Source organism: Chlamydotis macqueenii, chromosome 17 (assembly GCF_036417535.1).
Source record: "Chlamydotis macqueenii isolate bChlMac1 chromosome 17, bChlMac1.mat, whole genome shotgun sequence".
NCBI lineage: Eukaryota > Metazoa > Chordata > Aves > Otidiformes > Otididae > Chlamydotis > Chlamydotis macqueenii.
Window position 1 is genome coordinate 12163808 of NC_141572.1, and position 133693 is coordinate 12297500.

The 133693-nt window shown below is 40.0% G+C and overlaps 4 protein-coding genes across 15 annotated transcripts in view; 1 reads left to right on the plus strand and 3 right to left on the minus strand.

The window, feature by feature from the left end:
* The first annotated feature begins 4062 nt into the window (after nt 1-4062).
* On the plus strand, nt 4063-78057 carry CIT (citron rho-interacting serine/threonine kinase). Of its 4 annotated transcripts, none has more exons than XM_086761806.1 (47): nt 4063-4158; nt 5264-5405; nt 6664-6839; nt 8412-8513; nt 8725-8867; nt 9764-9857; nt 11061-11264; nt 12460-12613; nt 20142-20322; nt 27547-27652; nt 28525-28668; nt 29998-30117; nt 33657-33827; nt 34085-34144; nt 34710-34763; nt 35956-36096; nt 36465-36590; nt 39499-39594; nt 41293-41409; nt 41863-41972; nt 44839-45013; nt 46688-46885; nt 49160-49213; nt 56882-57079; nt 57540-57733; nt 58234-58369; nt 58797-58901; nt 60302-60442; nt 60638-60745; nt 61451-61613; nt 61860-62024; nt 63226-63363; nt 63650-63830; nt 64038-64129; nt 64427-64531; nt 65404-65573; nt 66584-66664; nt 66892-67027; nt 68175-68314; nt 69172-69264; nt 71049-71157; nt 71272-71400; nt 72217-72297; nt 72914-72992; nt 73108-73290; nt 74146-74479; nt 74959-78057. In XM_086761806.1, the coding sequence occupies exons 1-47, from the start codon at nt 4063-4065 to the stop codon at nt 74980-74982; spliced, it is 6249 nt and encodes a 2082-aa protein (XP_086617932.1). In that variant the 3' UTR covers nt 74983-78057. The 4 variants fall into 4 exon arrangements, with proteins under 4 accessions (XP_086617932.1, XP_086617933.1, XP_010119777.2 ...); XM_086761807.1 differs by having other exon boundaries at nt 74176-74479; XM_010121475.2 differs by having other exon boundaries at nt 34091-34144; nt 74176-74479.
* PRKAB1 (protein kinase AMP-activated non-catalytic subunit beta 1) lies at nt 74926-89543 on the minus strand. 9 transcript variants are annotated; one of them, XR_015260467.1, is made up of 10 exons: nt 89490-89543; nt 87946-88120; nt 86918-87084; nt 85349-85442; nt 84213-84327; nt 82805-82938; nt 82225-82293; nt 75996-76086; nt 75324-75430; nt 74926-75013 (listed from the first exon to the last, which is right to left on the minus strand). XR_015260467.1 is itself a non-coding variant. In XM_086761813.1 (9 exons), exons 2-9 carry the CDS (start codon nt 88108-88110, stop codon nt 75000-75002), a joined length of 849 nt encoding a protein of 282 aa, XP_086617939.1. In that variant the 5' UTR covers nt 88111-88120; nt 89490-89543; the 3' UTR covers nt 74926-74999. The 9 variants fall into 9 exon arrangements, 7 of the variants coding, with proteins under 7 accessions (XP_086617939.1, XP_086617940.1, XP_086617942.1 ...); XR_015260466.1 differs by having other exon boundaries at nt 75324-76086; XM_086761813.1 differs by lacking the exon at nt 75324-75430.
* Nucleotides 89544-98508: 8965 nt separating this feature from the next.
* Nucleotides 98509-110669, minus strand: TMEM233 (transmembrane protein 233). Its single transcript, XM_086761556.1, has 3 exons — nt 110420-110669; nt 103347-103481; nt 98509-98751 (listed from the first exon to the last, which is right to left on the minus strand). Exons 1-3 carry the CDS (start codon nt 110606-110608, stop codon nt 98740-98742), a joined length of 336 nt encoding a protein of 111 aa, XP_086617682.1. The 5' UTR covers nt 110609-110669; the 3' UTR covers nt 98509-98739.
* Nucleotides 110670-123784: 13115 nt separating this feature from the next.
* The window catches only part of CCDC60 (coiled-coil domain containing 60), a 59210-nt gene continuing 49301 nt past the window's right edge, over nt 123785-133693 (minus strand). The window contains exons 9-14 of the mRNA XM_086761851.1: nt 131419-131513; nt 130717-130805; nt 130153-130275; nt 128677-128808; nt 125911-126100; nt 123785-124455 (exon numbers count right to left, since the gene is read on the minus strand). Of these exons, the coding sequence (XP_086617977.1) occupies nt 124357-124455; nt 125911-126100; nt 128677-128808; nt 130153-130275; nt 130717-130805; nt 131419-131513 (728 nt within the window). The 3' untranslated portion in view covers nt 123785-124356. The remainder of the gene's footprint in view (nt 124456-125910; nt 126101-128676; nt 128809-130152; nt 130276-130716; nt 130806-131418; nt 131514-133693) is intronic.

Sequence of the window (133693 nt, forward strand, 5' to 3'; positions counted from 1 at the left end):
CAAAAGAATCACTGAAGAATGCAATTTATTTCTGGGGTCCGTATACTCTGGGTTGTAAACTGCTACCGGTCTGCATGAATAGATTAACATTAAAATTTGGAAACAACAGAGCTGAAGAGATTTCCAAGGTAAGACAAAAAAAAAAATAGGTGTTTTTTGGTCAGGCTTAGCTCTTAGAGTTGTGATAGCAAAAGCCTTTTTTATTACCTCCTAGCTATATGTAAATTTCAAAGTTAGCATCCTGGGAGCAGTCATGAGTGTCTTGCTGCTCCAAAGATGAAGATATTTAAGAGTGACGCTGCTGAAAATACAGAAGTCCACAGCCAGATGCTGTTAGGGGGGATTGGGCATCTCTCTGCCCATTGAAATATGGCAATGTTAGTTTGGATGAGAATCTGAGTGCCGGGTTCTTGGCAAAAGCTGGCGTACCCGTATGCCTGATCTTTTACATTTACATAGTGTCTTAGATCCCAAGCAAGCCTGAAGGGTGTTACGGTGACAAGCAATCTTTGGAATATGGACACTTTGGCACACTATACAACAGCATGAGGGAGGAGAATTTTGGCCCAGGAAATAAAGGGAAACCCCTACTCTTATAATAAAAAAAAAGCCAAACAGATGGTAACCAATTCAATGCATGGTGAGATGTCAAAACATGTTGAGCACCATATTGGGACCTGTTTAGGGAAAATAATAGTTATTTATTCAGTTACATTTTTGAATGACCTACTTAATTTAATACTAAGGAATAAGCCCTTGTTTTGTACAATTGCAGGTCTGCTGCTGATCCTTCAAGTGAGGTTATCCACAGGAGTAGCTGCCAAGATCAAGAAGTGATATTTAATTTGAAAGTTATAAAGGCAAAGAAGTTGTGTACTATGGTTGCTCTTAATAAAAATACCAAAAGTATGAAGGAATCATCACTTTCACTCTGAAGACTTCAGATCATCAATTTAAAGAAAACGAAAATGTGTGGTGTTCTGAAAAGGTATTTATTTTTTTACCTGAGAAAGGGGTACTGAGGCTTTATCACTGAAACTGCACAGCTTTTCTCTCTCTCCTCTCCTGCCTCCATCTGCCACTTCAGCTTCTTTTCTTAATGTTTGATAACAGTTCTGGTGCAGCTGTATTTTTATGCTACTATTTCATTTTGTTAGTAGACATTCTAGTTTGTCAGTCTTTTACACAGCAACAAAGAAGAAAAAACAGTAAGTGATATTCTACCACATGGCTGCTTCTAGCAAAGTACGTGCTTAAGGGCCTTCTTGAAGGGAATTAATCTAACTTGAGCTCTCACCTGAGTTTTGAGGAAAAACAGAATCTGTCCCAAAGAATGCTTTGGAACAGCCAGCTTCCTTACTTGCAAGCACTTAACAGTACACACAAAAAAATGAAATCTTTATTTGGGAAAATTAAGTTATAAACATGAAAATCATTGCAACTAAACTTGTACTGTAGTTGAACAGTTGGGCAGCTGAGAGGCCAGTTAGATAACTGAGGCAGACTTGTTAGCCAAGTAGGGCTGTGCAACATAACTGGCTGGTCAAACAAATTCAGGATATTGTCTGGAAGACCCAAAAGTAGTGTTCATGTTGCAGAAGGGAGAGTGTAGCCTACTGTGGATGAGATGAAACCTTTAATGGCCCACCTCCTCATCCAGTTTGTGCATCAGCTGTTCCAAACCATCCTGCAAAGATGGAAAGAGAATCAGCCACACTTGGTTATTTGAACACAATATGGAAATCAGCTGTCAGAAAGACAAGCCAGCTCTTTTTCTTCTCCCACTTACTAAATCTAAACTAATGTACAGAATACAGTAATTTCTCAAGTGGTGTTAGAAACAGTGTTGGATATTTAACATTAATTTTGGCAATTAAAAGAGACGAGGCTAATGGCATTTGTGCAGAAGAAGGGGAAAGGCAGAGAAGCCTGAAGTTCTTCTCTTAGTTTGGATGGCAGACAATGAGATGTGTCCAAAATGTAGGACAGAGTACCCTGGAACAGTACACTGGAACAGGTTGCCCAGAGAGGTGGTGGAAGCCCCATCCCTGGAAACGTTCAAGGCCAGGCTCGATGAGGCTCTGAGCAACCTGATCTGGTTGGGGATGTCCCTGCTCCTTGCAGGGGGGTTGGACTGGATGGCCTTTGAAGGTCCCTTCCAACCCTAACCATTCTATGATTCTATGATAGGGTTCCAAATATCAAGGCAGGATGTGATATTTTACTAAAATGCGCTAGCATGAAAACTGACCGGTTTACAAAAAGGAAGCTCTTTATCACACTTCTTTTTAAGAGCTCATCTCTCTTGTGCAATGCAGTTGTGGATGAGACACAATGACAGTGTCCTGAATGGAATCCAGAAAGCAAATTGGCAGTGCAGGTGGTGGACAATAAATTAGATTTTTAGAACTCTTTCAGGTTTAATAACTGGAAATGAATCCATATATGTGAGTTTGAGACAAGAAATACACCAAAAATATGTCAGTGTTCCAGGGGTGGACTGGAAGAGGTAGAAGGAAGCACAAATCTGTAAAATAATTTCTATAAAGTGATAATATAATCAATCCATCAGTGCATTACTCTATCAGCTATATGCCAAACCACTATTAGCATAATTAAAATGATTGCTGGATAGCAAAACATCTTATTTTATGTCACTATACAGCAACATGATTATTTTTAAGGAACCCTATCACCTAGATTCCTGTTACCAGCTTAAATCCTGCCAAAACACTGTGTAACAAAGACCTGTACTTTGAAATAGCATCCAGTGTTTTGCATAACTGTGATGTTTGCAGATAGCATCGATGCTTCGTGCTGATGTTCGCCATCACTGCACCGATCCATTGTTGAACAAGGTCATGCTGCATTCCACCTAGCATTCTGATGGGCGGCACGTAGCCGCTCTGGAGGGGATGCAGAGCTGGAACGTTTTCACCAGTGCTTCACTTGAAAGTTAATTACCCTATATATGAATAAAATGGCCACACATATCACAAAAAAAAATTAAATTTGGACATAAAGGTCAAATAAGCATTTTGCACAAGAAAATTTAAAGCTTCTGAAAACATTATTTCCCCTCTGGCTGTCCTGCCTGGCAGTTAGCTGCTGCCAGCTATGACGTCTAGTCTACGGTTGAACCAGCTCCAGTCAGAACTATTACGAATGAGTCATTTTTGTCTTTCAAGATTTGGCAAAGGGGAGGGGAAAAAAAAAAAAGGTAAAATACAGGACAAGTGGTGTGCACTTTACGGGAACCAACCCGTGAGAGCTGGGCAGCGCACAGCAGTACCCGACCGCCGCCACCCGCCGACTGCGGGGGCCCCGTCGTGCCTGCCCCTAACATCCCCCTCTTCCCCCCAACGGCCGAGCGGCAACGGCCCCTCGGCCCGGAGGGGAGCGGGGGCGGCACCGGCCCCCTCAGCGGCAGGCAGGCCGGACAGACCGCCAACCTGACGGTTAAAACCGTTAACGGTTCGCGGGCGTGACGCATAGCTGATGTCCCCGGGGGCCGCAGCCGCGCCTCTAGGGAGACCGCGCCTCGCGACGCCCGCGCTTCCGCCAGACCGGCCTCGGGATTGGCTGAGGCGGGGGCGCTTGGCGCGCGTCATGGGAAGTGATGGTGGGCGGGAGACGCCCGTCGCTCCGTTCAAACCTGGATGGCGGTAAAGCGGGGCGGCAGGTGGGGAGAGCGGCGCGGGGTGGCGGGGGGCCGGGGCGCGGCTGTGGGGGTGCAGGCTCGGGCTCTTGCGTGGCGGGCAGCGGCTCCTGAACGCCGCTGTCTGGGGAGCCCTGCGCCGTTAGCGTTTGTTTTCTGTCTGCAGCCCTTCCCTCTCCCCGCCTTTCCCAGAAAACACGTTGATTGCTGTTGCGCTGGATACGCGCTCAAACTTGCTAGCTTTAATAAATTTTGTGTCCAAGGAAATAAAGGCAGTGCTTAAGTTATACCCCACTCATCTCCTTTTTTTTTTAATTGCCTCTGCTTCAAAGTCCCAGTTCTCTTTTTTTTTTTTTTTTTTTTTTTTTTTTTAGGTGATCCTTTCTAGAAGATAATCTGTAAAGATGTTGAAGTTTAAATGCGGTGCCCGAAATCCAGTAGAGGCAGGACCGATGGAGCCCATCACCAGCCGAATTTCTCGGTTAAATCTGCTCTTTCAGGTAAAGAGCATCAGGCATAGGATTGCTGATCTCTGTTCTGTCTGTGTCCGTGCCCCACGTATCAAAATACAGTTTTGCTTGTTCATGTGACCACTCGAAGTGTGCCCATGTGTTTCTTCCAGTGCCTAAGGGGGGCTGATAGGAAAGATGGGGAGAAACTCTTCAGCAAGGCCTGTTGTGAAAGGATGAGGGGTAATGGTTTTAAAATAGAAGGAGATAGATTCAGACTGGATATCAGGAAGAAATATTTTACACTGAGGGTGGTGGCACACTGGAACAGGTTGCCCAGAGAGGTGGTAGATCCCCCATCCCTGGAAACATCCAAGGCCAGGTTGGACAGGGCTCTGAGCAACCTGATCTAATCAGAGATGTCCCTGCTCCTTGCAGGGGGGTTGGACTGGATGGCCTTTGAAGGTCCCTTCCAACCCAAACCATTCTATGATTCTTTGGAGGAAGGGGTAAAAGAAGGTGATAACTTGTTGAAATTCAAAGCGTGTACCTGGTTTGCACAAAGTTCAGTGGATAGTAGATGGTCTTATGTGCTTATGTTTATGTGCATCTGTTAAATGTTCTAGCCTGAGAGGATTTTCCCACATAAAGATGGAATATTGTGTTCTGTGTCCTGTGATCTGCATTTTTTTTTTTCATGAGTGATGTAGCTGAGGGTTTGTTGTGAGCTGAGTTTACCTTGCTAGTAGCTGTTTGATCCTCTAAGGTTCAACAGCTTTTCTTTCTAGAGTCAATATTGATACCGATTGCTTAAAGTATTTGTACCATGAAAAAAACTGCATGGTACAATGTCAAGAAAAAAGCCAGTCAGGCCAGAGTCATCAGTAGGATGTAGATAGTTTAAAGAAAGCTGTGATTTGAACTTTAACAGTCTTTACAGGATTGCTTTGTCTAAAAGTAAAATACCTGTAACAAGTATTACAGATAAACATAGTGAGTTGATGTATTTACCTCACACTTCTGCGTAATTTTTCTAATTTCTGAAGCAGTGATTTTTAAATGGATAATATAATATCTGCTCTATACATATGTTATTGATTTGAGGCTTTTCATTGTTGTTTTAGACTCCATCTGCTGTTGCTTCTTTTTTTTCCAGGGGAAGCCACTCTTTGTGACTCAACAGCAGATGTCTTCTCTCTCCCGGGAAGGCATCCTTGATTCTTTATTCGTTCTTTTTGAAGAATGCAGAAACCCCGCTTTAATGAAAATTAAACACGTTGGCAACTTTGTCAAGAAGTGTAAGTTTGTTTAGACTAATTTTCAGGTGTTATTTTAAAAGATGGTGCTTAAGAATCTGAAGGTTTAAATAATACTTTAGATGCTTTGATTCGCTAGTGATTGTAACGCAGAACTTCGAACATCTGACTTTTTGTGGGCAGAATCAACATTGCAAAGGGGAACTTGGCAATCTTAGTAGGGCTTTGTTCAGGTCCGAAAAGGTCAAATGCAAGTAACTTTTGAAGTGCTGTGCCTCAAATGTACATCCTTCTTAGTCTGTACTATATTTATAGTTGAGCAGGCATTTTCTTTAAAAATGTCTATGTACTGCATACAGCAAAGCTCCAAGTCCATGCAGTAGAAGGACGTCAGAAGTTGAGAGCCGGACAGTGACTAGAGGTGTGAGATGGGGAGGAAAATATAGAAAGGAATTTGGTAATACTTGGCTCTTTCAGCTTGAAGTAATCTTTTGGATTCCATGTGTTATCCATATTTTGTATGTGTAACTTGTAAATAATAACTCTGCTTCACAACTATAATTTTTGACGGAGTAAATATTTTATTGATGATGTGCTCAGATTCTTTTTTTTTTGAGGGGGAAAAAGAAAGTTAATCAATTTTTCTATTAAGATATACTAGAAAGCCATTTGGTTAAGAGTAACTTTTCATGCCCTCTGTAATAGTTCCATCTAACGGTTTCTAGATATTATTAGCAGACAGTAATTTTTTGCTAGTCTGAAGAATTTTTAGAACGATCTACAGAGAGCAGTTGATTATCACAGTGCGTACTTGTTGAAACTAGTCAATGGAAAACTTGAACTGAATATCTGAAATAGAATGTCTATGGTTATTTGTTAGACAATAGACTAGTGCCTCCCACAGGCAAAGGAGGAAACCCTGCCACTTGACTTGTAGACTCGGCTGGGTAAAACCCTTGTGTTGGTAAAGTATGGTTGAAAAGAAATGAGAAACATCATAGGCTGATAGCCTCTTTTGTTATGAATGGGACAGGATTATGGTTGCTATGGGAACCATCTTAACACTTCCTGATTTTTTTGTATGTACCATATTTCAATCTTAACTGTGCATTAGTACAGTCTTTTTCCAGTTCTTATGCATACTGGGTTTTTTTTAAGAAGTATATTCTGGAATAATTTAACATTTTTTTCAAGAGTCTGGAACTAAATTTTTTTTTGTTTTCTTTTATTCCCCATTTATGATGTGTTCATTGTGAAATGCCAATTGGCTAATGTAAAAATAAGTGTTTTATTTTTACAGATGCAGAGACTATAGCTGAATTAAGGGAACTGCAACCCAGTGTGAAGGATTTTGAAGTAAAGAGCGTGGTTGGCTGTGGTCACTTTGCAGACGTAAAAGTAGTAAGAGAGAAAGTTACTGGTGATGTTTATGCTATGAAGGTGATGAGCAAGGAATCCTTGTTGGCGCAGGAGCACGTATGTATATTTTTCTGTTAAAACAATAGAACAATAAGTTACAATTTATTAAACATTTCATTTTTGTCACTACTAATAGAATTAAGTTAAAAATGTATCTTGAGAAGGATCATCCTACGTTTCAGTGAAGTACTGTGTTTGTGTGTTTAAAAGCCATTGTCATAGACCATGAATCTATTGGGTGAGGTGTCATCCAAAACAAAAAATGACCCTTGTCTTAAAGAACTTTCCATTTAATTGTCAGACAACTAAAAGCAGATTAAGAAAATACTAGATCAGTATTGATCAGCATGATGATGGCTTGAATTTTCAGGCAATCTATTCATTAAGTTTTTTTTATTTTAAAGAGTGACATAGAATGTCAAGAGTGGGTGTGAAGGCAAACTGTGGTGACTGGATTTTTGTGGAGAGCCTCTCACTAGCTTGAGAAATGTGTTACTTAAAAACTTATAAAAGGGATAATGGAGGTTGTTATCCTAATTTGGTGAGAAACAGAAGTTAATCTTTCACTGGCATGAGATGACAAGTAGGACAGAGATAATCCATGAAAGACTTCGTGAATTTATACAGCAATATCTACATCAGTTGTTCCCAATGTTTGGTGCAGTTAGGTTGCTCCTGAGATCCCTTAGCGTTGTTTGTGGCTATCAAAAATGAATGTAAAGTAAAATTACTCTTGTTATGGCATAGGCTGACAAGAAAGCAAGGTATGATACTACCCTCAATATGGAGTAATAATTTTAAACTACAAGGAGGTTGATTCAGACTAGATACGAGGAAGAAGTTTTCTACGATGAGGGTGGTGGAGCACTGGTCCAGGTTGCCCAGAGAGGTGGTGGATGCCCCATCCCTGGAAACATTCAAGACCAGGTTGGACGGGACTCTGAGCAACCTGATCTGGTTGGAGATGGAGGTTGGACTAGGTGGGCTTTAACGATCCCTTCCAGCCCTAACCATTCTGTGATTCTATGATACCTGCTCAATTTTGTTGAGTGTGGGTCAGTGAAACCAGGGAATGTTGATCTAAAAGAACTGGCAGTGTCTCTGTAATAAAATTGATTTACTGTTTTCTGGTTGCACATCTAAATAATTAAATAGTTCCTAGAGGATTATTTCAAGAAAGCCCTGCGTTTTAATACCTTACAATTAATTTGTTACTGAATTAGCTGTAACATGCTATACCATAATTGCTCTAGCTTCTTTTTTGCTTGTCTGAATCTTTTGAGATTAGTTTTATTTTGTTAGTGCACATCCAGATGAGGTCAACCGGCACTCCAGACTGGTAGAAAGGGGAGTTTGAAAGGGGAGCTGGCCTTTGCTGCAGGGACTATTCAGTTGAAAGCAAGCTAGACGACAAAAGATGGGAAAAGGAATAAAATTACTTTTTTAAAGGTGCACATTGCAAGGAAATAGCATTTAGTATTGTTGTAGTTCAGCTGCACAGTTTCTGTGTAATTTTTTTTAATGAGACATACCTTTGGTACAGACTCAAATCTGTCTAAAACTAGGAGATTCTAATGTATTCTAATGCATTTTCATCATGATATAACTGAACATTGCCTTTTTTTGTAGGTGTCTTTTTTTGAGGAAGAACGCAGTATACTATCTCAGAGCACTAGTCCATGGATTCCACAGTTGCAATATGCATTTCAAGACAGGAAAAATCTCTACTTGGTAATGCCTAGTCTTTGTTTCTTTTCTCCTCTATTGAACACTATTGCCATTGTTACGTTGAAGAACAATGTGATGGTTGAAATGTGCTCATCTGTAAATTTTCCTGCATTCCATGTAACTGTTTCATACATGTCCAGGGTAATATGGAGGGGTTGAATGGAGTGTCTTTTATACACATGGACTGTATCTGTTCCTTTAAAATTTTATGTAGGTTATGGAGTATCAGCCTGGAGGAGACTTACTGTCACTCTTAAACCGATATGAGGACCAACTAGATGAGAGTATGGTGCAGTTTTATCTTGCAGAGTTGGTTTTAGCCATTCACAGTGTCCATCAGATGGGTTATGTACACCGGTAGGTAAAGATTGCTTTGCATTGCACTTAGTATTTGATCAGTGTTATTCCAGAAGAAGTGTTCTGGAATGATGCGTGCTTGTTTATTTATATTCCATCCTCTTTTGGGATAGTATTTCACATGCTGTATTAGAAGAGAAAATTAGAAAACTAATCGGATTCCAACTATAATTGTAGCTAAAGGCATTAACTTTGATGTAAAGTTCAAATTAATATCAAGAAAGAATTGTTACATATATTTTCAGGAGGCTTAGTAAAAAGAAGCTTTAATGTTGCACTACAAAAAATTAAAATCTTTTCCAGAGATTGTTGCTTTTAGCACCAAGTAGTATGAGAAATTAGTGCAATTGTTAAAACTTGTGTGCTGCTTGGTGAACAGGGCAGTGTAGGGTATTGGAGTAGTTAAATATCACAGATATTTCCTAAAGATTATATCAAGGCTTGAAGGCTATTACTGTATATATTTTCAGATCATGTTGGTGTTTGATTAATTTATTCCATTCTAAGGCTTTGGAAATGTTTTGAAGTATTTTTTGTTCCAAGCAGCTGGCTGCTGTTGGCAGCTTGGCTGTTCCAAATAGTGGTTACACTTAGAGCATGGCCTGTGGCTTTCTAAGGCAAGGTAGCTGAGCTGCCTGGATTTGAAAGATGTACAGAGTAAGTTCTGAGGAAATTTGGGAAGAAAACTACATAACACTTCACTGTAACTCAGTTACAGTGTAGTCAAGCTGTGAAACCACCTTCTCTTTCCGTCTTCTTTCAATAATTATTAACTTTCCATGAAATAAGAGGTACTTTACTACTTTCATATTCGCTTGGAAACAGAGCAGCAGTTGGAAATAAGACTCCCACTTGTTAAGATTTTATGCAACTAATTGCTTTCTTCTTGCTTCCAGAGATATCAAACCAGAGAATGTTCTTATTGACCGAACAGGACACATTAAACTGGTGGACTTTGGGTCAGCTGCCAAAATGACAGTGAACAAAATGGTAATAACGTGGATTTAAAATGGTTTATTTGGATAGTCAACTTAAAAAGGGAACACTAACTTTTATATCTCTTCCTTGATTACACCTTGTTCTTCTGCCTTTCTTGTCCAATATGGAATCTATTCACAGTGGTATTTTTCCATTTATGAATGGCTTTTCAAACCTTTTGCAGCTCTCATTGTTCATAATTGAACTGAAAACGGTGTTTGTTGTAACTAAGGTGGCATAGTTTTGAAGACCAGGAGCTCTTGATTAAAATGAGTGACATTCCGGTGTTCTGGGCTTTATTTACCAGAAAACACTGTATTCAAAGCTACGAATCGGTTGAGTTTTTTTTTTTTTTATAAGTTGCTTGTAAATTTAGGTAACTATATACAATTTCAAGTGATAATTTGAAATTAAAATGTATCTAAGTGAGAGTATGAAGTTTGATTTTTGTCTTGTTTTACAATTTTGATTTTTAGTAGTGTTTTCTTAGTATTGTAACTCTTAATACTCTCTTTTCCCGGTTATTCCCTTTTCAGTGCTTCTCTGCATTGCATTTTTCTTTAAATTTTTTCTTGTGTTATCTTTTCAGTCACCTTCAGGTTTTTGTGTAGGTCTGCCTGCTGTTTTGTTTCTCTCTTTATGCCACTCAGTGCACAATTGATTGCAGTTTTGGCTCCTGAATTACCTTTTCTAAACACTCCAGAAATTCCAATACTAGTACTTTGCTGATCATGAGCACAAGGTAAAAAGGTAGGGATGACACAGAATGGAATGAGGGCAGGAAATATTTATGTTTAAATGTGACTATTGTAATTTCTGCTGTGATGTCCCTGTTACTACTAGTTGAAGCAGTAGTGCTAAAGTATGTATGCTGCTTAAAACATCAGTGTTTAGTAATCCTGTGCTTTTTAGAGTGCCATTTTTCTACTTCAGCTGTTTGTAGTTTCTAGTAACCGTTAGCTCTGATAATTTGACTGTTTTTTTAAAATATCAAATAGCTTACTTTCTATTTGTTTATCAGCAGTTTCCTTAACCTTGCACTTTTTTGCTTAATAGACTTGCTTAAAATTTCTTAAAATTCACTTGGAGGTCTGAACATTATGTGTCTTATTAAAAAAAAACCAATACACACAAAAAAACCCTGATTTGTTTTATTACTAAGATCGCAGTGAACAGAAAGTGCTGTACTTTCACTTGGTATATCTTTGCTTCTAGGTAAATGCCAAACTACCTGTTGGCACACCTGACTACATGGCACCAGAAATGCTAATGGGGTTGAATGGGGATGGCAAAGCTTCTTATGGTCCAGAATGTGACTGGTGGTCCCTAGGAGTCATTGCGTACGAAATGATTTATGGAAGATCTCCGTTCACTGAAGGGACTTCAGCAAAAACTTTCAATAACATCATGAATTTCCAGGTAGACAGAACTCCTTCCATGTTCTTGGGTAAAAAGGCTGTAACTAGAGAACATGTTTTTACAGTTGGAAAAAGAAGCTTATGGCTGTCTCTTACTTTGTCAGGTTCATAAAATATTTAGAATATATGCTTTCTGTTGTTTTTATATCTCTCTGTATGGTAGATATCCGTTGTTTTTTGGTTTTTGGTTTTTTTTTTGTTTGTAACAAGTGTTTAAAATTAACCATCTGCAATGCATGAATTAAAAAAGATTTAGCTGTCCATCTTGGGCAACTGTAATTGCAGTATCTCCAAAATGATGAATTGTGGATTGATAAAGTTCTTGAATATTACTAAATGTTTCTGAATAGTAAAGACAAGGGCTGTAGAAAGGCTTGAGGATGTTGAGTGTCTGCATGATTAAAACATGATGTGAAATTTAGCGTAAAGAAACTTAAACCAATGCATATGAAGGGAAAAGTATCCCAACTTTACTGAGTGGTGGGCTGAAGAACAGTATCTTGATGTTATAATCTATGCAAATGTTAGTTTAGTTCTTAGTAGCAATCCAAAAAGCAGCACATAGAACCCTAGGAGTTAGTAGGAAAGAAAAAAAAAATCATGTATAGCTGGGAGGAAGTAAACAAAGAATGGTTGCCTATTATCTCTTCTAATGAGGGAATTAGGAGCATCATATGAAAGTAGCCAGCAGTAACCACGTTACAAACAAAAAAGAATACTTCATATAGCACATTCTCATGCTGAAGAGCTTTTTGCCTTAAGTTTGCAGCTACTGAATGTTTATATGGGTTCAAGGAGTGATTAGAAAACTTCATAGAAGAAGAATTCATTGAGAACTGGCAAATACAAATACATCTTCGCTGGTTCAGAAAATCCTAAGCCACAAATCCTTGGAAGTTTGGGAGAATTTTCTGGGGAAGTGTCTTTTATTCTTCCATTTGTGTATGCCATTGGCCATTGTTCAGCATAAGATGGTGATCTGAGTCTACCATTTGTCTGATTGGGTATGGTTCTTCCTGCGTCCTTATCTGTACTGCGGTAAATGCATATAAAAATCTATTTTGAAAAATGTCTCCTATTTGTAAGCTATAAATACTTATCCTTTGTGCCTGACATAACTCAGAATAATGAAACTTAATCTTACTGTTCTGGGACTGTTTTCCAGCTGAGCAGAAGTCTTTTTCTTCCTAATGCAGAGATTTCTGAAGTTCCCAGAGGATGTGAAAGTTAGTAGTGAATTTCTTGATCTGATCCAGAGCCTCCTTTGTGGGCAGAAGGAAAGGCTGGGTTATGAGGGACTCTGCTGCCATCCATTTTTTTCTAAAATTGACTGGAATAATATCCGTAACTGTAAGTAGAATAATAGTGTATTTATAAACAATTTCTGTTTCTTTGGGTGACATGAAAATTTGTACAATGTGAGTATTTAAGTGTGTTTGATCTGAATAATTATTCATAATGAAACAGGACTGTGTCCCGGGGCAGATGTTTCTAACAAAACAATTCATTTTGGTTTTTGGATAAGATATGTTAACAACTCACGTAAAAATACTAAGGTAAGATGAAGTTTAATACAATTCTATATGAATTTTTGATTCAATTGCCATACTACTGCAGGTACTAGACTGGAAAATAAAAATGGTCCTTTCCGTGTCCTTCCTCAGATTATAATGCATCAGTATGTTCTTTCAGGCCTTTTCCACCTCAATTTGCTTAATTTCAGCTTCATTTCAGTATTTTTTTTGTTGTATCTTCAGTTTTCTCTCTTTCATTGCTTGTGATCCAACTTCATTTAAGATTGTCTGGGTTTTTTTAGCCCCTGTAGGTGATAAAATACCAGCAGTCACAGGGGCATTGGAGTTTTTCCTCAAAGTTAATGCGGCTAATAGATGACTAATTTTTTTGTCAGATCTTTTCATAGGAATATAATCAAACCAGTGAAGCAGATAATTTTCTATGCAGAAAATTGTTTATAATACTATGGAAGCAATGGAATTTACTGTTTGAAAGTACTGAGGCACTAGCTTGATGGCAAAAGCAAATATTTCACAGATCATCAATGGTCTATGTATGAGTGCTTGACTTGTGTTGGATAGAATTTTAAATTATTTGGGCTGTAAGTTTATCTGGGCAAGGAACATGTCTGCCTTATATTCTTTATCAAATATGCTGTAAGAGCAGTGATTGTGCTCCATTCTCCATGATAAATTGCTAAGACAGTGCTGCTACTTTTGATGACTATCTCAGCACTTCAGCTGTCAGCTCCACAGAATGTTTACTCACTTTTCTGTTGATTCATTAATTTTGAACTTGTGGAGCTGCTGTTCTGTTAAATTCCATTGTTTCTGCCCTTTGAGAGCCATTCAGCCTTGAGTCTTTTTCATCATTTTAGCATACGTTTCCCAGACTTCACTCACTGCCTTCTCTCCCCAGAGCCCTGCCTAAGCCACCAGTTTCCGTTTCTGAAATTTTTGTATCGCGTTTGTATCATATTATCTCAGATATGGAAAAAAAAGGCGTTGTGAGCATATGTTCTGGTGTTTCCTTGGCAATTGTCTATCCAGCGTTCACACAACTGCACAAGTCAATTAAGCGTTTTGCCATTTCATGTGACAACGGTAATACTGATGAACAAGCTGGTAGGCAGCCCTGTTGTTGTTGCAGTGTTGAAATAATCATTTGGGATTTTAAAAATCCCATTTTTGTCTGCAGCTGGCCAGTGGATTGCATCATTCCCTGTAATATCCGGACCTACGTACTGTGAAGATTCATACGGTTTTGACCCCTGACTTTGTTGTTATGTCTCATACTTCATAAAATCCCACTGTAACTAGCACAAAACACAGCAGTCTTCCTGCTTTTAGTAGCAGATTCAATGTATCACCTATTGCTTTGCTCTCTGCAGTGGTTCTCCATTTGCTGGTTTATTCAGGGCAATGTTGCTGTCGTTCTATTCGAACCCTTGTTGAGTTTGACTCGGGCTATCTAAAAGCTAAAGGTTTCTTATCTTGACCTCTGCTGATAGTGTGTTTAACTGGAGCAATGGCAGCCTGAGAAAATTAGGAAACTGGTGAGTGCTGGAAGAGGTCACAGGATTTAGATTAAAGACTCTCACTCCCTCAAGTTAATCTGGCCAAAGTTTTTGGGGGTATGGGATGTTGGACTCGATGGTCTTAAAAGTCTTTTCCAACCTAAATGATTCTATGATTGTTAAATAAATTCTGTGTCAGCACAATCAGACTTACCCTTTAGTCTATAAAAGCAATGATGTTTTTTCTGTTTCGGATTGAGGGAGGCAGGGAAAAAATTGGTACCCTGGCCTTGCAGGTGTTTAAATTATCACGCTGGGAGCTCCAGAATAACCATTCTTAATGCACTGATTTTGCTTAAAGAATGTGTCATTAAGGTTTTTTTCAGTGTTACATTTTGTTGTTATGGTAACCTATGAAACACTTGACTTTTCAGTAAACCCCTCCTAAAAGATAGTTGCCTCTAAAAAAACTCCTGCCTTCCTGGGGTTCAAGTAGCATATTGTCTGCAGAAACAGCTCTGAAGTTCCAGGAGCAGAATCTAGCCATTAACCCTAAGGACAAGTTTAACTCAATCTGTCTCAACAAGTAACTTTCCCCTTCTTGGCGTATTGTACTGAAACATACTTATAGATTCTGCTCTCTGTATTTGTTGATTTCTGATGTTTAATGACTTCTAAAGCTTCTAAAAAAAAAAAAAAATCCCTCAAAACCAGACACCACCCCCCCAACAAAAGAAAACAAAACAGAACTTTAGAATGATTGCGTTGATTTACTTGACAGAATTTTCTGAAAATATGCCAGAATTTATTTACCTAGAATAAACGTATTTCTATCTGTGAAATACGAAATATTTAGCTGTGTTTCAGCTAAATGATCAGGATTTTAGCGGGAAAGCTGATAACAGAACTGTTTGAGTACTTGATAAGTATCTAAAATCAGAGGTAGAGAGCAGGGGAATGACATACTTGAGTTATCAGCAACAAGCTTGCATTCTATATAATTTGGGAATTTTGTTAATCACCTCTTGTTATTTGAAATCCATAAATTACGTCAGCTGTTTAATTTGGAACCAGAAGTCTGCCTGCTGAAGGCTAGCTTAGAGATGATCAGAAGACTTTTATTGTCCTCTAAGTGAAACACACGTATAGCATAAAGAATCTTTCATTTTGAGAATTCTTTTGTAACTGCAGTCCAAGAGGTCTTGAAAATGGAATGGCATATTTGCACTTGCATGAGGAGTCTATATATACGAGAAGAAAAGAATTAATGTCTTGTGCAAACACAAGAACTTGAGAAAGTGTTGAGGACTGATTTTTAGGCTGTCTTCTGCTATTAAACAGGCAGGAAACCAGATCTCATTGTTTGTAAGTCCACGACTCATCCTTATGAACCTAAAGTTGTCATTCAGTATGTTAACAGTTAGACACTGTGATGTTTAATTCAAATGCTTGCCTTCAGAAAAATATGTTGACTTGTTTCTCCATGTGGAGATTACTTCCATGGTAGCTTGAAGATCGCTTTTATTAACAGAAATGTGTGCATTGGATCATTGTCCTGACAAAACAGAAAATACATTCAGATATTCATATCTTTTTTCAACAGAAAATACGTTAAGATAAGACTGTATGGACTGGTTAAGACTAGTATAATGCCTTTTTTTTCAAGTGGTCTTAGAGAAAACATCCTTAAGTTACATCACTTGGACTTTCTATTTTCTATTTTCCTTCCATAACTCTTTACTCAAATAGGCCTCTTAAAGCCTGAGGAAGAGTAATGCCTAACCTACTTAAAAAGGCTGTGTGGATGCTTTTCCTCCGAAAGCACATATAGATCACCTTGCAGATCAAGAAAAGACACATTTTTATTCTTAAGAAGCATTCTATATTTCCTTTAAATTTCCTATTTCATTTAAATCTTTCACTGTCTTGGGGGAGATGCAGTATCTCTGTTCTGATTTGCATGAAAATATTTTGAAAGGATGAAAAGACCCGGTTAAGGTAATGTTCCTTGAACTAGTCATAAATACATACACCAGCACACTAGTGCAGAGTTTAAAAAAAAAAAGCTTCCTTCCATAAAAGATTTTATCTAATCTTAATGATAAACTGGTTAAAGTACTGCAGTGTATATGTGGTGGTTTTGTTCTTTTCTTTTTCTTTTTTTTTTTTTTTTCTTTTAGACTTAGCAACCTACGACACCCCCTTTTCCTCTAAAAGTCATTCTTTGGAACAGATGGAAGAGAGTTATATCCTTCCACAAGTGGGGAGGTATATAGGCAAGCAATTGGCTTTTTTATAACATGCAGTTCTCTACAAGATACTTTAAATGGTAAACAGAACATGTACGTTTGTTTGTAACATATCGGAGACAGAAAGAGGTCTTTAAACCCAACCAGTTTGTACGAGGAGAAGCATCGAGTTTACTGTCTTTTTGAGTAATAGTTTTGCCTCCCTTTTGGGAGAGCCTGAAAAAAGTGCAAATTTTTCACCTTGTCAGATGCGATGGCATAGTTTTAACGTTTAGTTCTCAGCAGCTTATCTTGACCTCTACTAAAGGATTCTTCCCTTTAAAGAAGCAACTTATAAGCACATCAATGCATTTGCATTCACCAATCTTCATCTTGTTCTGAAAATAATATAGTTGTGTGACGGTCCTCTGATTAATAAGCAACAAATAATAATTTAACTAGAGATTATGTCACCACATGACCCACATGTGAGAAGAAAATTGCTCCTCTGTTTTAGCTTGTTTTTACAAGACTACTCCATTTATTTGGTAGATATTTATATAGATATATATCAGACAAAGGCCTCCTTAGCCTTAGGAATAAGGGACAATGAAGAAGCTACCAAATAGTTAACAAAATTGGACAGACCACATCTAGCTTTTTGGGTTGGTTTTTTTTTTTTTTTTTGTTTGTTTGTTTTTTTTTTTTCTTAAAGATATTCCTTCTTACTCCTAAGTGAATTTTTCTCCAGTGTCCTGAAACTTCTAAAAAAGTTCTACTTCTCATTTTCAGTCACTGTTGACAGTTCAGAACTACTTAAGATTTAGAGGTGCTTTTGTTTAATGACTGTTGTAAGTTTTCTTTTTAGTTGCTACTGTTTCTTGATACAGATACTGTAACAAGGTTATACTGCAAAGTTGCAGAGCTTATGGGCTATTAGCCATGGATTTTTAGTTAATGCAGAATAGAGGACAAACAATTTTTTTCACAATTTTTTAATCTAGTTTTCACAATTGCTCTTTTTCGTTCACCTCTTTTATTAAACATTAGAAGAAAGTGCAGTGTAAAACACTGTGCTCTTTAAACTAGTTTTCCACCAGCCCCAAAGGTTTGCTCTGTCTCGCATTCAGTTTTATCTTTTTGCATCCATTGTTCCCCTATTGAGTGCTTTTCATCTTTTTATGTGCATGCTGATCTTAGGCGTATTTAAATTATATTTTCTTTTATGCGTGTGGTTTAACTAGGAATTCTTGTTGGTAAGAGTGAAGACCTTTTTAATTGCAAGGGCTTGAAGATGACTCTTAAGATCTTAGCTAATTTCTGGTGAACAGTAAGGCACTAGATCTCTCTTTCAAAGATGAAGTTATCTGTTAAACTCTGAGGAGTATGTAACAGGCTTGCTATATCATTATAAAAAGGCAGCTATGTTGTTTTTCGCTACCGCTTTAAGAAAGATTCTAGACTTCCCCAGACGAAGTGAATAATTTGCTGTTTTCTCTATTACTTTACCTCATGGACACTATCTGTCTTCAACGACACTGCTAAAAGCCCCACAGCAACCCCTTCCTGTGAGAGGGTGCGCAAAGTTCTTTAAGCAGAAGTCCTAAATGAAAAAATGTTAATTCCTGAGTTTATCCCCCTCTGCTATAAATTAACTGTAACTTTGGGCTTATAATTGCATTAAAGATGATATACTTACAAACTGTTTTCTGTTGCTTCTCTGTTTTTAATCATTAAGAGCACAGGAAAGAGTAGCTGGACATATCCTGACATTAAATGAATTTTTTTAAAAAATGCATATCCTTACCAACAATCTGTATTCCAAAAATATGTTTATGGTACATAAATGTCAGCATTATATTGGTTCTAAATTTATATTATAACCAACAAAATAGCAGAAATTAATAAATTTATGGTATTGACAGATAATTTGAATGTTCTGGAGCCAATAAGTAAAATTCTGTACTACGGAACCTATTTAATTTGTGTATTTTCCCCATTTATCTCATTCTAATGTATTTGGAAGTACTGTACGTGAGCAGCATCCTATCTGCTTCACAGAATTTCTCCTCACTTCCCTGCTCGGGAGCAGCGTCGGAACGGCTCCCTTGGGAGCTGCTAACAAAGCCCGCATGTGTAGTTGTGATTTGGCGCTTTGTACAGACAGATATATATATATATATATATATATATTTGGCTGTTAATGCTGGTCTGGTGGGTAGTTTAAGCGTACATTTGTCTAGAGGATGAAGAGTTAACAAGCGGGCTGTGAAAGGCTTTGGCAACCTAGAGGGAGCTAGCAAGCTCCAGCAGTGACTCATTCTGCCCGTGTCAGTCAGATAAGCATCAGCATCTGTCAGGGATGCAGGCAGGTAGGGTTAAACTCCGAGCATGCAGAGAGCAGGAGCAGGGAGCCTGCACTGCAGGGGTTGTAATGTTTGTTCCCGGTTCTTCAATTCTCATCAGCCCTTCAGCTACAGGAGATCTATCCTGGATCCATGGTAACGGTTTTAGCACACTACACTTCCATCAGCTTGTGACAATGGGCTGCGTTCTAGTTGCTGACTGAAGAGCTGTCTCCGTTATGGAGCAAAAGAGGGATTAGTAGATTTGCAGTGAGTGAGGACCTGAGCAGTGAAATAAATAAATAAATAGAAAAATCTTAGAAAACGTGATTTAACGAGGAAGGAGTTGCACAGCAGGCTTTTGCATTCATTCCTTTCATGCACGTAGCTAAGCCAGCAGGTAGCTCGGATGCTGCACATCATTGAGAAGAACTTGTTCTTTTGTTCTGTTGGTTAATTAAACTGAAGCAAACATGAGAAAATCAGCTGAAATTTAACAACTGCTTAACAAGTTAAGTGGTACCAATTTAGAAATTATAGTAAGAAATACATCGTAATTCCTGCTATTTCTACCTCTCTTCAGAGCTGATTGTATCAGAGCCAGACTGCAGTGGTGTCCCAACAAGAGTTCCAGATCTTTAGCAAGCTCTTTTAGAGAAATAAAATCTTTCTGATATTTCTTCCCTTCTTGAAGACCAATTAGCTTCTGCTAACTATAGCTTAGAATCTTCCAGGAGAAAGACCAGTTCACTGTTGATTAGAAGCCCATTCTGGGAAGATTCTCAGTGGTATTAAAGGGTAGATATATCCCTTAGCTGACTAGCAAAGGATCAGGCTACATTCTCACGTAGTGTCATTAATTGGATAGATTGGAGACATTTTCTTCTTCTAGGTGAATCAGAATTGAATTACTTTTAGCTATAATACAGTAATGATTTTCTCAGTCTGGTGCTTTGATTTGATTCAATGTATGTGTTGAAAAAAACCCTCTAACCTAATAAAAAACCCCCAAACCCCACAATCTCAAATTCCTAACCTAAACCCCAATTTAATCAGTGTGGGAGACATTCTGCCTGCAGAGTGGTAGCCATGTTGGTAGCTTAAGGGTTAATCTCTTGTTGCTGTAATACGATTTGAGAGCAGCAGCTCAGTCTGCTTGTGTTAGCAAGATTAAAAGCAGGAGCTGCAGTGCCATTGCAAGCACTGAATGAGTGGGACTGTTGCAGAGTGAACTGTAGCTGAATTTTGTCTTTTCTTCTTGCTTTTTTCACCAGCTCCTCCCCCCTTCGTTCCTACTCTCAAGTCTGATGATGACACCTCAAATTTTGATGAACCAGAGAAGAATTCACGGGTTTTATCCTCTACGCGCCAGTTGAACCCAGCAGGCTTCTCGGGTGAAGATTTGCCGTTTGTGGGGTTTTCATTCATCAAGGCATTAGGGATCCTCAGACCAGAGTGAGTAGGAATTATTGCTTAGGTGGGTAGGACTGTTGGAAAAACAGGAAGGTTTGTTACAGTGAGGATGGTGAGTGTGTGGGAAAAAGCTGTTTTAACTGGTCTGTACGCTGCTTTAGGGAAGCTGCCAGATTCTGGCTTTATCTGTTGCTGCTGTGGCTTGTGCATGTCCTACAGTTCTGTGATTATTTCAAGGGTGAGAGGGAGGGAAGGAAATGGAAAGATTGATTCTAAAACAGTTACTGTTAAAATCATTGTTCAAATACTTTGAATTAGTTGTTCCTGTTAGCTAGGGAGCAGTAGGTGATTGTATTTCTGATACTGCAGATCCCTAAGAGAAGGAGAATACTGAGGAGTTCAGAGATGGAAATTGGGGGGGGGGAATTTATTGGGTCAGAGAGTAGGCACGAAGTACTGGGGATGTGTAAGGCTGAATCAGTGATCCACAGAAATGGAGCTCCAGTAATCTGAGAATGTGCAGTGGGTCAGTGAACAAGAGAAGGAGCTTCATGGCAGCTGACTGTGCTGTTGGGTCAAGTTAAATGTGAAGACTGCTGTATTGTGTGTGGAGAGACAGGAGATTTGGATGAAGTATACAGGGTATGTGTTTGTGGAGGGCGGTAAAGATCTAGAAAAAATGGTTTTCAACTGAAAGAAAACATGCTTTCTGAGAGAATGAAGTCGGAGAAAAAGAAGAATATAAATAGTATGGTGTAAAGCGTTTGGTGCGGTGAGTGGTTAGTTTCTGATGACAAAGCTATTGAAAAAGTCTTAGTGCCGTACCTTAAGTTGAGAAGTCCTTACCTCAGTATCATGAGGCCTCTCAGGAATGTAATGGCTTTAGCTGGGTTAGTGACTCAGTGCACTAAGGCGCTGTGTTTTCGTGTCAACCATCGTTCATTGCTGCTAGGTAGTTCTCTTAAGGGACTTCGTTGTCAATCTGTCTTAACCAAGTTTTCATTTTTTTGTCATATTGGTTTTGATAGTTGCTCTGCAGTAAGTGTGTAACCAAATCTGGTGATACTGTTGACATCTTTGATCATGCCCACACCGTGAATCAAGGTTATATGATGGTTATGCCAGTAATAAAAAGGGAATCTGTGACTGTCCGTCCTCAGTAGAGCTGCTTTTATGATGAAAGAGGAAGGAAGGGAGAGGGCATAACAATCAAAAGAGTATTCTTTTGGAGAAATGATATTCTGACATTGTCAGCAGAATTAAAAAAATAGAATGTTGTATCTGTAGATACCTGGGGTTAAAATCTTATCTTATCTTGATTTAGAAGTGAAATAACTTACGGTGTTAGATTTTCTGCCTGGGGAACTGCAATCCCTCTATCAAGGCTACATGACCATTCATGTAACAGTCACAAGAGGCTCAACAGTGACCATATATGTATGGTAAAAACATATACGTAATGGGGGCCCAGGAGTAGAACTGAAGAGGAGCGTGAGGTAAAGTCTCGGGAACAGTGGTGTAACTGTGCTGGAGGCTGAAAGATGAAAAGTGATATAGATATAGCAGATTGATCTGCTTTCTTTGTGGAGCTAGTGCTGAAAATGCGTATTGAAGTTATATTTGAATGTTGGTAATAGATCAGATGGGGTATAACAGAACAGTATGGAGATTAATGTGCTCTGGATAAATTTTGGCTGAAGTAAAATTTCTGCTTGATGTGGCCTGTTTTTTCCCGAGCTGGAACAGAAAGACATCGTGTACTTCATTTTCTCCCAAATCATTTTAATATAAGTAGATCTTAGTGGTTTCTTTTATTTGAATGAGATTTAAATAATTGCACTTCGATATTTTTAGCAGTAAATACTTGCATTTTGTTCTGAGAAGGTTATTTAAATACAGCAAAGAGTGTATGGAGACTTCAAAATAGCTGTATTTAAATAATGCAGTGACTAGTTTATTCTCAATATCACTGCAACATTGGGTCATAAAGATAACTTCTTACTTATAAAATATTGCATGGCGTATGTTTTACTTGAGGAAATAAAGTACTATTTCTGTCCACACTAGCTTGAATCTCAAATTCTAGATGGGGAATAGAACAGTAGATGGAGAGTAGGCCTATCTGTTGTGAATCCTGGGATGTCTTCTCTGGAAGGTCCTAAGTTATCAAGTTTATAGGTCTAGAATTTTTCTTCTTAAAATCTTTCCTCTGAAAGTCTTATCCTTATGGTTGCTAAGCGATGCAGATCTGTTTTCCTGTGTCTGCAGCATGATAGCTCTAATGCCTCTAGTGCTGCTTATAGTTAGGCCAGGCAACTGCAGAGTGCCATTAACAAGGTCCTTGAAAGTTTCTTTGCTTTTAATTTGAGGGCTGTCAAGCTATGAAGTTTGGGATTACCCTCTTGCCCTTGTTCCCTGGACTGTAAGACGCCATAGCTGAGCAAGAATTTCAAATACTTCAGAGAAAAGGCAGTGTTTGGAAAAAAGAAAAAAGTGGACAGGAGGAGGATAAAAGAAGTTCTCTTTTCCATTCTCCTCTCCCTCCCAATCACTCAGGGTTAGAAGAGTTCACCTCAGTCACTTAGACCTGTTGCCAGGAATTCTACAGTCAGTGTGTAGTTTAGAAGGGTCCATTGAATTAAAACGTACTATGTGTTGCTCGATATCATGAGTTCTGGGAAGAATTTGTGACCCTATAATAAATGAAAGATTTAACAAAAGAGCAAAAGGCATGACAATAAGGTGTTGTAGGAAGCAATCAGGAGAAGTGAAGGGCACTGCTTATGTCCTAGGTTCCTGTACTAGCAAAGTGTTTGGTAAGTAAGTCTCCTCTATGGCTCTAAGAACTGAGATCAGGCTGCAGAGAAGGACCAGCTCTTTCTCCCATCATGGCCTCTGAATTCTTGATATGGGGGAGACTGCAAATCTGGCTGCTGGTTTGGCTGCGAGCATGTGACTGTGACAAGATAACAGGCAACGGAGAATTTAATTCTATTAAAAGACACCTCCACCTTACTTCCTGTCCCTAACTGTGGCTGATCTCCAGTGCTTAGAACAAGTGAGAAAAACCCTTAGATGCCAGAAATAGGCATCAAGTGGTGAACGAAAATTGTTCTTGTCCCTTGCGTGGGACTAGTAGAAGCCCCCAAGCATAAGATAAGTTACAAATCTATGGCTAACCAAATATACAAAAAAAACTAATAAAAATAAATACCTGATAAAATATACCAAAATATCTAATTTTAAAAACCTAATAAAAAAACCCCCAGTTTATGATGGAAATTTTTGTGTGCCCTCTCTTAGACTGGAGTAAAGAGCTAAAGGGACTTGACTACATATGATACAAAACTTAGGTTAATATAAAATACTTGCTAAACCACAACCTAGAGCTTTATTCACAGGCAAGGCTGACAATGGGACTAGTACCTAATCTCCGTTGCTGATATAGGGTGGGTTTTTTTAATTATCTCTTCAGAATATAATATCGGAATATATGTAATCCTAGTAGTTCTTGAATTGTGGCCTGTGAGGCTTTGGTAGATGATCCAGATCTTTTCTGTAAGTTCCTAAGAAGTGATATTTTTCAATTTTTTTTGATTTTAAAATTTTATACGGATTCATGATTGTCATTATAAAATAGTAAGAGTTAAAATGAGCCATTCTTCCAAAAAGAAGGACTACTGGTTTCTTCCAAGAGTTTGTCGGGTTCTGGTAAACTCACCAAAGATAGACTAAAGAGGAAGCACAGGATAAGCATACCAAAAATATGCTGCGCTTCAGCTAGCTCTATTCACAGATTGATGGTATCACTGTTTGGTTTTGGTTGGTTTTTTTTAGGCCTGAGCAAGCATTTACGAGGGGGCGGAAGGTACAGATGAGTATAATGCTAAAAAGAATAGAGCATGAGGGACGGGGGATGAGATTATAGGCATGCTGTGTGGGGGCCAAGATTAGGACAGATGGTGTCAATCGTTGTGAGAAGGAAGAAGCACAGGTGAGCTGGGGGTTTATGAGAGTGGCATAAAAGGACAAAGGAAGGTACGAGGTATGATGTACTAGGGAGTTTAAGATGCAAGTTTGACACTCCAGAACCATCTTAAAGCTTTTCCTGTACTAATACTTTTTTCTTCTTCATCTCAGCCATGCTAGGACTGGAGGAGCTTTAACACAACCAGCACCATTTCTGATCGTTTTGCTGGTTGGGGCTGTTGCTGATCTAGCTGTGAAAGCACTAGATAGTCAGCTGTAAGTTAACTTGTTTTTAGTCATGCAGGCAGCGCTTCCTTTGAAAGTAAATCGGCACAGCTAGCGCTATCAGCACTTGGTACTATTGACTCGACTTTGGGTTGTTCTTTTATTGCAATTTTTTTTGATGTATGCTGGTTACCTTTTGTTAATCTTTTTTTCGTACTTCAGAGGAAACAGCAGAAACTGCTTGGTTGTGCTAAGAGAATTGATCCAGATGTAGCAGTTAGTTAAATGAAATATTCTGAGATGGTACCAACCTAAATGATAGCTGTGCGTCATGGCTTTTGGTGTTGGATTGTATGTGTTTAATTTCTGAGATGATGCTGACTGAGGAAGAACGTAAGTGCCCCAGCAATGTGGTATTTTCCACCTTGTCATGCTGTGTTGAGAGCTTGTATCACCATGACAAGGCTTCTTAGATTAGTCAGTATTCCATTGCTCTTGATTTCCTCTGTCTGCCCCCTTTCTGATACTTTGAAGGTTGTACGGATGTTCATGAAGTTGTCCTAATATAATTTGTACACAGGGAAAAATTACTGGGAAAGGATGTGTCTTAAACCTGTGTGACCACTGCTAACTGAAATCAGCTTCACCCTGGGGATAAGATGTACTGTTTCCGTGGTGGGAAAATCACCCTGTCACCAGGACACATATTTTGAAGGAATTTCTTCCTCTCTTTGGACAGGGATAAGGAAGGAAGACTAGTTCTGGTTTGTAGCCTTCTCTTTCCTTACAAAACTGACACCAGTCCTGAGGAGCAGCTCCCTCTACAGTCACCTAATGAAATTCAAACTTCGGGCAGTGCTTGTTTCCTGTGCTCTGTCCCATCCCATCACTCCTGGCTGAATGTGTCTTGGCAGAGCTCTGTGTCTCGCCTGAGTCTGTCCTGGTACTTCCTAAGTTGCAGAGCATGTGGATTGTTTAAGCAGGCTTGCTAGGAGAAATTTTTGAAATGCAAGATGGTGCCTGTAATGTTAGACTCTGATTCTTTTAAGAGCAAATGAAATAAATGAACAAAAATAACAAGTAAAATTAGCCCCTTTGGAGAGATGAAATGGGAACAGCAAATAAAACCAGGTCTGTGAGAACTGGCTAGAGTTTTCTTGGGTAACGTCTCAGATTTGAAAAGAATAAAAGTAAAAAGGTGATAGCTACTGTTGAAAGTATAATTAAAAATAACAAACTTGCGTTTAGCCAGTTCAGTTCAGAAATGTAAAGCTAAATTTTTATTATAAAAAGATTTTCAGACTTGTCTCGGTACACATTTGCAGCTATTTACATATATTTGATTAACATTTTAGAGCAGATTCCTTAGTGTCTTTTTTAGTTAATGTGAGCTTTAATTTGTATTTTTAGACTGCTTTTCTCAACTATTCATTTTTAGCCTTGTTTGTACACCCAGCTGTTATGGTATTTAATATGCATCTTTCTCAGATGGTTGCCTTTTCCCTGTAGGAGTATAGACACGCTTTATAAATTGATTTTTAAATATGATAATTTGATGGATTGGATTGATTGGACCAGGACTAAAGGAATGCTTTACAAAATCATTCACTTTTAACACTTGTTTTTTTTCAAGTCCTGATCATATCTATATTGTTGACATGCAGGATTCTGTCTTTTAAGTTTTTCCATATCAGATTTCTGAATAAATATTAGTATTTGCCATTTCAAGACAGGATTGGTGGATTTTGCTGTGTTTGTTTGCTAATATCAAAACTGTATTTCGTAATGACTGCTTAAGGTGGTGGTTCAGAAGATCCGTTTTGATACAGATACATTGCTGCACCATTTTCCTAAAAATCCATGTCTTTCTTGTGACTGTCCTGCATATCTATTTGGATTAAGGAGTAGCTTTTTCTCAGAAAATGGTGGTGGTGGAATCAAACTTTCCTTGGTGTTAAGAGAGACTGTGCTGCTGCGTGTGGGTGTACGGCTATATGCAGAGAGCTGCTCAAAGCTCATTTCTCTCCATGGGGATAACTGGCTGCATACCAAACTGTGGCCAGGAGAAGCAGAAAGCAATGTGTGGGCAGACTGTATGATCTTTTATTAGCACCTTCATTCTACTTCTGCCTTTTCATCTATCGGTTAACACTGGTTCCATCATTAACTGCTTAGATATCTATTTTGAATAATTTTATGCGAGGGAGAATGTGATTATAAAAATTATATTTTGATGTGTGTACTTAATTTTTGGTTGCAAATTACATATTTAAGACTGCAAAGCACTAAAAATATGCTTCAAAACACTGAGTGGATTCCTGTCCTGTTCTAGTATGAATTTAGACTAACAGAAATGGTAAGCTTCTTAAATGTTGAGTCCCAATTAGACAGAAAGCTTAAGAACATGTAAATATTATTTTCCCCAGGTTTCTGGAGTCAAATTGTTTTGAATAGTACAGTTGTCTCACAAAAAAAAATTACTTGTAAATAGAACTCTGAAGTTCTACAGTGTGACTAATCATCTTGATATTGATTGAGTTTGTAGGGTTAGTATGAATTGGGTTAGGAAAGTTCAATTTTGATTCACAGAGGGTAACTAAGGATACTAAATTATTCTTCCTGTGGTGCAGATTATGACATGTTAAACTTTTTAGTGCTTTTGTACTTTGATAATTTAAAAACCTGTTTAACAATAAAGTACAAAATAAAAAGCAATTCTCTGAAAACTTGTTACCTTTCCAAATGGTTACGTTGACTTTATGCTTTCTTTTTGTTACACTTATAAATCTATAATGTTGGTATCATTTATTGTTTTGCACTCTGACATAAAAGTCACTGATGAAAAATATTAATACTGTAACTAGAAGTCCACATGGATTATTTAATAATGATATACTGTCATCAGGTTTTATGGCATGTTTGATCTGAAGTGATGGCTGTTAGATTGTGATTGCTGCACCTTTCTTTTATCCTAGTATGAGTAAGCACCCAGTAACTTCACCAGGGATGCATAACTGCAGACTTCTGTACCTTTTCCCCATATTCATGTGCTGTTTGACTTTGCTTTTTTAGATCTGTTTTTTCAAGTGTGGATTCTCCAGCCAAGGTCAGCTCCATGGAAAAGAAACTTATTCTCAAGAGCAAAGAACTCCAAGAAGCCCAGGACAAGTGTCACAAGGTATTTATTTATGCGATTGGCCATCTCCATTGCTCCAGGAATCTGCAACCACTGTATGTCCAGAGATCTGTCAGATGCTGCTGATCATCCAGACTCCTGGTGGGCAAAGTGCGTTTCCTTCAGTGAGGTGGCTTCCTATCCAGTACAAAGGGAGATGAATTTAGGCCATGCTGTTGCTCTAGATACTTTTATCTTAACAAGAAGTGGCTCTGGATTTTAAACAGTCCTTTTCTCAGCGTGACACAGACGACTGCTTCTTCCTGCAGGCCGTGCCTCTTCATCTGACGCACAATTACAACAGTACTGTTCTGAGGTTCTCTTCCTAACGCCTCAGCTTCTACTTACATAACTGTTGTCAAATCACTGGTTGTGGTGAACATCCTATAACAGTTGCTGTCCTCCAATAAAGGGAACCTGGTGGAGTCTTTTAAAACTTACTGCTTGTTTGAGACTTTTATGAGAGTTCGATTACTTTTCTCCCTGCTCTGTTTTGGATTTGACTATTTGCTCCTGACAAGGAGATGGGGGCAAACCATCTTCTGGTCCAGCATGGATTTGGGATAAGGTTAAAGTGAACCCATCTCTGCAAGTCAGGTGAAAAATGATTGAGTCTTCTTTGCTAACTGGGGTTCGAAGAATGACTGAATATGAACAAGCAGCTTGAATGAATGGGGTGACTTAGACTTACTACTTGTCCTTAAGAAGAACTGTGCATTCCTGGAGCAGAGACAATGGTATCGGAATTTAAACACCATTTGGAGAAATATAGCTAGAAGTCTCTTGGAGACAAATTCCTTACAAACAGAGTTCTGAAAGTAGCAGTTAACAAAGCTTTTGAAGCCCTCTTTATAACCTCTTGGTATTTATTGCAGATGGAGCAGGAAATGACGCGGTTGCACCGGAGAGTGTCAGAGGTGGAGGCTGTGCTTAGCCAAAAGGAGGTGGAACTGAAAGCCTCTGAGACCCAGCGATCCCTCCTGGAGCAGGACCTGGCCACCTATATCACAGAATGCAGTGTGAGCCCTTACAGCAGTCCTTTCAGCTCAGAAGGCCTGAAATCTGGTGGTCTCTGCCTTTCTCTTCCATCATGGTTTCAGTGGTGTACTTGATGGAGAGAAAATAATATGTGAGAGGATATCTGTTGAATATGGAGCCCTGAATTGTTTTCAGAGGCTTCCTTGATAGTTTTATTCAAACTTTGTTTTCATGGTCATGTGCTTGGAACATACAGGAATAACTACTGTCCTGGTCTTGCTGAAGCTATTTGTGATGTTTGTCTTGCTGGCTGTGCTTAGAACATGCTTGGTTTTGACTTCTTGCAGGTTTCTTAGCCAGAAGAGGATGGAGCCTAGTCAGTACCTAGACAGAAATCTTCAAGGACAAATAGCAGGATTAGGAAACAATGGCGTTGCCTTCATCTGTGGTATTTTGAGTTCATACTGATGCAGTTCCCCAGCGTAATGTCAGGGATGATGGTAGGACAGGTGCTATTTTTCAGATGGAATATAAAAATGAGGCCTTGAAACCGTATCTTCAGAAATCATTTGGCATTTTTCATGGGAGCTGGAATGGCTTGCCCAGTTGTCCTGGCACGACTCCAGTGAGGATATTTTCATTCTAGTTAATAGTCTCTGTGTTTTCAGTTGGATTTGATATTCTGTCCCTCTCTTGTACCAAGAACAAAAATCCAGATAATACTGTTTCAGAGAATTGCAAAGCATTTCTGATGGGTTGGTTTGTTGGAAAGCATATCTTAAAATAGGGCTGAGTGATTTTCCAAATAGGTAAATAAATAGAATTCAGTGTGTATCTTTCTGTTGAAGAATAATACACAGTTGATAGGAGGACCACTAGTCTGTCAAAATTCGCAGGTAAGGTATGTGGTGAGATACAGAAGCAGCTCTCTCTTCTTTGTAGAAGTTTAACGATGATTGAAGGATTGAACTCACTTAACAACAACAAGAAAAATGAATAGGCTTGTTAGTAACATGAAGCTGAAGGATTGTATCTAGGTTGTGAATTAATAATGCTAGACAAAATATAGATAAATGCTGTCAACAATGGATGCCTTTTGTGATCTCTGTTTTTTGTCTCTGAACCTGATGTGAGGACGTAGAGATTTGAACTGAGATCTAAGTATAGTAAAGAGTATTTGTAAACTGGGCTGCTTCTATCCAGATAGAAGCAGCACTGGCCATGAATTTCTTTAGGGTTCCATCATTAGTGTCTCAGTTTTTTTGATGCCTCACTGCAGTCAAGGAGGCATTTGTATAGCGAAAGATCTTTATTATACAGCCACCTGGAAAAAACCAAAGACTATGTATTGAACATTTTGCTTTCTGCAGAGCTTAAAGCGAAGCCTGGAGCAGGCACGGATGGAGGTGTCTCAGGAAGATGACAAGGCACTACAGCTACTCCATGATATCAGAGAGCAAAGCCGAAAACTGCAAGAGATCAAAGAACAGGTATACCTGCTTCTTCGGGGAGCAGGGTGGCTATCTACAAGTAGGCATTCTTGGCATATTGTAGCTCTGTTGCCAGCATTACGTTTTATGTTGGTAGGCTGTGATAACTCCAAATCTGTGTGTTTTCACATGGTTTCTTAAATAAAATGGGAGGCAACCAAATTACACCTCTGTATATTGCAAGTAAGCACAAACTCCAAACTTCAAGTTTTTCTTTTCCTAATCCTGAAAGTATTTTGTCTGTAAAACCAGCTTAGGGAAAAGTTGCAATGGCTTAGTAATATGCTGCATTAGAAATGGACTATCCATTTTAAATGGTCCATCTATACACATTTCACAAGTTCATGAATCTTTACCTGGCAGAGAACTGAGCTAGCCTTAATTTTGTGGTGTTTTGTTTGGTGTGGTTTTTTTTTTTTTTCTTCTTTCTTATCTGGCCATTTAAAATGCATAATACTCTTTCAAAACAGAAAATCTGTGTTGCCTAACTGTTCTGTTCCTGATTTGATCTATTTGCAAAGTAGATCTTCGCATTTTTTTTCCACAAGAAGAATGTTGAAAACTCAGTAATCCATACAGTTGTTCATAAGGAAACAAACGAGAATTAAATGAAAATATGGTGACAAATGTGGACATTTTTAGGGTTTTAAATGGTCTACAAGACAGAATCCATTCATTTCATTTTAATGAATTAATAGCAACATATTGTACCGAGAAAAAGGAATTTAAATTTGCTATGGCATTCAAACAATTCTTTGCAATTATCTGTTGGTTTTTGTCTTCAAAACACTTTACAAACATAAACTGACTAATTTCATAGTGTTTGAGAGAAGGAAGCTGAGAAACCTTGGTAATAATTCTCCAGACATAAGCAGCTCTTATATAAAAAGTAATGAAATGCAAAAATAACCCTCTGGATGTAGCAGGCCTCCATAGCAGGCCTCCATAGACTTCTCCAACATTCTTCTGGATGAATGTTTTATGTAATACAAGGGATCTAAAGCTCATTACTCTGTTTTCTGCTGCTTTGTTAGCAAAGTTGCTTTAAATGTGGAACATTTTTGGTGATGATAAATATCAATAGATTTTTAGGCAGTACAGACATATGTAATGGAGGAAAAAAAAATTCAAGTGATTTTGAATCAAATATTTTGTCCCAGAATCTCTTAATTTCGCTTGTAAAGATTCACGATGACATAAAAATGAATCTGTAATATCCTGTAGACTTTCACGTCTGAGGTTGTCTTCTGAGCTATCTGAAACCCATGTGCAAGAACACCACAACAAAATATGCAGAGATGTTTTTGCTGACTCATACCAGCAGATGGATCTTAGCCATTAAAGACTTGGATCATTATTTTTAAGTTAGAGGGAAAGGAGAGGTGAGATGGAAGAGTCACTTAGAGTTTTGCTGTTGAAAACCTGAAGCTTCAGAGAGAATGAGTAAAATTAACAGCAAATCAGAATCTTCAAAAACCAATAAATTAGGCATTTGGGATTTTCAGGGCAAGACCTGAGGTTCAACTTAACCCCAGGTACTTGAATAGAAGAGCGTTGTTGGTTTGTGTTTTGTTCTGTTTGGGGTGGATGTCTTTTGGCTCTGTTTTGTTTTGTTTTTAACTAAGCCTGTGTTCTGGTCTTACTTGATGAAGGCCCGTATGAATGGATGAACTTGCAACAAATGAGAATTGGTATTTTTTGAAAGGCCCACTCATTTGTATGCAGCTGCCCTGAAGTGATTTGCTTCAGGTGTGTGCCCTGAGCTCTGCCTGTCCATTAATATGCCCCTAAGTATATCTTGATAGTTTTTAAACTGTGACAAATGCATATGCAAGAGGTGCTGTTCTGTGCTGCCTTGAGGGATGTGGCGTGTTCCTCTGACCTAACCATGAGATTTATTCAGATGACTATCTTTGCAAATGTCAAGAAACAAGAAAAATAGAAATATTACTAATTGTCTCTTCTTACTCCTTCTTTTCTCCTTCCTCATTCTCTTCCCTTCCCAAACACTTATTTTCATAGTGGCAACGCTAGTCATACCTGTAATTCTTTGGTCAAGTGTATGCTGATTTAAAAGCTGAGTATTTTAGGAACTCTTAACAAATTATGATTTCTGAGCAGAACATGGATTCCTTCAAACCATTCTGCCTTTTTTGTTCACAAATGTATTTGTATGAAACGAATATTTGAGTTAATGTGTGCTCACTTATTATAGAAAGGCTCACTTCTTTCCAGCAAGAAAATAAGATCATTCATAGAGAAACTAACTGGAAAAAGTAGGTCCTCTGTCTGCCTTGCAAACTGGAGAACCAGTTTGAGGATCACAAACCAAAGAGCCATTCTGCCATGCCCCCTGTAACGGATCGTAAGGCAATCTGTTAAAGTCCCAGCTTCTTTAAATATCTGCATAAGCTCTCCATGATACTAGAGAATCACAGGCTGGCATTAGGGTCCGTGTTCATGCAATCGCTTCTCTAACTAAAGGCAGCTGGCTCTCTGGAAGGAGTGATGACAAACCTGATTTTTGTCATAAGACAGTTACTCTTTTGAATATGGGGGCAGTCAGGCGTATTGAAGATATTAAAATGGAAAAAAAGATAGACTCCCCCACTGTCAGCCCTTCATAGTCTTGATGTGAACGTTCTACTTGTTTTCAGCTTCATTAAAAATACTTTGCTTTTGCTTTTTTTTTTGTTGGTTTTTTTTTTTGAGTAATTTTATAAAATGTATACTTACAGGACTTAGTAAATGCTGAATGAACATAATTAAGTTCTTTTATTTCCAGTGAAGGTACTAGAAGCAAGCTAGTCTCAGTTTGAGTACCCAGTTTCATTGAGATAGTTAATTCAAATGTTCTTCTCTTCTCCCACCTTCCCCATCCAAATGCCGTATCTTGTAGTGTCCTGCATGGGGAATCACTATTTCTGCCTATATAGGCAAATATCCTCTGTGGGCAATGTGATATTTAAACAGCTTTTCTAACTTAATATTTGATTTTAGGTTGTCTCCCATACAGAGCAATATGATCTTTTTAACCCTGTCAAGATAAAATAATAGATGGCTAGAAGCCACAATATACTACCCCTCTACTTCTTCTTTCCTTTTACCCAAGCTGTGCAGATCTATGGTAACTGTCATGTATCAGCCTGAGAAAATATATCTTGAGGGAGCATCTGGGCTTTTAGTAGAGCCGTCAACTCAAAGGCACATTTCTGTTTCAGAAGTTAGAAATGTAAGTAATTTTTATCATTTGTATGTAGATGTATGTATGTGTTTCTGCAGTGAAGCCACTCTCAGAAAGTCAATGTTTGGACTTCTATGAGGTATTGACTTGAAAATGACAAGACTCAAACCAGAACACCATGGATGTGTTATTTCATTTAGCTCTGATTGTTTTATTTTGTACTTTACTTTTCTTTCAAATATTTTTAAATGCACCTCTTGCCTGCAATCAGTATTCTGGGATCTGCTGCTCCAAGTGTTTCCTGTGCTGTCTCTAAATTGTGATATGTTTTCCTTCCCTTCCACCACAACTACAGGAATATCAAGCTCAAGTAGAAGAAATGAGGCTGATGATGAATCAATTAGAAGAGGATCTTATTTCAGCTCGCAGACGTAGTGATCTTTATGAATCGGAGTTGAGAGAGTCCCGACTGGCAGCTGAAGAATTCAAACGTAAAGCTGCTGAATGTCACAACAAACTGCAGAAGGTAGTTTAGGCTTCATGGGTGAGGAGGCTTATGCTTGCTTTAATTTCTAGTGCTGTTTTACACAGACACAAGTTGTGTCTGTTCTCTAAAGATAACCGTGGTTTGTACGACTAATACAGAATATCCTTCAATTGTACACTCGAAGTAATGTGCATTATACTTTGTGTAACTGCTGTGTTTAAATTGCATGAGGTGACTGGATAGAAGAGCAGTATACTACAACTTTTCCTGAGACTTTCATATATTTTATATTTAAGTTACAGGTTAAAGATCAAGGGAAAAATGAAGCAGGAGAATTGTATTGCAAACTGGAGAAGGTATGCTACTCTACTGTCCTGAAGTTTGCTTCCTGGATCTTTCATATTATGCACAGAAACCAAGAGTGTCTCTGGCTAGTCAGTGGCATGCGCAGCCTCACGTCCCTCTCAATTTTATTGTATTTAAAAAAAAAAAAATGTTCTTAGTGTGATTCACCGTTTTTTCTGATTTGATATAAAGCTGTGTCTGGATACCCTGTTCTTAAGGGATTGTGTTCAGAAGCTAGGCAAAGACAGGCCATTATGTGTAATCTGAGTTTGGAGTTAGGTTAGTGATACATAAGGGTTTTCTTTATGAATAAAGAGTGAAGAATGAAAAATAAAAAGAATTCTGGCTATTCTCACACTGAACAATCTACTTGGTGACCAAAATATGAAATCAACTTGAAGTTAGTAAAATGAGAGTACAGTTGCCAAGGAACATTTTGGTGTGTTGGAATTTATAGGGAGAAACAAAGATTTTTGGGAAGTGAATTAAAATAAATATGGTATCATATGTAGAGAGCATTTTCTTCAGTTTTGGTTTTACAGTGCTCTTTCCCTCCATCTTTTTATTTAACTGTAGATCAATACAGAGCAGCAGGCCAAAATCCAGGAGCTGCAGGAAAAGCTGTCAAAGGTAATGTCTGGGTGGTAAAAATGGATTTTCCACAACATTTTCCAGTGAAACCTTAATGCAGAGGAGGGATGCACTTTGTTTTCTCCTCAAAAATGGAATTAGTCATAGTATGGGGGATGATAAGGAAAAGGCAGTGGTAACTGGTATCTGGAATCATTGGTGTTTTGAATATGCTTTTGGCTCTTGAGACATGTCAACAGTGTTTATTTTTACAAATGAAGCTGAGTCAGAACTGGAGTAGTGTAGAGAAATTCTAATTTTAAAGGCCAGTTTGGGTATGCTGCGTGCAATGCACTAGTCCCTTGCTTCTGAAGACAAGGTTTGGATGTTTTTAGCTCACTAGTAAAATACGTGTTGGATTTGGTTTAGTCTCCCAGTATGCTCTGTTTTAATTGCAAGATCTCTTTCCAGTTCAGTTATTCACACTAAAAATGTTGAATGATAATTCACAGCAGGATTAAAATACCTTAGCAGTGTAAGCTGAAGCAAGTACATAATATCTAACAGTTGAGTTGTGGTTAGTCTGGCACTTAAGAAGGGACTGTAAGAACAGTAGAGGAACTTTTCTTATTGGGACCTTTCAGCAGAAAAGAAAGGGGCTGTCATAATAATCTACTGAGAGAGCTTTTCAAACTTGGCACCTGCTGAGACAGGGCTTTTTCAAGGGTTAGTGATCTAGAATATGAATAGGAGGCCAAAACTTTGTGGAAATAGTACTTCTAATATTTCAAAACAGTCCTGTTTTAATCTCCCCTCCCCTTTTCACCTTTCATTAATTCTAAGGGATTATCTGTAGGCTGACAAATTGTTTTCCTAGTGTTTTAGTAAGAGTATTTTGTGAACTCTTTCTAGGAACCTTGAGCTCAGTTTGAGGGTAGACTTTACTTTCAGTACATAGAGACAATTAGAAACTTGCTGTACAGCAAGACAAACATATAGATCTCCTGGATTTTTTTTTTTTTGTGAAACAGAAAAGAATTATGTAACAGAAGCTAGAATTTTGGGTTCCTGCAGATGTTTGTAGGTTATCTTAATTTTAGACTCCTAGGCCAAAGTTCTGTAGCAGTTTTATTCAGGATGTTTACCATTTCAAGGTTATGAACTTTTCACATACCAGGTTTTTGTGTGTGTCTGTTTTTCTTATAATTCTTTTTTTTTTTCCCCTCTCTCTCTCTCTCCTTTGGACCTTTAGGCTGTGAAAGCTAGCTCAGAGGCAACCGAACTTCTTCAGAATATCCGTCAAGCAAAGGAGAGAGCTGAGAAGGAGTTAGAGAAACTGCAGAATCGGGAAGATTCCAATGAAAGCATGAAGAAGAAATTGCTTGAAGCAGAGGTGAGTGGGGAATGTCTATCTAGAGTAAATTAGTTATTGATATGTGTCTCAGTTCAGGAACCCTCATGTGGATGACTATGAACAGCCTGTATTCCTGTAGTAACTATTCATGGGAAAGTGATTTTAGGTATTAATCCATTTTTAATTCAAAAGCATATATTTATTTGAAGAAAACAGAGAGATTTTATATTTTCAGTGAGAAGTCAATAAAGGCATGTGGTTAGCATAAGGGATTTGAAGCACGATGAGGATTTCAAATACAAAAGACAACTATATATTGACTGCTTTGTCTGGCTTTCTGGAAACTACTCATTGCTTTGTGATAATGCAGAGTTGATTAGCCTAAATAGTTAATAATTGCTCCACAGGAACGACGCCATTCTCTGGAGAATCAAGTGAAGAGATTAGAGACTGTGGAACGAAGAGAAAACCGTCTAAAGGAAGATATTCAAACTAAATCTCAACAGATTCAACAGATGGCAGAAAAAATTCTGGTGAGCAGAGGTGAAAATGAAAGATAAAGGGTAAGAGTTTGTAAGAAAGGGGTAGGAAAGGAACAGAAGACATAGAATTGCATTGAATAAGGTGGAAATTGCTGAATAAAGGGATTTGGATTTTGTACTAGTCCTACTGGAGAAAGCTTAAGTGCTCAAATTCTATTTGCACCTTTAGTTACAAACTCACTACTGTACTGTTAGTCTTAATACTACTTGCAAAGTTGTCTCAGTGGGAGCACTTTTAAGTCAACTTAGTAATATGTTTCAGAAGTTAAACATTCTCAGGGTAGGATACTGCAACAATAAAAACACTGGTATCTAGCTTTTAAACTAAATTGCAAGGGAATAAGGAATTTAGAGGTCAGATCTACTTAAAATGCTTACATTTTGAAGCAGAGAGAAATTAGTCATCTAAACTGTTTGTCTCCAAAGATAATATTTGTCAGGAATTCATTTTCACCCACATACCTTCTCTGTTGGCAATTTCTTATTTCTCTCCTTGTTAAATCTAGTAAATCTTTATAGCGAGTTGGTAGGTTGGTCTACAGTGAACAAAGCAGAGGGTATTTCTAATACTTTGACTTCCCTGGGACAGGAAGCATAATTTTATCGTGGAATAATTAATTTAATTTTGCATTTCTCATGAGTTCTCTTTTTGTGTTGCCAATATGACAAGGGAAAAAAATATTACTATGTATTGGTAGTAATCCTGAGCATAGACACAACTGAGGAAGGCCAGATGGAAATGTATAAATAACCATATTTGGAGTCAGCAGATGACCCATACTTGTTCTGGGTGATAGCTGCGTACATTGACTTTAGCATCAGAATGCCTGACCGCTCTCAAGAAAAGGTAGAATCAATTCTTTAGTAGAGCTGTTTCTTTGAAATTGTTTTGATCATATGAGTGCATGGTAAGTGGGAGACTATGGCTTTGCTGGGCACAGTGCCAACTTTATGTTTAGAAATAGTGTAAAACTTTGAATTGTTTCATAAGCCTCTTGTGTGTATTTGAGGATTGTTCCTTGGTTTTGATTATGTCCTCTGTGGAGGAAAAACCGAAAGGAAATGCAGAAATACTGACTAATTGTTTTACACTATGGGATACATTTGGCTCTTCTTATAGATAGTTTCCATGGAGTTCTGATAGAATGTTGGAGAGACAACAGTATTTTATAAAAAAAGTCAAACAGGCATTGAAGAAATAATCCTACAGTCTTTCCTAGTCCCTTGCAGCTCTGATCTGGGAGCCCAGGATAGCAGTTTTCTTTTTTCTCTACTTCTACTCTGTTCATTTCCTCAAGTTGGTATCTTCAAGCAGTTTTGACTTTTCCTGGTATAGAAAGGTGGGAAGGAAACTGAAGATACAGAATTGCATAGAATAAGGTGGAAAAATTGAATAAAGGCATTGGTTTAATGTACACTCATCTAGCAGTACCTGAGAAGTACCTGCTGATCTGTGTGTAGAGAACTGAGTAAGAAGCAAGATAGAGAAGATACTTACTACTACTTGAAATTGTAGATCATTGCTGTAACGCTAATAACATTGTTAGCACTATGTAGAGAATAGTAAGTGAGAACTGGAATGGTGAGAGATTACCTTTTTAGCCCACACTGGCTGTTAAGTGCCACTGCAGAAACTGGTGAAGCTTTTGCTACGGTATGAGCAGTCTGATGCTGGTAACTTAGAAGCTGCTGCTGATCTGGTTGTCTGATTCTCTGCCAGGACCTGAAACGTGTGGGCTTCTGGGGGAGGTGAGTTGTCCCTCTTGTTGCTGGGAGACATATTTCAATTGCAAAAAGCAGCAATCTCCATTCCTTGCATAAGTGTCGGTACTAGGCACTGTAGATGACCTACTTTTGGTGAACCTCCTCTTTGATTCTCACTTCTGGAAAAAGAGGCTCTACTGGAGCGAAAAACTCTCTGGGTTTTCAAGATGAGGAAGATCAGAAAAGAGAATATGAAAAGACCTGAAGTAGAAATACCAGGATATTTTCCTGTGCTATGCAGTAATTAAGGTAGACAGGAGACCTAGAAGCATCCCACAACTTGAACTTGTCAATGCAAGAGTAAGTCCAGTGGTAATGAATGACAGACCTGGATCTCCTCTTGTTCTAAGGAAATTGTTGGAATGGCAAATTTGACAAACAATGAGCATGAAGTTCTTAGCTCAACTGTTGCAAGGTGTCCTGGTGAAAGATAGATATATCCTGAAAAATGTCATCAAGCAACAGAAATAGCTAACTTCTGAGATAGCAAATAAGTCCTTACTATGCATAACTCAAACTATCTGATGTGAAGTAAAGAGATAAAAAATATTCTGGTATGTTCTACCATATACAGTGCATCCTGTACTTCTTGTCTTCCAAGCAACTTATTAATAGCTATTCTGACAGCATTCGCCTGAGCAATACAGCAAAATAAATACTATTCCCACTGTGTGAATGTAGGATGAAAAACACAGACAACAGTGGCCCATTATTGAGGTCTTCTGTGAGAAAAAAAGTGAACGACCTTGTTAAAAATAGATCTGAACTTCCTGTGATGCTACTGCCACTATAAAGTGTTTATAACTGCTTGTTTTCACAAAACATCCTTGGCCTATCTTTGGGAATATTTTGCTGGAAAATGGAGCTTTTTACCTTGGAAGTAGAAATCTTTGTCTTTAGCAGTATATCTGTTCTACAGTAAATGGGTCAGCAGCAATATGCAAAGCTTAAAACTGATAATGTGCTGCTCTCATAATGGTTTTTTTTTTTTTTTACTACAACAACCCTAGTCTTTGGATTTTTACAGTGTGCAGCCTTAAAAAAGAGAATGAATGAATGTTTCATACGTATGTAACACATACACAGAGCACCTACTATTTCTTTGTGTCTGAATATGAATCTCTGCTGCTTTTAGGAGCTGGAAGAAAAGCATCGTGAGGCTCAGATTGCAGCACAACATCTGGAGTTGCAGCTGAAACAGAAGGAACAATTCTATGAGGAAAAACTCAAAGTAAAAATATCTTCTTATCATCTTCCTATAGTCTTTTGTGGGTAGAATGACTTCAGGGAAAAGCAGTTGCCTTTAGGCTCTGATTGCTTTGTCTTATGAGTTGCATTCTTGCTTACCACTTCTGAAATGTTCAGAGAGCTTAGTGGAATCTGAACAAGTTTGTCTTCTAGTCCACGCCGTTGTACCTTATCTGTCTTTAGCACTGCATTAGAGTAGGTGGCTTATGAAGTCAGAACTAGAGGAAAGCAGTTGTTGATTGTCATTTGACTATTGCTAACTAAATAATGCTGTAGTATCTCACACCCTGAAAAAGCTTTCAGTTGCTACTGATGATTTTCTAGGAGTATTCACACAGCCTACCTGCAAGTTTTAAATTCAGCAAATACTAGAGCATTTCTGAAATTCCATCTTCCTGGAGCTGTAACATCTGCCAAGAAGCCACAGAAACCACCCACTTTGTTTTTTTCTTTTCCAGGGTAGCATAAGACTTTAACAAACAGTTAGAATCGTAGACACCATCTAAAATTAGAAAAACAAATTGGGAAATAGGAGTACATGTACTGGATAAGGATTTTTCTAAAGAACCTACAGTACATCAGCCAGTAAATGCATTTTTAAAGAAACTGTTTCTACTAAGCATATCTGTTTTCAGCAATCTTTATCTAGTATGTTTACCTAGGACTTAAGTTCTATGTTTCAGCTTAAATGTGAAAGGAAGTAGTATTTAAGAGGAGAAAAGGGATTTCTATGGGAGAAATGTGAAGGAAAATAAGAGAAGTACAGTTTTCGGGCAGACTAGAGCATGTGGTAATCAGTACTGACAGGAGAGTGATAGACAGCAGAAAGATCAGAGGTAGATGTTGGGGAAGGAAAAGTGGTAACATAAAAACTGGAAAAGAGGATAGGGATTGGAAAAAGAATTAAAAGAAAAGGAAAGCCAATGTATTATGGGGACATATGATATAGGATATTTAGTAGGAGGAATCAGGAAGTCAGGTGAAAGAGATTCAAAGGGATGAAAGAGGACATGGGATGTTTGTAACTGGAACAGTAAAAAATATCCTCTGGTATCCAGATTTTGTGCCTTTGAAGGAAATGACTTTCAGTTTAACCACTGATTTAAAGCTCTGGACATAACATGCATTTTTAAAAAAAAGTAACAATTGATTACTTTAATTTTGTTCCTAATGACAGGTATTCATGCCTCAAAAACAAGTCTTTTACTTAGGTGTTTCATTTGGTGTCTCTGACTTTAGAAATTCGTGGGCTCTCAGTTGCCTTCTCATGCATACTTATGGAACTTAGAAATTACTCCTGAGCCATGCTGGTAGGGCAGCCAGAGGATGTGCACTTCCTTACTGCTATACATAGTGGAGTATAGAGTTTTTCTGTTGCATTCATTTGGAATATTTCTTGAATGCAGTTTATATGACTTAAAATAATAATTAAAAAAATCTACAGTATCTCCATGTCTTCATAAAATTCTGTAATTACATTCAGTCTTCAGATATAACCGAGGGAGTGCACTTTTTTGCAGTTTAGTCTTCCATAGATTTCATGCGATTGCATCTTGGGTTTAATTTTGCTTGAGATATAATCAATTGCTTAAAAAAAAAATTATCTTGATGATTTTCTTTTTGCTTGCCCTTTGCCCAGTGAAACAGATATAATTTAGACAAAAGAAATGTCTTCATTTAGGTGTTGGAAAATCAGATGAAGAAAGATCTTGCAGATAAGGAAGCACTTGAGAATATGCTCAGAAGACATGAAGAAGAAGCACGTGAGAAATGTAAAGTCCTGGCTGAACAGAAAGCGGTATGGATAGTTGAACTGGAAATTAAAACATTTTAAAAGTGCCTTTCTGAGACTGATTTCAAGCAAGATAATCTTGTTTGAGGTTTTGTAGTGCTGCTGAGCCGTTTAGAAGGAAACACACTGATTAATACTGATTTTAAAAGACATGATTTTTCAATTCAAAGTATCTTTAATAATATTTCCTTAAAATTAGCCATGTAGCTTGCTGTGTACCTATCGTTTTGTGCACTGATAATGTAATGACTGATTTCTCATAATATTAAAGCAGTAGAAAGCATTTGTAAATAGCTCCAGTAGTTGCATCTGTGATGCTCTTTTGGCCATTTGGTTGGTTTTCTTTTACTACTTTTTTCTTTTTTTTTTCTTTTTTCTGCAAAAAGTTCAGAATCTTTTTAAGTGTTGTTTTTATATTCACTTCTATTGTGCAATCTCAAAGGCACGTTGCTGTTTCAGATGATCAATGCAATGGATTCGAAGATCAGGTCACTGGAGCAGAGAATAGTGGAATTGTCTGAGGCCAATAAACTGGCAGCAAATAGCAGCCTTTTTACCCAGAGGAACATGTAAGTACAGCAACTGCGATCGTATTGGTCACTGCTCAGCAGTTCCCAGTAAGATCTGGTCTCTTAATCTAGAAGTGGTTCTTTTTTGCAGGCGTGCTGTGCTCCCTACTTGTTTTTCAGCAATGCAAAAATTCACTTGCTCTTCAAATAGTTGTGCTTCGCTGCGTATTTTGTTTTGTCCAACGTGACTAGGAAAATTGGTTTGTATTACAATGTTTACTTTGGATCCTTTCCTAAGGCTGGTGCTTTGTGCAGGTTTACCAAACATGTTAAATGGATGCTAATAATTTGAATGTCTAAAATACCTCTGGAGAAGCATATATTACTTTTTTTAACATACTGCTAATAGATTTATATTTTCCTTGGTTCCTGTGAGAGTTACATGATGTTGAAATTAAAAACATTAAACACTATCTTTCTTAAACATACCATCCTGCCCTGGTGGGTGAGAAGACAAGAAAACTAGATTTTTAAGCTTTTCTGTATGTTTTTGAATTCTTGATTGCAAGAGTGAGGTATTTTGTTACTAAAATGGGGAGAAATAATGTGAAGTAGGAGATACCCCAGCTTCAGCTTCAGAGTGCTGCTTCAATTAATTTTGTTTTCTTCCTAGCCCAGATAGTACTTGCACAGATCTCTGTTGTCTCGGTTTCAGCCTCTCTTTAGTTCTCATCAATTCAGTCAGTTCAGTGGTTCTGAGGTATGCTGCTGGTCAAGGTCTAATGTCATCTTGAATCACTGTGGAATCAGCAATTGTTCTTGAGATGATTTCCTATTTATTAAACACAGAGGAAATCTGTGTTAGATCTTTCTGTCTGTCTGAACTTTATATTGCTTTGGATTTTAGCCGAGATTGCTTGTCCTTATAGTGTATTTTTCCTTCATAAATGACTTAAAGGCATTCTACTTCAAGTACAGGAGAAAGCGCAGATTGTTCAATATGTCCTGCAAGGTAAGGCTAAAGTAGTATGTGCTCTTACTGAGTTAAGAAATTCATCAGCTTCAGCTGTCTGCAGAAAGATTTTCAGTGTCCGTCAATGGCTGGATGCAATGTCAGGTGGTGTCTCTGTGGGAAGCACTTGGATAGATTTACCCATAATACTGAATAGAATCAAGCAAGGATGAATTTTGGCAGAGTTGATTTGGTTTTTTCCTTTTTGGTGGTGGTTATGTCTCCAGATATGTAATGGCTCCAATTTTTGTTGTGTGTCAAATATCTGGCAAGTTATTTTAGCCTGAGCAGCCAAAAATATTCACAGAAATAACTGAGAAATTTAATTGTGTTACTTTATGTTCCAGACGACCTCCAGCTAATCACCCAGGAAGTTTGTTGAGGTAGCAAAATCCATAACTTGTCTGAAATAAAACAGAAGTATTGTCTCAACATGTACCTGCAAGGTCTAGTGTCAGTCATTCATGCTGAACTGAGTGTAAGAACTTACCTGAGCTAGATGCATCCTCTGAGCAGGGCACTTGACTGGAGATCCACAGAAAAAAGGGGAAAAAAATGTTTTAACATACAATTTAGAATAGATTATTTAGAGATATATTGTCAAGTAATGTAATTTTCTAGGATTGGTAGGAGCTGATAGAGAATTAACAACATTTTAAGAGAAAATGACTTTATTATGCGTGCAGATAGCCAATTAATTTGTGCTTATTTTGTGAATTGTGGTGGAGAAAATGTATAGATCTGTCATGCGGCTGTATTTTAAATCCACAAAGCTGCTGCTAATCTGAGCATGCTTGAAGAGGAGAACTAGTGATTAAACCTTTCAGAGGAGAGGGGAACTCTGCTAGCTTTTGTTCCATCAGTATCTGAGGAAACTAATGATTATCAGGTTCCTGAGAAGATAGCCCAGTAAACAGTAGGAAGTGAAATAACACCATTTGACAGTTCTGGCTGGCAGTAATCTGTAGAGGTAAATAAAAAGAGAAAGCGGGAAAGGATGGTTTTGCATGCAATGCACAGAAATGTGAGTCAGAAGACTTAAGTTCTATTTTTAGTTTTGTTAAGTCTTCCTATTTGATTTTGGGCAACCCACATAATTTCTCTGGGATAGGATTAATAACAGCTTATCTCACTGTGAACTTCTTAAAATATTAATTCATTAATACATGTAGAGCTTTGTGAGACTTCTAAGTAGAAAGGACACTAAGAGGCAGAATTTTCCATCCATGATAAAATGATTCCAGGAATTGTAAATAATGTAGAAAGACCTTTTTTCCCCTCTTATTTTTTGTTTTTGAGTGTCCATTTCAAATTCTTATGCTAATAATTAATCATTGCCAGCTCTCAAAATTCTTATAAGCACAAGTAATTATTTTTGTTCGCTTCGTAGATTAAGACTTTGATCAGAGACAACAAAACTTCGCTTCAATGTAGGTCAAGTTCTAGGTCCATTAGAACTTAAAAAAACCCCCCAAAAACAACCCACAACATGCTAGCCCCCCAGGCCTTAAACCATAGGGTTTCTCTTATCTCATAGAAATACATTGTGTGAAAGCAACTATTCTTAGCATTTATTTTTCCTATATAGAAGAACATGTGACAAGGAATTGGTGAAATGACAAGAATGAACTGTAGCTTAAATATTGTAGATTACCATGTACAAGATTAATTTCTCTGTGCAACTTGTAAACATTGAATTTAAGTGCTCTGGGCATATGTTGATGAAAATACACTAGTATGGGGATCTTTTGCAGAGAGGAACAAAGAGTTGACTTTTTTTTTTTTTTAGTTGAATATAGAATTAAAGCTATGAACTTAACTATCCTACTTTATGGGAAACTTTACTTCACCCCCGTGAAAAGACATATGCTAAGGACATTTTGGGTTTGTCACTTGTGCTTTTTCTCCTATCAGGAAAGCCCAAGAGGAGATGATTTCTGAGCTCAGGCAACAGAAGTTCTACTTGGAAACTCAAGCTGGAAAGTTAGAGGCCCAGAATCGAAAATTAGAAGAACAATTGGAAAAGATGAGTCACCAAGATCACACTGACAAGAACCGCCTGCTGGAGTTAGAGACTAGGCTGCGAGAGGTGAAAGCTTGAGTTTAATCCGTCCAAACTACTAACTTACTTGAATGTACCTCATTTTGACTACGGTAGTGAGAACTAGAATTCAGTTGTTCTGTGTGTTATAAAAAATGATATTTTAAGGTGTGTTAATTTAGTTTGGTCTAGCAGTACTTTTTTTCTCCCCTAAGAGTTAAAAAAAAAAAAATTAAAAATTTAAAAATTGCTCATTAGAAGGAGATGAGAGTAAGTATTAAGGATCTGTCACTCTTAGACCTAACTGAATCTGAACTTTTAGGTCATCTTGCTTTCTCAGAGTCATATCAACCTTATAACGTTGTCAAGCGAGAGTGGTTAATGGGGTAGAGAAGAGAAGCTGAGCTGTGTACAATGACCGGCTTAACCATAGCCTTAGAGGCTACAGAACAGAAAGCAAAGGACACAACAGGATTGCTGTGAGGCCTGCTGTGATAGGATGAGGGGTAATAGTTTAAAATAGAGGGGGGTAGATTTAGATTAGATATTAGGAAAAAATTTTTTACAATGAAAGTTGTAGAACACTGGAATAGGTTGCCCAGAGAGGTGGTGGATGCTCCATCCCTGGAAACGTTCAAGGCCAGGTTGGACGGGGCTCTGAGCAACCTGATCTGGTTGGAGGTGTCCCTGCTTCTTGCAGGGGGGTTGGACTGGATGGCCTTTGAAGGTCCCTTCCAACCCTAAGCAGTCTATGATTCTATGATTTTCAGTAATTTTCTGGAAAGGAAATCTAACAGTAATATGAAAATATGCTTTTTTAAAAATGTTTGAGCTTCATTTTTAGTTTTGTATAAACTAGTTTGGATCCACTTCAGATCTTCTTTTACCTTCTTCAGTCTCACTCCACTAATTTTCAGCTAAGACTGAAATCTTGCCTTTAGTTAAGGGCATTGGATGACCAACACATGTCCTTGTTTGACTGGCCGTTGGTTGGAATCAGTGTAAGATTTCTGGCAGGCTTGTTGCACATCTACAGCACAACAGGCAGATTCACTTGGGATAGCAGACAGCCTGAAGAAGGTATTAAGGTTTGCAATTGATTTTGAGCACTGAGTTCTCTTCTGCTGCTTGTTCATTTCTTAGCCGTTTCTGGAAATGACATCTTTATCCCTGAATATGCCTCAAGAAAACCTTCAACAGAAGACATTCAAATAAACCGAGAGCCAGATGATCTGATTGTTTTTTTTAAGAAAAATCTGAAGTGAAAATGAAATAGGAAAGTCAATTGCAAAATGTATGTAAAGTCTACATACACTTAAAGATTAGTATCAATGTCTATGGCTAAAGGTTCTCAAATAAAGATCCTTAGAGATTCTCAATTTCAGTGAAGAAAGTTCATCAAACTACTTCAACTTTTATGCTTTTCATATCAACGTTTGATATGTGATATTTGAGTCACAGCTGGGAACTGTTCTTGTGCCCTTGCTGTTGGTTAAAAATGCCAGGTTGCTTTTAACGTTCTTCAAAGCAAACCAGTATTTTTTAGGTAGTAGACAAAGCTGTGTCGTTGATCTCTCAGTGATTTAAGCAATCTGTCAAGATGTGATTTTTTTGAATAGACATGGCAATGGCATCTTAAAGTGAGGTCTGACATGAGATTACATTGCCTGTATTTTCTTTGTTAGTAACTTATATTTGGATGCTACTTTTTTTTGTCTTCAGGTTGGTCTAGAGCACGAAGAACAAAAGCTGGAACTCAAAAGGCAGTTGACAGAATTGCAGCTGACGCTGCAGGAGCGGGAATCTCAAATTACTGGGCTGCAGGCTGCACGGACAGCCCTGGAGAATCAGCTCCGTGAAGCCAAAACTGAGCTAGAGGAGACTACAGCTGAGGCGGAAGAGGAGATTCAAGCTCTCACGGTAAGCCCTAAAATTCATACTGCGAACTACATCTACAAATCAGAATTATGTAAGTGCATGTTTCATAAAGAGGTTAAAATGAATTTATACTGTTTAACTTTTAATTCTCAGAACAGGATATGAATTGTACCTTGTATCAGTAGGGACAGGAATGGCTAAAATGTCATTTTTTTTGTATCTTACTATCTTTAACTGTATGACTGCTTCCTGGTAGTGGTTCCCTGCTGCCAAAACAGTTTTTTTGGTTGTAAGAGCATTATTACTTTTGTACTAAGGTGAAAGTTGCATATGAAATTGATATTGTTAGGAGTTTTACTCTGTGATTTACTTATTTAAATAATATATCATGAGTTTGAAAGTACTTGACGATCTCAAATGTTTTAATTTTTATTTTTTGTTTTTTCCTGTTAGTTAGTCAATCATCCTGCTTTCAGGATACTTATTTGGGGAAAATACCCAAACAAATTCCTAGGAAAATAGTGCTGTTAGCACTCTAATTTTAATCCAGTGGTTATTTCATTAAAAATTGTCATGTCTGTCTTGCAGTCTCTGGTGAGGTGTGTGAAAAGAAAAAAAATAGTTCAAACACCCCATCTCCGCTTACCCCCTGCCCCCAGTAAATGGCATTCTAAATTATATGCTGCTGCTTTCTCTCTCTTGAGTACAAAATGATACTTTCAAACTGCTTGATTCTAAGAAATATTTCCTTCATAAAAGATACACCCAGGGCTGTGGGAGGAGAGAGTGGAGAAGTATGACCTGCTAATTTGGATGCCAGCTAACCTGCATTGAGGAGCAGTCTTTAATGACCTTCAAATCCAATTATTTTGAAGTGTTGAAAATGTGCGTTCTTTTCCTGCAGTGGCATTTGATCAAAGAACTGTTGTCAATGTTTCTGCCGCTGCTATTTTTCGGAAGGGATGGTGGGCTCAGCCGAGACAGGTTTTATGTTGTATTATGTTGATACTTTGGGTAGAGGAATGGGAGAGCCATTCACTCGGAGTTGCTCTAGAGCAGGTCCTGCTGGGGAAGTGCAGCAGCGACATCAAGGCTTAAGAGTAACCGAATAGAGCATGGCATCAGTTTCCTTTTTTGCAGAACTGAGGTGGTTTGCTCCCAGATGAAAGCTTTGCGTAACAACTAATATTACTGCAATTGCGATGGCGATGTGCTTGATGTCTTTACTCGACACCACCACTGAAACAGATGAATGTTCATGACCTGTGTTCTCTGTTATTGCTTCAGTTCATTTGGCAATGTGGTAGTGTTTTAGGACCTGTTGTAAGATAGTCCGGTTGGGTGGGCTTGGGATTCTGTTACCTTTTTTTTTTTTTTTTTTTTTTTTTTTTTTTTTTAAATACTTTTTTAAAATACTTTTTTATTTTTCACATTGCCTGTTGTGGTAAGATAGCTTTTTAGATTTCATATTTGACTTCTCCTGGACAGTTTTTTCCTGTTCAGTCTCTTGGCTCTAAGGAAAATGTTCTGAATCATGAAAGAAAGGTGGCCGGATGTGCTAGTGCACTAACCTTTCGTTTGTTACATTTTCAGATAGCATGTGACGTTAGAGGCTTGTTAAATCAGTTTGATGAATTTTGAGAGAGGCCATGAGGCTGAAACAAGAACTTTTGCTTTGTCATGCTTTGCTTGTAAATTAGGAAGTAAAATGGTGCATGCGATACTGCATTCTTTAAAATAAGTGTTTGCACTTTTCCATACTTTGGATGCTGTCTTCCAAAGAATTGATTATTATGTTTCATCACTGCTTTTTAGTGAGCCTCAGGATTAAATTGTACTTTATGGTAGGATTCAGGTAGATTGGCAGAGCTTTTTGGGATAGCTTGCATAATAGTTCATTATAGTTTTTATTTGCAAGCATTGAATTGTATGCACTATTTATTTTATATGAAATACCAATCTGGATATGGAAGTAAAACCAACTCAAATTTAAATGTCAAGAATGTACAAACTTAACATGGAATCGACATGTCTTCTGGTGACCGTTTCAGATGGAACCTTTTGTATAGTTCAACTCTCAAGTTTGTACATTTTTCTGAAGTAGCTCAGAATGGGGAGCGTAAGTGTATTTTGATTACATAGGATGTGACTTTTACTAATCAGTTCTTTGCCACTACGGACTGCTTTCATAGCCTGCAGCATCTGCCTTCCAAACGTTGCTTGCTGGTAGATTGTTCTGCAGTTTGTTTAGCAACAGCTGTTGGATTCGAATTCTAATGTATGAAAAATTGATGATTAACTTCTTACCTCCTTTAGGCACATAGAGATGAAATCCAGCGTAAATTTGAAGCCCTTCGTAATAGCTGCACAGTGAGTATTAAATACAGATAATTGAATTATTTTGAAATTAAGGATAAGGAAACAAACAATTTACTTATTTAATCCTTGATGGCACTAGTTCCTAAAGTGGACTTCTGGCTTCAAGGTGTTAGTAGGAGCTGGACGGATTCAATTTGATTTCTTTTAGGTTTCAGGTAAACCTCGATTTGAGGTTTTAGTCTGATAATGAAATTGACACTATTCTTCTTTTTGGAGAAGAAAGTAAATTACAATATCTCATTGCAGTGCAGCTAATAAGAATGGTGTAGCAGCTGCAAAAAAAATGATTGTAGGTGAAGATCTCTTCTGCTCAGAAGAAGAAAAGGTCTACCTGTCCAAATCCTGAGCTGCATTGTAGATCTAGGCCAGAGTGGAAGAGCCTTCATGCTGCTCTGGGTGTTAAGGAGGACTTTAACATTTCTTGTCTCTTCAAACGGTGTTATAGTTCCAGATAATACATTGACATGTAGTCATCTGCTCAAAGAGCAGGGAGGACTCTAGGATCTAAATTTGCACCTTCTATTGCTTGAGATATTTTGACATATTTTTAGATTAATTTCATCAATCCAGGACAGATGTCCGCAGGTTTGTCAATCAATAGGGATTCTTGCAGATTAACACTGTCTGCAGTCTTATGATGCTCTCTTGATGGAGAGCATCTGTCTTCCAATGACATGAATTACAAAAGGACCCCAGTCTGCTGGATCAGCATTGATTGATGATCTTTCTAGGCTTTCTCTCCTTACTCCTCCCTGTAAGCAGGACTTGATTGCTGTTTTTTTAAATCTTTATTGCTTCCCTACTTCCAGTGATTTCCTCAAACTTAATTTTTCATGCTGTAGAACTAAGTACCTAATGCACAATTTTTCATTTTTTCAAAAATATCTTTTCAGGATGAGAGTTACTTTGTTTTCTTCAGTTGATCTTTAGCACTAAGCAAGGGGATTCTTCTATTCTGTTCATAAATATACTAATAGGAAGAAATGAGGAAGTAGAGCTTACCAAAACATGTTAACGTCTATCCAAAATCCTGCATGAGAAACCATACTTTTTGTTCCCTTCTTCAGTTCCTTTGATCCTCTAGCTCCATATGTGCTATCATGTATCTTACATCCATAGCTATCTTCTTTTGTTCTGTCTTGCCCTTCCTACAGAATGACAGCTTTCTGTGAAAAGGCTTACATGATCTCCATGCAGGCAAACCCCCAAAATCTGTAGCTTCTTTTCACTGCATGGTAGGCTGCCTTTCAGAGGTTGTAACTCATTATCTGGTAACACTTGGGCTCTGTAAGTGTGGTGAACAACCTCCAGCAGTGAGGAGTGACCCGTAACATTTCAAGAATGCTGAGAGCTTCAAAGGTTCTGCATAAAAAGATTTCTGAAAGTGTTATGCGTTGTAAGGCACTTCAGTGGGATAAGTGGGATCAGATATCCTCATCAATAAGAAATTAATTAAATTGTTCCTAAATGAATAAAACATGCTTATCATGCGTTCAGTTTCCAGCCCAGGAGAATGAATGTATAATTTAATTGACCATGGATAGAAACTTTCTTGTTCTCTGTTATGAGTGGTTCTAGCTGTCCATCCTGTCTACTGAGAGAAAACGTAGACAATCTCCTATTGACAGTGAGGGGTCAGGGAACATTTGTTATGATGTTTCAATCTCATTTTTATCTGATTGTGACCAGTATGATGCAGGCTTTGCTTTTTGGTGACGACATGATTCTACTTGAAGATGATTAGCATTTGCACTCCTTTTAAAATAAGATAACACTTCAAGAGAATAATTGTAACAGGCTGCAAATGATGCAGCATGACAATGAATAGGTTTATTCTTTTAGCAAGTTTTGAAAAGATATCCTTTTTAAGTTGAAACAAACTCCTTGAACTAGTCTGGCAAACTTTAGTATGGAATTATTTTTTATTTAATCTTATTGAGAAGCCCAAAGCGGCATAAGAATTATGAAAACAAGATTAGACAGGGAAAAAAATGAAAGATGGAATTACTTCAGTATTTTCACAGTATTTTAAAGGTAGAAAAATATTTAATCTACTTTCTTTGGTATTTCTTATGTTTCTCTGGCTTCACAAAGGTCAGAGCTTCCAATTGTAGAGAATGCTTACACCTCATGTGTGTATCTGCTTTCCTTGTACCCTCATTGCATTCTTGTTCTTCCTTTAGCTGAGGTCTCTGACCAAGCAGACATTTTTTAGATTCTCCTTTGTGTTCTTTTTAAATTTGCTATGTTTTGAGGTGCATACATAGAGACCATTGCTACGTTGTTGATTGTAATTTCTGCCCTGTTTGTGAATTTATATTCAGTTGCTCTGATAGCTCCGCATTGTTTCATCTTGTGACGTCTTTTTACTATTGAGGGTCAAAAAGAAAATTCTAGCTTTTGTTTTCTCTGTCTCTCAGTTGTGCAAGAAATAATAGGCTACATAATTACAATTAAAATTGTAAATTGTAGTAGCTGCTGTACACACATACAGATGCATGTGGGCACACACGGAGAACAATATTTTATCATAATCTCCACACAATGATAGCTCATCCAGCAAATCTGTTGAGGAGATGGACTAGTTCTCTACATTTAAAGAATCACTCTATCAAAAATATGAACCATTTGAGCGTTAAAAAGTATTTTCTAGACAATCAGAAGATGATATAGAAATAAAAGACGTTTTCCTAAATAGGAAAATTTACATGTTTGTCAGTTGTTTCTAACTGCCTCTTAATTATGGCTTGTTGTTGGATCATCAACACATTTGAAGTTAAAAATGCAACTAAGTTATCTAAGTGATAGTAGAGTTATTCCAAAAAGAAAACATTCAATAAGCAGACAGTAAACTCTATAAATATTTAGAAGAAAAGAATCCTATAAAGTATTTACACTCAGCTTAGTACAATGCTATTGCTATTCCAGGGCACGACCATCTGAATCTTCTCGTGTCTTTCAGGTAGAGGCTGTTACTCTAGAAAGGACAGTGGCATTTCTTAATACTGGTTGGGTATTGCTTTTCCATTTATTCAAGATTTCTCCAATAAAACAAAGTTTATCTCCCCTCCTTCAGGTTCTTTTGTCATCATCTTGGGTTCCTATCTTAACCATTAACTAGCATGATTCTGCACTTGTCTATGAGATTGGATATTCAGGCATCAAATCTGCAAACCCAGCAGGCACATGTGTACTTTCAGTCATGGGCAAAGTCCTACTGATTTCGGTTTGAGATCCTGATTCCACATTGACTCAATGAGTTGGCATACAAGAATAATCTGTGTTCTTGAGAGCTTTCAAAATTATATCTAAAAATGTTTTATACTTTCGTGCTAAATTACATTTCAGAGTAAAGGAGTCTTGCCCACTGTAACAAGGCTAATACCCAGGCAAAAACTTTGATATGGCTTTGTTAAATTTGTAAAAAAAAAAAAAAAAAAAAAAAAAAAAGGAAAAAAAAATTGACTGTTGGATGGAAGGGATTATCCCTGATTTTTGTTTCACAGAAATTGTGATGTCAGATGCCAGTTATAGGCAAAAATAGACCTTTGTAGTTTTTGTAGCCTGACAAAAAGTCAGAGACTTCCACGGTGTTGATGAGGTGTTGCTGTGAAAGAGGCTTAATGAGACCTTCACTATGGACAATGACATCATCACCATTTGAGGATGAGGCTCATGGTTGGTAGAGACAGCTCATCTTCTGGGGACTAGGATGGAGGAGTACAGGAGACTGTCTTTTTGTAATGGGTTGGTGTGGGAAGGAGAGGAATGCAGGCTGTGCAATGTCCTACTACTCTGCAGCTACTAACAAGAGCAATGTCCCTCAAGCTAAACCAAGATGAGTTTTTTGGAGACTGAGATCTCCACATAAGGTATGTTGTAAAAAATGTTGGAAAGGGGAAGAAAGTGAGGAGTTCATTGTTGTAAATTGATCAAACAGGTAGAGAGACACGAGACTGGTATCTATCTGCAGCTGTGTTCGTCAAGAGGCTTGGTATTCTGCTCCATTACAGTGGTTGGTATTTCTCTGCTAGAAAAGCTTTGTCTCTTGGATCCAAATGTGAGTAGGTTAAGACAAAGCGAGTCTGATGCCTGCTCTTGCTTCCTCCTCCCAATAATTTGGGAGAGATAGCTGAGAGATAGCTTTTTATTTTTGCTATTTACTTCTGACAGCTAGCTTTCTAGTAATGAATAGTAGGGGTGGGGAGGAGTAGAAGTGGATAGAGTAAAAATGTGCATTATTCTGGAAGTTCTGAATTAAGGTGGTGTGAAAAATTGCATTAAATTCCAAAGAACGTTATTCAGTATAACAGTATTCTAAAACTCCTTCCTCTTCACCTTTCCCTCACTATTTTGCCTGTGGTTTTGGTACGCTGAGCATATGGATTCTGTTTTGTCCGTTGTATCTGATATGCCAGCCTCATCATCATGGCCCTGAATGACTTGTTGCTGTGATATTTAATTTGTGATCCATGCCTGGAGAAGTTTGGAGGGACAGGTATAATAGCTGTGAATCTGCGCAGTCTCACAGTAGAGAAACTCTTTGCTTTTCTGAAGCTATGCAACGGGGAGGGAGTTGTGCTGAGTATGGTCACTTTGACTGAAGAGCTGTTATGCTTGGGTTGCTCTGTCATATTTAAAAATGAGATACAGTCTTCTGTAACAGTGTAAAAATAAGTTGTGCGCTTAGATGTGGCATGTAGTGAACAATCTGCCAAGATTAGCGTTGTGTAGTTAGATTATATTGCTATTTTGTGGATTAGTTGGGATGAAGAGAAAATTCTAGTTGCTCTATGAGTGATGATACAGTGACAGAGATAAGGGTGCCTAAATTGTCTAGAATTGCTTTTCCAAGCTTTCATGTGTTTGGTTGTTTTACAAAAACCTTCACATTTAAAGTTTATATTTCTATAGTGGGTTTCTAAAGGATCCAATAGTGTTTTCTTACAGAATTATACTTAAAAATTTAACTCCAGGATAGCTCTGGGTTGATTGATTGGTTATTTGGGTTTTCTTTTGCCTGGGGATTTCCTTGAACTGAAAAGAAAAATATCTAAAGCTATAAACTCTTTTCAGGTTCAGGATTCTGGCATAGGCTGTATGTGTGTATGCCTCAGACAACATTTCCTATCAGATGGGGTTTTTTGATCTGTGTTTTCTTTCTTCTTGGTTCCCAGGACAGGCATATCACCCCATGCCCCATTTTCCTGTGGCAATATTACCCATTACTATTTAGGCTTTATAGTATTTATAAACTCCGTAACCCTGTTGGGTTATACAGAGCTGCAGATAGCTTGTAAAAATTTGATTTGGCAACAAATTTCCCCTTTCCTCATGAAAAAAAGGAAAATTTGCACCGAGAAGAATAGATTTTTCTCTTTTTAAAAAATAAAAATCTATCAGTCTATAGAGACTACATTATATAAGTTACAATACATTTGGAATTTAGGCCAAGCCATTTTGGAATTGTCAATAGATATACTGTTAGGAAAATATTCAAGAAAGGAACTCGCGTCACTTCTTCTGGAACCCTTCTTTCTTAACCACTTTGTTATTGTCTCAAATTTTCCAGAAATATCCTACCAGATAAAATGTAACAGTGAAATTAAAATGGTCTGGTTTAATTTTAGTTATATTCAGGGAAAGAAGTCAAAATCTCAGAACATAGAATAAAGGCAAATAGGAGCTTAACTTCCATCCCTTAAGGGATAAATTTAACTTTAAATACAGCCAGTTTTAAAAGATGAATCAAGTAGATTGACATACTAGCTCTGCACATCACCGTATCAATTTTGTGTTTCCCCCATCTCTGCTTTCTTGTACTTCAAAGCTACTTTAATAATTTTTATAGAAAGTACTTGTATTAATATATAAAATGTATGTGGAAGAAACCGTGGATGTATAAAAGATATCTTAAAACTGCCTAGATATGTGGTGTGTTAAACATAAAAACAAGTAGCAGAAAACAGGAGATTGTCTTATCTGGCAGTTGGTAGAAATCTCTGGTGTTACTTGTAAGAATGGCAGGTAAGACACTGTAAAAACAAATGTTCTTTTGTTCCTTTTTGTTTGTAGAAATACCTTTCTAAGTTCTTATCCCTACCGCAACATAGACCCTAGCACATCCTCATGATACAGTCTGCTTTCTTTGAAAACTTGACCTATACAATACAGAATAAACTGTATTTTGAATAGGCAGTAAGAGTGCTCGGGAAACAAGCACACAATCAGATTTTCATTAAAAATGTATTGTTTTAGAGTATGAATCCTTCTGATTTGACCCTAACCAGATGGGTAGCGGGAACTCCCTATCACCCAGCAGGGAGTAATGGCAGTTGGACTTTTTCTGCTGACAGTTTAAAAATCAAATGCTGTTAATTTAGGTCTAGGAGAGGCATGACAAAAGGCTGCCAATATGTGCGTTACAGATTCTTCAAAAAGAAAGTGTTGTCATCTTTCCAGATAGCTGAGAAGAGCTGTGTGCTTGCTCTGTGCTCTGCTGCTTTAGATGTTTAAGTCTTCGGCTTGCGTAGGAAATTCGAACATTTACATTTGAATGTGTGGCCAACTATGCTCTGGGATTTTAATTTTTCCCATTTAAAAAAGAATCTTATTCACTTTCTTTGACATCTAGGCAAAAATGCCTCTAGAACATATTTGTAAGAGTTGAATATGAATTGTATAGAGCTTTCCAGTTTCTGAAATTCTTTTTATTAAGCTGATTTCAAGATTATGCTGAGGTCCCTTTCTCTTCTGTTATGATGACGTTGTTTTTGAGTTAGGAGGAGGTACAGGTATTAATCCATCCAGTGTTCATAAAAATCCAGTGGAACTGTGAATATGGCCCACCGTTGTTCGTATTTTTCTTCAAACTGAAGGGGAATGTGGTTTAAAGCCCATAGTATAATGCTATTCTGATTAAACAAATGGGCACTTCCACTTCATTAACGGCAAGGCTATTGTCCTTGTTGAATTTTTGCTTTTCACTGATTTTCTGTTAGTCTATTGTGCTGCCACACTTTTTTTTTTTTGTTTTTCCTATACCCTGTGCTGCCATCCATAATGCTGTTACTTTGATAGAATATATTTCTTAACATTTTTCTGCTTTTCCTGGTCACATACAGTGTTACAGATAGTGATATAAACATTTGCTAGGCAGATTAATCAGACTGTACTGCCTCCATTGCACATCTTCTTCAATTTTCTTAAATGTCACGCTTTGAAAGCCTCTCCGAGAGGTATTAGCCTCATTTCACTTAAGGGGAAGTTGAGGCAAAAAAAGGGTAAGTGCTTTGGCAAAGGCACGCTGTAAGTCAGCAGCAGATCTGAGAACACCACCAGAACTCCTGACTCCCAAACCAGTGCTTTAGGTGTGACAGTTCTCTCTCAAATAATAAATTGCATTGCAGCATATTTATACTCTACACAAAAAAAAAAAACCAACCCACCAAAACACCAACCTATTTTCTGTAAGAAACAAAACTCTACTCCTAATCGAAGTACACTCCTGTGCATAAAATCTACCATTACAATATTGCTTTTGTTTAAATTTGAAAAAAAATTAAAAGCGAAGTTGTCTCCTTACTTGGCAATAAATGGTTCAGCTTTATAAAAAAACTGTACTCACTGACATGTAATTGAATTTATTTTTCTTTCTAGGTAATTACGGATTTGGAAGAGCAGCTGAACCAGCTCAGTGAAGATAACGCAGAACTGAACAACCAGAATTTCTTCCTGTCCAAGCAACTTGATGAAGCCTCAGGGGCCAATGATGAGGTTGTCCAGTTGCGAAGTGAAGTTGACCATCTCCGTCGGGAGATCACTGAGAGAGAAATGCAGCTTACCAGTCAGAAACAAGTAAGGCTTTATAAGTCTGGATCACAGTCCCTTCATGATAGCTAGCTAATTATCTGAAAACCTAGAAGGAATGAATATGTTTCCAGGGAAAATTGGCTTAAAGTATTTCTCATTTAAGCCTTCCTTCCCAGAGTATTTGAGTGAATGGAAATTTTTGGTATTTCCAATTGTATTTTTATGTAATTTTATTTAGAAATCTTGGACTCTGAAGATATTGTAACTTAGAATTATTCATTTTAATTTTGTTACCATGGAAATTTCAACATTTTCATCATGTGATAGAACTGACATTAATGGCAATCGCAACTGAATGTATGGAAGCCTTGAAATAAATGGATTGTGATTTACCAGCTTATGTTTGCTGCCAATTTGCATGTACTGCAATTTAAATGGTAAGGCTGAAGCTTAAAGTGCACGCTTGATGTGGGATGTGAGAATTGATAGGAGGATTTATTTTTAGACTATGGAGGCCTTGAAGACAACATGTACGATGCTGGAAGAGCAAGTAATGGACTTGGAGGCCTTGAACGATGAACTCCTGGAGAAAGAGCGTCAGTGGGAAGCATGGAGAAATGTTCTAGGGGATGAGAAGTCCCAGTTTGAATGTCGAGTTAGAGAGTTGCAGAGGATGCTGGATACTGAGAAACAGAGCAGGTCTCTCCCCCCTCCTCCTCCTTTTATTAACTTTTATGAAAATGCTCTACAGAAGCTAGTACAAAAATTATATTTAGAATAGGATATGGGAGTTGGAACTAAATATAAATTCTTTTGAGGTACTTCTAAAAATGGTTTATTAGTTAATAGTCATTCACCAGTGATATTGTTCCTTTTGTTTCTTTGCAAGTGAGCGATTCATAGGGAGTGGTATTTCTCACTGTAACTTATAAAATGTCTCAATTTATTATCTTCTACGTTATTATATGGAAAAATAGTCCTTACTCCTAACTGTTCTTGTGGGGTCTTGAAATGTTCAGGCTGTAGTTCTAGCAGGGTTATATAATATAAAAGTGTTGGAGCAAACAGTCTGGCTTTATAAAGTAACATCTTGAATTTCAGGCAAACCCCTGAAAGAGTTATTGATGATGCCAGTGTATGCTAGGAAGAGGTCAAGCCCAGAAAGGAGTTAGGTAACATTATTTTCCATTTTAATACAGAGTGAGAGCAGATCAGCGTATTACTGAATCTCGCCAGGTGGTAGAACTAGCTGTGAAAGAACACAAGGCAGAGATTCTAGCCCTCCAGCAAGCACTAAAGGAACAGAAACTCAAAGCTGAGAGCCTTTCTGATAAGGTAAGTAACTTTAAACCCTTGACCTTTGTAATTAGTTTAGATACTTCTCTAGAGATATTACTTGTAGAAATTAGGTCTTGAGCAGCTTTTTCAAGATGTTAGAGCAAATTCAAAAAGAGTGGAGATAACAGAATAGAATTCTATCTTCAAGCAAAAAAATTTGGATTTCCTTTTGGAAAAGACAAAAGCAGAAAGTAGCCTGTGGTGCCTGGACTGTACAATGAAGTCCCTCAATAACTTGATATCCACATTTGAGCAATGCCATACCAGAATGATGATTGTTTGGTTTTCTCCCTTATAGAGTAAGTAAAGGATAACTGTATCATTTTTCTTTAGTGTGTCCTTAGTGAAGTTGAATTTTAAGACTGTGGAATGCTATATTTATTACTGTTCAATGTTATTCTGACCACCTATCCCACCTGCCTAGCTCAATGACCTGGAGAAGAAGCATGCTATGTTGGAGATGAATGCACGCAGTTTACAACAGAAGCTTGAGACAGAAAGGGAGCTCAAGCAGAGGCTTCTGGAGGAGGTAACCTTGGAAATTCGTGTTATAACTTTGGAAGAAGGTTCCACCTCTTGGGGGCAAGGGAAGTTGTGTGACTAGCAGTGTTACACATCCATCCTTCTTCTGTATAACTGGGGAGATTAATAAAGCTAGAGCTTTTGTTTTTACTTAAAACTTTGCAAAGTGTGCAGCCATATCAGGGAGCAGTAAAAGCGAACTGCTCCTCAAGGGAAGGTGAGCTGGGAGCCAAGGGTGACAGCAAGTCAGGGAAGGACAGGGACCTTGCAGCCAGTGGGCACAGTCCCACAGTACTTGAACAAGAACAGCAGAGCAGGTTTGGTGAAGGGAATCAGGTTCAGCCAGAAGCCCAGTGATCATTACAGAAGCCTGTGGTGATGAGGCACATCCTAGGTCAGGTCTGCACGGCAAGGTAGGTGCCCAAGCACAGCGTTCTTATAATGTAGCTCTGACCAGGCAAAGTGCAAGGACCATGGCTTAAAAATGGCTCTGGAGCCTATGTGCTGAGGGTGGAGGCCACAGGTGAGCCTTCCTGCAGCTCTTTTTTCATAATTTAGCTTGGTTCACAGAAGTCTGATCCAAGGTTGTACACTTGCGCCACATCAGTGAGACACTGAATGCAGGCAGCCAGAGCTGGGTAGTGGAGGAAGAGCTTGCAGAGGAGGATTTCAGAGGAGGGGTGGTTACAGGCAACTAGAGAGGGCAATGAGAGCCTTGTGGTGTCCTTGGGGTACTGACCAGTGATCCCAGAGTTGAGAACTCCATTATGCATCGCAGTGAAAGATTTCTGTCTCTTGCTTCATAACATATGAGCGTTAATGGTTTTCCTACTGAGGGACTTTCTCATCTCAGGACTATAACATCTGAAAGAATTAGGAGTAGTTTATCATGTGTCCTTTTCTGTTGTTAATTGAAGACAAAGATGTAAACAAGTGGACATAATTTTCCTTATCTCATATGACTACAGAGGAAGGAGTTTATTCTGGTTTATAGAAAAGATTTTTTTTAATTACAAAGCACTGAGATGGCTTCTGGTGATTGCATAGAGCTTGAGAAAATGGCATCGAGGAATTCTTCATGTATGTGCAGTCTTATTAACAATTACAGTATTTTAAATGCTTGAAAAAGCAAGTAACTTGAACATGCATTGGAAAGAAATGGTATTGCTACAAATTACATTTATATTAAATAGACTACGTAGAAATGCTTATTTAGTCATAGTGCGTTCTGAAAGAAAGGAAAACTTCTAGAATATTGTAATTTTCCAGCTTTTAAAGAATTGTCTGTTTACTTTTAAGTTCCACAATTTTGCTTATTTTACAAGGAGTGACAACATTTAATGGCTTTTATTTAAAAATAAGCAAACAACTGAACCAAAACACTGGCCTTTGTTTTCCTGATAACAGCAGGCAAAGCTGCAGCAGCAAATGGACCTGCAAAAGAATCACATCTTCCGCCTAACTCAAGGTCTGCAAGAGGCTCTAGATCGAGCAGATCTTCTGAAGACTGAAAGAAGTGACCTGGAATATCAGCTGGAAAACATTCAGGTGAGGGTGAGGAAACAGTGGCCAGGACTCTGCTCCCCATCCTAAAACCCGACTCTTTGTGGGCTTTCAGGGTGTGATCGACTGTTTGTGTGTGACACTTCCCTTATGCTGTTTTATAGCTCTGTTCTGCTATTGAGTTATCTGTTTGTTTCTTCTATTAAGATGAAATTTCTTATATGTGTGTGTGGTTCACAGGTTCTCTATTCCCATGAAAAAGTGAAAATGGAGGGCACTATTTCTCAGCAAACCAAACTCATTGATTTCCTGCAGGCAAAGATGGACCAACCAGCAAAAAAGAAAAAGGTGGGTGAAGAAGGTTTGAGAGGCATGGAATTAAATGAAGGCTTTGTGATTAGTTACGTGCTGTGTATTCATAATATTCTGTTTTATCTTTTTTTTTGTGTAATTCAAATGTGTTCTCATTTAAGAGCATTCTGAGTTGCTGAACGCAAACTGTACTAGGCAGAATGTGTTGTGGCTTTTCCAGTATTTTGTTACGCCTGCAATACGTCGGTTACAGCCCAGTAGCTACATGTTAGTGAGGCTGTAGGAATATGGAATTTTAATCATGCTTTTTTTTTTTTTTTTTTTTTAATAGTAGGTATGTACGTGTGTATGAACATATTGTGTATCTAGAGTGGTTGTCTTGTAGTTACAGCAAAGGATTGATTAGTCAGGTGACGTGACTTGTGTCACATCTTTGTCATAAGCCGTTCTGTCATTTTGAATTAAGTAATTTAATTTTAACCACGTATTTTGAGATCCTCTGTTTAGATGCTTTCGGAAACTCAAGATGTGAGTACTAACAGGTAACGTACGTACCTCTTTAAATTAATCCATATCTCAACATTTTCTCTCCAGTGCCAATATGAACTAAAAACCCATCCTTAAGCATATCAGAATTACCATTAGGCCCTCTGGCCGGGCTGCCACTAGCTAGTTCACTTTGCCTAGTTCAAGCCATCTCTTACTAGGAGTTAGGAGTTGTCTGTGTGTTTCTGTTGCTAGGGCCTGTTTAGTCGGCGGAAAGAGGACCCTTCTTTACCCACACAGGTTCCCCTGCAATACAATGAGCTGAAAGTGGCACTGGAGAAGGAGAAGGCTCGTTCTGCTGAGCTGGAGGAGGCTCTACAGAAAACACGCATTGAACTCAGATCTGCTCGTGAAGAAGGTAGGGGTTAACAGAAAAGGTGAATCTGGAAGGAGACGCACGTTTTTGGTTTGAAAATGTGCCTCTAACCTTGTGCCTCTGTAGCAGTAACACATGTTGTTTAACTCTTATCTTCTGCTGTGAAGATGCAGTAGGGCTACACTTTTTTCTGCGGGTTGTAACCACTGAATGGTTACTCAGAACCACTGCTATGCACTGGTGTTTCATATTGGTTATGTTAATGAGAGGTATTTATCTCGTCTATAGCTGCTCATCGGAAAATATCAGACCACCCTCATCCATCCACTCCAGCCACAGCCAGGCAGCAGATCATCATGTCTGCCATAGTCCGCTCACCAGAGCATCAGCCTACTCCGATCAGTTTGCTAGCTCCGCCCTCCAGCCGCAGGAAGGAATCTTCCACACCAGAGGGTAGGCTCTTGGTGAACTTTTCTGCCTACTATTTCAATGAAGTTTTACTGTCATTTTTGTTTTAAAATTCTCTGTTTGGATTATATAATTTATTTCTGAAAACTTCAGCACTAAAGTTATTATTAGCATGAATTGTTTTAAGAGCATGGGTTTTTGGGTTGTTTTTTTTTTTTTTTTTTCAAAGGAGTATGTATTCTGTAAAAGTCTGCATTGATCAAAAGGATTTATGGCTGTTTCCTTAGCAGTTAACATTTTTACTTATGTAAACTGCAGATTTGTTCTGCTGGGCAGAAAGTTGCTGTCAAGATCTTTTGGTAAAGGGAAAAGACTTTGGTTAGGTGTAAAAGGAACTACCAGGTCAAACATGACATTGATATCCTGTTAATTAGAAAAGGGGGATACCCTTCCATATCCTTGAGAATGGAGGGAAGAGGGTCATCAGAAAAAATTAAAGGACTGAGAGCTCTGCTCATTTATTTAGTTAACCAGTGTTCCAGAGTCAGTGTTAAACCCAGACACTCTGAACTAAAACCTCCACCTTTAGCTGGAAAAAGCCAGAACCCACAAACTGGTGCAGCTGTCACAGATAGCTGGAGAGGCGGAGGGTGCTAGGAGGATGGGTAACACTGGCATGGGGAAATGTCCTCGGAGGCAGGTCATGGGCAGGGGGAAGGATCATACTCATCAGGGAAAGACCATGCCTTGAAGGATCAGTTGTGTGCAATACGGATCCACCGCTGGGGTTTTAGATACGGCTTGTGACATGCTGGCACTGATGGTTAGCACGAGGGCTGCGTGAAGGAGGCCTGCTGTGTATTGATTGCAACGGTATAGGTGTTGAAGGGTTTGTTAGCTATAAGCAAAGTTGACAGATAAGTTTAGCACATTGTAAGAGCTGGAGCTGGCTGCAGACTTGGAATTTAGATGGTTTGATTGACATAATCTTGCTACACAAAACATTAGCCATTTCGGTTCTACAGTCTGTTCTCAAGCGGCACGTTCTGTGCATCTGTATAAGGTAATTACTGAGGTGGTAGTGTAGCTTAGGATTTGCAGATTGCAAAGGAAAATAGTGTCTGTGTTCAGCAGGGCTTTGATAGAGATATGTAGTCACTTTCTATATTATTAAAATGCCAAAATCTACTATAATTTTAATCCCTATCACAGTTTTCATGCTGATAATAAATCTTGTCCCTTCCAGAGTACAGCCGACGCCTAAAAGAGCGAATGCATCATAATATCCCACATCGTTTTAACGTGGGGCTAAATATGAGAGCAACAAAATGTGCGGTGTGCCTGGATACTGTGCACTTCGGACGGCAAGCATCCAAATGTCTTGGTAAGAGCAGAGTGTGTGCATGAACAAAGTGTGGCTGGACGGTAGAATGAAAAAGCATCAGCCGTCTAGAACAGATTTTCAGTGAAAGCTGAAGAAAGGACCTGAGTATGAAGACTTTGAAACTAGTTGGTGCAAACATTCTACGTTAGAAAACATCTGAAGGTTTAGAGTCGAAGGAGATTCTTGGAAAAGCTGGGATTTGTGCGTTAGAAGTTGAGACAGCTGTGTCATGATTTTTTTTTTTTTTTTGTCATTTAAGAGAAGTTTTTCTCTGTCCTGTTGTCAGAATGCCAGGTGATGTGTCACCCAAAATGCTCAACTTGCTTGCCAGCTACTTGTGGACTGCCAGCAGAATATGCCACGCACTTCTCTGAAGCATTCTGCCGGGATAAAATGAATTCTCCCGGTCTGCAGCTGAAGGAGCCAAGCAGCAGTCTACGTCTTGAAGGATGGATGAAAGTGCCAAGGTATAAACATGAATCGTGGTGCCATATCAGGTGCTGAAACATTTGGAACAATTCTTATTATTATCCGGCTCTTACAACGTGTTAATTGGTACATGCCCATTATAATTACTTATTACCACAGAAATTTGTCTTTCTAGGAGTTGCATGATTTTTTTATTCAGAATTCAAGCAGAAAATCCATCATGACTTTATGCTTATTTTCTTCAGGAATAATAAACGTGGGCAACAGGGCTGGGACAGGAAGTATATTGTCCTGGAGGGAACCAAAGTGCTCATTTATGATGCAGAAGCAAGAGAAGGTAACTTAGCATTTCTAGGAAGAACTTTTTTTTAATCTTCAGATATTGTTTGACGAGTTGAGAGGCTTAAAAATTGTTATTGTTTGCTGTGGCCGTGCCTGATTTAGCTAAATCTTCTGTAATAAGGCGACATTGTTGTTTTTCTAGAGCCTTAACAGTTTTACTAGCTGGCATGTCATAGTAATCCAGGTGTGAAACACTCAGTGTATATCCACTTCATTTTGCTGTCACAATTATTTTCTTGCTATTTACTTGTTTGTTCTTCTTCCTTAATCTGTCTTCCCATTCTCCCTGCAGCTGGACAGAGGCCTCTGGAGGAATTTGAGCTCTGCCTTCCTGATGGTGATGTCACTGTTCATGGAGCTGTAGGAGCTACTGAACTTACCAATACAGCAAAGACAGGTGAGAATCTTATGTAGATGAGGCCAAATGGATTTCATCTGGCTTGCCATCAGTTAGCATTCTGTTTGGCTGAACAGAATTTTCTTTCACTTTCACTCTGTAACTGTGTAATTTTGAGGTTACCTCTATTTGAATTCGGTGAACAGGTCCGTCATCTAGATTTAGTTACGCACAGGCGTGCGCTTCTGTCATGGTAGTTGAACTGTGAATAATAGAATCATAAAGCCAAATGGAAGTAAATTTTAACAGTTTTGTAACATGCTTTAAAGCACTTGGTTTATTTAAGTTTCTTCTCTCAATGCTCTCTATCAAGTGTGAAGTGTCATAATTCATGCCACCATTGTGCTCTAACCAGAAAGTCAACTTAGAAATACTGCGGGGTGTATACAGTCTCTTATTATGAAAACATGTTGATGTTTTGATTTGTATGTATTGAATAGAACTGATGAAAAGATTATGTATGTCTGGACTTAAACATTAAAGGATACAGATTGTTAAAAACAAAGGTTTCCATAACCAATTTTTACAGATTTTTTTTCTTGAACAGGACAGGGAAAACTTTAGTCAAGTGGCTGGTTTTGTATTTTTTTCACAATGGTGTTTCTTTCTCTTTTGAATAAAAGGCAAGAAATTATTTTATTTAGTAGAGACAGCATTGCATGTATGGATTGCATACATCCAGCTAATACTGAGCTTTAAGTAGCTAGCCTGTGCAGGACCTGTAAAGGAGAAACCTATGTATGAATTGCCATGGTAACCCATCATGATAAATACAACTTCTCTCCAATGAGGCTGAAAGGTGTTGATTTTAAGTCCACTGACAATATTCCAAAAACTAATCTAAGTCTTATTCTATCTATATAACATCTCAGATGTGCCATATATCCTAAAATTGGAGTCTCATCCACACACCACTTGCTGGCCTGGTAGAACACTCTACCTGTTAGCACCCAGCTTCCCTGACAAACAGCGCTGGGTCACAGCACTGGAATCAATAGTGGCAGGTGGGAGAGTTTCCAGAGAAAAAGCTGAGGCTGATGCTGTGAGTATAAAAGTTTCATTTAATAATAAAATATTCTGGGAGGGAGCAGAGTTTTGAAAAATAGTTTTTCAGTATTTGACATACTGAGGTTTAACTGGAGGTAAGTTGTTATTTCTGCCTTATGATGTGCAATAGGACTCCCAGGAGTTGGTTCATTGTGAGACTGATGCTTTGTATGACAATACCCTTCTTTAGACTGGGGGAGTGCAGTAAGAGGATCCCAAAATTATCTCTCTGTAATTCCAGCAAACAGCAAAGGAAGAAACAGCAGTTAGGACATGGTTTAAATCCAGTCTTGAAATGTACTCCATGGAATGAGCAAACTTTAAAAGAAGGAACTAAACAAACAAGCAAAAAGCTCCCTCCTCTCCCATTCTTACGGAGTCAGGGTTTTTTTGTTTCTTGGGGGGAGGGATGTGTGTGTGTGTTTTACTTTGTTTTATTCCTTATAAGAATAAGAGGTTAAATTGAGCTATTTTGGTTTTGGATAGGATAGTCTTTTTCATCATTGTTGCACTGATAACTCTCTGTTTTTGGATAAAGGGAGATTTGTTTCTGTGGCGTGGCATATTAGAATGTTAGCTCTGGATGCAGGGGATGTCTGACTAGCAGGAAAATCATCTCTTTTCTCATGATAGCATTCCTTTTGTCTCTGAGGAAAATACATGCTCCCACCAACATCAGGACTTTTTTTTAATCCTTCCCCTAGTAACAGTTCACTGCCCCATTGCAGGGGATTGGGTGAAATGGAAAGGATGGGGACAACAATACGTTCTGTCTGAGTTTGGGTTAATTCTCATCGGTTTGCCTGCCTGTGTTTCAGGTAGATAGAAGTTTACTCATTCTGTTGTAGGTAGTATCCCTGTGACTTTTAGCTTTCTGAGATAAAGAAATCTGTGCCAAGGTTTTTGCCTGTCTGAAATGATGACCTTTCTCTGTTAGTACTTTAACAATGTAAGAGATGGAGAGTAAGTTAACAACAACAAAAAATATCTTTTTGTCATTTGCAGAAATTGCTCGGAAACTCGCTGCTGAAGCTAGAGGGTGAAGACCGTTTAGATATAAATTGCACAATGCCCTTCAGTGACCAGGTAATGATAATGTTCAGTTGGGCCTCTGAGTATTGGGTATTTCATTGATGGAAACAGCGTCTTAAGAGCAATATGTGTAATTCTGTACTTGTTTGTTGTTTGGTTTTTTTTTTGTTTTGTTCCCCCCCCCCTTCACTGGTAAACAGTATCGTCCAAATTTGCTCTTGGAGCATTCCTTGTTCTCCTCCTGCAGTGCTATTTTAATTTTTTCCCTGGTGTCACTGTAGGTAGTACTGGTGGGTGCAGAAGAAGGTCTCTATGCCTTGAATGTACTGAAGAACTCCTTAACACACATCCCAGGAATGGGTGCTGTCTTCCAAATTCACCTCATTAAGGATCTGGAGAAGCTACTCATGATAGCAGGTGGGGCTATAGGGTGCCACGTGCCCTGCCGTAAATGGGTGGGAATGGCTTTGTACTGCCAGGAATACTGCGGTGCCAAAGGGCTAGGCTTTCCTTTACATTCGTTACAGACCTTTTCTTTTTTTATCAATTACTGTGGTTAACACAGTATTGTCTGAGGTTTTCTAGTGAATGAGTATCTGAATGAAGGCTTAGATGAACCTTCACATGAAAGTAATTTCTCAGTTTCCAAAGCTGAGGGTGGGAGGAACCAGAGACAAAACACTTCCAGCTTAGGGTTTAGTCGTTATCTTAAGTTCAATTTAAAAAGTGTTGAGCTGATCAGGGAGCATATCTTTTCCTAATCACTACAGAACCTTTCTTTTTAAGGTAGTTAACCATTTGAGGACCACAACGTGATCACTGTAGCCTAAGGCCAACAACTCTTAACCCCTTTTGCTCTAAATGCCAATCCAGGTAGCAAAACTGGGACTTCTTTCATGGTCCCTTATGAAAGGAACACCAGCTTTAATCTCTCCATCTGTGGTTTTCGAGAGATAATGCTTCCTACACTGATGTAGGCATGCTGAACATTAGGGCGTATCTTCATCTGAAAGCCCAAATTATCAAGCGCCTGTTTGCAGAGAATGAAAAACAAATTCTATCTCTTGTTCTGTTGGAAAAAGAAAATCTCGCACAAAATTAGGAGACGGCTATGTTACTGTATTGCTAGGTTTCTGAGAGGAATTGGGCTTGGTTTATAATGCAGTTTATTAGGGCACTTCTCGGAAATCCATGGCCAGTTCTGTTGGCAGAGAGAGGCTAAAGCACCTCGTACTTTACGAATTCTACAGGGTAAAATAAAACTTCCTGGCTAATCTTGAATAGTGTCCTAATGACGCCACTGTTACTGTGATCTGCTAGACCTTAGCAACACTAGTAACTCCCACAGAGAATGGTTGTCCTCCCAGTGGATTTACTGCCTGTTGGCTGGGTTTTTGAGAGTCACTTTTAATAGGAATGCTATGGAATGAAATCTGTGTGGTACCTTGTGCCTGTTACCACAGTAACAGCTGGGGATGATAAGCTGCTGCTTAGGTAACAGAACAGGCTTTTGCAGAGAATATGGAGTTTTCCCTTGACAAAATGTAACCGTTTTTGTTTTCAGGAGAAGAACGGGCCTTGTGCCTTGTTGATGTAAAGAAAGTGAAGCAATCTCTAGCCCAGTCTCATCTCCCAGCCCAGCCTGATATCTCGCCAAATATCTTCGAGGCCGTCAAAGGATGTCACCTTTTTGCGGCTGGCAAGGTAGGGTACAGCTCCCTCGTGCCCCCAGGTCAGCCTTTAGACAGCACTGAGTTTAATATTAATGAAATCAGCATCTTTGTTTCACTGGCAACAAATCCAAGGTCTGTACTCTTGTTTTAAATCTTTTTCTTCAAATAAGGAAAGTATAGGGGCTGAAGAGAGGCTGAGCTGGAGACAGTACAGAGGATCTACCACTACTATGACTAAATTCAGTCAGGATGACAGGCTACATAAGAAGAAATACAGCATAGCATAGTATAACCTACTCCTCATAGTCGATTTCAATTTTGAGACTTGTAATTAGTGAATTCCGTCCATTGTTTGTTCTTGAATGTCATGTGAGAGTTTCCAGGCTAGCAAATTTACTTAGGTGTTTGCTTGATAACGCTTGATATTTACATTAATTCCCAGGTTTAGTATGGAACATATAAGCCACAGCAAAAATTTTCATTAACAATTACTTTTACAGACTTCTTTGATAACAAACTGAACTTCCTTCATTTCAAAGTGATGTTTAAGATAACAGTTTCAAGGGTTAAAATTTAGACCTAACCTCTGTGAATTTCTTATCCCTTTGAATGAAACATTCTTCTGTGGAAAACCTTTGAATTTTTTATTAACTCCTTTCAAGTATAAAAGAAATCATAGAAGCAGTTCAAATTCATGTTTTCTTTTGAGAATGTGAAGAGGCTTTTCATTATTTCACTAATTCACAATAACTACTCTATTAAAATGCCCTTGCTTATCTCTGCACATTTCTTTTCGTGGCAGGAGGTACTCAGCTCCGTTTCACATGCTCCACGTTAGAATGTACTCTGGATTACCGTCCTGAACTATGCTTGTCATCTTCCTTACAGGTTGAGAATGGTCTTTGCATTTGCGCAGCCATGCCCAATAAAGTGGTTGTTCTGCGATACAACGAGAGCTTGAGCAAGTTCTGTATCAGAAAGGTAAGCCCAGTAATTCCCTTCAGTAGCTGAGGTAATTCACATATTGCATTAAGACTTTGCTTTGGAAGAAACATCTTAAACCTTTTTGGATACATAAAACCATTTTTTTGTCATCTAAAATGATAGCAAATTGCAGTGTGCACTGACTAAAACTGGAGTAGGCAGCGATTTCCTGTAATAAGAGTTGGTGGCATATTTGGAGAGATGCAGAATAGAACTGAGGGTTTTTTTTGTTTTTTGGTTTTTTTTTTTTTTTTTTTTTTTGAGATACTCGACTCGGCTGTAATTGTACCCTCACTTATTTACCCCTGAAAAAAGCTTCTTTCTTCATTATCCAGCAGTGTTCCCTCACCAGTGTTGTCTTTGGAGAAATCTGTAACAAATGACTTCTTCCTTCTTTGCAATTAAGGAAGCAATGGGTATGTGGATTTGTTTACTGTACCAGTGCAAATCAAGAGGTATTTGGTGGTATTCCATCACAGGACAGGCAGCCGTATCCCATACTTACCCTGGTACACACACACACTTTCTCCTGGCCAGCAAACAAGGCAGTAAGAGATGGATCTCATGGCTGTGTGTTCACCTCCTCTCTGTGTAACCCTGCCCACCTGCAGCACCGATACCGTATGGCACTGCTGCACGTATCGCTGCTTTCTGCCGTGCAGGGGTATGAAAAGCAGAACTATGGCAATTCTTCTGCAGACAGCCAATGGCAGGCAGGTCCAACCATCTAACCCGCTATTTCTCTCAAAGACAAGTCCAATGAATTGTCATGAATAGATTTTATATGCTCATACACATCCAGAAAACACAAAATACTAAAAATGTCTCCTCAGAACAGAGAATTTAAACACTACTCACCTTAAAACGGGCTGGTACCCAGAAACTAATGTCGTTTCCAGTTCACAAATTAAGGGATGTTACGGTCAAATTACATAGCCCTGGGAGCTTCTGCAGGTTACTTTGAAGGCACTGGTTCAATTTACAGCTTGTTATCCCCACTGAGTGCTACGCTTGCACTGCTGTCAGGAAACAGAGTCAGCACAGTAATTCAGATGCTGGCCTCCATGTAAATAAAGACACACTTGATGGAGAAGACCTTGGCACAAACAATGTGGATGCCAGCAAACCTGGAACATCTGTGAGCACTGTAGCAGATATCAGCTCTCACGGTGGAGCAGCAGCCGGCAGGAAGTGCTGAAGATGTACAGTCACCGTCCTCTGCTTATGCTGCCGTTCACCTCCATAGTGCCAAGTGCCTTGACAACGGCTTACACGCAAAACGTGCAAAGGCGTGTTGCAGAAGGCAGGTTTTCCTTATCTTCACTTTAGATCCTAACAAGATGGCAGCAAGCCCAGAATATGCTCTTCTGTTCTGCCAACTAAATTTCCAGATAAACTGGGAATTATGCAAGGAATCTTGTCCTCAGAAGATCTGGGGATCTGTGTGTTGTGTCAGGCTAACTTGCAGAGCTATCCTAACTGTTCAACCACAATGCAAATCTTGGTGGACAACAGATCTGTGTTACGTTGTACAAAGAAGGAAGGAGATTGTGTATGTTTGTCTTTGCTTTTCAGAGACAGTTGGTGACTTTGAGATTGCTGTCTCTCCCTTTTAAAGAGAGATTGCCAAGAAAGGTTGGACCAGATGATCTTTGAGGTTCCTTCCAACCTGCTATTCTATGATTCTGGCATGTGGCAATATATAATCTTCCAGAATAAGAAAAATCTGGACACTGTTATAGGGAACTAATATTGGTCTGTACTTTCCTCCCCTTTTCCAGGAGATTGAAACCTCTGAGCCTTGCAGCTGCATCCATTTGACCACTTACAGCATCATCATTGGAACCAACAAGTTCTATGAAATTGAGATGAAGCAGTACACGCTAGAGGGTAGGAGACCTTTCCCAAGTGGCTCCACAGATTCTTTTGGTGGGGCTTTTCTAAAGCAGTTTGGAAGAAAAAAGTTGGTGCCTATCAAGCCGTTTTTCTCCATTCTCTTTGCAGAGTTTCTGGATAAAAATGACCACACTTTGGCTTCCGCTGTGTTTGCTGCTTCCACCAACAGTTTTCCAGTCAGTATCATCCAAGTGAACCCGACGGGGCAGAGGGAGGAGTATCTGCTGTGTTTCCACGGTAAGTGTGTTCTATTGTTGTGCAGGTGTTGCGGTACAGCTGCTCTCTCTGGTACAGGAGCTGCCAGAAGGCTCCCAAGTACTGTTGTAAGGGAAAGCTAAACAGAGTTGACTTCCTAGTACCTGGTAAGATCCGTTGAAGACTGTGAATCCAAAAGCCCTGGAGGCGTTGTGGCAGTGATTTAAACAGCAAGGTGCACAGGACACTGGCACTAAAACGGCACTTGCTGAGGTGCTTTTGGTCAGCTTGCTTCTGGCTTAGAAGTTCTCCGTGCCTGTGGATCAGTTACCACACACAGGTTTCTGTGCCTCAAGGGGAGGGACTGTAGTCAATGTTAAGGGCAAACAGGTGCTTGATTATCCTGAGAAAATGTTAAGGGGTTTTCAAACTTTGGCATTCTTGCCTGGTTTCCGTACAGACAGGTGAGACTTTTTAATCTTCTTGTGATGAATTAAAAGAGGGTGTTATTTTTCAGTATAGCTGCTTTTGTTGGCCCTCTAGGATAGTGCCATGGAAATGCACAGGACGTCTTCAAAAGCCCACTAGCAGTAATTTTGGGTGAGTTACTGTAGATCAGACAGTAACCTTAATTGGTATAGAGAGGCCTAGAATTGCAGTACGTTTTGGTACTGAAAGTGCTCCTACACCTAGCCAATTCAACACCAATTAGTGTCATTCACGGCACTCCAGGATTTGCAAGATGGTAGGCGCCTCGTCCCTGTTAGGAAGCCCAGGGTCAATTGCCTTTGGCTCTTCAAAAATAAATGAATAAAATTCAGGCACATGCTCACAACATGGCATTACTTTTCTTGGCAGAGTTTGGTGTCTTTGTGGATTCCTACGGAAGACGCAGTAGGACAGATGACCTGAAATGGAATCGCCTGCCCTTAGCTTTTGGTAGGTGTTGAGGGACATTTACTTGGTTTATGGAAATTACTGAAACTGTGAAGCATCCTTGTGGGACAGGTATTCGTCAATCAGTGCTTCAGTTTCCTCTTCCCTCTCCCAGTTCTCCCAGAAACTATGGATGTTTTCCCACGACTTAAGATCATTATAAATCCAAACAGCAAGCCTTCTGAAATATGAACAATTTGAGGAAAATTAAACCAAAGTTACATTTCCTTAATGTTCCTAGTCTGACAATGACTGAACGGGGTAGTGGAATTTTTAATGATGCTTGGAATTTTCTGAAATAGTCAAGAATATATAACGTCCGTGTGGTTCCCTCAGGCCTTTCACACTACCTAATAGGGTGGTTTTCAGTTAACAGTCTGTTTGTAATGCCTGTTTCATTGTACTTCGGTTAGTCAAATTCTTGAGATACAGGTCGTTTCAAAGCAACAATTCTTTAAGCTTGTCGCTCCCTGTTCAGTAATAGTGTCTGTGTCTCATTACAGAAAATATATTTCCTTAGTTTTCCCAAGGGGCTCTGTTGTGCTCGCTGATGCTTTTCAGAAATTCATAACAGAGAATTTTATTTTGTGTTTTTCCTCCCTCTGTGATGCTCCTTCAGCCTACAGGGAGCCCTATCTGTTTGTGACCCACTTCAATTCCCTTGAAGTGATTGAGATTCAGGCACGAGCTTCTCTAGGGTAAGTTGTTCTCTTGTCATGACTTTGAACAGCATGTGCTGCAAGAATACGTGTAACTGCCAGTAAAAGCTACAGTCTTGTCATTGTAAAGACTTTTTCTTGCCATTTTACCCAGAACTCCTGCACGAGCCCACTTGGAGATACCGAATCCACGGTATCTAGGGCCCGCAATTTCATCTGGAGCTATCTACTTGGCCTCCTCCTACCAAGACAAATTAAGGGTGATTTGCTGTAAGGGCAATCTGGTGAAGGAGACCAACAATGAGCAGCACCACAGAGGATCTTCTGCTACACGCAGGTATGATGCCATCAGTGTGTTGTGGTCCTTGTGCGCCTCATAAGCAAACTTTGCTCCGGGGGCTTTTCCTCTGGATGTTGTGGGATGCCCTTGTTCCATTCTCAGAGACAGAGGCTGGTGTTAGCAAGTTATCGCAATGCTGAATGAACAAGGAGTAGAGTCACTGATGTTTTAAAATCCAGAAGGCAAACAAACATTTAACTGTAGGAACGTGTGGGTAATCTCCACAAATGCTTTGTGATGCTCAGCTGGTTTACTTTTATGTTGGTAGAGCTGCGACCTCAAAGCTTGGCGAGTTAGATGCTGTTGATATGACATTAAACATTGATTGACTGTAACGCTCTCTAAAGCAAGAGCCCCTTCCTCTTAAGGAATGAGTGTGCCTTAGGGAGATAGCATTGGGAAGCTGTGATACCAGCGTGTTCTGTTGAGCAGAACTGTGATGCTTGGGCCAGGTGAACAAACACTGGGCCTGATAGTGCCGCTGTGCATCGGCAACTGAGGCTTGTAGCTCAGCCGAGCCTGGCCTGAGCGTCCTGGAGCTACTGAAATGCCTACGTGAAAAGGCATCTATCAAATTTTAGTGTATTTGTACATGGAAAAGTATACTGCTTAAATACATGAAAATGTGTGCTTTTGGGGCCTGTTACACAGACATGACTTACATTAGCAATTCATTGGCACTTTACTAGTGTCGCCGATGTGACAAATACTCTGCTATCAAAATATCTTTCTTTGCACTTTTCATCTTGGCTCAGGGAGTTCTGATGCTTTTTCACCTAAACACTGCTGGGTGTTTGGGGGAAGTTACATTTTTGCTAAAAGAAAATGTAACGTGAGGTTTTTGTCGCTCAGCTGTTCGCGTCCATTATTTTTGAATGACAGCAGCCCTAACAAGAGAGGCCCGCCCACATACAACGAGCACATAACCAAGCGGGTAGCGTCAAGCCCAGGACCACCGGAAGGTCCAAGCCACCCTCGAGAACCAAGCACACCACACCGGTACCGCGAGGGAAGGACAGAGCTGCGGAGGGACAAGTCACCTGGGCGACCGCTGGAGAGGGAGAAATCTCCAGGCCGGCTCCTCAGCACCCGCAGAGAAAGATCCCCTGGAAGACTGTTCGAAGAGAGCAGCCGAGGACGACTGCCTGTCAGTGGTGCCAGAACACCTCTTGCTCAAGTCAATAAGGTAAGTCAGGAGGCTAGAGAGCTTTTCTGTTCTCAGGAAAAGGCACGTACTGTACAGTACACGAGCAAATCAAATATCACCCTCCTGCTCCATAACTTGTATTAAAACAAAGCACATATGGTGTAACTCACTGGCCCTGTGCTAGTTCTGTAACTGTAAAAGCAGCTTGACTGTGGAACAGGCTAAAGTCTTGCAGAGCTGAAAGCAAAGGTGCAGTCATCAACAGAAATCAAGTTATTGAGGACTTGAACAGGGACAGTGTCTGGAGAAAAGAATGAGGGAGCCTGCTGTGTTCAGAGTGACGCTGTTAGTACTTGCCTTTGCCAGTGAGTTAAGAATTATGCCACCTAGAAGCGAACAGGCGTGCAGCGCTCACTCAGTGGTAGCGGCAGTAGTCAGGTGATGTACTGCTGCCTGCACCTGTGCATATGTGAGAAAAATATGTGAGACTTGTAACTGTCATTTTATTTCCCTGCCAGGTCTGGGACCAGTCTTCAGTGTAAGTCTCAACTAGACAAAGTTACTCATCTTGACCTGCAGGAAAAAAAAAGGAAATATACTGAGTATATGCACTCCATATGTCTGCTGCCCGGTTACCGAAACAGCACTCCTGGGCCACAGCTAGCTCCGCATCAGGAGACGTGGCGCTTCTGAAGGTTGTTCGCATCTCAGTTAATTTCTCTGCACTTTCCTGCACTCCTGTTTTTTGCACTTTGTACTACTGTTACTCTTTCAAGCAGTTCATGAACTTTTTGTATTCACTTTAGTCCCTAGTAGTTCATCAAGGAAATTAAAGGGGACTAGAGTCCCACCCCAGGTCTTTAATGTGGTTAGCACCCCTTACCAGATAATTGATCATAGTTCTGAGACACGCTGGGAATGCCCCACGGCCTGGAAACAGAAGGGCCAAGGTGAGTGAGTCTTTTGATAGAAGGTGTGATTGGATATTCTCTACAGAACAAAAGAAAAATTACTTCTGATTAGTCTGTTCACCTGCCACTTCTGAAAGTTATTTTGTTCTCACTAAAATTGCTCTAGAGCAGCTCTGAGGGGGAGGGAAGAACCCTGCTTTAAACGATCCCATGTGCCCAGCCCTGAGACAAAGTGCATTACCTATAAGCTACTGGGGTGTAAGACTTGACCCAGGTCTTCTGCATGACAGTTCACTGCATGCTGCTGCACCATCACTGGCTGCTCTCTCCTTTTAGGTTGCTTTGCTGAGTAGTGTATTGTACCTCACTTGTAAATTAACGGAAACCTTTAGATTACGCTGCAAAATAACTGTTAATTACTCTGGAAATCTGGCAATGAAGAGTTAATAGGCCTTATTCTATGACAAGAATTACAGTCACACTTGTGTTCTGCTCAGCATTGAACACAGTCCCTCCAGAAGTGACCCCGCAGTCCTGACAGTCTCGCGCTGCCCAGAGAGGAGCAGCCCAGGGCTGGCTCTTCCCGTGATCTGTAACTTGTTGTACAATAAGAACCGGCTGTCACGGCACAAGAGGATACTCACAATGAACAGCTTGAGCGGTTACCGAACACGCCTTCGCCCTTGCTGCTGTGTATCTAACCTCGAGCCATTTATTGCTTTCTATTCTCTTTTGCTGTGAACACGAAGCAGAGAGCAAATGATTTTCAAAGCAGGTTTTGACCATTCAATCTGCAATAGCAACAGTCTAAGCGAACAACCACGTTCTTTACAACTGGAAAGAGCAAAACTGCATCCAATCTTCCCTTGGCCACACTCTTAAACTTCCGCTAGTCCCTTGCAAGCCTATGCTAACCTGTTCTAGAAACCCCTGAAAATTCAACCGCCTTGTCAGTGTCCTTTGGCGAGTTTCACGAATATTGTATTCCGTTCTCTTGTCTGTTGAGTTATTTTAGATCAGATGATTTGGCAGGAAACTTGCTGAAAGTTTTTGTCTCCTGGTCTGAATATTTTGAAAGCTCACTGAGATCAGTCTTTAAATCTTTGCATCTCATGGAAGATCCTCAAGACCTCAGAAATGGGCTTGTTGAGTCCTGAAAGTGTATATCTTGTGTCTTGTTTGTGAAATGCTTCCTGCTATAGAAATAGCTCCAAGGACTGTACATATTTACAAGAAACTTTATATTCGTAACAAAAGGGAATTGAATTGGTTTCTACTTTTTTATTGTAAACTGTGCGTTTTTCAACACTAGCTTTTTGTTTTAACGGTGGTTGTGGACAGCCATCGTCAGACACTGGAGGGGCCTCGGCTTAGTCCTCCTTGCTCCCATGAAGAAATATTGTAACATTAAATTGCAATTGAAGCTTGGTAGCATAAATGAGATTTTAGGTCTCCAAAAGTACAGGATTTTTCTTCATTACCTTTTTATTATTGACAAGGGAGGGAACCGGAGGGACAGTTCAAAGCTCCACCTGGGACGTATTGAACTCTGTTGTTGAACAATAACCAAATAAAACAAATAACTATCTTGACTGGCATGGTGACATGAACGCTTCCTTCTCTGTAGAGTAACACTGAGCCATCTCCCATTGCACCCAGCAGTAGAGGCTATGTAATCTATAGGTGTCACGGCTTACCAAAGAGCTAACCTAGGCAATGTTTAGCATTTTAATAGTCGTTAGTCCCTGAACACGTAGCATAAGTGGCTTCACAAAAACAAAGCATGTTCATACCAACTAAAACAGGTGCATTTGTCCAAATATTTTACTATAGCAGCAGGCAGCTGCGAACACCTACAGCTAAATTCTGCCCTCACACACTTCACTAGTGATAGGGGTTGAGTTACAACAAATGAGTATCTGGGAAAACAATCTTGCCCTGATAAATGACCCACACATCTTGAGCTGGAAAAAAAACCATCTTAATGAACAATAGTGTGATCTAACGACAGGTTTGGGATTTATCCCAGCAGAGTAGTAGTAGCAAAGCAGACAGAGACAGTTGCTCATCCCACCGCTGCAACATGCTGGTGCTTTATGGCCTAATAGCTGCAACCTTAAGAAAAAAAAAACCACCACAACATTCACAAATCAAGTCAGATTGAGTACAACCTGCAGAGTTACTGTACATCTTACCTTACACCTGCTGGGAAAACTTGCTAGATCAGACTTAAATGTAAATATATCTATTTTTAACTGAACCAGTTTTTACAGGGTCTGAAGTATTCTTTCACAGGAAGAGGTTTTTAATATTCACACTGCTGCCTACAGTAACTTAATTTGTCCTCCTACTGTTCAGTGTTTTTGGTTTTGTGCACATGCCCGCCCCCTTACCCCCAATAAAGGGCTTGTTGGAGGGCATGTGGGCGGGTTACTAATAGCTCCTCTTACATTTTGGTCTACATGACATTCTTCATGAAAATGCTCTACATAAAAACCAAGCTGCTTGATTTATCTATTGTGCCTACTATCTGATGTATATGATGAAATGCTAACTTGTTACATGTTCCTTTATTTCTATTTTACTGTGCACAAAGAATACTTATTTAAAGCTCATTGTTGCAGTCCTATGATGCATGATCAAAATTGTAACAAAACTAAAATAATCCAGAAACTGGTGGAGTAAAAACAAAAATTATTTACTGAGCCTTTTGATTATCCAGACCCTGCACCAATCCACTGTCAGCTTGACCACCACACACTGTGCTGAAATTCAGGGGGTTGGGGAGGGCAGGGAGCTCTTCCTATTTCTGCTGTAGACACAGACTGTAACAGCTTACTCGAGAGTCCCCAAAAAAAAGTGACTGTAACAAAAGTCTCTGCATCTCCCTTAAAAAAAAAAAGTGCTCTCCTAGCAACAGCCAAGAATAAACATAACAGCACAGACTGTGCAATGTGGGTGGGGAATGTAAGTGAGCTAATAAATCCAACTCTTGATCCAGCTTTTGCCTTTGGAGGGATTTGATTCATCCTCTTACAGTAAGGGTGATTAATCTACTTCATTCACCTGTCAAGCAGAAAATGACCTAGCCAAAAAACATAAGACCCCTGCTACACACCCCCCAAGGTGCTCCTGCTGAAGAAAAAGGGTCTGGGGGAAGCTGAGGGGCCGCAGTGGCTTACCGGGAGGAAGGCTGTGGCTCCTGAGCTGTTAGGTGAGGCCACAGTGCCAGGGACCACCCCACCTTGTCATCTGTGGGCAGCTGCACTCACTCACCCCAAACGCGCAGAGCCAAGGGGTGATCACAGAATCAGTAATTACTCTTGCAAGCCCTCTGGTGAAGTGCTTGCACTCTTCCTGGTCACAAAGCCTGGGCCACTCACCCTGGTTTCTGAGATGCACAAAGCCTTTTTGGGGCTGCACAAGCTAATGCTGCGGTGCCAGGTGAACACCATGTACCAAGTGCTCTTCACCATCTGAGACACTGCAATAGTCTGCAAATTAAAAAAAAACAACACAACACAAAACAAAAAAAACCACAAACACACCACACCAACCAACCAACCCTTCCTATAAAATACTTGGTTCTATCCTGTGGCTCCACCATACCAATGCTGAAGAAATGCCTGCAGTGACTCATGCATATACATAATGGGGGAAAAAATCCACAAAGCTTAGCAAGAACTAATGAGACCAAGTCCATAAGTCTTGCATACTTTGACCTTGAAAATTTTGTTTTGCAACTAAAAAAAAAAAAAAAAAAACCAAAACCAAACCAAACAACTCTTTTCAGCTAGAGAGAGAAAAAGAAAAAAAAAAAAAATAATTCGAGATCATTCAAACAAGAACCTTGTGGTATCATTTCCCTGCTGGTGCTAAAAGCATTTAAGAGGACGCTGCATGGCTTCTGTCTGCCAATACATTCTCACATTTACTTTTCTTCAAACACAGTTGAAGAAAACACTTGCCTCTCCGCTGCTGACGCTCATCCTACCAGACTCGGTACACATGCCTTCCCCAGTGTGTTTGCTTCCATAGCATTTAACCTGAATTCAGCACCCTGCAGCACACAGCTCACCCCATGATGAGATGCCGGAGCAGTTCCTGCTGGTGCCTTGGCCCACGGTGTCTGGCCAACTGTGCAGAGGCCTCGCCTGTGGCATCCATGCCCAGCAGAGACATGTGCACAGCCAGGCAGCAGGGCTCACTTGCCCACAACTCCTCAAGCCGCAGGCCCCGAGCCCTCAGCGACTGGCACACCTCTGCTGCCGCTGCTATTGGAGGAGAAGCCATCATTTAACATCACTAATTAATATTATTTAAACATCAGGTTTCTCTACGGCAGGGAACTGACAAAGCCTGGCTGTAGTCACACATTTATCTACCAACATAACCTTCTGCATTTAAACTCCTAGGTGCTTTGACTGAGTGAGTTTACATTCCAACAAAAGGCAATCCTGTTAAATTAGCTAACTGGAACTATTCCAGCCTGCTCTCCCTTCTCTGCTATCGCTGCAGCTTTGTTTACTGCCCTGACAAAAGCGAATCAAGCTAAAAGGAACCTCTACCTCCCTGCCAAAGCAGACAGACCCCCCCTGCAGCACTGGCTGCTCTGCAGGTATCAGCACTGGTCACTCATCTCACACCCCCTTCCCTGACCTCCTCACAAGCAGCCAGCATTTTTCTGGTGCTAATAATAATAAATATTGCAGAGGGTGCAGGCTGTCCCACTGCACAGCCTCACCCAAAGCCATACACGTGCCTGCAACACCACAAACCACATCCCTCTTGGGGAAAAAAGGTCTGCTTGAAGAGTGGCTGGCTGGAACAAAGAGAGGCTGACCAATACCAAGCTCTTCTGCCCTAAGGAGCTCATTGCTGCAGCTTGTTAGCAATTGGACTCTTGTTCTTCCTGCAAACTTTACATCACAACCACACCCTAACACTTCCCTCATTTTCTTTACTGATTACCTGCAAGCAGACAAAGTGTTTCAGGCAGCACTATGAACGAAAAGCTTGCACAACCCACCAAGGCACGAAACTGCAATCAGGCAATCACAGCTTATAAAAAATAACAACTCAAGGAAGCTGAAATTACCAAAGACGGGAAAGATAATAACAAAGCAAGTCACCCACTTTCTTGAAGATGTTTTATTTGTTTCTAAAGAGGCTGAAAACAAAAGCAATTCCATATTTCAGAATACCAAATGCTATCCACCGCACAGAATGAAGAGAGTTTTCAGAGAAAATCATTGCACTAGACCCAGATCTACTGAGCTACTCAGAATATTGCAACGAGGCTGGTGAACAGATCTGAGGGTGGCAAGCCACCCTTCCACTGTGGCTGGTTCCACTGAACGCTGGCTGCTGCAGCTTTTGTCACCACTCAGACTCCTCACTGATTTGTGCAATGTGCTCTTCCCCACAGCCGGGCAAGGACTAGTTGTCATTGGCACAGTCACTGGCACCCTCAGGCACCAAAAACCAAAGAGCGGGAAGGACCCAGCAGGTCACCTCCTGTGCTGGCTCCTCCAGGGCAGGCCTGAGGCACACTGGCAGGCAGTTTTACGTTAATATTGTGTTTGTTTTGGGATGAAACAGGCTGCGAGTACTAAGTACAGGCAACCCGGCATCACTGTAATCACTCGGAAAATATAAACAGAATAAAAAGTTGTAGAGATCCCCACAGCCACAGCTGTGGAAGCACCAGAGATTTTACATCTACGGTCAATGCTGCAACCGGGAGCAGGGGCCCAGCTCTAGCTCTGGGCACGGAAGGGTGCAGTGCTGCTGTTTCCAGCATCCTGCAACTGCTTACACCAAGGGGCAAGTTTGGCCACTGGGATACAGGTGACTTACAGTCACCTTCAGGCTGTTACTGAGAACTAATCCCTAAAATGGAATACGCCGAGTTCCTTACAGCTACCCACCCCAGCTTAAGGAAGTCTTATCAGTGACAGCAAGAGAAATTGGTTTCAAAAAGCAGATTACTGCAAGACACATTTGCTTTACAGAAAAACCCTGCCATTAAAAACAATTGTCTTTACCAGAAATTCCACAGGGGAAAAAGTTGTATTTCAGCTCTCATGAAGAGAAAAACTACAGAGCTACTCACAGTAGAAACAGTGAACCCCAGCCTACTGTAAAATAAAAATGAGCTTTTCAGTGACTGTGTCGCTGATCTTTGCCCAGAAAGGCTGCTACAAAAAGATCATCAATAATCACACTTATGTCAGCCATGCAAGTTTGGAACTTGCTGCTGAAATAATTGCGTGTTTGATGAGTTATGAAAGTAGTAATGGGCTTGCTTTGGCTGAGTGCTGAGCTCAAATAAGATTCCACAAGAATCCTGAACTTTCTAGACTTTGGGCTGGCTTGTTTATTTCTTACAGTCTGCCTCACTGCTAAAGGTCTTTAATCTGTTGCTGCTCTCACATTTTTCAGCCCAATTAAATTGCTGGTTTTTTAACTGAACTGACAACGGGCACTGGCACCTTTGCCATCTGTCCAGTTGCCACGAAGCTGCCGTCTCCAAGAACTTCCAAGGTGGGACTGGGAAAATAAGGCAAATCTAGGAGAACGTGGAAGTCTTAGAAACAATATGAAATTAGAGTTCATTTGCTACAGCACAGAGCAGGAGTACATTTGGTTAAGAGAAGAACTTTTTTTCTGAGGCTGCACTTGCCCAGAACTGGTCACAAGCTACTATAATGTTCATATTGGCTTGTACAGCAAAGTAGTCACGTATTTCTTCTTGTAGCGATGTGTAGCACTAAGCACCATCACTCCATCCTACAGGAGATGGAAAACAAGTGAGCATATTACATGTCATCTAAAAGCTGCAAGTACAAAGAACGTGCCCTGGCCTCTCACCTTGATAGAAAGTGCGTAGAGGTGGTTCAACATGACATGGTTGGGTTCAGGGAGTAGAGCAGGGTCACACTGGAAAAAAGAGAAAGTGAGACAGTGTGAAAATAACAGAATTCACAGCTTACTCATCACAGCTGATGGGTGACAAACACCGTCTGTAACTAGCCGTACCTTTAAGTACATCACACTGCTTACGCTGAGTCCATCAACAACTGCAGACAAAGTTTCAGAGCAATCCAAGATCCCTCCAGGGTGAAACCCTCTGCATCCTCACTGCCATCGTGAAACAGACCTTAAATTCTTTCTTAGGTGCTTCTGACATTTTAATAGCGTTGCAGTGGAAAGATATGGGTTTCTGGGAGTAAAATAGCAATCTAGTTGTCTTTTCAAATTTGAAGAGGGTCAAGTAGAAAAACAGATTTACTTCAGATGGATCCATATGGACATAAGTAAGAAGGAATTTACTAACGTGGCAACTATTCTAAGGTTTCTCCTAAACTGTTCCCTGTCTGTACCCAGATTTTTTCCCCATCTGTTCACACCCGCAAGGTCATTATTCAGCAGAACAAACTAAAGTACTCACAGAAATGCCTGTGTCCTTATTCAGGATGACCTGCAGCAGGTGGGGGGGAAGAATAGGTGGTGATTTAAAGCGCTCCTCTGCCTTACAAATGTAGGGCTCCTGGTGGTACGGTCCTGGGGGTGAACTTGACAGCTCTGCCAGAGAGATGTTAAATATTTTTAAATAATCTGTAAGAATATCTGCTCTTTTACTGGTACTTCAAGTTAATTTCTACATCCAGGAACGTGTGGCCAAAAGAAATCAATGGCATTTTAGTATAAGAACTGCAGCAGCTAATGCAGTGCCAGAGGATCAGTCACTGCCCAAAAAGTGATTTAAGACATCCAAAGTCTGTCTGACTTGAAACCAGCTGTGGAGACTTGGGAGGCAGAGTTCTGAGGGCCCTACTGCACTCCAGAACTTCACCGTCATCTCTGCCCAGAACTTCTCCAGCAAACACTTACTAGCAAACATTGCTTTACAATGCTACCTCCAAGGGAAGTACTAAAAACACGGTACACACACGTAGAAGGCAGGTGTTATACCTGTACAGGGACAGGGGAATAGAAAGAGCTCTTCAGAGTCTAAAGCAATGTAAGGAAAGGCTGTTACAGCACGTGAGGGAGAGGCATCTGCTAGAATCTCCTTCCTGGCTTCTTGCACTGTTCAAGCCTCACAAATCACACTCTTTCTCCAAAAAGGCTTTGTCCAGGGCAAAACTGCATAGAGCAAAAACCAACCACGTGCACCTTCTGCCCCAGATTCAAAGGACAGGTTTTCTGGAGGAGGCTTTAAGGTACTACTTCAGTCATGGTCTCCATCCCCGCAAAGGTCTACAAAGAATAGGCGGCAAGGCTGATCTCAGACATGACTTACCACTATTCCCTTACACTAGAATATGAGACTTAAGACAAAAAAAGCACTTTTATATTATTCTAAGATACAGATAACTTATACTAAACTGTGAGGACACGATATATTCCTGAGCCAGTGTTAGCACTGCTAAGATGCACCTTATTTCTACCTCTTAATGTGCAACTTCCCACCTCAGCCCACCTCTTCAGCAGAGGAAGATGGAATTAGGAACAATGTAGGCTGTCAACATTGGTTTGACGTAAGGTCAAGACTGATCCACCACCGAGTGCAGTAAAACCAGCTGTTTCACATTGCAGAGGCAAGCAAACAGCTATCAAGCACCCAGGACTTCCTCCCAAGCAGATCGACAGTGACCTGTGCTGCTCTGTCAGAGGCTTCCTCCTTTATGCATTCCACATTCTTCCTCTGTGCATCTGTGATTCCTGCACACGTTTACAGGGCCTGACAAAAGTGGAGATTAATCTATACTAGATTAATCTTCAAGTCCAGATAAAAAGATGAATTTTTTAACAGCTCTAAAAAGCATAATCTAAAATTACCAATAAAGTCATACCAGACACGTCCGAACATTTTTGGGAGTCCACCATCAAAGCATCGAATACTTCAAAGTCAGTTTTCTTCACCTGTATGATGTTGTTGATGGTACCCAGCTGGCTGGTTACTACTGGCTGGGAAGAAACAAGATACAAAAGTCAGAATAAAAAAAGCTTGCAGGACTGTTAGATTCTCAAAACTACACAATCAGCATTACCAGGAATGAGATACATTGCTTTTAAAATACGCTAGTATCAGATCTGAAAAGAGCTCACTATTGCTCAGTCAGTGTTAGGTTAAGAGCAAGCGGAGTATTTAGGCCTGTGGGGGATGCACGTCAGTTGAACCTGCTGGGTCCACTGCACTCAATAAATTCTCGGGCGATAGATAAGGTTAGGATCAGGTTTGGGGTAAAGTTAACTGATGACATGAAGAGCTAAGCTTTACTTTTAGCTTCTATAGAGCTTTCACAGCCAGGCTAAAATCTGTATGGCCTGATGTAGAACAGAGTATAGTTGGTATTGCTGGTTTACTACTAAAGCTAAGACTGGACCCCAAGGCAGAGAGTTCAAAGAGCTAAATTTACGGCAAAGTAAATTCTGTAAGGTTCTGCAAGGTTTGCCAAGACAGCAAGAAGACTGGAACCAGCAGCTGTGAATGATTAGCACTGAAGCAGGTAGGCACTGCTAGGTGGGCTAGGGTTAAAGCTCATTTTATAGCAGAGGAAGAGGAAAAGGCCTGGTAGATTTTGGCACATTTACTGGACTATGAAAAGATCTAGAGCAGCAATAGCAACATTCTAGCACAGATAGCAAGTACAGCACAGAGAGACCCAGGCTGTCAACAATGCTACAGTGCTTTAAAAGACAGTTTGGTGCTAGACAAGAAAAGCTCACCAACTCTTATAAACCAACGCCCAAGAGATCTTGTCACCCATTTGTTACAAAATCTCCTGTCTTTTCAGGGCGTCAGTCTGATGCTGCTGCCTAAGCCAGCCGGAATCAGAAACCTCTCTCTCATCAGCTTAAACAGTCAGTTTCTGTTGTTAACCAATACCTTCTCCCTGAAAAGGCCAGCTACTGGTAGAGAAACCAGACAGTTTCTCCTCTTCAGATGCCTCAATGAACACATACAGCAAGTCAAAGAAAACATCACCTCTGAAGGATCATGTGTCCACTGCCCATCCACAAAGAACTTGTACTGGTGCTCTCCTTCTGGGAGGTCCAGGATTGCCACGAAGTTATTGTGACTGGAATTCAAAACAAACAATCAGCCCTGAAACATTCTGGAAAGCACATCAATCTACAAACTGTGACAAACACTGTAACACAGAATACAAGCCTCCTTAACATGCAAAAACTTAAAAAGACAGTGGCGCATTTAAGAGAATCTCTGATGCAATCTAAAGGTAAAGAATCAAACTAAGGTTAATGTTAATGACAATTTCCCCTGTGACAGTAAGTCCCTACACATTCAAAATTAGTATCCGCATTCCTGGCATTAAGGAATTAGCACTGAGCTTTTGTAAAGTCATTCTCACATCTTCACGTTAATTGTTAGCATGCCAGACCTAATTTTATCTGCGAGACTCCTGTTGACGGAACAAGATCAGCTTACTCCTATGTCCTTGCCTTTCAGCGTTTGCCATTGCAAACTGCATTTCACAAATGCCTATGAAATACATGAACAATGGCTAGAAGATGAGAGCAGCAACTCAACACTTCTGAGTTACTTTGGGGGTGAATAGCTGCTCCTTGGTAATTTTGATAATCCTGTGCTGTGAACTTCCTGATTCTTCCAAAGTCTTCACCAGCACCTCAAAGAAGCTGAGAAACAGCTGATGCTACGTAAACACTTCAAATAGGCCACACAATGCCAGTATCTCTCTTTACTTCTCCTAAGGTAAGGAGACCAAGCATACCACCACAGAGCTGGACTTGAAAATTCAGTTTGGAATAATGAACTCTTCTACTTGAGCATATTTGATTCAGTAACACGATTTTATTCAGCCACTAGGAGGTCCAAATATCTCCTTTCCCAGAATACCTCATCTGACGAAAGACAAATTTTTTTTTTTTTTTTTAAAGAGACATTTTGGTCCTTCTTCCAGACTAATTTCACCATTTCCTGCCTCCCAGGCTTTCTACTTAGAGTACGACAGTAATACTGATGTTCCACTGGCCTTTTGGCCTTTTTCCCAGCTCCTGTCTTGACAATTTATTTCACATTGTTCATGCACAGAACAATCCTCCCATACCATTTCCTCAGGCCACCATGCTCCTCCCTCAAGTTTCCTAAGAAATTAAGCCACTTCTGCAAAAATGACAATGCAGGTAGCTGCTCACTCAGATGAGAAACACCAGAAACTGGCAGAAGACCAATCTTTCCTAGATATGTCATCATTGACATCAGAGAGACTGTGCTCAAAACCAGCTTCACCTTACTGCCCCAGGTAGCAGACTGCACAACAAGGATTGTTTTGAGGCATTCACGCATGGTGCCTAGTGAACAAATCACTCCTTCAAAACTGACACACTGCTCAACTTTCATCCTGTGCCATCCAAGCATCAAAAAGTCAGATTCTCATTGAGGGCTGGAGAAGAGAAGCAGGACAGTGGTAAATCCAAGCACAATACCAACCTACCAGCTGACCACCTGTCTCACTGCACTAACTGTTGCTAGTCCATGGGAAATATCACCGATACAGCAGCAGCAGTTTATTACCTCCTTGTCAGAGGAATTTTACTCCAGTTGTTGAAGGACCCAGATAAATAAACTTCTTTCCCTCCTCCCGTCCAGCGAAAGACTGTTGGTCGAGCTTGAGTGGGGGTTTTATCATTCACTTCCAGATCTTGCTGCCAAGCTAGGAATTCTTCTTTGTCCAATGGAGCCTACAAGCACAGTAACTTAATCAAAAGGAATTCTTTCCTGACACACAACCTGTATTTTACTGAAGGCATTTTAGTGCTTCAGGCACGATTCTCTAACGTACAAGTCTACAAGTAGTTTCTGTCAGATAGAGATTAGAAACTGTGGATTTCCAGATGCTGTTCACAAGTTCATTACCACAAATTCTGCAAAGATGTTAAAGCCTTTCAAATTTGCAAAAAGAGTGGAAGGCAAAATAAACTCCCTCCCTCCAGCTTAACTTCAGTTAAAAAGAAATTACTTGAGCTCACAAAAGTTTTCAAAATACACAGATATAAGAAGAGGGAGAAAATAATTAAGAAGAAATACACTTAAGAAACATATACAAATACTGTAGGCACAAAATTTTTAGCTGGGAGCAAAACCATAAGTTGTCTCTAGGAAACAGCTCTGTCCAACAGTCAAAATCTAAGTCTAATTTTCGGTTAGATATTCTTAGGAAATACGACACACAGCAAGACGTTTCTAACAATCCATTTGATACTGAATTAACAGACCTTTAATAGTTAACAGATATTTCAATATGAAAAATAACAGACACGTAAAATGTCACTGGTGCCTGCAAGAGCATTAAGGTTCCAAAGGAAGCTGGGGCGCTGTACTTAGCAGTGGATAAGAGCTTTGAGCCAGTTACATTTTAGTTTTTCTACAACTAATTCTTGCTGGAAACCATGACATTACGCTCATTGTATCTGCTTGAACATCAGTGCAATATCTCTCCTTAGCATGGGGAACAAGGGAGAAAGTTCTGTGTGTAATAGCAGCGACAGAATCACTGAAGGTTGCTAACAGCACCACAACCGGACAGAACAAACCAGCAATACCTTCATTTCCTCTGAATGGAACAAGTCTGCATCTTCAGGACTATCCATTAAGATTTTTGGTCTATCGCCCTCTTTCGTACTGATGGCTCCTCCTGAGCTGTCACCTCGGGATGCCTTATGCCCATGACGCTCCAGTCCAGCTCGCTCGCTGCTTGTGTTCCCCATTTTTAAGCACCTGAAAGAGCAGGAAAAGCCAGATCAGCACATACACTTTTGAAGCCAGAACACCAGTAGATAGAAAAATAGGCTCATCAGTAGACCTGGCCTCTGTTGCTGAGTGAAGAGTCTGAAAAACTTGATTAACTCAAAATGCTATCACACTCAGAACAAAGACACTAAATGACAATTTTTAGCTACGCTTGATATAGTTCAATATCCTAGTACCTCTGCAAGACTCACCCACTCTAAAGGCTGACCAAGCAGTATCTGTCACTGCAGCACACTGGTATTCCATCTCCTCAAGTACCTGTTCTTCTCTCTTCTGAATACCCATGCATATAATGTTCTACTATATCAGTGGAAACATCAGTAGAACTTTCTGCCAGAAGGCTTTAAAACCAGCCTACCAGAAATGTGACCTCACTAGAAAATAAAAAGTTAGCTGAGGTGGCAGCCTGCTGAGGATCCTTCCAGTGGCTGGCTGTGGCTCTAAAGCACAAACAGCACAGTCCTGCTGATGCTCCACTGGAGGCTTCCTCCAGCCTCTGCTTTTTTCTGAGAGAGGCAGAGGCTTGCTGGGCAAGAAACACAACAGTTCTCACTCCACAGCCTGTGTGGCCACATCCGCAGGCAGAAGCGATGAGACTGGATGCGCATATTACATTTTATTGGAAAGAATATTAAAGGTGAAGAGCAGCAACTGAGAGGTGGCCAAGGGGCTTGTGTGGAGCCGTACAAACAGAGCTTTGGAACTGCAGCTTTGGGTATGCGTATGGAATATCGCACTGTTTCCTGTAGGCTGAAATCACGGACATCGGCCAACTTTCAACCGTACAGATCTCCTCTCAGTCACAATCTGAAGCCAGTCTGAGTGTGCGTGGCTTAAGTAAACAGACAATGAAACAAATAATTTAACTGGCATGATAAAAAAATAAGCGTACATGCAAAAGTTAACTGGTTAAGTGAAACTGCAGCAGCTTTGAGCGTTCTATATCTTATTCAAACAGTTGATTCTACCAGATGCTTTCTTGAGAGGGCCCGAAAGAGACCGAACAGCCGCCGCAGCTCCCACCCGCACACACACCTGTATGCGAGCCGATTCGCACGCCCACCGGGGCGTGAGGGCGGGCAGTCACCGCCTCCGCTACCCAGCCCCCCCCGGACCCGCCCAGCACACCCGCAGGCGGCACGGTTCCCCGCAAGCGCCCGGGAGCGCGCTACAAAGGCCGCGGGGCTGCACCAGGACCACCGGCACCCGCCGCGGGCCCACGGACCGCTCGCTCCTGGCGCGGACGGCAAAGCCCGGGCCTGGCAGCGCAGGGGCACCGGAGCGCCCCACCAGCCAGCAACCGCCGGGACCGCGCCTCTCGCCCGGGGAAACCCACCTCCCGCCTCCGGGCCCCGCCGCTCTCCCTCCACAGCCGCCCAGGCGCTTCCGCTTCCGGCCGGCCGCGGCCCGGGCTGCCGCCCCGCAGAGAACCTGAGCCCGGCGCGCAGGTTCCGGCTCCCTGCGGCAGCCAAGGCCCGTTACCGGGGCCGGGGAGCTCCCTCAGGACCCTGACGGCAGGCTCTGTACCGACTGTTCCACCAGGGCCATCCCATACTTACCTAGCACAGCTGCTAAACCGGATCAGGGATAAGGCCAGTAGAGAAGGGTGATGGCTCTTTACCTCAGAGCCTCTGGGAGCTGTTTTCGCCAAATCACCAGCACAAGGAGGTTTTGGATCTGCAGAACTGTAGATAAGTGAGCGCCAGGAGGCTGGAATTAGGCAATAAATGCATTTCCCCTCTTCATGAAATGGGAGCAACAGCTAGCTGAGTGGATGCTGAGCGTTAGGTGGCCAAAGCAGCCTATGAAACCACCAGCACATGGCTCTGGTTCCTCTGAGGAAGCACAGATACAAATGTAAGCCCTTAACTGATAAATGTTTCTCAAATTAAATTACACATATATTTTGTTAACATATTTCTCTAAGCATTAGCAATTACACTATCTCATTTTACCCTGTGCTTCTCACCAGCTGTTGCTGTCTTTCTCCTACTTTTCCAGCAGCCATAAAGTTGTGAAGACAGCAGGTTCCTGTGTCAGCAGTGCTCCTGGCAAGGAAATTGTTGGGTTTTTTCTTAACCGATGGAAGCAACCTGCAAACAGACAGAAGGATTCCTACCAAATTGAAGTGTATCCTTGTGGCATGCTGTTACGCTGTGGGAAGAATTCTGCCAGGATAGACAGACTCGCTGTGCCCAATCGCGAGTGCACGGCTGGCTCCTGCAGTATGTTTTGAGGAACAGCTGCTCCCAGTTTGTCTTTCGTGGGTAGAATACCTCAGCACAGGACAGCCTGCCAGAGGGGGTGTGAGGGGAACGTGTGTGAGCACTGCTTCCCCAGCCCCTGCAGAACAGCTACCCTGCTATAAAATGCAGCTGTTGTTATTTTGATATTTCACACAGCTTAGCACTTTTAATTTCTTTGTCTCCAAACCCGCTTCTTTTGTTCTCCCCAGTTCTTTTTTGGCCAGCACCAATGCATGTGCCTCTGCGTGTACTGGTTATGTCTGCAGAACTGTTTGCAGTGTAAGTTGGAGATACACGCTACCATGTCTTGTCCATCACTTGCCCGGTAGGACCATTGTGATGATCTGCACAACAGCCAGACAGACTCATTGCAAGCAACAGTACCTTTTCTTTGGGGCTCATCCTTCTTTGCACTGTTTTTTGTTACTTCTAAGAACCACAGACAGGTAATAAACTGCAGGATAAGGATTAGGATAAGGATATAGTTCATGAGGCTGTGATAACTAGTCTGTGTTAGTTATTCGATTTAAATAGATCCAAGCACTACTAAATTTAAAGTTTTGGTATTAAAATGTGATGGTTCCTCTCTATGCAGTGATGAACCATCCATCCATGCTGTGCTACATGCCAAAACCTTTGGGAGTTACTGGCCTGTGGACAGCACAGAGGCCAATGGACACAGTCATCTCAACCTCTTGGTGGCTGAGCTTCACTGTTGCTGCCTTCTCCCCCTCTTTTACCTGTGACTGCTTCGTCTTCGACCCCAATTCCTGTCTTCTCTCACTGTCAGTCGTGACAGGTGGGTGTGGCACAATCCTAGAGCAATCAGCCTGCAATTCTTTTTGTGAAGTGCCTGGTCCCCATGAATTATGAGGGCTGGATGACATCACACCATGAGTCTTATGTGGGGGGCTTACCCCCACTGCTGCCCACTAAATCATCACCCTGCCTCCTGATGGGCATGTCTGTATGCATGGTCCTCACATGCACTGAGTATTGTTTTCTCCTGTCAGCTTGAGTGGGAGCCCAATTCCCCTAGAGCTGTAAAAGCAGATGTGGGAAGACATGCCGCAAGGGCCTGGCAGAGCTCATCGAGCCACTGATTTTCTGGGACCCTGGAGCTTTGCTCCTCCCTTTAACAGCACCTGTGACTTTTTCCCCTCTTTCACGCCCTGCAACCTGAAAAGCATCAAAACTCCCCCTCTTCCACTCCAAAGACCAGCCTCCACATTCCAAAGGAAGACTACAAAATACAGTTTTGTATTTTTGTTTTATATATAGTTTTATATTTTTGCCCCTTTACATACCTGTCTTAACCTTCTTTTTCTCACCACCAGATGAGGATGTAACAGATGGAAAGCTGGTTCGCATTCTTCCATCAAGACTTTAATATGTGTCACAAATGAAGTTCCTGGTTAACTTTCCAAGTGAGAACGTCAGAGGTGTCACTTGCCATTGAAATAATTTATCGGACAACTCTCTCTAGATTCCTCAAGTGCCGTATCTCTGAGATGGGGGACACAGAAACAGACCACTTAGGCTTAACCCTCACTAAGCACTCCTGACATTGGTACCAGAATAATTTGTTCCTTAGTTGTTTAGCTGTGTACACTGCCCTACGGTTTTTGGGGGATGCCCATGAATAGTGACTGTAAGCATTTTCACTGAGAAGGAGAAAAAGAATTAGACAAAAATTTCATTCTTGCCTCTGACACTAACTGCCAGCATGACCTTCAAGACGACTCTTAATCACTTTTGCCTTTAGCTATTAGCTTTCCATCAGCCAAAGGAAGGTGATGCTACGTTGAGTGAATATTGCAAAATCTTTTAGTTAAATACAAATTCAGAATTGCAGATTATTTTGTTCTAGTGTATTCAGGACCCTGGTTTTGTTCACTACTGACATTTCCATGGAACAAATACTCACCTTAAGTAAACATTAAATTAGATATCACAAAAAAACAAATACAAAATTTTGGTATTAGCCATCATACCAACAATGTAAATTCCCTAGCATTTACGGTTGTCTGCTCAGGAAAAAGAAGTAAATCATGGAAATTGTATGGTGAATCACAACAACAGTTTGAATTGCAAATGGCAGTCTGGAGGGTAAAACGATCAGGGCAAAATGTAACTAAATAATTTTGAATAAGAGACTCCCTTGAAAAAAAAGCACAGTCCACTTTCAGACTGTCCAACCCATAAACCAAGAAAAAAGTAATTGATTAAATGCTTTATCAGGTGTCATGACTGTGCTACACCACCTTATAGGGCAATATGAGGTTTTAAAAGGGGATGGGCTCTGAGCAATCTGATCTAGTTGAAGATGTCCCTGCTCCTTGCAGGGGCATTGACTGGATGGCCTTTAAAGGTCCCTTCCCACTCAAACTATTCTACGATTCTATGCTTCTAAAGCACCTGCAGGATATGAAGAGCCATGTGGTCTCTGTGTCATTTACCATGTCACTAGCCACAAGCAAAGGTCAGTTCCTTTTTCCCTTACTCACATCTACCTTCTTTAATAAACATGAACTAGACCTGGCCTGACTATTAAAACTCAGACAGAGCATCTTATCCAGAAATTAATTTTAAGGCATTTTGGTTCTTGGCTCAGAAGATCATGAGACTCAGCAGACACCGTCAAAAGTTCTAACAATCATGACAGAGTACTTTTGGTGCTGTACAGGCCGAGGGGTCAAGCGAAGTGACATCTTTACTACTGAGTCATTCTGCCTCCTTGGAGATATCACTTACTGTCATTTCTCAGCAGCTGACTCATTTTAAAAAAAAAAAAAAAAGGAAGGACCAAACAGAACAGATCTGAGGTCAGGAGAGATCTGTGTTAGGGGAATGTATGGCTTCGATTAAATGGGATGAATAACAACCTTACAGACCTTTCAGGCACAAAAGTTGAAGCTAAACTCTTGTGCCAGCCCCAAGGAAGGGATGACACTCATGAACCACTTGTACTCTGGGCCAGAATCTCATTTTCACTGTTTGGATTATCTTCTGGAGGCATTTAAGCCCCCATTGAACATTGGTTGAGATATGTGTACACGAGGCTGCCATGGCTCACCATTACCACACAGCCTGCTCTGGTGTGCATCCCTTAACTTCAGTGGAGTTTCTTCTTCTCTTACCCCAAAGCATGTGTTGAAAAAGAAATGCAGTGGCCTAAAGTCTCAGATTGTGCAGTTCAAAGTCCTGATGAATCCGTTGATATCTGGCAAAGTTCTTTTTCTTTGACATGATGCAAGCTTATTTAGCCAAAGAGAAGTCATTGCAAGTGAAGCGGAAACTGACTCAGCCCTGCACCTAGATATGACAGAAACAGAATAGCCATCCTCAGTCATGAGCTGGTAGATCAAATTCAGACACGCCATAAATCACATTATAAAGGAAACATGAGCAAGTGCTTCTTGTAGTTTCTGAGCTGTGGAGAGTGAGTTAGATGGTAGCAGCAGCAGAACTTATCCTAGAGTTTAAGGCAGGATAAATTTAACTGCAGAAACCTTCCAGTTAAATTTCATACTATAACCTTCTTTCTACCTTGGGCTCCCAATTTTGTTCCTCCATCTTTACATTGGCTGAGTGATCTGTTTCCAAACCCCCTCCTCCTTTTTAGGTCACTTCCGAATTTAGCCTATTTTGCTAGGCTGCCAGGGAGCGATACAGAGGAAGCCGGGCAGCCTCCTTAAAGGCTCGCTCACATTTCAGGGACACATACCGTTGCTGTGCGTGCAGAACATGCCGTTGTGCTTGGGAAACAGAAAATTGTGAGTGCACATAAAAATCGCTTGTAGACCACTGCATCCCTTCTCCACTCCTCTACTCCAGCATAACACTGCACACCTTCAGAGACCTACTAATTAAAAATGAGGTTGGAGATGGGAGGATAGTAAGAGGAAACCAACATTCCAGTAGTGGTACTGCCCATGAAAGTCTGAGGATTCAGTCTCAGAAGAGCTGCGGGTTAGGCAGCAGCCATGCAGACTACCCTGCACAGGCCTTCTGACGTCTCTGACTTTGCCTGGAGGTACCTCCTCCAAAGTCGGGGTAGGTTCCACATCTATTCAACTTCTTTTAGTTTACTGCATTATAAGGAGTGAAGGTTTGGCAATATGGACTCTTCCCTCCATGAAACAACACATTCTATAAAGGCTTCTGAACAGTTATCAGGTAACCAGGATGTCGCTTACCAGCTCGGCCTCAAATCAATCCAGTGACTTTCTCCGTATTTAAACCTTACTCCCTTGGGGAATCCAGTCCTTCAAATGCATCCTCTTGTGCATGTGTGCACACAGAATGCACACAAGGTAAAACATAACTGGGTAGGTGACGCAGTCTCTCCCCTACTGATGCAAATTAGTAACAAAATCCATATTAAATAACTGGTAGACAAAGTTAGGGTCTAGGTAAGGAAATGAGCCTAGACAGAGATGCTTGCAGATGCATCTGGACTGATTTTGAGTGATGGACACTGGTAGCAATTGGATACAACCTATCTGCAGGCTGAGAGGCAGAACACAGTTCACACTGTGAGCACATACACAAAGATACAGGTACAAAAGCAACAGCTGCTGGAGCCTTGAGCCACACTGCTCATGGATTGTGGCTGCAACTATATACATTGAAGAGCCAGTGCTGATCTTCAGGTCACGAGCTGCAAAATCCTGGGTGTGCCTGCAAGAAGGCACCCTAAGAATTTAATTTCATATTGTCCCCCCTTTTTTTTTTTTTTGCTATGCCATCTGATGAAACATACACCCCATGTTGTTTAAGCGTCTGGCTGACCTCCTTCATACGGCAGCAAAGAAACTCCTCTTATATTTAGAAGCCCTCTTCTAGGGTTACGTATCAAGATACATGCACACTGCTGTTTTGCAGAATGCAGCTGCCCTGTAAGAAGCAAAAGATGCTAACATGATCCAGGAGCTGAGGCCAGCAATTTCAAGTTTCCATCTGTCTCTGCCTATAACACATGCAGGAAGGAAAAGAGAGCTGGACTTCAGGCACCTTCAGCGTGCAGGAAAACTGCATCAAAACATGAAGCCTGGAGCAACTTTGTGGAAGACTCTGTTTCGCTGTCCAGGACACAGATGTTGAGCTGAAATACATTTAGCGCTTTCCCCCTGCTCTTTCATGAAATAACATAATTCAGCACATACATACCTTTTTTTTTTTTTTTTTTTCCACCAAAAAATGGTAGGTGCAATGCAGAATAGCAACGGGCTATATCCAAATCTAGATGCATGACAACCAAGAACAGGTAATTTCCAGAGACTGTCATAGCTAATGGAATTCGTTTATATGCCCCTCAGTAGGCACTAATTCCTCAGTCAGACAACTTCCACACCCACTGTCATTACCAGGGGTCTTGCTGATTTGGTCGTTTAGGTTCCCTAGGTTTGATACCTCACTTTGTATGGGTTTGTCACACCTACAACAGAACAATTTGGTTGTACGAGGACCATATTAATTTCCAGCACAAGCTGAGTTTGACTGCGTTTCTCGAACATGGTTGAAAATTTATGTAAACATAAATAAATGAAGACAACTGATACCAGTACATTAGTGAAGCAAAAAAAAAATTACCTATGATATAGAAGCACTAAAGGACATTACAGGAATTGCTGCATTTTCCTCTCTGTCACATTAAGTGGTTTAATATAAAGCCTTTATTTTTATACCAATCAATAGCACTGTAGGGTAGCAACATTTATCTTCAGAAGCATTGAAGATACAATGGCTCAATTCTCAATTATATTAAGAGCAAGACTTCAAAGATATTTATGAGCATCGAGATGCAAGTTAGATTTCCAGAAAGGTTTTCAAAAGCATCTGAACAAGTCAGGTGTCTAGCTCCTATTGATCTAAATCCTTGTCAGGCACTTCCAAAAAATACTTCAAGTTGCCTATCCCTACCCTCTAGTACCCAAATAACTTCAGAAATCTTTCTCCCCTCTCACACCACTAGCTGTGGTTTAGTTTAGAGTAGCAGAGCTTAGTATTTTGCAGAAGGATGAAACTTTGTACACACTTTGATTTTTAGTACACTGATGTAGAAAGCTATTACTACAGCAACGCAGTGGTGTTTACTTTGATGCCAGCAATTCAAGGTGGTGGAAATCTGACCTCTGTTGCCTGTTGAGAGACCTCCTTTGGTGACCTCATTTGACCACTTTCCCCTCCTGGTAGGAAACCCCCAAAGAGACCACTGAAGGACCATTTTGAAAAGGCCGCACTTTTTCTGGATGCTATTTTGAAAATGAAGCAGAGAGTCTACCTTACTGATATTTTGAGCATCAACTGATCTCTAGCAACTCTTGAATGTACTAGCTACAGTACAGACTGGCTGTAGCATGCAGGCCAGAAATCCTGCTTCTGCTTTGATTCACTTTATTCTGAAACTGTCCAAGGGGTGAGAAAAAGGGATGTTACTCTTTAAAATAGAAGAGGCAACAAAACTTAGGAAAGACACTTCCCACATACCAGAATGGACATGAATTAAAAGTAATTTTATTCCACTTTTCAATGACAGTTCTATCATATCTGATAATAAGGCAAGCTACTAGAAGTCCCACAAGACATATCAGACCATTTAAATAGTATTTAAAAAACAAAGAGGAGTTCACAGAACAGCCCATTCTTGGGATCATCAAAATCAGTGGCAAGATTCCCACGTGGACAAATTTGATCAGTGTAAACGATGAAGAAATCATCTGATTTCACCAGTGTTCATGAAGTTTTATACTGGAGTAATTAAGGATAGGCGATGCATCACTGACTTCAATGAAAAACAGAATGTGGCAGAAATAAAAGAAAAGCAGCACATTAAAAGTATAATATCAAGGCACAGAAAATACATGCTACTTCCAGGCATATGCTTTTACAGGTAAAGGTCTCTGAGTGAGCATTATTTTTTTAAATAGGTAATTGTACTCCTGCCAGGAGTGATTCTTTTCTCACTTGCACCTGCAAAACTCCCATCCTAACATTTCTGGGTAGTCAGTCCAGACTGAGTGCAAGCAGAGTAAGTGTAAGCTGGCATAGCTTGCTTGAAGATGTACTAACAATTAAAGCAAATGGAGCAACAACTGCTGAAGATCTAGCCATCTGTCTTGATGCTCACCAGAATTTACTCTTTTTAACATGGAATATTTGTGTGACAAAACAAATATATTATTTCATACAGTTTTCTGCTAATAAAAACCAGCTGTCCCACGCTAAATTTTCATAAGGTACCAAGAAATTGCAGTAGTTTAGAGGCCATAAATTCTGTAATCTAAGGCTGTTCACTGAGTAATATTTTAGGATCAGCAGCAGTCTATGCACCTATGTAAGGGTACAAAAGTCTGTCCATCTCTAACTGCATTGATATATAGACTATTCATAGCAAGATGAAAGGATGAACTAAACAAAAAAAGACATGAAGAAAGCAGAACGCAATGAAACTATGTGACTTGCTAGAGGAACAATAACAAAAGGATGGAGAAGAACATCTATTTAAAAAGAAGATCTTTTGTCAGATTAAAAAAATAGGAACTTTTTACATACATGAAGTTTAAAGACGAAAATATGATCAGCACAACTTTAATGCAGGATTGGAGCTAAGTCAATGGACTTCAACAATGAAAGACAAGAAAACAAAAAAAAATTCAAGGAAAATATGGATGCTATGGAAGAAGAGTGTCTCTTAATAATCAAGTGATTGAAATCGGTCCCAGGCAGTTAAAAATCCAAGGTAAAGACCTGAAAACGGAGGATGACAGAAGAAAGCAGCTGCTGGGTTGGTGTACGCCTACGGCATTATAAAATCACATAGCAGGATAAAATCACAAACCCGTGATTGCGATTGTGTTGAGGCTATTTTAAAGGAATAAAAAATCCTTAATGGCCTGATCCAAAACCCACTGGAGGCAACAGGAGTTCTTGTACTAGCTCCAGTGGGCTGTGCATCAGATCTTACACTGCGCGCTATAAACAGTCTAGATATGTTGGCTTTGTCTGGCTAGGGTCAGACAGAGAACATCATGGATGCAGCACACACTCCATGTAAATGAGAAAGAAAAGAGGGTTGTTAGGGCAAGATCTCATTATACAGTAGGGTAAAAGAGAAAACGTTGCTTTATACTGAGATTCTTTATAAATAAATAATTTTGAAAACCTGGTCACGCCATGCTGTTTAACTAACTGGACTATCAGTTCATCCACCAGCAACACGCCTCTGTAGACTTGTAGGATCAAATCTAACAGTCTGGAATGAAGAATTTCCTTCTCCTCTTCTTTTTCCCATCCCGAGATTTCCATGATGATATCCTCCAGTTGCAGTCCTGGTCTTCAGATAGCATGCTGCAAGGACACAGAAATATGTATTTTTAAAGGAGGAAAAGACAGAGAGTTTGCCTTGTGAGTTTAAATTATTAATTCTACAGATCTAATGGATATATTATTCCACATTAGTGGCACTTGTTCTCTTAACAAACATCCCTCTAGATTAGTGGTTCAATACAGTTTCGAATCAAAGAGCTAGATTTCTAATGGCACTGGTCATCTGTCAATCTGAACAGAATTTTTAAACTGGGTTACCTGAATCAATGCAAGTTAGGATCTTTCATTGCCAGGAAATGGGGTCTTATTTGACAAAGTTTCATGAGGTCAACAGCATCTCTGCTTCCTTGAGGTAGTACATAAAACAGTCAGGCAAGAACAATGCTTTCACAGAATCATGGAATAGTTTGGGTTGGAAGGGACCTTTAAGGGTCCTCTAGTCCAATCCCGCTGCAAGGAGCCGGGACAGTTTCAGCAGTAGACAACTTGGTAAATACAACAGCAATACAGGACAGAGGTTTTAAAAGGAGTAGGTAACTTCTCTTGTGCATCTGTGTTAGAAGAGGAAAGATGTAAGAAGTGCCCTCAAATCCTTGTGTTGGGCATACGTCTCTGACATTACCCATGGATGTACTGATCTCACTGGCTTGTTCCTGGATGCTGGGTTCTCTGCTGAAGTCCTGAGATATCTTTTCTGTCAAGCAGCTACTTTTTAGCAGCTCCTTACAGAGAGATCTAGGACATGAGGCACTGAACAGTAAATATATCCTGCAGACTGCATTAACTCGTTTGTTGATTGTCTCTTGGATGTTACTCAGACTCCAGTGGGCAGAATCTATTGTGGGGACATTTCCTCCATGCACAGATGAAACAACAGGGCTAGAATTTGTAATGTGGTTTGCTAAGGAAATAAGGCTGATGTAATTACATTGCCTCTGTGCATCTATCTACATGTGTCTGCCCACTACTCGGCTTCTGAGCTGACTGAACACGTTTGATAGACAGGTGGAGGACTTGAAGCTCTTATGTTTTCACAAATTCAGTAAAAAGAGGCAGGGTGTCAGAAACATAATCAGTTAGTGCCCTTACTAATAGAAAACCAGCAGCATGAGCTCACTGGCTAGGTGGACACCAAGAATTAACGTGGGTAAAAGACAACAGGAATGCTCTGACTTCAGACCTTGTGCTCTACCAGTTACTGGCAGGATGATCCTGGTAGCAAAAGGCAGCTAGTCTTCCTTGACTCTTTTTTTGCTATGGTAAGGTACAGAGAACAGGATTGGCAATACAAAGGTCTGGAGGCTGGCTCTGTAATTCCTGTCCTCTTACTGGCCCTCAGTTCACTCTCCCTCTGAAAGAGAGACAGTCACTCAGTGAAATGGCTGCAAAGACTTTTGAGCACCTCAGGGAGGGGACAACAGAGATATTAAAAATAATCCTGCATGCCTTTTCCCTCTGAAGAATTATTTATAAGTTAGTAAGAAAAATGTATGTATACCTCTGTCCCCGGTGCACAGTCTAATTGCTTACTCCTTTTCCTTCTACCAGTAATCATCAATGTTGCATGACTGCACATATGCCTGATTTAAGACCCTACTGATCATTAAGTAGCGTAAGCTAGTACTTTCTGCACAACCTGGCTGTGTCTCTGTCTTCCTTTGAAGCAATGCTGACAGGTGGTATTTCTGTGACTTCCTGGGGCGACGTTCTAGCTCAAGTGAGATTAAAGAAGGGGTCAGAAGTTCACACTTCTCTGCGAAAGCATTAAAATATCGTAATGGTTTGCATGAAATTCCAAAGTCACTGAACACTACTACCCTTCTCACGTAAGTTATTATCAGAAGATAATTCTACTCTGCCTGTGTCCCTAAGGTTCAAGATAAACAAAGACAACAAACTTCTGATGTGAATGAAAAAAGTTTTGGACCCTGGTCCATTAGCAGGAGTTTCTTCCATTCCTTTCCTTCAGTATTTGCCTACCCTTCCTCATACCAAAACTGTCGCTATCTCAGTCAGAGCTGTACAGAAAAGCTTGTGTCTTTACTTCACTCTAACAAACCTCTTACTATTTCTCCACGTTTCTACTCGACTCACTCCTACTTGCCTAGACTGCAGAGAACCACTGGAGAGCTGCACAAAAGACAGCGATTTTAGATTATATGCTTTGTGGCTCAGTTGAGAAGCAAAACTCATGTGAGCTCTAGTTCTGCCCTGAGCAGCATTGTCAGGCATCACTCAGACACTAGAGATAATCTAAAAGCATGTGCTGTAAGAAGCTGCATATTGTTTCAGAGTACTAACAGGCTATACAGCAAACCCCAAAATAGAATAAGAATGCATGATTCCCATGGTAGCATGAAGTAGATTATGCCATGTTGAGATCCAGTTAAGAAAAGGATTTGGGATACCTGGGGTCGCCTTCACTTAAGTAAGGAGGTTCCAGCCCAGAGTTGTGTTTCCCTAAATCCTGGCAGTGGGACTCAATGAAATCCAAAGACACCAAGTGTCCCGTGTTATCAAAAAGCAAAAACAAAACAGAACTGGGAATCTGCTCCAAAAACGTGGAGACTACTCTGAAAGTAGAGATCATGAACTACTGAAGAACCCTCATTCACTGAGGGTGAATTAATAGCTTTCACTGGTCAAAATATTTAGCAAGAAACAGGAAGGCCAGCTCCAAATCCATTCAGGTCAGTGGAAAGGCTACTAATGGGCTTCATGAAGGAGCATAAGAATAGTGGTATTGCATTGGAGCAAACAGCATGTCATCTCTGACAGTGACATGTTACAAAAGCCTAAAGGGATTGGATAAGAAAAGGCTAAGTCCAGGGTAATACTTCTCCCTTTATTACCTTCCAGCTCTGGCAATCTGCACCTTAGAAACTTTCCGAGCCCAAGATTATATCTGCATCTTTGCATTTAAGCTTTTTTTTTGGTAACTTCAGTCATTGCTGTTTCAAATGGTCCACTGAATACAGAAATTAATATCCCAGCAGTGTGCTGAGGGTTCCAGGCACCTGGCAATGCTTCCATCTGTAACAGAGTTTTTTCTCTTTAAAAAAATTTTAAAAAAATTAAAAACAAAGAAAACCAAAACCAATCTAAAATACTCAAAAGATAAAACTTAAGAAGAAACAAAGTTGTCTTATACTGATTTACTGCTGCTTACTTCCTTGTGGGTAGGAGAGAGAGGTGCTTACAGATATTAGCTAGATGTAAAGATGCCTCTACTATCTGGCAGTGGGCACAAGAAGCATTCACACATTCAGCACCCAGGGTCCTACTGCAGCAGAAGTAAAATGTTGACTACAACTAAATGTAGGTAGTGTGCCCTGGTTAACGTGAATGCTTCAGGTCAGTGTTCTCTGCCACTTCTCATGCTGCCCTTCTCTCCTTCTACTTAAAAAAAAAATTATTGAGCTCCTATCCTTGTCTGGGAAATGATGAGTAAGGTAGTAGAAGTGACCAGAGGAATTTACTGCTGCTGTCAGTTACAAAATTTGGCACACCCAGCCTGAAGTGACCTGATTTTAAATCTGAGGGCTGAACAAGCTGAACACAAGCTGAACCAAAGAGAGATTCATGCTTGCAAAATGCACGGGAAATTAATGAATATACAGTAAGCTTCTGATTCTGCAGCACTATCCACTAATATCCTACAGAAATGGACCCCATCTCCACTAACTTGCCTGCAGTTCAATGTAGCCTACTTCAAGTTTTTGTCTGAAAATGTTGTACATGTTTCACCAGCTACTCCATTCCACTTCCCAGAGATGTTTGCATTTCAGTGGTGTATGAGGTGATCTCTGTTTATAGTTTATCCATACGTTTGTACAGTGCACGGAAAGGCTCTCCAGCCAAAACAGCAAATAATAAATTGATTTAAATTGGTTATTTTAATGGGAAGTGCATATTACTATGGAGAAAAGAACATATTGTTGCACAACCTTAAGGATATCAATACCCTAACTACTTTTGTCCTCTTTTCCAAATACGCTTATAATCTATCTGAGCAACCACTGCGTATACAGAGATTTGTTTGTCAAGCTTCTTTGCTATCGTTCCAGGTGTACGAAGGCAGGTGAAATACTCAGCACTGAGAGTGAATAACCTTCTCCCATGGCAAGCCAAGTCAAAATTACATTTGTGGTCACTTTTGATATAGTTATGGTCACCCTAATACCAAACAGTGAAATAGTAATTGACTGTTGTCTTCTCCTTGCAAAGTTATGGATTATGCAGATTATGAAACTGAAAATTAGCACCTGGGGACTCTATTACCTGAAATCTAAGGCTTTCTATGCACTTGGTCTTGCAAATGGTGAAACTAATGGGCAGAAAAAAAACCAAAAAGCAACTGGCCTAAATTGGAAAAACCTATGGGAGCTGCAAGAGTTTCTAGAAAATCCACTGCTGCTAAGATATAGTTGTTTGCATTTAACCACAGACAACAGAATTTTCTAAATTGCAAAATAAGTAAAAATCGACCTTTTGGAAAACATGCATGCATCCCTAAATTTTAACATTAGTAGCTAGTTCTCACAATCTTTAGTTTCTTAGTCTGAAGCCCGTGCACAGAGAACTGCTTACATTGGAACTAGTAGCATTTTGCTTACCGTTGTGAAATGAACTACACAATAGATTCCAATGATGACAAGGCCAATGATAATCGACGCAACAGCAACCCACAGTGCATTGCGACCCAGTCTTTTTGATCCTTCTATATCTCCTTGATTATAACTGTTTAAAGCCTGCAGAAGAGAAACAGAGAGTTTGTGACCTTTTTTTTTAAAACAGAAATCTGTACACAAATGAATGTGACTGCTTTGAACTAACACTAAGTTCTGTGCACATTGGTACTGTATGCAGGACTTCAGAAAATGGCAATTTGCTTTGTGAAAATAAACATTCACTACCAAAGTTCAAGGTAAGCAGGGAGTCCAGTTTTCTGTTCCACTCACTTTCAGTACATTTCATTGCAACAACAACTATTATTTTCAGTGGTGAGGCTATATTTGTGTGATGAGTTTTCTTGTACACACCAGCATAAGAGGTGTCAAATCAGCTCTAATCCTCCCACTTGCATAAATGAGTGGCTTTTCTCTCAGGAAATATTTTTCTAGTGTATGTGAACTGCTAGCTGGCCACATCACTAGCAGTGAAATAAACTCTTATGCTTTATAGGATCATAAGCATGAAAAGGAGTATAAATAGGCTGCATTTTTACAGAAAGCCTCAGGAAAACTTCTTAAAAAAGCTTACTAATTTACTCTTTTTCCAATGTTTTACTTTTCAAAACAAAATTTGAAGAATTAATACGTAATTTGCTGGTGGTGTAAAAAAACCCAAACAAAGAAATACAGATAATCTGAACAAAACATTTGCGTGCCATCTTCATGGCCTAGAAATTCTGTCCCTTTGCAGTTTTGGAACATACTGATTATTATTATCATATACATCCTGAGGTATGCATCAGACATATGGATATTATCTCAACAGACTTGAGTTTATCTTTATCCACCCATGATTTAGCAGATGCTTTATATTCATTACATGCAGAGATTGCAAGGTATGATACGACCACTCTGATCTTCTAGTCTTTTGTGAAACAGACTGTAGGATTTTCTGAATTAATTTTTGTTTTAACAAGACCATATTTGTAAAATAAAAGATTCAGTGAAGGACACTGAAGTATTCCAGTACCTAAGTCTAACACAGTTTGTAGTAACTTTTTCCTGAGAATAAGAGGCTATGAAATAATTTTTAAAAAGAGTATTATTACCAAGAATTCTTTTGTAAGATCAGGAGAGTTTGAATTCATAAACTATGACACTGAATCCAGATTTCTTTATCAGATTGCACTATTGAACTATTTCAGCATAATTCCTTGGGGAATCAGGTTAGTCATAACTTGTTCTTTAGTATCTCCTAAGTATTCCAGGAAGTATCCCAGAAATGGGAGGTGAAAGGGGAGAAATATGGGGATGTGATCAAATAAACTGTTCTGACTAAATAATTCAAATTGTCTTTAGAAAAAAACTGCATGAGGTATCACCAAGTGCTATTATGGGAGTGCTTTAGTTATGATTCACTACTTGTAGCAGACAGAACAACATCTAATTTAACAGAGTGAAGATCTGAGATGGTAGAAAGCAGGAAACGAATGAATTTCAGAGGATACCACGAATTGTTGTAGAGCCTTTTTTCTAAACAAGAAAAATAATTAGGGGTATCATCTGTGTGGGTTCTGTTGATTAGTGAGCACACAGAAGTTAATGGGCTAGATGCATCCTTGGTGTTAGTACTGCAGTAAGGTCACTCGTGCCAAGACAGTCCCAGAGCAACAAAGCCTATATTCCTAGAATTGCATCTCAAGGATAAACGCAAATATTTATTCTCTGGTGTCTACGAAAGGCAGAGCTGCTGATGCACTCTTGCCCTTAAAGAGAGCACTAATACATTTCTTCTCTTCCTGGAAGCTTACATCCTAAACATTTATCTATTTTATTTCCCTAAAGAATATCACTAATACCTCTGCTCTGCTGTCAAATTTTGTTGAGGTTGGCTAGTGGACTTAAAAGATATAGTGGGGAAAGAGGAAGAGATGGAAATGAGACAGACACAAACACACAATCAAGTAGGATGATGTCACCTCTGATTCTCCAGCAGTGCGTCCTCCTGTTACAAAGGGTGGCTGGCACAGTTCCTCTCACCTAAGTTAGTCCACTGTTTTCAGCAGTCCTGTCTACAGAAGGAGAGCTTTCCTAGGTTTTCTCAAAATACATTTGGGAAGGTCAATAATCAGGAGAAACATTGCTTGGCTTGGTCTTGCGCAGGCTGACTTCTCCTGCTGCCTCTGTCAGCAACTATGAATGTGATTGTGGCTACAGGAAGAAACATGGAGAAACATCACTGACACTTTGTGTTCCCCACCCATCAAAGGACTCACTTTGCATGACATCTAGAGAGTGGTCCTGCAAACACTATAAACGTGGTCTCAAGGCTGAGATAGAGTTGTAAGCAAGACATGGTAGCACCAGCTTGCAGTTCTGTGCAATTTTACTAATGTATTTAGGAAGTCTGGAGAATGTCCATGTAATTTCTGCAGGTACTGCATTAATAATTCACCCTGTGCACTTTAATAAATAATGTCATTTTAATACAAATCTGCAATGAAGAGGAAAAAAGCATTAACGATAAAGAGGAGGATTTAGAAGAGACAGGAAGGAGACAAAAGTTTATTTATTAAGAGGTTTAAATTAAATGGCATAACTTAGCATTCAAGAAAAAATAAGAGGTTTAGGGGTGTGGTTGGGGTCTGATGCAAAGCTCTTTGAAATTCATTTACTTCTGTGTGCTTCAAAGGGCCCTTGGATCAAGCTTCCAGTTTTCAATGTTAGACACAGACAACATTAACTTTTAAAGCCTTAAATGTTACATCTGTTTATTTCCAAGGGCTAAACAATATATACAGAATACAGCATCTGTGTGCAACATTTGGTCTGTCCAACTTTTAAAACAAATTTCAGTCTTTCCAACCTAATGCCATATGATTTCTCAGGTTTCTGCTACCTCGCTTGCTATGAAGTCATAAACTATATTAAAGCCACAGTTCCGCAGCTGCTTATTTACTTGAGCAATCTCAGTGACTTCACCAGGTTCACAGACATCTATTTATAAAAGATATTCTCAGTTCAACAATGAAGGAACTTAACTTCCTATGAACAGAAATCTGCTGACTTAGCTACAAACTATTAATCCCCTTTAATGTGCACTTTCTGTTTCACATTCCTAGAGTATCGTTTATGGCAAAAGCAGAAAGAAGACTGAATTGCTTCAGACATCCTCCTGTACATGTCTTACAAATCCGGGCAGACCAGACTCAGGTTCTCTGATCAACATTTTCTACATTTTCCATGAGCCACACTGTAATAAACCTTATTTGGCTCTGCCTGGAAATGAGGTACTCTCTAGTTCAGACCAAAGGAAGAAGGAGACATGCTGGCTCAGTATGACTCCTCACTGTGAACAACTTACAGGGAAGGAGAAAGAAGAGTGGGGACTCAGGGAGCAATTCAGAACCAGGCTTGATCTCTGTTTTTTGTCAAACAAAACAGGCAGGTGATAAGCGGGACACAATAAAGAGGAATTTGTTCTGCAGTATGTATAGTAGCACACAAACAAGTGCTAGACTTCTGTGTCTCTGGAGACAGGTTGAAAGTCTTGTTGCAGAGGAAAAGCTTACCAGTTTGCAAAGGTAAGGGCCATGGAAAAACGCTTAAGAACAGCTGCTGAGCCTTGTTGTTTAATACTCCTGAAGTAGGAACAGACTGTCCCATATGGTATTAGATGTCCAGGTACCTACAAGCTACTTAAAAAAAAAAAAAGGTATAAATAATAATTTTTCCAAATAAACTTTCTAACTAAAAAGAAGTACAGTTGTACAGAACACTGGTCCCTATGCTAGTCACTGACCTGACCAAAGCAAACACACCGTACGTGGCTTGTTAGGATCCCAAGTAGAAGAAGTAATCCCCTCAGAAAGCAAGTTCCATCCTTTGCTGTCCCATGACTTCCACCGCCCTTTTGCTCATTGTCTCTGCTTAGGGAAACTAATACACAGACAAAGCATCTGAATCCAAGGGTAACAAATGCAGTCAAAGAACTTGTTACTGTCAGAGGCAGATGAGCCAAGATTGTCACAGCTTGACCACATATGTTGTTTGAAACATGCAAATGATTAAACAGAAATGTGTCAACATAAAGAAGGAGTTAGGAGCAATCAAGGAGAAATAGCTTTTCAGAAACTGTTTTGAAACTGTTACAAAATCCAAGGCCCTATGGAATTAGATGGCTAGGCTGACATACAGATCTTTGAAATAAAGACAACTGAAGGTGCTGTACTGAGAAAGGTCAACAAAATTTGTTCAACTATCAGACCTCAGTGCTGGTATTAGAAATATCGAACATCCATTTTTCAAACTGTCCCACAACAGGGGCAAAAGACACAAATGCAGGTAAGGAGCCAAATTGCTCAGTGACACGCTGCCTAGCCACAGCTGTGCACCAGAGAAGTCTCTTCTGTCTCGTGGGCCTCCTGACATGGGACCTGCACCCCACACTCCTGCCCTGATGCCTGTGGTCTCACTTATGTCAGAAAGAATAAGGAAAGTCTGAGCGAGGCACCTCTAGAGTTGAGTGAGCCAACTAATCGTACAGCAACATGATACAGCTGCTGGAAGCAACAGGAAGCAGGAGAACTGATGGCATCTGTCTGGGACTGCAGAAGAGCACTGAGAACAGTAATCTTACAGCCAGGAGACCTGGCCAGGACCCTGGGGAAAACAGATCTCTATTTGCTAAAACTGCCAAGCAACCCTCACACCTGCAAGTGATCAGCAACTAGTTTGAGGGGGATGCTCTTGTAATACAAATACATCAACACACTGATGCCATTATGCATCCATTCTACTAGCCATCGTCTTACCTCTGTCATGAGAAAAAGATCTCTTTCACAAAGTAGGTAAGGAACAAGTAAAGGTTATTATCACAATAGGGAGAACTTGGGAGGGGTTGATTCTAAAAATATAGTCAAGGAGGTAAGATCTGAAGTGGTAAGGTTTGTGCCCCCAAAGGTGAGAAAGAAGTGTGGAAACCAGTACCAGAGTTGTAAATGGAGCAGCAGAAGAGACAGAAGAGACTGAAGACAAATCTGTCATTTAATTCTGGGTGTGTTAGAGCCCAGACTCTACTTTTAGAATGAAAACATTGTCTGAATTGAGACCACTTAAGGAGGACATGACACAGGCAAACAGGGTGCTGAACCATGCCCCTCAAGAAGCCAACAAAATTTTTCCTTCCATGTCCATTCTAGGAAGCAGAAATTTATAAAAGAACTCCCCTTTTATTGGTTGTTATCTCTTCTGACACAAGATGTTAGGCAAACTCTGCAGACTGTAAAGGTATCTGCTGTAAGAAAAGAAAATCATCCACTCTTGTATCTCAGTGTTAGCCCTTAGCAACTCTAGGAAACAAGCTGAGAAAGAGAGGGAAGATGTAGATGCCAGCAGAACTGGAAATAAAACCAGCATAGGTTAAAATGCAGAACCTTGAGGTTAAAGGTTGAGGTTAAAAGGCAGGGGAATCAGGCAGTGGCGAAGAAGTTGGACGTGTTGTTTTCATGGAAAAGGAGAGGGTTTAGGTAAGAATGACATTGAAACAGAAGGCACGCACATTCACTGAAGGTTATTGGTTTGGTTTTTGTTTCCCCCCTTTAAGGGAGTGGGCAGCTGAGACCTGCACAGACTGTTTAGCATTCAGGAAGTGCTCTTCCCACCCTGGTTTCTGCATATCCCCTGCTGACAGTTACTTCAGCCTGACTCCAAAAGCCTGCATGAACTTCAACTAGAGTGTGGGTGGAGATTTCTCCATATGGGGTGCAAAAATCTTTAGAGGCCAAATTCTGTCCTTGACAGTTAACTTCTGTGCAGCCCTAGTGCTTTGGTGAAAGTACTTTCACATCGAACAGATGCTCACAGCCGCAGATTCTCAGCTCCCATTACTTTATATAGCACCTTAAGTATCCACAGACTGAAAGGATGCTGGGTATCAGCAGAACCAAATCTTCTCAAATCAAGAAAAAGAGCATGTTGTATAGTTAAGTTAACAACAAAGAAAATAAACATGTAGAAAAAAATAAAATGACAGCTAATACTTATCTGGACAAAGAGGTTGTGAAGATGGCTTTGGAATAGCTCCTTTAAGTAATTTTGAAGGTTAAGCATGTATCCCAATATTTAGGTGTGATTTCTGATCATCTTACTAGCTTTGAAAGAGTGTGCTTTAGTGTATTTTAGATATAGGTAATTATTCTTATACTTAATTGCAAAAAGAAACAACTACCTTTTTACTTACCTTTTCAGCCTGGCTGTCAGAAAAAAAAAAGATGAAAATATACACATTTTAAACACTTTTCAGCTCCTAAACAACCGAAACACGTTGCAGTATTACTGATTACACTGATCACATATTAGAAAAGTCTGGATCTGCCTCTGCAACTTTTAACTCAAAGAAGATTCCATTCCAACTTCAAAGGGATTGTTAATAGGATTGCTGGATTATTAAGGACTACGCAAATCAATTACAGTTTGTAGGAGTAAGATTTTTCTCTCAGTGTACTTGATACGTACTTTTATACAGGTTTTTGCCAAGAACCTACAGTCATTATTGGTGTATTTCTAGCAAATAGTTAGCATCAGGCTGAAGAACCTGTTTGCTGGGAAAAAAAAAGGCACTTCTATCCGGCTGCCACTTGCACACGTAGATATTATGTGCAACTCAGTGTGGAAGTTACACAGTTACACTCCCTCCATTACACAGCCTGATACGGAAAACTTGATTTGAACTGCCTTTCACTCTACGTTTTCCATCTGCTGCTGGGGTAGCTGAGCGGACACCCCGACTGAGCCGCTGATGCTCTCAGGCTCACTGCCTCACCTCACTTTGTCCACACGCGCCGGAGGCAAGCGGTTAAAAAGGCGGCTGGATGCCCGTTACTCTGGCTGCTCCAGCAGGTCCCGGGCGGGACTCGCAGCTGGGGCCGGGCCGGCGCGGAGAGCCGGAGGTCGCCCCGCCAAACACCCAGCCCCAAGCCGAAGGTGGCTCGGGCAGCCGGCGAGGTGCTACTCACCATGACGGCGAAGACGAAGGCGACGATGTTGACGGGATAGGCGGGACAGAAGCAGGCGAGGATGCTGAGGAGCAGGTAGTTCTTGGGCCGCGGCTGCGGCGGCCCGTCGGGCAGCTCATCCTCGATGTTGGTCTCGGGGCTGTTCTCCAGAGCCCTCTTGATGTCGGCACCGGCGGGGAGCGCGGACATGGGGCTGCAGCGCGGCGGGCGGGCGGCTCGGAAAGTCCAGCGCCCCGCACCGGGCAGGCGTCACCCCGCGGCGGCGCCCAGCCAAGGGAGCTGCCCGGCGCGGAGCGGAGCGGCGCCTCCCCGGGACCGGCACCCGGCAGCGCGGCGGGGCGGGGCGGGGGCTGCCCGCCGACAGCTCCGCTTCTGCCAAACCTTTTAACCCGCCTGTAAATCCACAGCGGGAATCGGGGAGACAAAGAAAACCAAACTAAGCCGTCGAGGGATCCCAGGCTGTCCCTGCCTCCCCCGCCGCGGGCACGGCGCGGTCCGGAGTCGCATGGCCTGCGGCTTCTCCCATCTTCTCCGAAATTTTTAAACTGCTTGCAGTTAAAACGACTTTAACTGAGTTTGGATTACCTCGGGGGAGAACATTGCCGTGTTCTTAGACTCTCATTTCTATTGTCACGGAGCTCCATCAGCAACGGGCATAAAGTCTGCAAAGGCATTTTAGTGACTTGCTGAACTTGGCAAAAACATTGAAAATAACCAAAGCATTGTGGAGGCTCAGAGTATTTTGGCCAATTATTAGGAAGTGATTCTGTCCTTACTAAACATCTATAAGGTGAAATCCACTTTGGGGAATGCAGGAGGGGGAGCAAGGAAATGAATCTTTATTATTTCCAACCTCTAAGATGTGGGAAAAAAAAACAAAACAAAACCAACAAACCAGAAAACAAGTAAATAAAGATCTGCTTCCATCATGGTTTTGAAGTTGGTGAGGAGAAGCATGACAGCCTGCACCCAGAAGGGCTGTTTCTGCCATGTAATATTAGAAAAAAGAATTTTACACCTGCATGGAGCTTCAGCAAAATGGAGACTTCTGATCAGATGAAGGCTAGAGTTGAGATTTTGCTCTGACTTCCTCCTGAGAGCATTTCATTAATTAAAGTTAGAGACAACAGTAATGTGTGCCTAGAGCTTTATGAATGAGCTACTTTTGTCACTTTTGTATGAATGAGGAGTTTTGCAATTGACAAATGGAGCTACAGTTTCCTGTTTCTGGATGTCATCCTACAAGATATAATAGAGTCAACACAGTAAAGACATAAGAAATATAGGTGCAGTATTTTTACTTTCACAGACATTAATAATCTCTCAGCTGCATGCCTGGAATAGAGCATGGAATGAGAACCTGCTGATCTATCAAAATGTCAAAAGGAAAGATTGTATATCTTTAGGAAAGAGTAAGAAATACCAAGTTACATCTGCTTGCCAATGTACCCATTAGTGCCCAGGCAGAAGCTCTTTGTAGCAGTAAAATCTCTGTTTGTTCTCAGGGGACTTTAAACACTGTCACCAGACCAGCTCGGAAAACACAGTTCGCATCACACCACACAACTACATTTGGAATTGATTTCAGCAGGGATGGAGACCATGGACAAACCCTCTGCAAGGGGTCAATATCTTCCAGGGCCACTCAAGCTTTTAATCCATGACAACACTTTCAGGGAAACAAGGTATCGGCTTTCTTTGAGTTTGTCTGCTTGTAGCTGAAGCACTCACAGCTAAGTAAGAACCTATTATCAGGCATGTGAATGAGAACATCCCGCTCACCTAGGGCAGTTTGAGCCATTAATGTTGAACATAAACAAGCAAAACAAAAAGCTGCTGGCAAATCAACTCTACAGAGAGGACAAAGTTGTGTGCAGAGATTAGCTAGGGAGACTTGAAACTGGGATATGAGGAAAGGACATAGATTCTTACTGTTTAAGTGCCATCATGGGAGGCCTCCAAGAGGGTGATTCAGAGGCTGGTGGAGTTACCAGTCACATCAGGCCAACAGCCTGCACTAAATCTTCCCTGAGGACTATGAACTGTAGAAGGAATATGGGCTCTGCTAAGTTGGACCATGTGAATCCCTTCCCAGGTCTCTCACAAACCTAATAGTAGAACCTGGGGTTCCTTCCGAGTTTCTAGAAACAGTTAAGTTTAATTGTTCAAATGAGGCTGCTAGGGAATGCTAATGGATTGTAAAGAAAGCAGGAGGCAGGAAGTGGTGAGATGTGTGGAGCTACAAAAGATATTATAGGTATTCAGGGGCAATTTGTGATAATGAGAGCTCATTAAGAGGTTCATGAGACAAAGGTTCTGTCATAAGGCAGTTGTTGCAGCTGAATTTAGTGGTTTTATGTAGAAGATGGGTTAAAATCCAAAAAGTATATCCTGTGAGGACAAGACTGATAAAATTTTAAATGGCACTGACTTGTAGCCACTTACTGAGGTAAATAAAAAGGAAGCATTCAGCCAATAGTTTGGTTTCACAGACTGCAGTAATGGAGCGTAGTTATATTCCTGAGAACCTGGGAAAGTTTCTTATCTCAGAGGAAAGAACCACCGTGCTGAGACGGCTCAGCAAAAAGCTTTGAAAATTATTTAAGAACGGTAACTGTGAGTTTTAAGATGTAGTTCCATGGAGAAAAATCATAAAAATAATCATCCAAGAGAATAAGTCAGAGTACCCAATATTCTTGCTTACAGCCTTGTACTTCAGGCTGACTCTTGGAAAAGAAACTGATCACTTGGCACAGAGCAGAGATTTTCCCAGTGATATGAGTAAGGCAAGATGCTGGGTAAATTGCTTATGATGACAGGCAAAGCAGATGGGCTAGAGTCATGAGAGTTTGTGATGGTTTAGCCCGAATTACCACACAGTTTCTTGCTCACCCTCCCCAGTGGGATGGGGGAGAGAATGGGGAAGGAAGGAGAACTCGTGGGTTGAGATGAAGACAATTTACTAAAATAACAAGGGAAAACTACAACAACAACAGAATATAAGGATATTAAAATATACAAAGTGGACAATATGTGTTTTCTCACCATCCGATGTCCCAATGATTGACACAGCCCGTCCCGAGCAGCGACCACGGAAACAAAACTGAGCAGCAAGCAAAGGAGCAAAAGGGAGCCAGCAAGGTAGAGGGAACGATGCCAGCATAACGAGGAGCAAAGATGGATGCCAGGAAGGCAGATACTCACCCTGGCCTGCCCCCACTTATATACTGAGCATGACGTTTATGGCATGGAATACTCTCTTTGGCCAGTTTGGATCAATTATTCTATCTGTCTTTCTCCCAGCTTCCTGCATCTGCAAATTAGCAAGACTTGGAAAGCAGGATGGTGTCCTTGGTCTCATTCACAACAACTGGTATCATCAGGGTGTTTATGAACATTCTTCACACACAAAATCCAAAACATACCAGCTACTGAGAGGAAAAATTAACTCCATCCCTGCCAAAACCAGGACACAGTTTCAAGACTTTTTTTTTTTTTAAAAGGTTGTCTTCCCCTGATTTCAGAGGGTACTATGGCTTGACAGCAGGATTTGCTGTAAGGCAGAATATGGTCCCTCCACCACGTGTTGCTTTATTGCTGGCTGGTACGACTCTCCTCAAAGGCACATTCATGATTCGCAGTAGTTCTGGAAAGAAGTTCCAGTGTGCACGCACAAGTCAAAGTCCACATAAAGATAAAAAATGGTAGTTTAATGCTCAGAGGTTGTTTGGGACAAACATGTATGTGCAGACAACATGATACAAGGGTCTTGCTCCTTGGTTCTCCCCAGCACTAAGAGAGCAGAGTCTTTGCAAATCCTGAGCACTATAAACCTGCTCAAGCGTAAAGTCATGCCAGAAGGATCAAGTGGGACCTCGTACTGGCCTGCGAGACTGGTCAGATAGGCAGACTAGGCTTCCCTAGCTTGGCGTGAGGGAGGCATTTCCAGATCACAGTTCTTGCTGGAACAATGTGGCAATGTGTCACCTAAGTGGCCTTACATGGGATTGTGTTTGATGAGCACAATTAATCCCTATACAGCAGAGCTGATGACGTTCAACAAACCTAATTTCAGATCATGCTCTCAGCTCTCCTATGGCAAAAATGAGCATATTGCTCTTTCTCAACTACTCTTAGAAAAAAAGAGAGTAACTGAAAAGTTTTAAGAGAGTGCAGTGTGCCCAATGGAGGAACGTGACAGTAATGCAAACAGTGTCCTTCTAAAACAAGCGGTTATTTCTCAGTATGGTCACACAGCTGTCTATCATTGTCTCTATTTCCAGCCCTTCTAGGTTATTAAGCAGAAAAAAGGACTACAGAAATAATACAGATGACCCGTGAGCAACAGTTTTATACTTTTCTAAAGAACTGTTCTTCTCTGGCTAGATCATGGATTCATGCCTTTCCGAATACTGCAGACAAGATATTCACACGAGCCTTTCTGCACTCAGACTTAAAAAACACTTTCAGGGACGGAGGTCACAGTAACAGTCAATGGCCACATAAGGCTCCAAGCTGAGTTCCAGTTATCTGAAGAAAAAATCCTCCCAAGCATCTTCCAACATTTAACCAGCAACATGATACAGCTGAGAGAACACCTTGTAATACCAAGGGAAGAGAAAACTATAAATTGGAAATCAAGTAATTCAGTATCTAAAATTTTCATACTGTATTTGATTGCCCAGCAATTTAAAATTCTTCATATACTTAATCACAGTATCTTATGTTAGTAAAACCTATCCCTGTTTTACAAATGGAACAAGCAAGCCTGTGGGGATTAAGGCTATGCGTACACAGCAGGGCTGGTACTTCTGTCATGCAGCTCAAGGCTCTGACTCTCCCCCTCCCCTGTGGGGGGAAAATCACCTGGATATAGGACACATGAGATTGGATGGAGACCTCCTACATTCTGAAATGTAATATTTCAGCTTGTTTCAATAACTGCTTGTACAGAAGTATTCTTCTACAGGGTAGCAGGGGAAAAATAATCTACCCTTTTATTTTTAAAGGCTATTCTGTATCTGGTCATCTGGCCTTGACAAACATGCGGGAATATTCCTTCTCTGCTTGCCATTCATTCCCATTATCATCAGGCTGTTTAGCAACAATTCACAAACTCAGAAAGGAGTTTGAAGGATCAAAGACTGCATTACTGGTTCCTGTTGCTAGTAAGTTATAAAGAAATCTGCGTCACCCAAGAAGCTATTGGAGGGAAACGATTCCCTGCTTGTTCCCAGTCGGCAACGCCAAACAAACCAGGATCCTTCTTGCAGGCTTACTGCTAAATCAGTCCTTTCTTCTGTACACTTTGTACATTTCAGTGTCCAAATTTGCTTTGCACTGATAGGTCTTTGCTTAGAAACCTTTATTTATAGAGAATGCAGGTGAACTGTCTTTTTTACTTCTGCTTGAACTTCAGCTGCAGAAAACACTCTTTTTTTTTTTTTTTTTTTTTTAATATATTTTTTTGAGTCCTTAAACCCAAATACCTCCACAGATTAGGGTTTTGAAGTTTTGGACCAGAACTCTGTGTATGGTGCTTATCCCTAAGAGGGAAGTAATATTTTTGATCCTATATTGCAGTTAGAGTTGAACAGAGGTTACAGAAAATCCTCAATGGGGTGAGATATAAAAGAAGAGCTGCCCTGGTTGTCATTGATCTTCAGTTAATCCTTTCTAATTGCATTTGGTTGGCTCCTAGGAAACTTCTTATTACATATAGAGAATGTTTATGGGAGTGTGCCATTTTGTCCTGGACTCAGAACAAGGAATAAAGTAACTCAGAATAAGGAATAAAGAAGTAGCCTTAGTATGAAGGTAGCAAATATATTACTATTAACCAACAGAAAATTTGGATAAAAATGGAAACTATATTAATGAGTAAAACAAGTACAGAGGATGACTAAGTAGTAGTCATGAGTGCAGGACTATTACAGTTTCAAGAAGTGAAAAAAAAAAAAACCAAACCATCTTTTGTAACGCATTGTGTTGACCCCAACACAGCTGTACGGTGAAGGTTCAACAGCAGGCTTTGGGAAGCAGCCATTATGCTTTTGGTTTTAGGTGTTTTATCTCCTAGCTGCTGTTTGGGTGATTATATTGTTTGTACAGTGGAGCTTATAGATAGAAGCAATTTGTACAGGCACAGTAGAGGGTGGGCTTATAAAGAAGAGAGATAACTTGTCTGAAAATTATTTCTCTTCCATGAGAAACAGATAAGAGTCAGCATCTGTACATGGCACAAATGTTGACTCAGGAGATCTATCTGCCCTTTAACTTTCTGCCATAAATAAATGAGAACATTCAGGAATCAAAGGCTAAATTCCTGCTGGCTTTTTTTTTTTGGCCAACTTGCATATATTTGCATTGCATCGCACTTCAAGAACTAATTTAGACCTCTCCCTAAGTCTGTTCATATCACTGTCATTATTTCTTCTAGTATATAACCAGTTAGAGCACAACAGGGGCATGTCTCATTTTTCCTGCTTTTGAAGTGGACAGGGTTTAATATGCGGCATACTAAATAGCAGAAAGTGTATGGCTGGAAGGATGCATATTCCCTTCCTTAAAAATGGTGGATCAGGACCCTTTTGCTTTTGTATTTCTGTGGGTATTACTGAGTCAGCGGTGTCTCTGGGGCTGAGGCATTGTTCTGCCACTGGGATCAGCGTACACTAATGCTGTAATGTGTATTGTGAGAAAATCGCCTTTCTTAGTTTAAACATAGCTTTGCAATTCTACCCTTGCAGCTGTATACTCTTATTGTGGGCTCTGTGGGCTGTGGCTTTGCAAACAAAGGTCCATGATGAGCTGTTACTTTGGTAAATTATTCATGGTAAATAAATGTGAACAGGGAAATGTCCAGGTAAAAATGAAAGTCTCCTTCACAATCTGAGACGGTGTTTTCATTCGCTGAAACTTCTGAAGTACTATCATAATTTGAAGCCAATAAATAAGTTGACTGTGCAAACCTGCTAACACTTAAACACATCTGAAGATGTCTTTATAAGTTTTTCATAATCAATCCTTTTCCATTCTATTCCCTGGCTTCTGACCTGATTTAGTCACATATCAGCATTAAGGATCTGTTAAGCCAGCTCAGACAGCAATGGGCATCTGCTCAGTGCTGTGGGTGACCTGTGTTGTGCTGTGAGGAGCCCTGGTTTTATCTCACTGTTCCATTTCCCTGCAAATGAGTTCATGCTCTTGGAAGTTTTTCTCCTTGTGACTGACAAGGCAGTCTGTTGTAGCAGTCCCTTTGTAGCACTGACATGGCAATATTTATCTTACCTCACTTTAACCATCTGAAAACAGAGCATCAAAGCTCAGCTAAGTCAGATTTCCTTTAGAATCCATATGGAGACAAACGCACCTGCAATGAGTTTGCATGCCTTAGGATTAAAAATTAGGGGACATGAATCTGAGGCAGAAATTTGGCTTATAAGTCACTTCTAAAGCACATTTTAAGTCCCTTACTTTGCTAAGAAGTGTTCTCAGCAGCTGCCTTCTGTAGCATGTCTGAAAAGCTATAAAATTGTTCTGTGGCTGGACCAGGTCAGTTATGTTACTTACAAGTAGGGTAGGGCTTGAACCAAAAGGATAATGCACCCATTAGGGAAAGTTTGGCTCTGGACTCAGATCTGAACTTGTGGGATAAGCTAAATACTAATTGTTCTATAAATAATTAATATACTTAGCACTTTTTCATTGTAGCATCCCATAGGAACCATCTCTCCTCTCACACATATACACATGTACTCTTCTTTCATTAAGGGTTCCAAGATACAGTAATGAGAACAGTCATCAAATTTGGATCTGACTGATCAATGCCACTCCAGCTTTATTTCAATGTAACTGAAGTGGCCTAGATTGCCCTGGTGAACATGGCCCAGAACTCATTTAACTGTTACATCAGGACATTATTTAATGGGAAAAAAAAAAGCAACTGAGACACTATTTCTGGGATATGCCCAGAAACAGCCCCCCTTTGGCTACAGAGAGGGCTATAACTGAAGAGAAAGACCAGCTAGCTAATGTTCCTTGCCTATGACTGAGAGCCTGATTGCCCATTGCTTATCCCTACACAGTTTCCATACTAAATGATTGTTTTGTTTAATAATCACAGTATTTTTTTTCTACACTTCATGCATGACAAAATCTGGTAATTCTCTTTTTAAAAAGTTGAACAATATTCAGTCCTGGCTCATATCCTGGATTCTTTTTACAAGCCTGCAGGTTTTTTTTTTCAGAGCAAAAGCTTGCTTTTTTGTCATATTTATCTCAGCCACTTACATTATATAGGTCACAGTTCTTTTCTGACAACAAATGGGAACAGTTGGACATAGTAATCTCCTTCCACACTTTTTCTGCAAAGTTTTCATTATAGACCACACGTATTTCCCTTAGCTGCAATCTGCCCTACTTTGTAAACATAGTTTGAAAAACCATAGGTAGGGAACAGCCTCTTAAAGGCAAGTATTTGTTAGAATATTCTGAGAAGTGTTCTAATAAACTGTGTGTGCAACACAATGTTTTGATGACTGTTATAGTAATCTGGCATTAGAAATAAATTAGATGTCCCAGTTGTCAACCATGATGTGTTCTTTTAGAAGTCCTCTACAATTTATGGCACAGTGACTAAATCCATCATATACAATTGAGTGTAATTTACAGCGTGATGTACTAAAATATAACTACCCTAATAAAAAGCCATAAAAAAAATAGAAAAGAAACAACCATTTGCTAAGAAAAAAAAAAAAAAAAAAAAAAAAAGGATGAAAGATGTCAACAAAGAGAAAAGGCTTACTTTTTCAGCCTTTCCCTACTTTAGGGTTTAATCCTGCCCCTGTAAAGTGCATTGCAAAAGTCTAGTTCAACAATGTAAAATCAGAACCGTGAGAAGTGACATTGTTCATCAGGACTGATACCATTGAAAATAATGTAGTTGTGTGGAACTGATGCAGTTATCAGTGTAAAACCTACAGAAGATTTGTGTAGCTACAGCATGCCAGCTCCTTTGGAAGGCATATTCTGAAGGAAAAAGAGTTAGCTTTTGTGCAAGAACAAATTCTCTGCTTTGTGCAAGAGCAAATTCATTCCTTTCCAGGGGAATACACCCTCTATTTCCCTTTTTGATTGCAGAATAATTTAAGATTGCCTTTTATTCCTTAAGACTGCATGGAAATGGCCACTTACAGAAGAGAGTCACAGTCAGCAGTGGTGGCACGCTCAACACATGGAATTCCATGGCTGATTCAATTAGAGGGATGCTGTTGTTTCCTTGCCCTTCTAGCACAGCAGCAAAAGAGCATTCCTCGCTTCTTGCTGCTGAAAGGGCTCCCGAATGAATATCCTTTCGGCTTCCTGTTACCCTGATGAATAGAAAAATACAACTTCAGAAATGCTGCAATGACACTGGTCACACTTTTCCCTCCCTCTCCAATTTTGTCATAAAACATAGGGATCAGGTAGACCAAAATGCATCTACATCCCATCTTTGACATTAACCAATAATGGATTATTAAGAAGAGTACAAGAAACAGGGCAGTTTCAGGCCCCAGTATGTCCTCCCAGCTTCTTATGATCAGCTGTTTATGATGTTTTTGGGAGGAAGTTAGACATTGGTTTCTTTCAGCCAGTAGTCAGTTAAATCAGGGAAGCCAAGGTTTTGCTAAAGAAAAACAAATGCCCAAATACAGGACTGCAAATTTTAAAATAGGAGGAAATTACATTTCCTACCCAGAACTACTGAGGGGTGGGATGCAACAAACCATGCCAACCCTTTTGTGGGCTACAACAGAAATGGAGAGGGGAAGACGTCTCCTTCCAAAAACTGTTCTTCCAGCTTCTCTAGATGATGAGCCTGGTGGGCTGGCTAAGGTAATCTTCCCTGATACAGAGTCGGCTATTGCTTTTAAAGGTGTAATTCAGTTCCAGCCAATGTGGGAAAGATTAAGCTTTACTTCTGCTCATTGCACTCCAGGCAGTGGATGAAGAACAGTCCTATCTATATATATATTTAGTGTCATTATTTCTACTCTGATTATTCAAAACAGCTCTAATATTATTTTCCATAAACCAGGCCTTAATAATACTAAATCATTAAATCATTACTCAGACATGCTCCCCAGTAAAATGCCTCTTGAAGGGGCCTCTGAATCTTTTAGAATACAGAAAGAGGAAATAAAGTCTTTGCAAGTCTGTAGAGAAGTAGGATGGGGACTTCAGCAAGAAGAATAAGTCTGTACAGAAACCTCTCTGCTACTGAACAACTAAAGGATTTGTCCAGATCAACCACCTCATGCCCTTGGTACAAGTCCAACACTCAGGCTTCTTTGGCAGCTTTTAGGCATACATGAAGAAATCTAACCAGAGGCAGAAAATTAAAGTTGGGGTATCTGAGATTTCTTCCCAGCTGCATTCCTTAGGTCACATCTTTTTTCCTCTTTAATAACTTTCTTTTGGTGGTTTGTGTGCTTTCCTACTGGAAAGTGTATTTTTATTTTGGTTTCCGTAGGCTTGCTGTGTAGCAGAAAGCATGGCTACAAACACTCAGTTAGTTCCTTGAATAAAAGATCAACCTGCTGGTTACAAGATCAGCCTTTGCACTTGTCATAACAACCTATTCTGATTTTACATTAATCAATACTCAACTAGGTCAGTAAGAACCTTTCCATTGACCTTAACAGGAGCTGGAGCTGGTCCCAGATATCCTGGAGTTTGTTAGCCTGAGCTTTTATCTTCTGCAATGCTACAGCAGTGATATTTATTAAAATTTAGCAAAAATAATTGCTGTTATTAATGTGTGAGGCCAAATATAGTTGCATCTCTTTAACATGCTGGCATGATGCCATTAATTTACAAGACAGCAGAACAGAGTGGTGATACATAAAGCTGAAATTCCAATTAGAAAGACGTACCCTGATTTTTGAATACCCCTACAATGATTGTGACATTTATTTACAATAAAAAGCCCATCTCCAAGAAAGACAGATATGCTTAATTTATAATCCTTACTTATAAAGATGCTGCTTTTTATGACCAATATAAAACACAACAGGAGTATTACTGTTGATGTAATAGGATGGTTGGCTTTTTTTTCTACCATGGTGAAATCTTTCCTATGAAAAGAGAGTAGAGATGACAATTTCACTGTAAAAAAAAAAAGAAAAAAGCATTCGGAAGTGGAAGGGAAGAGTGAATGGTGGAAGAGGCGTTACTTACTATTTTAATTGATGAGTTTTCCTGTAACACTCATCAGCCTAACATGCAAGCAATTCTCAAGCCACAATAACTTTCCACCCTGCTTCTAGAGAGACCTAGGAAAAATTTATTTCAGCTTCACAGAGGTGTAATCTGTGGATTACACAGATGAGGGTGGGGTTTTGATAACACTGGAAACACATCAGGCAGCAGGAAACAGGCTCAAGATTCTCTGTGAGTTCAGTGTTTGAATCCCCCAAGTACCCCTCCAGTGCATAAAGCAAGTGAACAACCCAAGCTTGCACAGTTTGTTTTGGCTAATAGAATTTGTGAATGACTAGCCCATTAGCTGAAATAGTAAAGGATCAGAAGAGAATGGGAGAAAGGATGAGTGGACAGAACACTAATCCAAGCAGCTCTACCACACAGTCGGTTGACCTTTAGCAAATGGCTTGGACTCTTGGTGCATCCCTCTCGAATGTGTTAAACGGGTTACTTTGAACCTGCCTTGCAAGGGTCTGCTGAAGCAGTAAGTCGAAGATTGTGAGATTGTTCATGGAAGTATTCAGGAGAATCCAAGATATCTGCAGGAAAAAAAACCTCAGAAGTTTACAGAGCCCAAGCTTTCTTTTATCTGGGTATGGATCTCTGAGCTCTTTGTATTGCTTCAGTCCTTTAAATTGGCAAACAAGGACTTGAGTAGGGTTCAGGATCTTGCCTGAGGAAACTGTAAGATTGTCAGGAAGCAGGAAAAGGGAAGCTGCTATTTTGCTCCAGAGGAGCTCCTCTCCACCTCAGAGTAAAAGCAGCAGAAAATTCTCATTAGGCTGGTGCTGGAGGAGGATAAAAGATTATCTCTTTTCTTCTTAGAGGAGGAGACCCTTGTGTTACCTAGTGACAACAGGAGAGAGAACAGTCATTGTCAAATGAAAGCATACATAAGATATTTCATAGTCCCACAAAAATATTAGAGACTCCTAACATTCAGCATTGGCATCCTGCTTTCAGAGCTCAAAGAGCTGCACAGACATCAGCCAATTACATTTGGCACACTCATCTCGCATGCAGGCATATATGTTAGGTCACATGCTCAGCTGGTATAGAGTTTTGATTTTGGCAGCACGGCTCTTGTACTCCAGCTGAGGAAAAGCCCCTTTGTTTCTATTTCTTTTATGTTTAGGAAAACTCACAACCTTGTATCTGCAGTTCCATATAGTGAGGAAGGATCAAGATGAAAGTTTCACCTTGTGTAACCACAATTCAACCAGGAGCTCCCAAGCTGCTAACTTAAGATTTCTTTTTGTTTGCCACAAGGTAACACAACAGCACTGACAATGAAACTTGACTCAGATCATGGTGAAATGATCCCAAAAGAACAGCAGAACTGGGATTTCTCAAAATGCGTGGAGGGCTGCAAGGAAGTTAAAAGAAATGGAAGAACACAGTGAACACTGGAGTTGGGGTCTCACAGGTCAGAATGACACTTCATCCTGCTCATCTGGCAGAAGCACTGCCAGCGATTTCACTGCACACTAGATCAGTTCTAGAGTTTTGGAGAGAAGTTTGCCACCGGACTTTGAGATGGAGAGAAGGAAAAACATGAACAGGGGAAAAGATGGCTCCACTACCTGTACAAATGCTAGCTCATCACTGCCACATATAGAATGAGAAAAGCAGGAGCACAACAGAACTTTAATAGCTTACCTTTCTCTGATGGCTATTCTTGGCTCTTTTCCTTGAAATTCCTCTCTTGATGATGAGTAGGGGACAAAATAAGGCCATTAATAACATATTACCACGCACATCAGTGGTTACTGTACTTACCCAGACCCTAAGCAGGCGTTGTTTCCCCTTACTGAGGCTGAAGGATCAACAGCATTTCTCCCCAGTGGGTCCTCTGGAAGCTTTGATATAGGCAGGTAAGCAGCTCACCAAGATCATCAGCTTCAAAGGTCACTGATTCCGTCACCCAACAATTGTGACCCACCATGAAACATGCAATTAAGCCCAGACAAGTTCACAAAGGTCATGTATTTATCACTGTCTGAGTTCAGAGGTGTCATTCTGCCGCCTTACCCAGCAGAGTAATGGCAAACATACGCTAAGGCAATCAGAATAAAACATATCTTCATGTGCAAACCTGGGAAATGCACCTAAGAATGCTTGGCTTTTCAATACTGATTTTAATAAGGCAAGAATTAATCCATAATCACAGAATAACTACAGAATAAAGTCAATGCAAAAATAAAACATCTGAACTAAAAAAATAATTAATGCAAAAAAAATTGTCTTAAAGATTACAACTACCCTGTGCTTGAGATTTTTTATAACAGAGAGCTAAAATGAAGAGCAGAGACAATGCTATTTGGATGCGGAAATCACGATATCTGAACTGAGTAGATGCTTGTTTTACTGTAGGTGTTGTGAGAGGCATGTCTAAAGAAATGACCTGACCTGTGATTCAGTATTCATCCTACATGGTTAGATGAGATTGAAATTCGACAGGGTGTCCAAGAGATCATACAGGGAGCAATGGTATTTAGCTTTTATTTTCTATGGCTGATAACAGCCAGCGGAGCACCGTAGAGACAAATTTCAGTTGTGCAAGAGTGGTCAGTGGTACCTCCTGAAGTTAACTCCCTTTCTCTAGTCTTCCTTGAGGCGGATCTCAACAGGCAGTAGTTTTCTGCTTGAAGACAGTTGTAGCTGGAAAATCATCTCATCTGGCCATTGGATTAAAAGGTGGAGCACTGTGCACTGAGAGGGGCTAGTCTTGTCTGAAACCACTTGCTGAAATCCTTTTCTGGCATCTGCACAATACTTTCACGTACAAACTGAAACAGAAAAAGGTTCTTTCCTGAGCTTTTAATTCACATGTAAGAGAGAGAATGTGGGAAAATTTGACCATTGTGACAACAGAACAAACATAATGGCTTCTGCAAACAGTTAGTATAGTGCTTTATATCACCAAAACATTTTAAATGCAACTTTCAGAACAACTGGATATGCTTTAAAAGAAATTAAAAGGAAAACTCTACAATCTTCATTGCAATTTATACCCTGAATCCTTACAAATCAAGTCTTTGTGTTTTAAACTTGTTTTAAACAGCTGTCTTCTACCTACTCTCGCAGTACATATATTAAAGCAACTGGAGTTAAATAAGAACTTCATCTGGAATCTCTATCAGTATAAGCCAGGTCATATTCAGCGATGCTCTCTCTCCTAACACACAACAGTTTTCTATATCTATTCCAGTCAGAAGGAGCACCAAGGTCCTCCTCCCCTGTGGCTATTTTTGAAAGATGTATAAATAAATAGATAGGAGATTCAGCTATGCTTTTCTCTATTGCTACTGCATTAATATGAGGGATCAAAACACAAAGGGAACAGAATGGAAACAGCAAAGAAAGATCTAAAACCAGCAAGCAACAGTCTTACGTACTGAACATTAAGGCAAGGTGGTCTCTCTGGTTAGTGACTATGCAAATTAGGGCATAAGCCAAAATGGCTATTTTTGTAAGACACCATGAAAATACAGGCAGTCTTATCTCAAAATATTGGGTGCTATATCTTTGCCTTTGTAAGGCGTGGTAACACTCCATATATCTAAGATACACAGTAACCCGCTGCCTCTCAGAGATTTCTGTTGGTCTTATAGATCAGGGGAAACAACTGTGATAAGAACAAAAAACACAAGGTGGCATCATTGCCATTTTTTTGTCAGTCAGTTACCTGGTTAGGCTACATAGCAGTATACATTCTAAACGTATTCTTTTCCCTTTGTGTCCTCCCTCTTCTGCCAATTGCTTCTAGAACTACAAGAGCTGAGCCCAACTTATGATCTTGTGAAGTAGATTTTTTTTTTTTTAAATGGTGCTGAAGCAAAACAAAGATATCTGCAGAGCTCCTGGATCAGTGATGTAATACATTACTTGAATAGCTCACGGATGTAAATACTGGGAATGACAGGCCTTTTCAGGGCACAAGAAGTTAACATTTCTCTTCAAGTATCCTAACAATTTATGACAGATGCCACTTTCACTGTGGTGGTAAATAAATCAAGAATGACACACTAAGAAGATGATACTGATAAATAATCCAATGCTTGTCATAACGTCTTTCTTCTGAAGAGTTCAAAGTGCCTTGTAAAAGGTGAATAGTAGCATTTTCATTTAGTGAGATACTGAATGATTTCATCCGGTAACTTTCCACTGCATGAATTTCACCCACAGGCGTCTCTTCTCCCCACCCTCATTACATAGAGGATCAAGAACTGGACTCATCTCACCTCCACAGCTGCAGCAATTTCTGGAGAACACAGCTCCCACACCTGCAGATCAGCCAGAACCTTAAGAAAGGTGTCTGGATGAATTTTCAAGTCAGGACTCTTGCCATATTTTTCCAGTTTCTTTAATATTTTCTGTACATAACGATCATTCTTCACAGACTCTGGGAGTCTGGCAAGCAATACAGGAAACCTTTAGCAGAAAGAAGAACAGTAATAAAACAGAAGCCATGGGAACAAGTGTGTATCTGATTAATAACTCTGGGTTTGCCTGGCATTTCTGCCACTTCACCACCTCCATGGCTTCCACAGAAAAAAAAAAAAAAAAAAAAAATTCTTTGGGGAATGCAACACTAATTCCAAGTGAATAATGTGAAAGAGCTTTACTTTATTGGACTTATGCACTAATTCCCTTTGCAGGGCATTGAAATAGATGCTTCTTTGTCGTTCATTTAAATTTTGGATGGCACTATTGGCTATGAAAGCAAATAATAAAATCCTAGTAAATGTTTCCATTTTACTACAGATTCGTCCTCTTCATTTTTTCTATTTTATTTAGCCTCTACAGATTTTCCAGTACAATCAGTGCCTGATCTGACACACTTTCCGATTCTCTTTACTATTTCTTTTCCCTGTGCTGCCATCATTCTCCTCTCTATGTGCTATCATATATCTCACTAATATAAGTCCACTATAACACAGTCTTTACCATTTCACTCTGAATATAGACATTCAGAAGGAGAATTACACATTACAATAAAAATAAAATTCTTGTGAAAAGATTGCCTTTTTAAAAAATGTTCTGTGTAAATTCTGCAGTGCTGCTGTGACAGTCCTGGAGACTGACATTCCAAACCTTTCTGGAGTGCGCCTCACTGTGGTGTGCTGTGGCTTTCATTGCAAAAGGCTAAGGATTTGGCAACACACCCGCAGGAAGTGCTGCCTCTCTCCAGTTTAGGATACGTGTTACTGGGATAGTAGGATAGGGGTGAGGAATTTCCTCCTTAAACCAGTAAAAAAGGAAACACATAGGTGCTCATCTTCACTAGGGCCAGTTCTACACTCAGTAGTACGCTACTGGTACAGGTATGGCTGTGTAGCCAACTCCTTATCGCTGGCTAGATTGCCCAGGTTACCATAATCCTGTCACACACTGGCCTCTTATAACCCATCCATGCATTAAAATATTTTATTTGAGAAAGGAAGCTATGTTTAGTATACTCTCATATCACACTGTACTTATTTTATATTATTTTTGTTTTTCTCACTTCATGAGAGAGGCAAGACAACTAGACTGACAGCATACACTCGTAAAGTGTTCCTACTGTGATTCAGCTTTCTTGGCAAGGCAATGTTTGCAAGAGGATGGGGAAAAGCAGCCTTATTGTAAATGAAACAAGTGGTATGGTGAAAGCAATTTCTCTGTCCTGACTTTGTGTCTCCACAAGAGGGTTGACCAGCCTTGTCAGAGATTTCACTCTTCATATTCCTCATGGATAGCACTTTGCAGAACAACTCATCTAACTATGCTGGCATAGTCAAAGCAAGACAACCTCTTCCCTATGTTAGCACAATTTTCATGTGATGGAACTGGTAGTACTGATCTTTCTTAGGGGGAAGAGTAAAAAGCCATACTGGGGTATAGTCTCCTTTATACTCATGGAGCTTTGTCCAAATGAAGGCTTCTTCTAGTGGAACTACAAGTATAAAAGCAAAACCACATCCACTCCAGTTTAAGGACTTATTTACATGCCAGATCTTAAATTTAGGGGCAGCGGGAGCATATAGGTTTGACAATTAAAACCAGAGTTCTGCTAGATAGGCCAAGAATAGGTTTATTCAGTAATGCATGACTGATGTGTTCCTAGGCCACCTGCGTTTTAGACCTGAGATTAGAAATGGTCTTTTTGTTACCTCAAATTACAAAGGACTAGGAAGGAGAGCAAAAGAGGACAGGCTGAAAAAAAGCAAACATTCCATGCAGTTTGCATGCTCTTTAATCTCATGTCCAAGGAGTTCTCATGGACAGGGCAGTAGGGATCATGCTGTGAGCATGCTGAGGTATTCTGGTAGACTCTTTCTGGTGTGTATCTGGAAGCTGATCACTGGATACAGCTAATATCCTTTCAAACATAAAACACTAGTAATCTGCAGAATTGCTGTACTAGGAAGCATTTGGGTGATTACTTGCCCCTTTAAGTGTTGCATAATTATCCATCTGCAGTATGTAAACATTGGCTGGGAAATATTTTTCTTTTTAACAGAGATGGACAGCTGCAGTCAAAGTCTCCTTTGCCATCAGTTTTAGTATTGTGAATGCTCAGTTCAGTAGGAAGCTGGGAGTCTAACTCACGTACATTTATACAATCTCTCTCATCCTTGGGGTACAGTGTGTTTTACATACTTCCTGGCAGAAGTCTCCTATAAAGGTGCACATTGGGGAGGGTGGGTGAATGCAAGGACTGATTGCTTTTACCTGATATCACAGGAAAGTAACTCTTCCTTATCCCCTTTCTTACTGTTTCCAATTAACCTATTTGCTGAGCAGGCTGAGATCTGCTTGTAGAAATAATACCTGTATTTTTGTTGCTACCAGTTTGAAGTGCCTACAGTTCCAGCAACTGATTCAATGGTTTCTAGTGATACTTTGCTTTGGGGAGAAAAAAAAAAAAAAAGAAAAGAAAAGAAAAGAAAAGCTTTTTATACTAAAGACAGAACTCTGGGACCCTGACCATCTCATCTGAACTGAGGATTTCTGTGCCTCCTTACCAGTTTAGTCCATCTTCATCATATTCTCTTTCAGCTTTCATGCCTAGCTGTCTTATTTTTTCCATGTCGCTTTCAAAATACTTCAACTGGTTCAAAGCCTGGTATTTTTGACAACATCGCTCTTCCTGCGTCCTGCAAAAAAAAACCTCTTAAAAATTAAAGCTGTGTTTTAAAAACATTATCATACTTCCACATAGTTAACTGGGAAGATACTAAGGAAGGCAGAAAACAATGACTGTGAGAACACATTTTATGTTCAGTCTGCGGATACTAGTAACAATTTCTGCTTTTGCAATGTTCTTTATGCATTCATATTGCTACAAACATATTAAAAAGCATTTAAATTTTATATCAACTCTAACCCGTAGGTAATAAATTAACTTCAGAATCAAAGTATTTAAACTGAAATTCAACCTCCACTTTCTATTGGGAATCCGCCGCTGCTTAAAACCAAACAGAATACTGCACAGTGATTTAGGGTGAAATATTATTTAAAATACAATGGAAGAGAGCCCAGAGATTGGGCTTGTGCATGCATTCCTACAAAAAACGCTACTGTGTTATAACAAAAATAAACATCTGCTCTTCTTTTCAACCAAACTGAGGTTTTATCTCGGAGTGCTGATCAAACAGAATACACTTGTGTAGCTGTATGGAGAACGGTAAAATAGCAAGTAGTAAGTTCCCATCTGACTTGTCCTCCCATATTGCAGGATGCTGACATGACTAGTTATGGGATACTGGAATTATTATTAGTTGCTGTTATTGTTATTATTATACAGCAGCTGCTCAGGGCAGAAAACAAGGACCCAGCTTCAGATAAAGAAAGCTCCAGGGACCAAAAAAAAAGAAAAAAAAATATCTAAGTACAAAATGGAACAGGAGAATGGAAAGAAGGAAGTAAGATGGGGAAAGAAAACTGCCTTTAACACCCTTCAGAACAGCAATGTAGAGCAGGATCTCAAGTCTGATGCTTACTGAGACAAAAGAATTTGCACAAACATCATAGATAAATGTTTCTGAGTGACAGAAAGGATGATGGGCTTTGGCTGGTCAACAAGGTAGAAATGTCACTGATCTGGGAAAAGAGAGGACATTGCAACTGTTATTATGGGAAGAGTAAAAGTAATATTGAAGAACAATACAGTGATCTCTGGACTGAAAACATAAGACAGCCATATAGATTGTATGTGGGCTGAATTTCTTATTCTGTATTTGGGTGAAAAGGACTATGATGTCCAAAGTAAATAAAACCAATGTTTTTAGCAAAACTGTTTCCAGAAAAGTGGAAACAAAACACTGCTGTAAATATTTAACCTGTAATATATTTTTTGTACACAGTCATAAAACTTTATCATCCCTATACTCTTATTTTAATGTCAATCCATATAAATGTATCTTTAAAAGGCCTGAAAACAAGTCCTAAATTTGGTCTTGTAGTGTTTTAAGAGTGTACAGAAAACCATCTCTTCCTACCTCTCAAGGGTCTCTAGGGTATCATGTAAAGTACAAGCTGCTTCTTCACATACTGCTGTGAACTTTTGCCTCATATCGGCACACAAGTTAGATTTGCTTTTAATGAAAGAACCAATATGACAGCTGCAATGAAAACAACACAGAAAATGAATTAACATCTTGTGGTAACCATTTTGTGGTAAGCACCTGTGTCACTCAGAACATATAGTGATGTGAGCCTGCATAAATTTTGAGATCTCCTTATTCTCATTAAAAATTGAAATTTAAAATAATTTAGAGAGTATTTTTTAATTCATCAAATTTATGAAAGAATTTTATGAGTTAAAAAAATTAAATTATATTAAATTTGTATTCTTACTATCTTTCATTTCAGTCACATCCTTCCAGGAAAGTGCCTTCGCATTGCACTGAAATGTATTAAATGTGCTGTAAGGTTTCACTGGCCTGCTCTGGTCTCATGTAATAAAATGCTCTCTGACGCTTGCATACCAAATGCTTTCTAAACATGGCACTGAGTTTAATACCGCATATAATGTGCTTCAAAACCAGATCTGTACCCCTAACCCCTGCCTTCTGGGCCTCTGCTTCCTTGATATTATATTCTCTTGATCCTTAATGAATGGTATGTTAACTCTGTAAATTCTTCTGAGCCACTGGCAACAAACTGTAAGACACAACAGGGTTTAAAATAGTGTACAGTATGCCTTTTCTAGAATGTGAAAAATTCTACAGGTGCTGATAAAACATTCCTAATATTACAGACTTGTTGGAGCTATCCAGGTACAAAATTTATTTCTCTTGACTTCAACTCAACGGAAAAAATGCTTCAGCAAAGTAATTGTAAGAATGGTTTGTCATGTTGATCTTATAGCTGTGGAAACTACCACAGAACTGAGTAATGAATGAACGCATCTAATGCAAGCTTCACTGGAAATGTTATATACAGACTACTGAAAAATGCAGTGGTAGAAACAATTCTACAGGAAAAAGAACATTGCTTTTTCTACAAAGCTGCTGGAGGATAAGATCTCTTCTGTTTGCAATGGCAAGATTCATGGGGTATTTTCCAGAAAATATATACTGCTTGCACAGCAGTAAAATGGGCTATTCTGTCACCCATGCCAAAAAATTTAAGTGTCATCTGAATTAACAGAATGTTGAATTCAGCTGTTTAGCGGGGGTAGAGGGTGGGAAGGAAAAAAAAAAAAAAAAGCAGTAATAGCTCTGTCCTGCTTTTCATAATACTTCAGAAATATGTCAGGTAACATACCGCATCCGTCCAGTCTTCTTCACCGTATCTTCTTGTTTATGGACATCTCTTGACACCTCTTCATGTGTTATCTGGATGACTTTCTGTAGGGCTGATTAAAAAAAAAAAAAAAAAAATCTATAAAAACATGCATTCCTCTCTTCCTTGCAGAGAGAATGCCATACATGCTGGCCTGAATGAGATATCCTAAAGAAGCCTGCTATCCAGTATTTCTGAAAATTAAAGTATCTTCAAAAAAAGCAGCTTTTAAAAGAGGTTTCAAGATAGGTACCCAAATACAAATGTGCCAAATTCTTTAATTACTTTAGAAAGCATAAGCTTTATTCTTTCAGCTGTGAAAAAAAAATCCCCCAAAAAATCAAGTAGAGGATACGAAATATTTTTTACATTAGATGTTTATAAAAATAGTGTATTAGAAAAAGGGGTAGATTTGAACAAGCTGTGCAGAAAGTCTTCAGTTCCTGTACCGTGCTGTATAGCATTATATTGGCATAAACTGTCAAGTCTTGTGAATTTCTAAGTCTACTGTATCATTTTGCGATTCTTCTTTCAAATGTCATATGGAATTTAATATGCTTAACATCAACAAGTATCAAATTACCTCACTGTGTCTCTTTATGAGTATCTCCACTAAAACTTAAAACATGCCCTCAAGTAGCCCTTCATTGCCTATAGTTTCCAGATTATCCACCTTTGAGAAGATCTCACTAATAACACTCTTTACTTTCTTTTTGACTTACACGGTAATGTGAACACTTACATTCTCTTCTCCCTTGAATACCTTGAAAGCCAATTTAACTCACTGTTTTCCTTGAAATTGACATCTTTGTTTTCCTTCCCACTGTTTCATTCCTGCTTTGATGCCAAACCCCTGGAGAGACACTGAGACGGCCATCATCTCTGTGTAATTCCCTCCAATCACTCATGCAGTAGAACAACAGCCACACTCATTAAAAAATCCCAGTGTTAGCTGTCAAGTTCTAGGTCATCCTCTGAGGTGCTCACTATATCCTACATGGTAATAAGTGGCATTTTGCTGAGCACTCAACACCTTCAAGTTGTAACCCCAAATCCAAAAGGCCCTTTTCCTACATTTTTGTGAAGCACCATATATAGTGTAATAGAAAATGACTGTTGAATGTTAACTACGTTAAATAGCAGCACAAACTATCTCTACTTGTTAGAAGTGAAGACTTTTATACTGTGAATTATAAATGCAAGACACAGATGGAACAAGTTGCTAGGCACCAGCTAACGGGCTAAAATTTTAAGAACCATGCTTATAATGAAGATCCTCTAGTAGCTCTGGCCAGGTGGATTTCAAGAGTGCCAAGGTCTCAGTCAGAAACTCCTAAGTTCTAGCACTGACTGGTTCTAATAATGGCTGCACTGTGACCCTTGGTAGTCTCAAAGTGTAAGCCTGTAAGGTTTCGGCTATGCTACTGAACCTTCTATAGCTCTAGAGCTGAGGAGCAGTTTGAATACAATGTCAGACCCCCACAGGGTCTGGAACCTGACATTGATATGAGTAGGGAGCCTCTGCTCTAACAGAGCTAAAGCTGCATACAAATCTCATCTGTTCTTGGCATGCACTGTCAGAACTCTTCTTAGAAGAGCCCTGTCCTTTCTATTTATTGTTACCATTTGGCCAGATTGAATAGCTGGATATCTGAAACCCATCTACTCTCCAGATAACGGTGTTTTGCGGGAAGAGGGCTATACTAAGCAGTGGCTGCATTTGAGGTTTTCTCCAAGATGAGTTGAGTTGTCTAAAGCCACTCCTGAAAGCAGTTCTGTTGGCAGACTTTGGAGAGAGATGACAGAAAGCAAAGCAGGGCTAATACCACAAAGATATAGTTCCTCTTTTTGGCTATTCAACAGAAACAGAGGGGTTTTCTGGTCCAGCTTTACTTAGAAGGGAGGGAAAAGGCTCAGGATTACCTAGCTTTGCACTGAGATGCATTGCAGTACTAGCAGATAAACTATTCTGCCAGGCTTATCAAGTGCAGGTAATCACTGATGGATGAGTAGGAGGAGTACAGACTAAAAAACCCTTAAGTTAAACAGAACCCTTTAAGTTAAACAGATACATATTCAGTGGACCAGTTGGTTGTGGCAGAGAATAGTTTCACTGTTTTTCACAAGCCTGTTGGCATTACAGATGTGGATGACAGTCTGATTATACAACTGCTATAACTGAATATTAATTAAAACTCTTACTTAATATCCACATGGGATGTTACTGTCTTTAAACCAGTTTGCTAACGGGGA

Excerpts from the sequence above, each read along its gene's own strand:
- TMEM233 (XM_086761556.1), bottom strand. The coding sequence starts at position 110,608 with ATGTCCGCGCTCCCCGCCGGTGCCGACATCAAGAGGGCTCTGGAGAAC. Across the intron at positions 103,482-110,419 it reads CCTTCGTCTTCGCCGTCATG|GCTTTAAACAGTTATAATCA; the intron begins GTGAGTAGCACC and ends TCTCTTCTGCAG.
- CIT (XM_086761806.1), top strand. The coding sequence starts at position 4,063 with ATGTTGAAGTTTAAATGCGGTGCCCGAAATCCAGTAGAGGCAGGACCG. Across the intron at positions 36,591-39,498 it reads AGATGGCAGAAAAAATTCTG|GAGCTGGAAGAAAAGCATCG; the intron begins GTGAGCAGAGGT and ends TGCTGCTTTTAG. Across the intron at positions 73,291-74,145 it reads GGATCTTCTGCTACACGCAG|CTGTTCGCGTCCATTATTTT; the intron begins GTATGATGCCAT and ends TTTGTCGCTCAG.
- PRKAB1 (XM_086761810.1), bottom strand. The coding sequence starts at position 88,110 with ATGGGGAACACAAGCAGCGAGCGAGCTGGACTGGAGCGTCATGGGCAT. Across the intron at positions 85,443-86,917 it reads AAAATTCCTCTGACAAGGAG|TCACAATAACTTCGTGGCAA; the intron begins GTAATAAACTGC and ends TTTGAATTCCAG. Across the intron at positions 84,328-85,348 it reads GGACACATGATCCTTCAGAG|CCAGTAGTAACCAGCCAGCT; the intron begins GTGATGTTTTCT and ends GTTTCTTCCCAG.